Source organism: Passer domesticus, chromosome 5 (genome assembly GCF_036417665.1).
Source record: "Passer domesticus isolate bPasDom1 chromosome 5, bPasDom1.hap1, whole genome shotgun sequence".
NCBI lineage: Eukaryota > Metazoa > Chordata > Aves > Passeriformes > Passeridae > Passer > Passer domesticus.
The window spans coordinates 70,157,265-70,259,227 of record NC_087478.1 but is presented as its reverse complement, the minus strand read 5'-3'; the positions used below and the strand labels follow the sequence as shown (position 1 = coordinate 70,259,227).

Below are 101,963 nucleotides of genomic sequence, written 5' to 3'. Positions count from 1 at the left end.
TACTCCACCATGTCAAAAAGCCATTTTCTGAAAGTGACATAATCATTGAATTATTTCTCAGCTACCATTGTCACTGATATTCTATTGAGTAATGTAAATTTGAAATACATAAATGAAAAAATTATTATATGCTATATTGATCAACCAGTGCTGATCTTAAAACCATTTCAAACCCTGTACACTTATTTGTACAACTTCCACTGCATTTTCTGAGCAAATAATAATAAAGGAAAATATAGTTTTGCTGAAAGACCTGAGTCCCAAAGGTACCCCATGCTCTTCAAATAAAGAATGATTCTGTATATTGTTATTGTGTGTTGTCTACCTTGAGACACTGAGATCTACTCCTGCCAGATTAAAAAAGACCTGTTATAGTCCTTATTCTAAAAATACTGTTTCTCTCTCTTTTTGTTGCATGTCAGACCCCATCAACTCTCTCCCACACGATACATCTTGCTACTACATCCCTACATCCATGCTGCAGAGGAGCTTTGTCAAAACCTAAAACTCTGCAGAAAACACCTGATATTTTGCTTGACCCTAACCTCAAGGTACAGGAAACTCACCTTTTATATCTCTGTTTTCCAGTGGTTTGTCTACAGCCCCCTGGAGGTACGTTGGCTATTTCTAGGGAAGGCAGGAAATATAGTTAACAAAAATAAATCTGTACTCACTACCCTTATATTTCAGCTCCATTAGGATTTTTTTTCAGGGTATATAAAACACAAAATTTTGAAAACTTTTGCTCTAGGATCTTACAGTCTAGACATTGAGCACCTAGCAGTATATGGAAGAAAGAAAAGTTACAAGGAAACTGGGGGAAAAAGGATGCAACAGAAATTTACTGAAAGTGCAGATGCTGAAGGGGTAGAATTATTATTATTAATATTATTATTGTTGTTGCTGTTTTGTTGTTATTATTGCTCTTGTTTTTGTTATTAATAACCTGAAAAGCAAACCATAACACTTGAGCAGAAAAGTATCAGTGCAGGGAAAATATTCCATATGCCTGTGTATAAATAGATCTGGTAGAGAACATAACAATAGCTCTGCTGCTGCTCTCTCAGAGCTGGGCTGAACCTGATAAAAACAACGGGTGATTGTTTCTTGCTGCTTTCACTGAAGATGAGAGGGAGCCATTGTAATGGGACTGCCTATTAACAAGGATGTAACTCAGTGAGGCAAACAGTAATTATACAACAGGAAGAGCAGACTGGGTAGGTTTGACATGTCCTCAAATTGGTTGTCTCTGTTGGAAAGCAGTGGCAAGCTCTGCCTCTGCCCCCTAAATACTTAAAGGAAAGAACAGACTGCTTAATCAGTGCAAGTGCTCGTTGCCCTGTACTGCGGGTTAATCTTAGAATAATCACTTTCTGTGAGTCATGTCTGTAGGAATCATATAGAACCACAGAGTCACAGAAATTCTGTGCTGGAAGGGATCTGAAAGATCATCTAAATCCAATTTCCCTGTCATAGGCAGGGATACTTTCCACTAGGCCAAGTTGCTCAAAGCCCCATCCAACCTGGTCTGGGACATTTACAGAGATGAAGCATCTACAGCTTCTCTGGGAATCCTGTACCAGAGTCTCACAAAGCTCACAGTGAAGAATTTCTTTCTGATGTCTGATCTAAACCTACCTCTGTTGGTTTGAAGCCATCACTCCCTGTCCTATCACAAGGTGACCTTGTAACATGTCCCTCTCCAGTTTTCCTGTAGGGCTCTTTTAGGTGCTGTAAGGTGCTCTAAGATCTTGGACCCCTCCCTTCTCCTGGTTGAACAATCTCAATTCTCTCAGCCTGTCAGCATAAGAGGTGCTCCAGCTTTCTGACTATCTTCCTGGCTCTTGTCTGGACTCCAACACATCCACATGTTTCTGATGTTGGGGGCATTCCACCTCCTTGCTCACCACTCAGAATAAGAGGAGCTGAACTTGCTCTGTGGTGTCAGAACCAAAGTAACTCAAAAGATGCCAATTAGCTGATCACTGTAAAATAAAGAAGGCAGCTGTACATCACATTTAGTTTGGGTAGTGGGTGTTTTCTTTAAGAAACAAATCGCATCAAAATAGAAACTGTTCTTTGGGTTTTTTGTTCGTATTTTTTCTTCTCCTTCATGTGTGTGCCTGTGGTTTGGGCATTCATTTCCTATACCCTAGGAGGCATTAACAAAGGTATATATTTTCATTTTGTGGTAGTGAGTCTGATTACACCATTCAAGGGAACATGCAATGGGCAGTATTTGTATGATTTGATGAGGACAAATATTTATTTTCCACAGGGGTGTTGTGGCTAAGCAATTCATACTTCATTACATAAGTCACATCTGAGAACACCCTCTTAATTTATTGTCTGTGGCAGAATTGGACTGCCAGCTCTGAGCTATACTTTCTTACATGTCAAATTCTGAAGTACTAATACATCTAATTCTTTTATATATATATATGTCTGAGGGTAGTAAATGATAAGAATTATTAAAGCTCTTCAGTTGTTCAACCCTTATTTTCAATCTTCTTAATTTCCAGAGTCTACCATTTAAATCTAATGGAAATGTTGTACGAAAAATATTTTTTTTAATTTATTGAAGCATTTTATTGAATTTTATTTGGTGGTTTTAAGGCAGATTGTTTTGGCAACAGAAATCTCCCTGGTGTCTATTGGTTATGGAGAAAAAACCTTTCTCCTGCCCTCATCCTCTAAGGTTGACTTCACAGGATCACAACTTGATGTTCTGACACTTCTCTGAGAAATAAAAAACTTTTTTCAGAGTTCTCTTCTTCACAGGGAACAACAGCAACAAATTATGAAACATTGATGGGTGCCACAAAATGAAATTGGCCTTCTCCAGCTGGTTGTAATTTCCACAGTAAGAGCACTCACAACTTCCTTAGTCCTTTGTGAGTTCATCTACTTGAGACTCCCTGTGTAGCCACTATTCCATGAGCTGCCACAGACAGGGTAACCTCAAGTGGCTTCTATTGTATTTACATTCAAACATTTTCTCAAAGGAAATGATAACCTGTAGTTCATGTTAGTTTTTTAATCAGAAATCCTGGACAAGCACCTTTTCTTATAATAAACTTAGTTTTGCCAGATTTTAAACATTAGAAAAGAAACTCCTTTTGTCTAAAAAAAAAAAAAAGGAAAAGCAAGTAAACAAAGGGGAATTTGTGAAGGCAGCAATTTTCCTCTTGACTATCCCTTCTACTGAAAAAGAAAAAAACCATAATTCAGATGTCCTACCCAAAGTCTGGACAACCTGAGCCCAATGGTCTAAAATGCATTAGCAGACATCTAGAGCTTGAAATTTCTGTATCACATTGGCTGGCCAAAAAACTATGGCTGGCCAGTGTTGTGGTTTTATCCTGGCAGTTAGTTTAGTACCACAGAGCCACTATCTCACTCTTCCCACCAACCAAAACCAAAAAAAAAAAAAAAAGAAAAAGAAAACCAACCACTCAAAAAGCCAAAACCTAACAATACAAGCACGTGGTGCAAAAAAATCCAATAATTCACAACCACACAACCAGCCAACAGACTCTCAACCTGCCCCCAAACAGTGTCAATCCTGGCAAACTTCTTCTGCCACTTTATTTATTACTGAGCACAGCACAGCATCATATGGAATATTGGAATATTCCTTTGGTTAGTTGGGGTCAACGGTCCAGGCCATGTTCTCTCCCAAATTGTTACCCAGAATAAAGTGTAAAAAAGGCCTGGATGCTGTGTCAGCACTGCTCAGCAATAACTAAAACATCCATGTGTTACCAATGCTGCTGCCATCACCCATCCGGAACACAGCACTATAGAAGCTGCTATAAAGAAAGCCAACTTTATCACAGACTAAGCCAATATTATTATTATGTGGGCAGAAACTAGCCAGCAAGAAGTCCCAAATCTTCTTGCCCAGAGACACACACAGAGGATGAAACTTAATCTAGTGGTATATAAAGGTCCAGAAAGATTGAGCACCAAGGGTCATTCTTTGCCTGGACTCTTGTAAGTCAGTTGCTGCACTTGCCTGCTGACTGAACTATCTCTTATATCTCCTATGCATCCAAAGTCTTAAACTTCTACAAGAAGACTCAAGGGCCTAGGTCCAAGCTCTGGCGTCTGCAAGTTAATGTTGTACTAACTAGTTCATTTTGCAGGGCTAGATCTAGTTGCTTATCCTTGAGAGACTCAGAGGATGGCTTGGGATGATGAAAGAGAGTTTTTGTTCTGTTACTGTTTCCCTGTATATTATTACTGCCTGGAATTGAAAAGATTTTGGTCCTTGTTCTGCAGCATGTTTTTTTTTTTGGGCTCAGCTCAGGTAACAATTTGTACAAAAATCCTGGGATTGATATAAGGAAGTTTTTTCTGATATTGCCTTTTTCTTTCTATAAAATCAAGCTCAGTGTAGATCAGAGGTGGAAATCTCTCACAGAAAGGACCATTAGATAACAGCAGAAATTCTGTAAAATGTGCTTTAAAAAGGAGGAATAAACAAAATTTCACACTACTGTAGCTAACAGATAAAAGAATTACATTTTCTGATGCATTTTTCTTTCATTTTAAAGAACTGTATAAACAACATGATCTGTTTCTGCTTACTGGAACAGTTAATGGATCCTAAATCAATGAAACAGCTGTACAGAGATGTAATATTAATTGTGAACATGAATCTAATGTTATTTTATGAGTATTTGACCATGTAAATTTTAACTTTGTTGAACCAGAGACATGAGTAGGAGGAAGGAATATCCCACCCATTACATGAAATAGATATGTGCCTCTCTGCTCCTTTCTTAATAATTTTGCTATGGCATCTTTTCCACATGCAACTTCAGTTAGTAATGCCTCACAACACTCCTTTCAGGGGGATAATCACTGGAGTGAATTCTCAAATGAGAAAAGGAAACCAACAGACATTGTAACCTATATTTTACTAAGTTCTTCAAGTTTTAAACAACTAACTTGGCAAAGCAAAGCCCATATTCTCAGTATCAGCTGCTCTGCTCAACAGCCACACACAGAGCAGATATTCAGCAGTGCTGTCTGAACAGCCTCATGTTTGGAGCACAAGAGCTGTATAACATGCACTTGAAGGAACTGTTCTGAAATCTGGCATCAAGTGAGTATCAAAGTAATACCTCTGACTCCTGAGCTTATTCTTTACTCCCTGAGGTCCAGGTGAGAACATAACATCCACATTCAGGTCCCTTAAACCAACAGTTTTGTGCAGAACACTGAGCACTCACTTAGGCATTCCCATGAACTATTTTAATGAACTATCAGAATAATAATTCTGAAAACACCATTTTAGAAAAGATATCAATATCAAGGTTTATCTTGTATATGGAAATAGGCATGAAAAGGTCTTCTGTAACTGTTTACAGAGGTAGCCTTTTTACTTGGGCCAGTTTTTGTGCACAAATTCAGCTCCAATGTTAAGTATAATCTTTAAAAATACACTATACAGGGTTTGACAGTTCAGGTACTTAGGAATATCTTTTCTTGAGGAGACAAATCAGGAACAGAATATTAACAGTCTCAGCAGCTTATTAAGTTTGCACTAGAGAGGACTTCTAAAGGTTCTAAAAAAACATTAACATGCTAATATTTCAAGTGGAATAATTGAATGCAATTTACTTTGCTCACCATGTATGTATGTCATTAATGTCAAAAAAGGTCTATCTATTCACTTTGGAAGAAAACACATATATTTTTCTTCTTAAAAGGCATATACAGAGTTTCACTGCATCATCTGTTGTCTCTGCAGGTGATGCAGAAGGAACTTATCTTAATAAATGCTATTCAGCTGTAGAAATGTGTGATAGTGAGGAAGAGTAAAAATTAAAATAATTTGGTATTTCTGGTAAACGTGGTTTTATGAAAGTACTGTTTGATTAAATAGACCTAGCAGAAGTCCACACTGATAACTTGGAATGTGAAAAAAACACATGAAAGGAAGGGGACTTTGAGCTACTTGTCATTCTAAGGATTCACAAGAGAATCAGACAGCCATGGATACAAATCTCTGTTCCTGTGTAAGATTGCCACATGCTGTGATCTACAGTCTTGCTGGATCACCAAACAGTATTAAGTATTAAAAATGTGACTGCAAGACACATTCTAAAAGTGCTCCAAAACTAAATTATTTTGCTGGCTGAGCTTGACCCCACATGATTCATTGCTCTTAATAATCACTGCAGCAATGTAGAACTTCATCTGAGAGCTTTCTCCTTCTAATTTAAAAGCTTATTAGAAAGGCTGCTTATACCTGATTTAATACCAGCTTGAGCTACAAAACTATTGTCATGTCTTTCCTCATGAGAGTCTGTTCCTTCCAATGCAAATCAATTCAACCAAAAACTTAATGCAGAGGAATGTGAAAACAGGTAATTGTAAGCAGTACAACATAGAAATACTGACAGAGGGTCTATAAATGTTGTGTTGGTTGAGTCAAACTGAATCAGAAAATTTTGCTACTGTTTTTATTAGTACTGTCATGATTAAATATGTGTTATTGACAAGAAATAACCTAAAACCATAGAAGGAGGCAAAGAATGGTTTCTACATTTCACTCTTTCTAGGTGGGAGTATTTTTCACAAGTAAATTTTCCAGGATGCTTAGGAATATATTGAAGTTCTTTTTGTGTGGATAATGGAGGTGAGGAGATAAAAAACATGGTAGGATTTTAAACTTTTATGGAACTACAATACTGGCTACAGTTGAAAGCTGCACAAGAAAAAAAAAAGTATTTAAGAGTAAAAAATTGAGTTAGGGGATATGTGAAGGTAACTTACTAATCTTATCTTGATTTACAAGCTGAAGGTTGAGAAGCTGTAGGTACACAGATCATGTACAGCTTCAGTGTAACTGCTAGAAGAAAGAGGGGAAGTCTAGTAGAAAGGAGGGAAAGTCTAAGCAACTCCATTTAGTGGAGTTTTATTCTCTTTCAAAGAATAAGCAGATGAGATAGGAATGATGTAATAAAGGAAGTAAGAATGGGAACTTAGCACTCAAACATTAGTAATAAATGAGTTTGCAAATTGGTTCTGACAAAGGGACTCCAGTAGCAGTTCAAAAGAGTGCAGTGAATTGAGAATGAGTTTTGTGTTGGACTGGAAACAACAGAAAAAGTGAAGAACGTTGAATACATTAAAAAAATGTGGTGGCTGAGCAACAACACAGTTGACAAAGCTCAGCGTTGAAAAATAAAAAGTAGTAGATGCTGAAGAAGAAAAAAAATATGTTCTATTGCATTTTTTTAAGTTTTTCAGTTAAACATACAATGACACAAATATAAAACAAAACAGAATAGCAAAGGTGTGTTCAGAGCTTAGCTAAGTAAATAAGGCAGAAGGATATAAAGCAACAAGGTTCATGCTGATTTATTAAATAATATTGGGCAATCATATTAAATGTTATACAGACCATCTATCTAAATGGTGTGGTTTCATCCAGAATAATATCTTCAATAAAATGAATTTGTCTCAAGAAAGACTCTGTAAAAGGGGAGCAGAAAGGGGGGAAAATAATTGCCATGAAGAAAGAAAAAACAGACACTCGGCTGAACAGAGGATGAAGAAAAAAAACTGGAATTCTAACCCTTAGAGAGTAGGGACATAAGAGAAAATACAGAAAAAGTAAAGATACAGTGAATAATTCCAATCTGGGAATTTGCTTTTGCTAGATGGGAAATTACTGGTTTTGCCACTTCAGACAAAAAACCAAAACATTGTGGGGCCATCAGCTGAGGTATCAACTTCAAAACCCATATAAGAAAATACTTTTTTTCACAGATCTTTGAAGTGTAGAACATGTACTTATACTGTCGTTCTCTAAGTCGAGGATGACCTTGGGTCTGAAAACTTCCCAAGGTTCAAAGAACAGGGTATTTCTAGATGTATTAGCAATATCCTAAGTTACAGAATGTAATGCTAAGATAAACATGAGAAGTGACAACAAAAAGCATGCAGGAGAATGTATGCAACCATAATTCTCTGTGATTAGGAAGAGTCTTCTAGGTGGAGGTAGATTTTGTCATGTCTAAGTGTTAAACTGCTTGGCTTTTTCTACAGAAGTACCTGAATCTGGCCATCACTGGAGAAAGTTTGACTAAATTTGCCAGCCTACAGATTGGAAACTGTTTCCTTTCCTCATGCTGTGAGCCTGAGACAAAGGTAAAAAACTTCAAGAGAAATTCAAGCTGTGAAGGAGAAGAAGCGAAGAATGTAGAAAAATAAGAACATGAAACTCAGGTTAAAGAGTAAGGTAAACAAACGGAAAATGTGTTTTTAAGGCCATATCTGCAGAGGACACAAGAGTGCAATGGTTCAGGAGTTGAAAACAGAGCAAGCACAAAACATGGAGCTTTATCTGAGCCCATAAGGCCTGATGCATAGAAGAAATACTTGTAAAATATTGTGCCTCATTGCAGAAACACCTCTGACACCTCAGGACTCCTGGCACTGTGTGGTGCAAACCCTTTGGTGAGAGTGTCACTCCCATCAGTAGCAGTGGGAGAAAGGAAAAGGCTAAAATAATGTCATATTAATCCTGAGCATAAGGAGTGATGTCAGCCCCATCACACAGAACAAAGCTACTTTCACTTTGATTCAAATCAGCAACTCACTGGACACTGAGGAGAAGGTGCTATCCAGCACTGTTAATGCTTGGTTTTAAATGAAATGGTTGAAATGGTTCTGCTATTATTGCTTGAATTCTCATCCCAGCTGAGTGTGACCAACATGAAGTTAAGCCATTTAATCAGGCAATGTCTTTCTTCTGCAAGCATCAGTGCTCCAGTAAGTGACAAAAGGCACAAAACACAACATTTTCAAGAGGAGAAAACAAGAATCTCATAGAAAAATGTTCACAGGGAACCTAGAAATTAAAGTTTCCAACACCATCTCCACAAAAGAAACTGAATATGTTTTCTTCTTGGTATTTTTTTTTTTTTTAGGATGGACCTAATTTGCTTGCTGGAGTAAGCTTTAGCTTACAAAAAACTTTTTGGGATCTCCTATTTTAAGAACCCTGTTTCTAGGTTTATGTGCATCATGAGCTTCAGATAACCATTCATTCCTTGTGTGTGCTTGGGTGAGCAGGTATCAGTATCAGATCTTGCACAAGCTCTGTGGCAGAATCAAAAGTTCAAAGGGGAAGTACAGAGTTACACTGGAGGAGAGCTTCCTATGTGAGCTTGAGTGCTTAAAGAGCAGACAGAACCCTTGACTTCATGCCCAGGGAAGATGAACTATTGAGTCTGTTTGTAAAGTAATATTGGGGGGAAAAATTTCCCCCTGAACTGTGACCCTCTTTAAACCTCTTCATCAAACAAACAGCCCTTGGTGCCTCTTTGGAGTCACTGGAGCACACATAAAGCTGCCAACAGTCTGGCTGCTCTGAGAAAAAAATGTGTTTGAAATACCTCTTGGTCTTTTTCCCAGCTAATTAAAATTAAAAGAAGTGCATGGCCTGCCTGACACCTGCTTTCTTGTGTCCACACACCATCCTTGGGTACAACATGAGTGAAGTGGGCAGGTTTCCAGTAACTGAGGCTCTCTGCAGAAAAATTCCTCTTTTGCAATAACACAACTATTTACTTAAGTCCACGCTTGGAACTACTGTGTTCTTGAACTTCTGTGTGTTTGGACTCCTGAAACATTCAGGAACCATCTGAATGCAGTCCTGACTAAGGGGACACTGAGAGGTTGGACTAGGTGTCCTCTGGTGCTTCCTTCCACCCCTCCCAATTCTGGGATTCTTGGACACTCTCAAAGGCACGATGAACTAATTTCTAGCCACTGGCTACAGCTCATGGGTACGTAAAAGACTCAGAAACATCTTTCTCCACCTTCCTGCAGGGAGTCATCTTCCAGGTAATGTGGGATTCACAGCTAGAGATGTGACCTCAAGGGACGTGCAGCTGATTATTGCATGAACAGCTGCAAGCACAAATACGAGCAAGGGGCGTTTGTGCAAAGGGGGATGGATGTGCGTGTGTCTGTGTGTGTGTGTTTGCCTGCACAGACTCACGGGCACAGGGACACACGGACACAGGGAATCAGGGAAACGCCGGTGCGGGCAGGCCGCTCTCCAGGGTGCTGCAGGCGGAGTCTCCCAACTCCTCCAGCAGCTCCGTCCATTTCAGGGTTTTCCCATTTTCTCCCATTAGAGACACTTCAGGATGTGAACCCCCGAGGTTCAGGTCAAGGACAGTCTGGTTTTCTATGGTCAATGTGAAGTAAAGCTTTTATAAGGCAGAGAACCCACTCCACACACCTGTACACAATTTAGAGAGAACTTTAACTCCTTGCCTTTTAAAAGCTTTGTGTCACAGCTATAAAACTTACCATGTTAAAATCATATCCGTGCTTGTCCCCTTGTTAATATTTTTTTAACTCTTATATCACATAAATTGAGGCAAAATACTTCTTTCTTGTTTTCTTTTTCCTGAAACAAACATTTCTGTCTGTTATCTGAAGTATGTCTGAGAATCTTGAATGTATGCAATATCATGATTATCAGTCACTGTCCTCCAAAATCTGGACAAATTTGACACTGATTCTCAGTAGATATATTTTGCAGCTTGTTCTGCAACTCGTTTCAGATCTGCCCACCTGGCTCACTGCAGCATTTGCAAGGAATAATTATTTCTACACAGAACAAACAAAAAAACCCAAACAGAAAACCAAAACAAACCAACAAAAACTGCAGTGAAGATCTGCAGTTGATAGGGGTTTATTGCTAGGATGATAACTACGTGCATGCTTATATTAAAAAGTGCTCCATCAGTTTTGCTGTGCCTAGCAGAATGCTCTCCAGATTCAGTGCTTATCTTTAATAAAACAGTAGATTTGATTTTCCAGTTCGCCATCTAGCTGCTCCACAAGAGAGAGGATCAGTTTGGATCTTAGAATTAGATCCTGAGCCCCACCTAAGCCTGCTGGGAATTTCCACTGCATTCATTTTCATCTGATTTGAATAATTCCCAGTATGTTGGACTCATAGGGGGACACATAAAAAAAAAAAAATTTAAAAAAAATCATTGTTCAGAGGAAATTGAAAAGAAAAGCTTGATGATTTTGTATTAACAAGGCAGTTTAATGTAGCTGGTAGGTAAAAGCAACACCCCTCCTTGCCAGCTGTTCTGGAAGACTTTAAAGTTTGAACTGAGAAGAAACCAAGATGTTTTTAGTTCCCTGGCAGTAGTGAGATCCAGGCTATCATGTGTCAGTGCTTCACTTCCTACCCTGGCAGATCTAACTGTGGTTTGCAACACTCCTAGAAATGCACTGCCCTGAACATAGCTGAGGGATTACACATCATTTTCTGTTAAAGGTTTGGCCATCAGTTTATTTAACTCATTTAATTTCCTCATATTTGCATCTATTAGGAACTTATTTTCACATAGGCTGGCTTGCTTTTGTCTCAGTTTGGATTTGTTCCTTTCTTTCCTCTTTCTCTCTGTGTTCTACACTGTCAGGATGATTTGCAGTTCCATTGTCCCACTCTCACCAGCATTTTCCCATCATCTTTCAGGCACCTGCCTCCCCCTTGCATTAGACTCAACTATCCACTGCAAGGCTGGGAGTAAATAAATGTAGCAGTCAAGGGTCTTTTACTATTTGCACTAAGAATCTGTTTGCCTGGTGTTTTCTTGCACAGAGAAATTAGGGCTTTGTCCTGCTCTTCCCAGTCCTGTTTGCCTAGAACTGCTGGTAAAACCTCACAGGAAAAAGGTGCTCTCAATAAACATGGCTCTCAGACCCACTTCTTTCCCCTGGGAGGTGACATGTCCAGCTCCAGCAGACACCAGGGAGAGGACCATACCTCCTAAGGAAAATCAAGCATTTCGGTTAGCAAAGCTGGCTGCTCCCGGGTCTTGCTCTCTCAGTCCCCAGGAAGGCTGTGTGCTGGCTGGGAAGCCAGTCACCTAAGCCATGGAGAACATATTGGGAGGGAGCTGAACGATCAGATCAACATCCACTGGGCATTTGCCCATCTAAGCATACACTTCCCTGTTTCCCTCCTCCTAGGAAATTTGGCAAGCAGGAAACAGTCCTGGCTCTAGACGGACATGAAAGCCTCTGGGAGTGGGAGGGAAGTCATAGTCTGCCCTTTTCTCGTACCCTCTCTAACACCAACCTTGTGGCAATGGGATGAAGCAGGCATTCCCCCCGAGAAGGGGGAAATAGGTGCTGTGGGAGCATGGGGACAACCCACCCAGCCCCTTGGCAGCCTCCCTCTCTCTTGAGGGAACCTTGAGTTTCTGCAGATATCTCTGTGGCCCCCCGGGCGCCGATGAGAGCTGAATCAGAGAGGGAGCTCACCCTACGAATACAACAGAAAAGCTCCCCTTGGAAGTGGCTGCCGGGGACACCACTCCTCCCTCTCCGCCCATGCTATGTATCCATGGGGACAGGGGACTCATCCTGCCGGGGCAAACCCCAACGAGGCAGCTCCACGCCGGGACGAGCCATATGGGACACGTGTAGCCAAAAACCAGGAGAGCCCCCAGCAAATTCTCACTAGAGATCACTGGGCATCTCTGGATATGGATGCGGTTTCCTTTGGAACAGCCTCGCTGGAAGTTGCTGTCTTCGCCTGCGCTCGCCGGGAGCGACTCCCGGTCCCTCTGCGGGAGGGGAAGTTCAGCATGAGCAAACACTCGCTTCCTCACGAGCCTTCTTTTTGTTTCTTCCCAGCGAAGGGCTGAGTGCTTTGTTCTGTGGTTCTAGGAAGGATTTAACTCCACTGCGGTTTAGCACACTGTAAATGACTCAGCTCCCTCGCCCTCCCTCTCCCATGAGCCGCGGGCGAGGGGCCGGGGAGCGGCTGGGGAGTGAGGGGGGGATCGGGGGAGAGGGATGTGTTTTAAACGTTTTAAGCTCAGAAGCGGCATTTTTTTCCCCCTCAGGAGGCGTGTCTAGCACGTAGATCTATAAAGAGGAGAGCCGGTAATGACGGATGTTCTGTCAAACTTAAAAGGTGCCAATTACCACGAAGTCACCGGGTGCCATCAAGATGTATCTGCCGAGCTTGATTAAGAGCCGGGCTCAGGAAGGCAGCGCTGCTCACACGCGTGGCGGTGGCTGGGGGGAATCTCCGCTCTCCCCGGGCGGGCGGCACACAGGGCACGGCGGAGGAGAGGGTCGCACGCCAGGGGTTTTCAGGACCGGGCTTTTATTTCCTTGGGAGATCACGGCGCGGGGGTGTGCTTGCGAGGAAGCGAGGTGCTCCCCGCTCGGGCGAGCTGGCAGGGCGGAGGATGTCCCTGCAGCGGTCCGTGGCGACCGCACGGCGCTGAGCAGCGTGGCACTGGGGAGCCCCCTGCAGCTGGGAGAGCCGGCTCGGAGCTGCCTCCTGCCTTCACTCCAGCTGGAAGCGATCCCCGGACCGCTGTCCTTTTCTGCAGTGCAGGGAGGCAGGCTGGGGAGACCCCAAGGCTGCCGGGGTCATCCCAGGGCAGGGATGCCACCCGCTCCCTGCTCGCCGCTGTGGGAAGGGCTGACTCGCGCTCGCAGCCGCTGAACTCTAATTAAATCTCCAGAAATCAACGTGCACAATCAAACACTCGCTGGGAGTAATGATAATAATAAGGGGAAGAAGAAGCAGGCGTTGTGACTTTTGAGGCTGCTGATCATCCTGATTAATGAATGTTAAAGTGTGTTAAGTGCCAAGGTCTGAGAGACAAGCCGTGGGAGGTGCAGGGGCGGCCGGGGCTGAGGCTCTGTCTGGCAAAGGAAGGGACACCCAGACTGTGAAGGTGGCTGTCCCCTGCTCTGACACTTGAAGTGAAGCGAGCAATCAATCCCATGGGGCTGTGGCATGCTTATGGCATGCTTCCAGCCTCCCAATATCAAATATTGTCTGAGTTGCCTGGATAGGTGTCTTCCAACTCGGCTGTGAAATCCAGGCAAAATTTTCTGTGAAAGCTGAGAAACCAAAGGGCAGAAGTCAGGTCCCAGGTACCTTGATTTTCCTGAAGAGCTACAAGTAATACAGCCCTTAAATCATGTGAAAGTGCTTTCAGGTAGAGAAACACAGCCTTGTGTAACACTAAAGGACAAGTACCTCCAAAATTCAGAGCTCCCCACCTCCAAATTAGCTGGTGGTAAGGAACATAAAATATCATTTAGCTCCAACCCCACTGCCAGAAGCAGGGACATCTTCCACTAGATCAGGTTTCCCAAAGCCCCATCCAGCCTGGCTTTGAACACTTCCAGGCAATAGCCCTACCCTGAAGGCACATCACCCTCTTTGGGGTAAATCCACCCCTAAGAGTCTACCAGAAGCAACAGCTACATATATGTCAGTTGTGTAGCCAGCTCTCCTCCTGCAGCAATCTCAGGCCAAGACATATTTGGAGTAGAGGTTGGAATGAAGTGGAGGTGAGTGGTTGGGCTGTGGCTCCTTCAGCCTTTCAAGACAAGAGATGGGGCAGGGCAGGCAGCAGCCAAAAGCCTGGATTGCCTTCATAAAGTCCACTTCTCTTTTCTGCACTTAGCACTTTCCCCCTGCTATTCTTTGGACAATAGATGAGATGTATTCCACTCTCCTGCTTCCCCCTCTGACAGACCTATCCCAAGGGAAAAAGCAAACTTCAGACCACAAATCAGTTCTGGTCCAGGAGAGAGGCAAATAAAAACAAAAACCTAAAGATTTTTATATCTAGATTATATCCATAGAACTGGTAAGTTTCCTTAAACAAAGTGAACACTTCTTAGCCTAGTTAGTTAAAGAGGAATTCTTTACAGGCTACAAAATTCTTTAACCTTACGAGAATTAACTCTTGTTCTCAGAAAGTATCTGTTTTCCCTAATTTATCTGTCATTGTGCAAAGGAAGCCTTTCCCCATGAAAATTTCAGAACAATAATCAAGTTTAAGAAACTGAACTGGATTTAGTGTAACAACATTTTTCAACAATGTGTGGAGCCTCTGATGACTGCAATAATCTAAAAGCAAGATCTCGTTCACTCTTTCTCCTCTCATACATTGCTTTTACACTTACAGCTATCAAGGGTTTGGAAAAAAAAAAAAAAAAGAAAGAAAAAAACCACCAGAAATAAAGAGGACACAATTGCACGGAAAGATGGGGAGAAGGTAATTGGAAAAAAAAAAAAAAAAAAAAAAAAGAAAAACCCAACCAAAAAAAAAAAAAAAAGTAGTTCTGATGTGCAAATTGTAGATAAAGACTTGTGATGAGAAAGAGGGGAGTGCCTGATGAGGAAGACGGGAGAGTGTGTTGAGAGATAACAAGAACCAGTAATTTCTATTCAGCAAAGCCACCAAATCAGAGAGCAGTGCGATCTTATTGGAGGAGAGCCTTCAACAGCAACTAATCCTGTCATATTGAAAGAAAATTGTAAATGTTCTCTGCAGAAATTGCCTTCCCATTGCAGCTAATCGAGCCCACTTGGCGCTCACACACATCACACACCCCTGCACATCCCTCCGGGCGGTCAGCGAGCGGACCCACAGCCGCAGCACCCGACAAGGACATTCACCCGAGATGCTCACCTAGGCACCCTGCTTCCCTCGCTCGCCACCAGCCCAGCGAGAGCGGCAGCTTACCCTCATTTCCCCATCAGCTCTGGGGGAAGTGCAAATTATTACCGGCTCACTCACGAGTCCCGGCTTCACCTGTTTCTAATTACTCCAGTTTTGTCTAAACCTTTAAGTCAGGTTCGATAGCACTATTGCTCTGTTTTCTTTTTAATTTTTTTTTTTAAGCTCAGCTTGGCTGAACTGAAGCAGCGACTCCCGAGGGTGTGTGTGTATATGTGTGTGCCTGTGGGTGTGGGAGGGCGAGAGGGAGCGAGAGACAAAAACTCCATCAGCCCGGACAATGCCACCTCTTGTTTAGAGCTTCCAACCTGTTATTCTTTCCCCCCACTATCACGGTACCAAGTGATCTGTATTTCCCCCAGCCCAACCCCCCTCCCTCCTCGTGGAAGATATGGAAGAGGAAGATAAAGCCGCTGGCTGCGGGCGCTGACGGCGCGCAGCCCGCATGCCTCTGCCGCCACAGCCGCCGCTCCAGCGAGCCGCTTGCAGCGGGATGAGATGCAACTTCTGCTAATTGGATCACAGGTAGGAAAGCTTTGCCTTTTACTGACGTTTCCTCTCTCTCTTTCGCTCTCTTTTTTTTCCCCCCTTTTTTCTTTCCATCTTCTTTTTTTTGTCCTTTTTTTTTTTTTTCTCTTGGCTTTTCTTTCACGTCCTCTACCCTCCGCCCCTTCTTCGCTGCACCTAGGATTTCATCCGCTGCTGTCATAGGAAAGCTCCCGCCAAGGAAATAATGTCTAAGAAACGAGCTTTTGCTTCCTGGCAGAAGAAGCAGAACAGACCATAGGGAAACTTTTGCTGAATGGGTCACAGCTGAGCGGGCCACCAGTGAGAGGTAGCGAGAGGAGATTAGGCAAAGCGATTGTCCCCAGCACAGAGCCCTTCTCTGTCGCCTTTCAGTTGCGATATTAATCCCAGAACGGAGCCTATCATGGTAGAGCGGGTAGTAGCCTGATTTAGAGAAACCTTCACATTTTTCAAGCGCTGTACACAGAGGGTTTTATTACAAAAGCTACATTCCGACACAGGTTCATCCCCCGGGCTACCGTTCCCAAATCTCGCTGTGACATGTTTGTCGACGACTCCTGCAAAATGTCACCGGCAGCGGGGAGCGGAGCCTGCCCGCGGTGCGCGCTCGCTGTCGGGCGGGCGGGAAGGGATCCCGGCCCTGCGGGACCAGGAGGGATGCGGGGTACCGGGGAGGGAGCGCCGCTGTGCCGGCGCGCTCCCTCGGCCCCAGAATGCCTGCTGTGCCCGGGAGCAGCTCCCGCTGCCTCTGCCTCGTCTCTCACGTCCTGCTCGGGGAGGGGAGCGCGGGCTCGGGGCGCCGCCGGAGGTGGGAAGGGTCTGGGCTTTCCCGGCTCATTTCCGGCCCCGCTTCCCCGCATCCTTGCCCTGGGCTCTTCTCCCCGGAGCAGGAAGCAGGGTGCTGCGGAAAAGGATGCTCCGGGGCCGGGTCCGGCTCGTCCCTCTGCCCCTGTAGGGCTGAATCGGTCCCGGCCGTGCCGCCGGGTTCCCTTTCCTTTCGCCCATGCCGCCACCATGGGGTGCTTAGGGCCACAAGGAGCGAGCTGACACTTTGAGAGGGAGCTCAGATCAAGCTGTGGGAGAAAAATTACCTCCCAGAAACAGCGCTGGCGTATCGAGGTCCTGATGCAGCCCCACAGCAAGGCTGTATCCGGGGCTCTGTAATATGGGACATGTAATATGGGCTATGTAAAATGAAGGGACAAAGTGCTTTCTGCTTCTTCTCAGGCAAAAGCCGATTCTGGCCATCCCTCCAGCTAGGGCACTTCTCCTGGCTTTGCGCCTTCCCACCAGCCTGCCCCGTGGCAGGCTTGGCGGCTGCCCCAACACCAGGGTGATGGGGGAAGGCAGGCTGGAAACTCCTCTGCTCGTCCCCTGCATGGCACCCAGCCGGAGGGCCCTGATTCCAGGTGCTCCTGGAGAATGGCTGTGCCTGCTGCCAGCTCTGAGGGCTGGTAACTCATCCCCACCGGCCCATGGGTGAGCCCTAACCCTTGAGCTTCTTCCCACCCCTGTAAGATTGTTTATTATTACGATTTTGATTTGCTAAAGTTCCTCCCAGGTCAAGGAGATGACTTTATTTCCAGCTGGAAATTCTTGTTGCAAATCTAGCCAGAATGACATCTATTCCCATGTTTATGTATCAACCAGTGTGTTGGCACACACTGGCTTTTTTGTCCCTTAAGGAAGATATTCTCTTTGCAGAAAGAAAAAGGCAAGGACAAAAAAAGAAGGTCTAACCTCTGCTTGACAGCCTGTTCATGCAGCTATCTGGAGGGCAAAGCAAATCCACAAAGTATAAAAAAGGTGTGGAAGTAAGGAAGGAAGGAAGTAAAAAAGGAAGGTTAATACAGGAGAGCAGAAGTATGAATGCTGTCTGCCTTTATGGTATAGCATCACTTGCAATCACAACCCCTGTCTGAATACACAGCAGCTTTGATTGTGTGGTTTATGACACCAGCCGCTCTCGGTGATTCATCTGTAAACCTCTCTGAGCTACACAGAATACACTTCCTCTTTCCTTTAGAATCTCTTGGAGTGTAAGTTTGGTTGAACTTCCCCTCTGCAGGAGCCTGGACTGTTTGCTTTTGCACCAGGAGAGTGAGAAGTGCAGTAATCTCACTGGTTTGTTGTGCCCCACTGAGTTGCCCCCTCCATTCCCTCCCTCAGCACTCTGATTTCTGCATTGTAGTCCCTTGGGAACAGGGCACAGTATATGGGGAACGGAGGGTGTCTAGGATGTCCCCAACTTGTTTTGGATGGAAGGCAAAATTATGAAAAGGAGAGGTCATTTCTTTCTCCCATCCATGCCAAAATCCCATCCAGGATTTTGAGTGGTATCCTCAATGCAAATGGTTGTAACTCTGCATCTGGGCAGAGCTCAGGGAGACCTGGACCATGTGTGATCAAGAATGTCCTAAGGAGATGGAAGGCACTGTGCTCTGTCATCACCCAGGATGGAGGCACAGACACTGAAAGGAGAAAACTGAGGCCATCAGTTAAAAACAGAATCTATAAATAAAACTTTTTTTCTTCCTAGGTATTCAGCCCAGTGCCCACTGCCACTTTGGTTGTCACCTCTGGGCTGAATCCCTGTGTGTGTGTCATGGTTCTCAGCTACTCAAAATGCTTGGCTCTTTCAGCCCATTTGGTGTCTCATTCAAAAGTCTTTTGAGGACACCTACTATGAAAACCCTCACTGCTGTTAATATAATCCCAGGAGGTTGCTCTGTTGCACTTCACTCCTGTAACCCACTCACCCATTCACCCAGCTTTCTCTTCTCCACTAATATCATGACCTACATGTAAAAGGACTTATTTTCTGGTCCCGTTTCCATAGCAATGCAGCATGGGGAACTCAGACAAACCAGTAGTAATGAAGCCAATTCCTCTTCTGTGAAATCAAGACCTCTTTGAAAGTTGAGTTCAGTTTAAGGCAAAGTCGGAAGCCGTGGAGAGTTTTATTTCAATCCCAGAGCCCAGATCTCCGCGCCCTCTAGTGCCAGAGGCAGGCGAGGAAGAGCATCCCCGGGACACACAATGTCCCAGGAATGTGAGGCATCATAGCCAACTACAGCACAGGGAGACAAGCAAGTAGTAGGCGAAAAGGGCATTCTTCCATTCTTCCAGCGTCTGTTGCCAATCAGATCTTCCCCCTTCTAAATCCTAAACTGAAAAAAGGGCAGATAGTGTTCAGCTGATTCAGCTGATCCTGGTTTGGTCACTCAGAGATTATGGCTTGGGTGGGTTAAACTGTGGAATAAAAAGTGGGAAGGAAGTGAAGCTGGGAAGCTCAGACTAAGTCTGACCATCTTTTCCGGAAATTTTGGATCTCTCCGGCTTCGAGCTTTGCAGCCTGAAGCAACTCTCAGCTAATTCTGAGAGATTTGGAGGCACAGAAGAGGATTACTCACTTGTGAAACTGCTGCCCTGACCTGGCTGTTTAGGTGGGTGGATGGGATAGGCAACAGTAATCAGGCTAGGGGAAGCTGGAGGGGTTTAGATGCAGCTCATATGAATGATAGGGATAACTTTTCCACAAATGCTTGTAGCCTTAAATCTTAAAAAGCTTAAAATTTATGCTGTTATTTAATGTATGGTAGCATTAAATTGTGTGATAACTTTCCAAGCCCTGTTAAACCCATCTTAGAGATTCCCATCTCTAAGAACCAGGCTACAGAACGAGCCAAGCACTGAGAGCTCCTGTAGCTAAATGAGACTCCCCACACACCACCTACCCCTCTTTTCCAGTTTCTATATTTTGGCAAAGGTAGCTTTCAGTTTTGCCAGGGTCTCCACAGCTTTTCCTGTGTCAGAGCTGCCCAAAAAATACAGTTCCCTACTTGCTTGTCCACATCCCACCAGCTGACTGCCAAACACCTGTGCCTAGCAGATTGCATTCCCTCGCTCTCCATATTTAATCAAGGAGGGATCCCTTGCTGAATTATCCCACCACCTTCCTTCACTTTCCTGATTGAAGTGGGCAGAATTAAGAGTTGAGACCACTCCTGAAGTTGCATTAAAGGGCTGCTTCCTTTTCCCATACACAGTGAGCTTGCTGCTATGTAAAAATTCTTTAGGCTGTGGACTGCCTGTTGTTTTGGACTGCCTATCCTACCTTATAGTCTATATTATTACCTATGTCTAACACCATCTATTCCCTATAGAAAGGACTATATATCAGCAGATCTCCCAAAAAATAATTTCATATAACAAAATTTGTAGTTCCAGGAGGATAGGATAGGGTGAAGTGAGTTTCATTTAATTTCCATCAAGCACTTCCTAGAGAATGCTTGCCAATGCCACTAAGACGTGCAATGGGATTTCAGTAGTCCACGTGCTTCATGTATTTGTTTTTAAGGATATGATACAGATTAAATGAAACCACATTTAAGGCCAGCTGCTTTGCTGAGTCTTCTGCATGTTTTCTGCTTGACAAGATGATTCTTTGGTTCCCGTCATTCCAGTATTTCTTGAGACTACATGGGCTAGATTTTGATCTTAATTACATTCTTTCAAATCAGGGGGGCCTCCAGTGATTTTAATTGCGTCTGGTTTATTCTGGTGCAATTGAACTGAGAATTTGACTTTACAGAAACATAGCAAGTATTGTAATTAGAATATGCCAGTGTTTTGACAACTGTTTATGGAACAGCTCTGTTTCATCATGCTCTGGTGAAAGGGAAATGCAATGTGATAATAGGCACTGGGAATAGCACGGGGCACCTCTAGCAGTGATGGCAATAAAGATCTCTGTGAGAAGCCACAACAAAAATAGGCGAGAAATTCTGTAAATCCGCATTTCCCAGGGTTTCCCTCAAGCTCTTAGAAAAGCTCTGAGTAAACTGTGGGCATGTGTGGGTTTTCTTAGTTTTCTTAGTTTTTTGGTTTCTTGTGTTTTACGGTTTGGTGTTTGGTTTTGTTTGGGGTATTTTGGCTTTTTTTGAGAGAGATATAATGAGACAAAAATATCTCCATAGGTCTTTCTTCTGAATCATTGTCAAAATTAGTGTTGGAAACCAAGGTGATAAAACAAACCTAGTAATTTAAAAGAATTTTCTTGCTTAGTGATTTCTCTGGCTTGGGACTGTCAGGTAGCCTGAATGTATAAAGATCTCTATTTCTGTGCAGATATGATCATCTTCAAACATGAAGATTAGATCCTTCTCTTTTGTAATCCATTTCACCTTGTGAGAAAGTAAAATTAGCAAAAAATATACAGGGGGAAAATAAGTTTCTGATATAGACCATAGCGTTTTCATAGATTCCTGAGAAATTTTCTCTCAGCTTTGCAATGAATTAGTGATGTCTATTTTAAACACATCTGTCTCATGCTCAGTCAATTAGAAAACAGAGCAGTCATATATTGAAAATTATTCATAACGTTGTTCATGAGTAATGGCAACAAGCTTATTCTGCTATTATTTCTGAAATCCTTTAAAGCAAGCCAGTGACCAATGATTTATTCATGAAAATATTCACACATTTCAAAAGTTTCATGAATGTTAGCATGAATAATTAAGAGAATTTGTGTTATTTGTTCTCATTGCTCATTATTTTCCTATTCAAAAAGGCATCAGTCATCCACTTACAGAGCATTAGAACATAATGATTACAGCATTGGATCAGAAAGGTGTTTTGTCTCATCCTGTAGGGTGTTTTGATCAATGTTGGCTACCAAAAAGGCAGGTGTAGTGAATGGTGCCCTAGATATCTGCACTGCCCTCAGGTAAAAGGTTTTTATACCCATCAGCTTGGGTTTGCTCTCTACCCAGAGATCTTTTCCAAATGACAAAAAGATTTACTCACCTCCCTCCCCTGATGGAAACCTCTAGAGATTTTAGACAAGCTGCAGATGTACTCACTGGCCAGATAAGCAACTAATCTGGTTTTGCCTCCCAGTGAGTTCAGTGCCTTAGTGATAACATGTAGCAGGGAATTCAGTAGGTTAATGAAATATTTTCTTTGGAAAATCATATTCCAGACCTTCCTAACTTTTGACCTATTTAAATTAGTTGTCTTTCAGTGTTATTGATACCTCTCTGTTATATTAAATGAAAAGACCAACTGGAACAGCTAGTTCATTGTATAGGTGCCACTTATTTAATCCATCATAAGAGAAGAAAAGAACAATAAAGTAATTTTCATTTTAACACCTCTTACTCCTCCCATACTAATGAAAGTTTTGATTTGTCTGTTTGGTTTGGGCTTCTTTCTTTTTTCTGACCACTTCTGTAATAGGGCAGAACAGGGTTGTTCGCTGTAATGCCATCATGAGTGGCCACAGCTGGCTTAGAATCCAGAAAGGCTTCCAAATATTTCACTCCACCTGTGACTGTTCTGCCTCAGCCAATGTTAATTTCCATTAGATACCCAAATGTTAGGTTCTCCCAACTTAATTAACGTACTATGAAATACTTCAATCCTTATTCTCTCTTTCTAAGACCAATAATTTCAGCAAAGAAGTTCTAAGTTCTTGGACAACCTGGCTGTTAATATTTTGCTGTGAAAAAGGATCACTCATATGTAGCTTCTGTTTTCTCTTTCTTAACCAGCTTCCAGCTTGTAATAATAATTTATCTATTCTATCACAACTTAAATTTGTCAAAGAATTTAATGCAATATATAAATACCTATATATGTAGACTTGTCAGGTTGGTTTTCTTGGTCTTTTATCTTGACGCTTCAAAGAACATATATAAGACAACATATTTTTTTTTAGAAAAAGCTATGATTTTTTTTATCCTCTCCTGTATGTAAATCTAGTTTTTGTTAGTTTCAATCAAGGTGTAAGTAGAATGAGGCTTTTCAGTCCATAATATCTAAGATTAATTCTGCGCCTGTCCTAAAGATAGGCATGCTTGTTGCTACCCTCCTGTCCTTCTGCAGCGTATCTGACTCCAGCGACAACTTGCATATTTTTGCTATCAGCGCAGCCACTTCCATTTCAAATGCTTTCCAAACCCTTGCATATATAGCCACGAGGTCCTTTTGATATGCTTCTGTTTAGTTTATCAATTTGTTCCAATGTTTCCCCTTTCAGAGTTTCACGTTCTGACAGCTCATGTGCTTTCTTGTCTTGAAAAAAATTAAGTCTAACATGGATATCGACACTGCATTATTTGCAGAGAAGATTTAACCAAAAAAACAATTCAGTACCTCTGCAAAGTCCTTTTCCTCATTAATTATTCCAAATAGTCCCTTGATGTGCAACAGATCCCACTGATTCCCTCCTAAACTGGTTGAATTTAAGACCTTTGAGGAATGTCCTGCAGTTCTCCTCTCTGCACACACCCCCACCAGCTCTTGTCAGTTTGTGCATCCTCAGTCCTCTTCATTTACTACTGACATTTTTTTTGTGTTTTATTTTAACTCCCTCCCTTATCCATGGGCTTCACCAGAGATGAAGTGTCATCTTCACAAATGTGGCTGCTTGGCTCAAACAACTTCTTGGACCTTAACATTTCACAATAACTTTTTTTCTGTCTTACATTCCAGTTTGCTTTCTGCCTGACCTCACTAAATCAGAAACTGTCTGTTGTTTTAAATCCATTGATTTTACCTTCTCTTTCATTCTTTGGTTTTTTATTTATTTTTAGTTTCATTTATTTCTGCCTTCAGTACTTTTTAAGCAGTTCACTAATTATAAGCAGTTTGTCTTGCGTTCTTATTGCAGTAATAAGTTTATTATTTTTCAGTGTTTTGACTGCATCATGTCTTCAGCTATTTATTTAAGAGCACCTGCTCCTATGTTCTCCACTTATTCTAGAAATCACTTAGGAATTGATGGGGTTTTTTAATCTGTTCGTACCAGTTGTTTTACCAACATACAGGTGGGTGGACTCACCAATGGTTACCATTTTATTAGACTTTCATATTTCTTTGATTTCTCTCCATAATGACCCTTTGAATACCCCAGACATTTCCTGGAATAAGGGTGCCAGTGCTTTGTGCAAGCATCAGGGTTGAAGTAGGGAGGATATTTTTTCACTTAGAACACTGGACTGAGACCAAGTTGATCACAGATAAGCTCCTGACCAGGCCACCCACCTGCTGCATGATTTTTGACACATTCCTATGGCCTGACACAAAGCCTGCTGAGGTCAGAGACCAACACTTGTTACCTTGGGGAGGCTTTGGCTTGGCCAAAGGAAGGGAAGGGACAATAATTCTTCCTGGTCCCATGACAGTGTTGTAGGTATTTGCTTCCCACAGATTGTCAGATAGAGAAGTTCAGATGTGTTACTGCCAAATGAAAAAAAGGAACAGACAGATCCATATACAGGGGTTTTCTTTGCACTGGAATGTTGGAAAATTGAGCTTTTAGGAGATGCTGACCGGGAAAGTTTCTGTTCAGGAAAGGAGGATAAGCGAAAAAGTTCGGTATCCGTCAAACAAAAAGGGACTGAAGCTGCAAATGCTCCAGATCTTGGTGAGAAGTAAAAAAGAGATCCTTTATCTTCTTTGCTTTTCCATGCTCAAACTGATCCCCTGATCCATTACTGGCCTCTTTCACCCACACTAATTTCACTTTTCTAGCTGTGTATATTCAGCTGATGAAAGCTGTCAGAGCACGAGTGACATGAAAGGAGAGGCCATCACCAAAGAAAGTGCTATATTTAACCTGGCAATGTCATGCCTTCTCAGTATGACCTTGAGCCCTAGCACTGAGAATTGAAACTGGGAATCTTGGTTGTGAAGTTTGTTCCTTTAGCCAAACATAGAAGGCTCTTAAATATGAGGGAAAGTGGGGCAGAAGGAAGGTAAAATAAGTTATCATTCTGGTTTTGACATTTGTGATAGCCAGCACACTTACTGCCACTAGAAGGAAAGAACACATGAAGGGCTCACTGTTAAATTCTCATTAAAAATGTCTGTTTGATGTCTGCTACTCATTTTCACAATCTGATCCACTGAGAGTAAATGTAGGGATTTTTACTGAAAGGTTTTGACATCAGAAGCAGTTTCCTGCAAGAAATATCCTACTTTTATTAATTATTTTGCTATGTGCCTCAGTAAAGGAAAAAAAAAATCCCAAAAGCACACAATTGGAAAAAAAATTAAGGAAAGAAAAAAGAAAGAAGATGAACAAAAGCATTTGTTATGTTTTGTCTGAAGAAAGCCTGTAACTATCTCTCTCCCTTTCTTTAGCAAAGAGTGAGACTGTTTATCTCCTACTTTGAAGCACAAGGGAATGCAAAATATCAGGTTTAAAAAAGCCCAGGTAAGTCAGGCATTGCCATCCTTTCTGAATGACAGATCTGACAATTAATATTCTTCAATTCCTCTTAAAAATCAAAGTGGGGTGTGGAAATGACACACAGCTAAAAATATGAGGAGTCATTTTCTTGTTAGTCCTTTCAGAAAGTAGGGACAAAGGCTGAGTTCCTGGTTTCACCACAGGTTGCTGACAAGGCCTTGGACAAACTCAGCAACCTCCTGTACCTCAGCTTCTAACATGGAAATAGTATAAAATAACATTTTCATTCTCACAAGCTTTGTCTGCTCTTCCTGTTTAGATTTTTAAAGTCTTTGGCAGCATTTCTGGAACAGCCAGCACTAAACTTGCCCTTAAACATACCTAAATTTGGGCATCCATAGAAAGAAATGAATGATATATTATCTTTCAAATATTCAGCTTCTTTTTATTCCATGTGCAAATTACCTAATAACATGGGCCTTTGGAAAGTAAGAGCCTTTCCACTGGCCCCTGGTGTTGCTGGCACAGGCAGCTATACATGGGATGGTATACCAGTTTATGCTGGGGTGGTAGCACCACTGTGTGCCCGTTCCCTTTGCTGCCACACACTTCTGAGAGAGAAAACTGGGAACTCTGACCTAGGGAGAGCTGCTTTTGCAGCCAGAGTCATCAGGTGTGAGCCCTCTTCTTTGGACAATGCTCAGCCTGCTTTACTTTTTCTGCTCACCAGAAATTTTTTGTGCTTCTTGTCTGGGTTCTTACTAAAACTAAAACTACTACAAGACACTTTGAAAAGTTGCCCTGAGGGAAAGGCAGATGAAAAGCTGCAGAGAGAAAGTACTTAGCCCCATAAACCAGCAGCAGCAGTATTTACCCAATTTGGGGATATAGTGGCAGCTCTTCAGGGAGAGTCATTGGCTGCTGTGGACAAAATGTGCAGTTTCTAAAGACTCAGTCCCACTGAAGACTGTCTGAATCACCCTTTCCTGGGGCACAGGCAGGCTGGGTATTCTCTCCCAAGGGTGATCTTCTGGCCATCAGCATGTTCTGTGATGCTATGACTTGAATGAGAATGAGCCCCTTGACCTCCCTGCACCTTTCTTTTCTCCACTGTTTAAGAGTGGGAACATCAAGTTTCCTCTGTGCAGGTCGGTGGACAGGACCAGCTGAAGGCACCTTGATTTTGTGACAGCATAACAAATGCCTACAGCACAACAGCAAAGGAAAAATGCATCCTCTGCATTTTCTGATATTCCTTGGATACTAAGTTAAAGTTGAGTCAGCTGGGATGTTCAGAGACTTCTGATTGCACTTCTCAGTGGGTGAAAAGCTCTCAGTTTAACTTTTATTCCAGTTTGAGTAGATGCAGCAAACAAAAAGGTCTTGAGTCCTTACCTTCAAAGTGTCAGGAAACTGTGGTTAAACCTATTTCCTAAGCCTCTGGCAGTGGTGTTAATGCAATGCAATGAAAAAACAAGGAAAAAAGCCCAGGAGAGCTCTCACTTTTTAAAAATTTTTCTTTAATAATTTATTTATTTCACAAGAATAGCTCCAGATCAACATTGTATTCATTGCACATTATTGCTTCTTAAACAAAGGAACAAAATTAAAAGCAAAACAACCAGAAAGGAAGAATTTTTTTGCAGCTGAAGACATGGAGAAGAGATGATAACTAAATAAAGAGGAATCACGTGCTTATTTTGAAGGTCTACTAAGACCTCATGGTTAGGGATCACAGCAACATTTTTTTGTTGTGCTAACACCCTCATCTCTTCAGCCTCCTGTTCTCTGCCATGAAGCCAGTTCCTGCACTGCAGTGTTAAGGAGTAATTATCACCCTTTCCTGTGTAATGATTAGTTATTGTACAGGCCACCTAGAAACCTCCTGTGGTCGTCATGCCAACTCTCTCCCCCAGTCTACTTTGACCTGCTCTGTGCTGCAGTGGCCAGCCACAGGTGGGGCCTGGGGGGATCCAGGCTGTGCACAGCCCAGCCTGGTTTCACAGCGCCCCGGACACTGAAAGGGCACACGGGATCGCCGAGTGAGTACAGACACAGGGATTTTAAAGGCTGCTGTCTCTTGCACAGCCTGTGTTCCCTGCCGTGGTGCGAGAGGATTAGAATGTGTGCAGAGTGCCAGACCTCTTGCTGCTCTGCAGCGAGCCGCTCTGGGTGCGCTCGGAGCGCAGCCTCGGAAGGAGCCTCATCCAGGCCCTGGCAGCTGGCAGCACCTCTGCTCTGACACCAGGGCCTGACAAGCTGGGGCTTGGTGGGTGTTTATGAGGCAGGCATGAAAGCAGGAGGAGAAGTGCTAAAGGAAGGCAGCACCTCAGGGTACTCAGATGCACTTCTTTGCTCTGGTAGGAGCCAAGGTGTGTTTCCAGCTACCCCTCCGTGCTGCTAGGATGTCAGTCCTTTTCAGTGGTGGAATCGATTAGCTAGAAAGTGAGAACATCAGTCTGCTTTAAAGTGGTGGGCATGTCTCACCAGGGAAGAGCAAGGAGGACTGCATGTTGTCTGATCTCCCACCATTCCTTAAACTCTGAACTGAATTGCGCAGTGAGGAAAATGAGAGATGATCTTTGCTTAGATAAGCATTCTCAATTAACAAAACAATGACACAGCTATTTGTGTTCCTGTAGGAAATTGTCATATGGCCTAAGGTGCAGTCCTGAAGGCTGAATGGTGCAGGAGCAGAACCAGCTCCCTCAGCTCAGGAATACCTGGGATTTGATACAATACCTATTTTTTTTCTCTTGCTGCTTGCTACAGTCCTTCAAGGGCAAAAGAAAAAAAAATTCTGAAAAAACCCCTCCATAATCTCCACAACAGAGTACACGCAGTTGCTTTTATCACTATTTATACATAGATGATTCTACTATCTTCCACACAGTGAGGAATGAAAGGATTAATTGGGGAAATAATCTGAAAATCAAATACTTCTTTCCTTGATGTTTTTTAAAAGGATAGATTTTGCCAAAGCTGTCCCACGTTTATTTTTAATAATCTATTATTACTTTAATTAAACATCTAACTGAAGAGAGCAAAATTTTAAAAAATTTATTATTATATGGAAAGCAATGCCCTGTTTTGGATTGGGAGAAGATAGAGGAAACCTCCTCTCTTTGGTCTACATCCAGCAGACTGAAAACGGAGAAATCTTCTGTTCAGCTTCCTTTTTACTCCTCCACTCTCCACACTCCTCTTCCTTCCAACATGCACTTCTCATCACTCTTTTCAAAGACACAGCCTTGTCAGTCACAAAATGACTTTGTCTGCTGTTTGAGTCTTTGAGTCAATGAGTTATGATCACCTATCCAGCCCCATTCACACGCAGAGCTACTGATTTTCTTGGTTTTGCACATTCACTGTAGGAGCACGTCTCTGTTTTGGGCAGTTTGCAGTCTGTCCCTTCTGTGGGGTTATCTGGCTGTTATCTCTGTCCTCAGCCTAAGGAAGAGAGGGCAGGACACAAAAAGTTGTTAGGCTTGTGAGAAAACTTGTGTCTTCCCAATAGCCTCAAAGAGGGCTGTGTGAAGATGGGCTTTTCTGAGCACAGACATTCCCTCAGTCTGGGTCTCATCAGTCACTGGTCTCATCAGACAGCTGACGCTTTCTTTTGCTTTCAGATCACTGAAAATAAAATGACCTATGCTGAACAATATGTTAATTGTCATTAATTTGTCCACTGGATATTCCCCCCCTATATTTTAAATTGTACATCTGCAAGTGTGCTGGCTAAGCTTCACAGTCTGATTAGTAGTTTCGATTATTATGTCAAGGCCAAGAGATACTTTAAAGCTTTTCACATTCAGTATTGAGAACTTCGTACTTTTGGTGTGTGACTGCTCACTTAACACATGTGAAGCAGCTTCCCACCTCTAAATTAATGGCCTGATATCTCTAAGCAGAAGCTGAAGGTGCTCTAGTCAGGCTGGACCACAGCTGCTCCCTTTTGCTCCAGGAAGGGCTCCAGAGCAGCACAGCTGAAGGGAGAGACGGCAAACCAGAAATATCTTGGAGAGAAGACAAAACCAAAGGCAAGGGCTGTTCAGCAGGGGTTGAATTTATTGTTCCTTTCCCCATATCAGATAATTATTGCAAACCACTGGTGGCTGACTCGATACCTCAGCCTGTTCTTGATCACATCTTGCAGGAGGATCTTTTGGTTCAATGCCTGTGAACATAACACTGATCTGTTATGGTTTAGCATCATTTTGCACCATCCACTTGTCTTTTTAAAGGCAAATGCCTTTAAAGAGATAATAAACTGCAGGTCTACACTGTGGGTAGCAGTAGAAAGTCCTTTTGGGGATGTTTTCCTTGAGTACACCAGGACTGCTTCCACACAAGACAGAAACTCTGCTGCATCTCCTCCATCCTAGATGTGGCACAGAGTTCAGTCCATTCCAAAAGTGCAAACCTGGTTGGCCATGTGTGTCCCAAGGAAAATGTGTGATCTTAAAATAGACGGCTTCCCTCGGGAGTTAATTTTTGTCTCATGGTCTCCTTCACTTCGGCATTGGCTGCTCCATCATCCCCTTTCTTGAAAGCTTTGTAAAAACTTGCACAGCAAGTAAAGGGATTCCTGTCTTATGACATTTCTGCTGATTTAGCACTGCCTTTTTTTATAATACCTGCTGTCTCTTCAGTTCACTTTAGGATTGAGACAACTGCTCTTTTATTTGCTTTGGGTAGTATTTCACCACTGAACAGACACCCCAGAAATGTTTGTCACATCAACTGTGAGTGATAGTCCCTGGATCTGGCACAAAATACTAAAGGATTGAAATAGTATCTAGTCTGAGCAAAGACTGCAAAATCTTTCATTAACTTTTCACCCACATTTGTTAGCATCTCCTCTTTTACACATAAAACCTGTTCACACATGTTGAAAATACAGGCCAGCACGTTTGAAAGTGTTTGCAAAGTATGTTTTTCTCAGTCACTTTCTTATTCTTAGGCAGCAGAATATAGACAGTTGCTGAACTAAGAAATGTAATGCATTTTTAAGAAGTATTGGTTAATCATGTGGAAATAGACATCATTCTTAAGTTTGATTAAAATTGCTAGTGGTATAAGACCTCATGTGCCTGATTTTACATTGATTACTCAGGTCAGAGAAGTATCCTTCCACTTAATAAAAGGCTGTTGATTATTGAGAAAATTGATTTTCAAAGAATTAAATATAACTACTATATTATTTTATTATAGTATTATTTATTTACTACATAATTTATTATATATATATATATACACACACACACACATATATAAAAAAGTCAACTTGTGATTGCTGTACTCCTGAATAGGGGCATCAGTGATGTCTGCCTACTTGGAAGTTCTTATGTTTCAAAAATGTCTCAGAGCCATAAAAAAAAAAAAAGCCCAAAAAGAGCATGGGAGACTCACAGGGCCCCAGGGACCTGTAAATAGACAAACAAGTGTGATAACTGGCAGGGTTAGATAAATTCTATTTGAGACGTCACTTCTAAAGAGTCTGTTCTTCATTTGTTGCACTTTGTTAGCAAAGCAGAGCTTCTAGAAATCTATTTCAATGCATCAGAGTAAACAAAGGCAGCAGGAAGAATAAATGTGTTCTGTCTAGTCTCATGCTGATGCCAAGGGGCCAGAACCCAGATGTCCTGACCCTGAGTTCAGCACCATGCTCTTATTATTGGACTATAATTTTACATGGAGCTTTCTTTCTTTTATTTTTTTTCCCCAGAGTGTTGGGGGGTGGTGGTACATTGTATTTGTTCACATCAGCCAAGACTGAAGCAAAAATATTATGTATAATTAGAGAGCAAGGCAGGCTCATACGTCACCCATCAGCATTGTCTAATGGCTGGTATTATTCTCTGTTCTTCCTCACCCTCATGTCACTGCTGCCTCTCTTTCCACCTCGAAGGCTTAACCCCTCCTTCCTCTGACAGGGTGTACAATAGCCAGAGCAGTATAAATCAAAGCCTAGAATCAGGGGAATTAGAACAGATTGGAAGTGCCAGTTCCTCAAGAAGGAAAAGAATGAAACAGGGCGGCAGGAGATCAGAAGAGTGATTGCAGCTTCATTACAAGGGCTGCTCTACCATCGCTACAGGTTATTGCCTGTCACAAACTGTTTTTATTTGCCAGCTCCTGACTGGTGAAGATCTTGATCTGAAATAAATACCAGCCATCCACTTATTTTATAAATCTCCTTGCTGTGATCACATTTAATATTTACTTGCCATCACTTTTTTCAAGTAAAATCTGATTTTGTACTTTTGGTATCTTTATTGTAAAGCAGCAGCAGAGAGGTTGAGCATTACAGAGGAGCTTTTACAGGTCCATGCTGCAGTGGCACGGAGAGGGAATGAACTCAGGCAGATCAAAAGGCTGGATAAACTGTGATGGGGCTTTCATGCAGTGCACTCAACATAAACTGCTTCCTTAATCAGGTCTGGACATTAATCATACAAGTGGTCAAAATACTGCAATACTGAATTTTTAAAGCTTTCTTTCATTGATTTACTTACTAGTTAAAAGAAAGAAAGAAAGAAAAAAACACAACCAAGGAACCCTCAAAAAAAAAAAAAAATCTTGTTCCCAGCAATTCTGTAACACCAGGTTGAAACTTAAGGGTTTCAACAGCATATCATTGGGACTTTCAGATTTCAAGAGAGCAGTAAAAAAATGCCTGCAGCAGAAAGAGGTAAAGGCAGTTTCTGCCTGAATGCTGGATCTTTCTTTGCTAAGTGTTTTTGTTGACAGTAGATCTCCATACCGACTTTTCCATGGGAGGCAAAGTAATCTCTTTAGGATAAAGATTTTTTTTATTTTATTTTAAGATTTATGTGTAAAACAATAACTGGGGGTTTTTTAGCAACATCTATAATTGTTAGATCTCCTATTTACACAGCCAACACAGTATGCCCATGTTTGTTTTATAGAAGTTGTGTTTGGAGGTAACTTGAGCACCGTTTGCAGCTTTGCTCACAAACTCGTGGGCTGTTCTATCCTCCCTGTGCCCTGCAAACAGCCAAGAGCTTGGGGTTATACTTTTTGAGTGGCTGCCGTCTCTAAAGCAGCCTCTGTGTTTTTAGTTCGAGGTTGAGTGAGTGTTCTTCTCCTGCTGACACTTTGAACACTGTCACTCTCACAAGTGGTCCCTCAGAAGAAGTTAGGAGATTTGGATGTGTAACAGGCATTTGTTTGAGCCAGCACTGCAGGATTTGAGTCCTGAGCTGGGAATGAGGAGCTCTCTTTGACTGTCTCCAAACAGTGAGGAAGAGATCCAGCTCTGCTTTCCCACCTGTGTCCTGTAAATCTGCAGAGTAAGGCTGCCAGTGGCACAGCACAGGAACTGGTTTCCCTGAAACATGCAGGATGTGAGGGTACCTGTACAAGCATGAGAAAATCTGCAGGTTTTCAGGATGGACTCACTGAAAGAGATGGCAGTGAGCAGTCTGCTGGGTTTGTAGTTATGCACTGGCACTGCACTTTACTGCTGAAGTTTTGTGCCCCAGTGCCATTAGTCAGGATTTTAACGTACAGCCAGTGGAAGACAAAATGTTCACTCCATATTTTACAATAAGTTGTTTTAGACCAAAAATGTACTTTAATGAAGTGTCCCAGTGCTGCTTCAGGTTAACATTTTGTTGACAGGATAATTGTCCTGAATAGACCAGGCTAAGTTGAAGTCTCATTGCAATAACAGGAACAAAAAAAAAAAAAAAAAAAACCAAAACATCAGGTTTGCTTCATGAACCCATTTCTCACCTGAGATTTATTTTCAGTGTCTACATGGAATTGAAGTGTAAGATTTCAGCTATACTTGTCTCTATTGAAAGTCCAGATGTAAAATGAACTACTACCATTTTAGACCATTTTAGTGATTTTTTTTACCCTTTCTCTTAACATTCCTTAATTAATTTTTAAGGCTCTGAGCTGACACCACATTTGCAAGGAGCTTTCCATTTCTGACTGAGTCTTCTTTCTAAACAGTCTTACTCTTTCATTTTCAGTCTTTATAGTATTTCTTTATGTATTGAATTTCCTTATTAGTATGTATATTGTGGAATTACTGCTGTCTAATGAAAACCAGTATTTTAGAGCAGAGAGGACTTATTTCTTTTCAGATTCAGTAATTTCCTATGCTAAAGAACAAGAAAAGACCTATTAGGAGTGGAAGATAAAAAAAGAAAACAACTCCAGCTGTCAGTACCTGCCATTTATTTGTGTTAAAAATGACTGCCAAAAATTACAGAAGTTCAAGAAAGTTATTGATTTAATAAATTTATTAAAAATGTTTCCTCAGTAAAATATTTGATTTTCTATTAGCTAAAAATTCTAGTAGAAAACATCTTCCTAGATTAAAAAGAAACAAAACAACAAAAACTACTAATTGCTTCATTAGAAATGCAAAAAAAGAAATGCAAATCCATATTCTCAGGTTTCAACATCTTCTTGAAACTCTGTCTTCAATTTCTTTCATTTTAAAACAAATGAAATTTTTTGCTTCATATTGTTTTGAGGGATCAAAGTACCAGCTCAGTAGTGTGCAAGGTGCATGTGAAGAAACCAAATACAATGGCAAATCTAATTAGAGGAGAAAAGGAGAATGAGAAGATATAAACCTTAGGAGATAATGGTAATTTTATAAAAATGTGCTTTTTACTACAATGATGTAGCCCACTACATGATACGTTTGTGACCTAAAAATTTGTTATTTTTCTGCAGGAGACTAGAATATATATTTGGTTGGGTTGGATCAATTTAAATTTGGAAATTTTGTTTTGGTTCATTGGTTGGTTTTAGTTTGTTTTTATTTTTCTTTTTTTTTTTTGTGACTAGGCCACTAGGAGAATTTCTTAGAACAGGCTTCTTTTGCTACTTTGAACAGAAATACTTTTTTTGTGCCCACTGTGGGCTCTTCATGTGTTTGGGCAAAGTAGGCAAAGAGCAAGTTAGGTATGCATTTGAAAGTTCCATATTTTCCTTTCTAGAGTCCTGCAGGATGGTTGCCTTTCTACCAATATCACCATAAAACATCAGCGCTTGTTTGGGATGAAATATGATTCCAGTTTGTGACTGACTTTGTGGCTGGGCTTTGATTACCAGGCAGTTTCTTCAAATTGTCCCCTGGTGCAGTTTCTTTTACCACGTGGTGTCTTGGAGGAGCATGGCAATTCATGGACAGGACAGACCATAGCACTGGAGAGAATAATGCTGAGGCTAAATATATAAAAAAAAAACTACCTCAGTAAAATTCTCTAGCTTACACAATTTTTAAAATTTTTTAATGATTCCAAAGCAATTATGCCTCTCTGTTCTGAGCTAAAGTGAGTACTAATGTGTGTTTTATCTTTATTGTATGGAAAATGTACAGGAAAATAAATAAAAAACATCACAATAGTTCCCACTATCTGCCCCATGGAGCATGCAATTTAAAGATGAAGGAATGGATTTAGAATGGATTTGAGATAACCACTGTACCCTTGCAGCAAAACACAGACAGATCAGTTGACTGAGAAATGAACAATGTTAGCAAACACAGATAGTTGTTTTAGATTAATAGATTGGGGATGGATACTTCCCACTGCTCTAAGCCAAACTCTTGTTTGTCTCTTAAACTCTGTTTAGCTGTCAGTCATTTCTTCTCCAGCTGTCTTCCTCCTTACTTGTTTTTTTTGTTTTTGTTTTTTTTTTTTAAACTAGATTACATTTTTGGCTGGGGTTCACAAATAGTTTGATTATGTTACCTAATTTGCTAGTTTTGGGTTTTTTTCTTTCTTTTTATTTTCTGGGGGATTTTGTCTGGGGTTTTTTTTGGGTTTTTTTTTGGTTTTTTTTTTTTTTTTTTGTTTGTTTTTTTGTTTGTTTGGTTTTGGTTTTTTTGTTGTTGTTTTTGTTTTTGTTTTTCTGTTATATTTCTGGTGTATGATCCTTTTCCATTCTTCTTTTTCATGTTTCTTTTAATAATCATACACAGGGATTTTCTTGGTTTTTTCCTGCCTCTGCTTTCTCTTTTCCACCTCCCCACCTGATATCTAATTCCCTGTATGTTCATCTGTAGAGATATTTGCAGAGTAAATGAGATGGCACAGTCTTATCCTCCGATCCTTTGCAGGCTCTGAGTGTCACAGAGGGAATTCTAAAACTGAGCAAAGTAGCTAGAATTTGGTTTACAAATGTGGAGATTGATTTACTTTTAATGAATTCTCTTGAAGGTACAGTACCAACTTAATTTTCATTTTCTGCCTCCCCTTTTTTCTACCAGCGCAGAGGGGTTTGGTATTCCAGCTCCTCTCACACAGGGTGATTGAAATCAGAGACCTATTCCAGGATAATTTATAACTTGCTTGCCAGCAAAGCTGTACCAGCTACTGTGGCCTTCCATCATATCCACAGGTGCTGGTAGAGAGAGTCCAGCCTCCAACCCATGGGTATTTCTCACCTCCACAGTGCTTGGAGCAGGCTCACCCCAGCCATGCTGCTGTGCCAGCTACTGTCAGAGCCCTTGCATTTGTACTTCGTTTAAAAATGTCTGGATACAAGAAGAGGGTAAGAGCAGTGTCTCCTTCATGCTGTCAGCTACCAGTAACATCAATTACTTCAGAGGCAGCAGATAAACAGCAGACAAACAGCCTTTGTCTGCCTGCTCCCAGCACCCTCACACCTGCACTGCTACCTACCAGCAGTGTCCACAAACCCAATAATACCAGGTACACTAAAGTAACAGGGACTGGCAATTGCAGGCCAGAGAGACTTCAAAGGCCCCCTACATTAAGCACTTAATAATGAGCCTGAAGGGCAGCCTGTGCCTGGAGCAGACAGGAGAGAGAGCCCACATGTGTCTGCTTCACTTATGCCATGTTACCTTAGCAGGGATTTGGAGTCCAGGCTGTTTCCAGACTGGTGGATATAAAACACACAACTGATGCTGCTTCTCTGAGCATCTCTGTGACCTGACTGCTCAGAATGAGCCCCAGCAGAGCTGGCAGAGAGTGGTTTTTGTCCCAGTCAGAGTCCCCTGAGATTAAAAAAAGCATCTTTCAGCTCTAAAGATGGAAGATATGTTATTCTCAAAGCCCAGGCTGCTTTGGAAATAAATAAAAAAAAAGACAGTTCTGTTCTTTATAATTTTAACAATTGTAAATTTTTTTTTTTCTACACTAGTAGATTTATAAACAGATTTATAGGCAGATTTATAAACAAAACCAGCCCAAAAAATGCACAAAGAAACCATCTTATTCTTTTTTCTTTCTCCTTATTACTATTATTATTATTATTCTCTTCTTATTTTCATTCTACATATCTGTGTGGATTTCCTTGAAGTGTTATTGGAAAAGCTCCTGAAAGGCTTTGAAGAAGTCAAAAACTTAATTCGAAAGCCCTGCTTGCTGCTCCAACTCAGTAGCATTCTTCTGAAGGAGACTTTTCCTTGTTAATGCTGATGTTTGAATAGAAATCTTTTTGTCATCTATGGCTGCTTGCAGCTGACATCCTTTTATCCAGGAACAGTGGGAGCAAGTCTTACGCTTTACCCTGAAACCGTTTAGAAAGTAGTTTGGTCCTTTAACTGTAAAAGGAAAAGAGTTCACAAGATAACTGGAGTGTGTGGGCAATATGAAAAGCCACACAGAATTACAGGAAGCCTTCTGCAGAGGAGAACAGCTTTGAGTTGTGCTGGGAAATTACCTGACAGCTGGTAAACATCACTTCTATATGACACATTATTCTGCTTTTATTAAAGCAAGAAGTCTGGAAAATTACTTAAAGCCTGGGATAGCAAAAAGCCCCCAAAAAAGCAAGGATAACCAAAATATCTTTAAACAGTCCATTTCTCCAGGGTATTGCCATGAGGATGCTTTCTGTCAATTACCATCTGCTTTCTGACAAGATGCAAAGTATTTCTTGGTATTACTTAACTGATTCTGTGCAGTTCTTTGAAGAATTAACATTAGAATTAATATCTACTCTGATTTTTATGTTGGTGCACACTGACCTGAGTTGAATTCAAATTTTTTTTCCTGCTTTTGTGTACTTTACTGATCTGTTCTATCCAGTTACCTCTGATATGCACAGCAGCCTGCTCCAAAAAATAGCATATTTCTTGTGAGCTTCAGAAGTAAGGGAGAAAATCAGATTTCATTCCATTTACCTGGGAAAAATCAGTTCTTCTAAAACAATGCTTCAACTGGTCAAAAGAGCAATCATCATTTTCTGAAAGCAAAAAGTAATAAACCTCTCTTCTTCCAGGGTTTTGTTCTGCTGCTGGTGGTTTTTTCTTTTTGTCCTGCAACACATCACAGCCCTTTAATGTAATTTTGTTTTCTTCATTTTAATCAGTTTATCCTTTAACTACAAGATTTCTCTGCCTGCCTGTCTTTTCCCTTGAGCTTTTAGACAAAATTATTACAAAGTAGGAAAACCAAAAGAAAAACAGACCAAACCAAAAAGTTGGATTTCCAGTTAGGTCTCTAAGACCATCTCAAAATGAGAACATCCTGCTGGAGATATTTCTGTTTTGAAAGAGCAACTTTCCTTTAAGATAAATGTCTAGTTTTTTGTTTAGTTTGGTCGTTGTCATTGACAGGAGAAGAGATCATACACTATATATCCATTTTTCATGTAATGCATGGTATGGTAAGCAGCATTTGCGTTTTATTGGGGGTACTGCTGCCCCTTAGATTGTTCTTTCTCTTTGGTCAGTGTTTCTCTTTGTGACCTGTCACGAGTGATGTGTAGCAGACTTACAGAATTTAGGAGCTTTCAGATGCTGGCAAAGCAGAGTGTCTCCCTCAAAATTAATCTAATTTCCTGAGTTTGGCATTGCAGCAGAAACACAAGGCTGGGACATGAGAAAATAAGTCCTCTCCTACCTTTAACTCTCATCAGTTCCTTTCTGGCATCATGAGTTTTACATAAACACACAAGCCTCCACACACCCATTTCACAAACAAGCAAACAAGCAAACACACACCAAAATTAACATTAGCAATGAAACATCAAAGCCTTCTTAAAGCCACTCTTCAGGCAAGACGTATCTTTCTATTAAAGCTTGTGCTTAGTTCTTAATAGATCAGAACCCTTGAGAAAATACTGGGTTTTCTGACACCAGAGTTACACTCCTGTGAAAAATTATCCTATACTTGTGAGGATTCATGCCCTACCTAAAGCCCAGTTATAAAACAGCAGTATGAAAAAGGACTACTTTTGCCAGGCTAATTTTTTAATCATGTAAGAGATAGAGTGCAATTTGTGTAAATACCACGATTATCTTGAAGTTCAGCCTTTTAGTGCAAGAAATGGCTTGTGATGTGCTTGAGACTTTTCACTGCTTAGATGGATCATTCTTTGGCATTAAGCAAATGGCTAGCACACTGAGGAGTGAGCTGGCAAGGAGTTAAAAATCTGAATGTGAAAGATAATCTCTTTTGAAAATGCCAGGGACATCAAGGTGTTCCTTGTCCCATTTGATCAAGTTTAAATATCCTATGTTCCTCACAGCAGAAACCAAACTCATCAAAGAGGCAAGGTTTTGTAGGCAAAGCTCAGCAGGCTATTTGTTTTCAATGTATAATGGTACAGCCAGTAGGAGTCTTTTTCAAAGAGTTGTCTGATTTAAATCCCTGATGGGAATGACCTCCCATGGACTGGGGTAAGATTGTCTCTTCGGTGAAAAAAATTGAGGTTTCTTAGTTTTCAAGCAAATTTCTGTGTTGACTGAAGCCTCTGATATTCCTTTAGATAGTTTTGGTAATATTTTAGCATACTGTCCTGTGTAACACTCTTCAGGACTCAAATTTTCCTCTCCTTTTTTTATGGACACATCTCATGAGCAAGTGTTTCAAATTGATGATCTCTAATGCATAACTTGAGTAGATGGAACTTTTTCTGACTTGTGTGTTTTCTCTTAGCTTCTGCCACAGTGTTATCATAGACTCATAGACTATCCTTGAGTTGGAAGGGACCCACAAAGATCATCAAAGCCCAACTCTTGGCCCTGCACAGGACACCCCAAGAATCACCACATGTGCCTGAGAGCATTGTCCAAATGCTTCTTGAACTCTTGCTGTGATCACTTCTCTGGGGAGCCTGTTCCAGTGCCTAACCACCCTCCAGGTGAAGAATCTTTTTCTAATATCCAATTTAAGCCTTCCCTGACACAACTTCAGGCCATTCCCTCAAGGGGGTCCTGTCACTGGGCACTGCAGAAAAGAGATCAGTGCCTGCCCCTCCATTTCCCCTCTTGAGGCAGTTGTAACTGCAGTGAATTTCCTCTCAGTCTCTTCTCCAGGCTGAACAGACCAAGAGACCTCAGTTGCTCCTCATATGGCTTCCCTTCAATACCCTTCATCATCTTTGGAGTTCTCCTTTGGATGATCTCTAACAGCTTTAGATCTTTCTTTTTTTTGTGGCACCCAAAACTGCACACAGGACTCGAGGAGAGGCTGCCCAGTTGGACTAAAGCAGGACAACCACCTCCTGTACTTATCAGAGAGCTGCTGGGTTTCATAAGGCAATTAAAGCAATTATAGCAAGCGGTTCATCATTTCAGTATTGATTATAGTTCTCGGATGGAAGAGGGCACATGGCAGTATTTGGGGGCAGGCAGTTTGCATGGTCAGTTGCTAAGATATTGGCTAATGTCAAAATCGTGTCTGAAATGATGGATTGTTCTGTCCCTTAAAAAGATTTTAGCTGCATGTTGGTCTTTATTTGTCTTCAGAAAAATGCTGGCCCTTAGAAGAATCACTTCATTTTTGACATACTGCAAAAACTATGTGACTCAGCAGAGTGAAATGCCCTGCAGATACCATATCCATCAGGAGCTATTCATTAGTTCAATAGTACACAACACACAGTTCACATCAAATTAATTCTGCCCATTAGGTAAAAAAATCTAGAAATCTCAGATCACAAACAGTTGGATTGGGAGAAATCTTGTTTCCACAGGGGTCAAAGTAGAGCTTCTTTCTCTCCTAGTTGTCATAAAATTTCATCTTACACCTTTGTGGCCAGGTAGTATTAGACAACATCTTATACCAAATTAAAATGGAGCAGCACAGACACACTTCCCCAGAGATACTAAGAGATATGATAATTTTTTATTCTTGAGAGAAGCCTGCAACTTCATAAAACAGGTATCTGTCTTGATCAAATCCTCCAAAGAAATTTTTGACTCAAATTCACTTTGAAAAGATTCTACCATGACATAAATTTTATTCAAATACTAATCAATTTCATTGACATTTCCCTTGGACTAGTAACTTTACATAGGCAGAAAAAGCCTTGGCTTAGAAGAACTTTCATCTTATAACTTCTACCCAGGAACTTTCACTTGATAATTATAAAGATTACTATCCAGAGCTTTCATCTTGTCTCTGCTGCATTCCCTCATGTTACTAGCAGTAATTACAGGAAAGTCTTCTGTAGCATTTTAGGGAAGCCCATGAGGCTGATTTACTGAGATTTTGGGAATCTCTTTGCTTTCATGGCCTTTCACTGGAGCTGTTAGAGCTCAACACTACCAAAAATCATGCTAGATTCTCCATAATCAAGTGCTACTGGAAATGGTTTGCAGTTTCATGTTATCTATCACCTTAAGGGAATAATAAAATATATTACCAACTGATTCAACTCCAGTACACTAAAAACTCTCCAATGCATCATATTCAGCACACTTCTGGGCTGAAATATGCCAGCTGCTTCAGAGTATTTAGCAGAATTACACCTTATCAAAGGGTAGGAAATGGAGTATGATATCCCATTGCAATGCCAGATAGAATTCTACATATTGAAATTTAATTACCTAAGTTGTATTAGGGTAGCAGTTCTCTATCTGCTTTAATCCAGCTCATTATCATTTCAGAGAATAGCACAATTGCTGGTAATTTACTGCTGGTGATACCAATAGTCTCTAGAGGTAGTTTTATCCAGCCCTTGTAATGTTAAAAGAGGCCCTACCAGAGCTGTTTAAAGGAAAAAGTGAAGAATAAAAGAAAATCTACTTTGAAGAATGTCTTTCACATGCCTTAAATCAGTCACTGAAAGACTTTGCAATAACAGACAGCTGAGATCTAATATTTTACATATTGTACATTAATAGTATTTTAATATTGTTTTGTGGTATCACAACAACAAATTTGAACTCCAAACCAAAAAACCTCTGACAGTGTTCATGGCCTTTGGGAGGAATTGACTCTCTTAAAATTCCTCTTTGCTTTCTGAAGACAGAGGAAATCATAGAGATGAGGTCCTCTTTTGAGAGCTGCTAAAGAGATTTGTCCCCTCCTCCGCTGCATCAAATTCTGCTTGGATGGGATCTGGACAGGTGCTATGTATAATCAGGCATATTAAAGAAACCTTGGAGCAAATCCCCAGCCAGGAACTTTGACAGAAGTAGAAACAAAATCTAAATATTTTCTGTGCCAATAAAGAACATTTTAAACTTTTTTTTTTAGGTTGTTTTTTTTTGGCACACTTATCAGTTTGCTCTGTTGTTGACAGCTAGGAAGTTCTTAATGGTGGCGCAGTGAAATTTGCTGTTATAGTGATAATATCATAAAGGAGACTGACAAAACACAACATCAATTATCTTTCCACAGTACATTAGCATCATTGCTGTCAGTCACCACTGCACCATGTTTGAAGCTTACAGTCCTACCTGAGCAGGGAAGGAGGAGGCAGGAGAGCTATGTGAAAATGAAAAGAGCACTGGAAGGTCAGACTATACATCTAATTTGTCTGTCACCTTCCTTGGTACCTTTTGGCAGCTCCCAATCCCTGTTCTTTAAAGATCTTCTCATGACAATTGCTTTAGTAAAACTTTATTCAGATTCATGTTTGATGGAAATGAAACAGGAAACAACAAATCTACAGTGCCATTACACAGTAAAGTGATCAAAGGGCTGCTGATAAGTTGTATAAAACTTGCTGAAACACAGTCTTGTAATTTATTTATGTATCAGATTCTGTGTCTTTTACCTACTTTTTCCTTACAGCTAGATCTTGAAATATTATTTCATTCTAAGAGCTGGTTTTCCTACCAGTCTTGCACATTTCTGTGGGTTTTCTCAGCAGCAGTTCACGTATTCCAACTGGGCTGTTTGAGGAATAATGTCTTACTAAGCAGGAATCCCATGTATTTCCCCACAGCAACTCAGGGAGTAATTACTATTCACCATAAACTAAGTATATGTCATCAACATCTTTTGAATTACTGTGCATATATTTACTAGAAACGACTGTTGGCAAATGCATGAAAGCAGACTAAGATTTCATTTATCCTTTCTGCTTATACTCATTATTTGCCCCTGCATTGACATCATCAACATCTCTGCTACAACTAAATTTAACAGCACAAACAGCATTGCAATTTAAAATAAAGATAAAGCAGCAAGAACAGACACACATCCCTAAAACCCCTCAGCTCTAGCACATGTATTTTGACTCTGAGCAAAAAATCATGCCAATACATTGCAGAAGAAAATAAAGACCAAACACATCCATTTTAGAAACCAAAAATTTCTTTAATTCAAATACTTTCATGACAGTTATGTGAGACATCTTTACAGGGATGAACTGTGAGATGCATGAATTATTTCTTTGCTTTAAGTAGTCCTTCCTTGATACTGGGGAGTTTTCAAAACTGAATTGTCATTGGCATCTCTTTATACGTTTTTAGGAATGTATCATATAACAATATTAAATGTTAGATCTGCTGTTTTTGTTCCTTTTTCAAAGTTCTAGAAAAAGGGAAGATTAGAGAGTAGCTTTTACTGGGCTGTTGAACATTAGCCTAAATGTGTACAAGGACTCTCCTTAATCTTTTCCTGGGTTATCAGGCTTTTACAGAGTCACGTGGCTGTGTGTGCTTCTTCCCTGAGAAGAGTGGTGGGGCATGCAGGAGTCTTGTCCTTGTGTCTTTTTTAGCCAAGAAACCCTGGCATGTATTGTCATTGTATATCAGTAGTGAATAATTACAGCTTCTTCAACCTGAAAGGAAAAAAAAAATCACTTAGGTGGCAGAAAAATGAATGGCAAACCTACCTGCCAACTTACAGGTATTGGGGTTTTCTAGTGCCTGCTTTTCTGTGTGTAGTTCACTTTTCTGTGTACAGCTGCACAATTTATCCTAAGTCTAACTCTCAAGATCTGCTTCTCCATTCATGTATTTATAACCTCAGAGATATCTATGGGATATGAAGTCTCCAGAAATTATGCTTTGGAGTGTCGTTTTTCCTCCTTTTTTTTTCTTTTTTTGTAATGATCATTCAGTCCAAAAAAAAAAAAAAAAAAAGAAAAAAAAAAAAAAACAAACAAAAAAACCCCAAGCACAGCTTAAACAGATTGCTTTTGCACAGGCACTGAAAAATTAAGAAAGCTAGGTTACAAATCAGTAGGGGAGATGAGATCCAAAATAGATGCCTGTGTGTTCAAAATGTCCTGCTATCACTCCACAGTGAAGCAAGCTACAGAGTACGTCACCACAAAATTTAATCACCACACTGGTCAGCTGTTTGCATGAAATGATAATGTGGCATTTAGTCTTTCTGTGAACCTCAGCATACCTATCTGTAAAATGCATAGCATGTTGTAAAATTCATATAATACCTTGGAGGAGTTTTGTAAGGCTAGGCTAATTAATGTCAAGCAGTCAGCTGAAATTTGTTCTTTAAGCAAAATTAATTTATCTAAACCTTTATAGAAAGAAGATTTCTTAATACTTTTCCCTAAAGGTCCTATAGCCATCACGCTGACCATTTATTACTTATACATCAAACCCAAAGTGTGGGAGAATAATGGGCAGGACAGAAAGCTTGAAAAGAATAAGTTATAAGCAAGGTCTCATTAGAGGCACAAAGTGCTTCTTTATCTCCATGGAGTCAGTGGAGATAAAGAACAGCTTGTGACACTGTGCTTGCACATTGCCTCTGTGCTTGGAAATGGTAGAATAATTTCTAAGATCACCATGATCACCATAGCATATACTCTTCCTTGGACATTAGCATGTGATTTGAGGCTGGAAACACAATTCAGATTCTGGTCATCTTTGAGAAATACTGAGGAATCTCCTTTTATTAATCTTTCTTGGCTGACCAGAATATATTTCTCACATTTTCACTCACATTCTTCAGCATCTCTGCAAAACAAAGCAGCCACCCCAAAAACTTGTTCAGAGATGGTTAGGACATGAAAGGAATCCCAGATTTTGTAATTTCTGATGGAGGTCTCCACCTTGATGCTCTATTTGACACAGAAGGTGCTCAGTATAGAAGGTGTAGAGTGACTGCCATTTACGAAATGCTGAAAGGCGTGTGTGACCTCTTACCTCTGTGTATTAAACTGTACAATGGTGGAAAAGGGCTGCTAAAAAGGAGCAAAGGAATTTGCCTGTCATAGAAGAACTGGTAGAGGATTCAGCAGTTCCCTGTCCAACGCACTGAGGATGAAGATGAACACTGGAAGCAGTGCTGTGTCCGTGAGTTCATGGTTCGACACCATGGATCTCCAGGTGGGTCAAGGTTATAGAGATACACCAACCTGGAGGACTCCATGCTGTCGAGCTGTTCATAAGCAGCGGAAGCCAATAAACTCCTCTCAGCTACCAGGTTGTTTTCCCTGTCTGCCTCTGGAGCTCTCCTGACTGCACTGTTTGCGCTCACTTTGGAGGAAATTCCCCGTGGAGAAAACCCAAAACCTTCCACCACTGATGAGACGGAGCAAACCATTTCTCTGTTGGGGACTAAAGCACGATCGATACTGATGCACAGCTGAGGAGATTTTGGGGTTGTTACCAAGTGAGAGAATGTGCGTGCACATGTCTGAAGTGGATTTTCTTCCATCTTGCTGTGAATGCTGCAAACTTCAATTCTTTGTTACAGGGAGAGGTGAATGGGCAGATGATATTCTCTGTGAAACCATTAAAATAGTAATTGGTTAGCTATCTAAAGCAAAGAAATCAGGCATGTTCTGAAGGGGTATGCCTACACTGTCAAAAATTAATGGGTATGAGACCATTCTCCAACACGTGTGGATGGATGCCTTCCATCCTCGGTGAATACCTGCGGTGGTGGTAGCAGCTCTGAATTCAGGTTATTTATGATTCTTCTGAGAGAGGACAGCCTGAGCCCATTCCCAACCTCTGCATGAACCCAAATCTTGTTTAAGTGTTCTAGGCAAAGCAGGCTGTGCCCAGGCAAAGCATGTTACTCTCCCACTACATCAGCACATGTGTGAGGGACAGCTTTTTCCTTTTTCCTGGAAATCTGAGCAACAAATGCCAGTGTGGATGGAAAACTTTGAGGTCATGGGGAATGGCACCCTTACATCTATGTCTGAGCCCACTTTACACCTGGAAGTGTAGACATACCTATAGAGGATCATGCATGATAGTATGTGTTTATGTATGTTGATGTAATTCAGTGCTGAAGCCTCTGTGGTTCACTTGGGTAAAGGCAAGCCTTGTCACTCGGGAAGAGGGAATTACCTTGGAACAGAAGACAGCTGCTCAGGTTAAAGACCTTGGGGCTGTTGGATCACTCACTTTTTGCCTGAGTGCACCAAGGCTCTTCAAGGATATTTACAATGGATTGTTGCAAACCAGGAATGTTTTCTCTTAAGAATTGTCAGTGGTAAAGCTCAGGCTATTGCTTACTGGACTTTTTTGTTTACTGTTTACTGTACAGGATTTCCAATTGTTTAGAAATTTTCTGTTTACTGCACAGGATTTCTAATTGAGGGTAGAATAGGAGGTTGGAAGAGAATATACAGGAGCAAGAGCTCTGTAAAGCAGGTTGCATCCTTATGCATGCTTCACTGAGCTGTGATTTAAGTATATCTGGTCTGCCACTGACGAGCAATCTAAAAGTGATGAGATTTTCAGAGACCTCTTTTGCTTTCCATAAGGCATTTCTCTTTTCCTTGGGGAAAAAAACAAAGGAAAAGAGATTAAGAGAGTGAAAGAGTTCTTTGGGAGATAAAATGACTTTCAGAGACAAACAGTGCACCTGTATTATACAGGATTGATTGTGACATGGCTATGAGTTACATGAAATTACGAGCTCCCTTGCTCTCTGTTTCACCAGGGCTGTTTCACGTGTATAAATTGATACAGGACCCACAGCTGAGGGGCTGTTTTTCACCCTTTTACCTGAACCCTTAGAGCTGTTGGTAATGACTGAGAAAAGGGAGGAAGTGATAACCAGGGAGAGTGGAAGCAGTGTGTTACCCCCTTCCAGTGCCGTATTATCACACTGCTGAGCTGACTGGGGTAACAGCCCTCTCAAAGCAGTCTGCAGTAGTGCCATTTACCTCCAGCAGACAGAGAGCAAGAAAGCACATGGGGTGTGACTTTTGTGCTGGTTATCTAATGTCATAAAAGAAACTTCTTGAACTCCAAAGTGTCCAGGAGTCACCAGATATTGTTACTAAGCAAAAACAGTTTGAATCAGGAACAAATGAATACTCCCACTTATTCAAAAGGGTTCTGTGATGTAGCATGTTAAATTTTGGCTGTGTGAGTGGATTATACTCAAGTAGATCACTGATGTTTTTACAAACCCAGTAATGCATGTTTCATTGTCCTCAAAAAACACCTGGAGTAGCGTGGGACTTTGCTGAGGCTGAGGGGCTCCAAACTGTCTATGCTGATAGTTCTGGATGTGCCCTTAGAGAGGAGGGTGTATTCATTGTCACTGTTTTTCCCTAGTCTTCTGAAAAACAAAATATGTTCCTATTCCCTCAGGTTCTCTTAAGAAACTCTCCACCATTTTTTATGGGTTTAGGGCTTTTGTTCCCATGTTTATGGCTCTTATTTTTAGACTGTGATTGGTGCTGAACTACAACACACCATGACAGCTGCTTATTCATATGTTTGTAGCTGTAGCTTTAACTTCAGTTTCGCTCTGTTTCATTGCAACATCTCTTAAAAATGCAAACACACTTAAAAAGTAGATTATATTTTGAACCAAAGTGAAAAAAATTACTAATTTTCTTTGTTTATGAAATTTTGTGGCATATGGATGTTTGCTAGCAGGGTAGCTAGTCCCAGCTGGTGTGTTTATTTTGCAAAGTTTAAAGTGTACTGCAAACTGGCTAATCAACTTGTCCTTTTCAACCTGCTGATTTCATAAGAGTTATAAATCCACACTTCCCATTATGGTGTGGCTGGGTAAACAATGCAGCAGCTATTTGAATCTGGGTACCACAGGCTGCAAAAAAGATCCATCAGACTAATCCAGTTTAATATTGCACCGGGCAGGGTTTCTAAACCTATTCAGTGTAGTGCACCTCAGTGTAAGTTGGAATTTCCTTTTTCCTTTCCCTTATTTAGTAATTTACACGCGGAAAGAAAAAGGGGCAGAGACAAGTGAAGGAAGTCTCATATTCTAGCATGTAAGCTAAGAGAGTGTAGGTTTTAAGCTGTGCCACCCTCAGCACAGCAAGAATTTCTGTCTTTCCTCACTAGTAGCCCAAGCCACTTCATATATAGGACACTAGACAGCAATAACCTTTTTTTTTAGGGTGAAGGTTTCATTGGGCTCCTTTGTGATTCCTTTCTACAAACAACAGATATGGAACACCTCAACCCTGTAAATCTCTCCAGATCAGTCTCAAGGAAGATCATTCCTCAACAAGCATCTTTTAAAACAAAACCTTTGGGTTGTTCTCACTTCCTTCCAGATGTTGGAATGTTTTGAGAACTGGAAACTTCCTTTCAAAATACTAGATGCTATCATAACCTGATTCACAGAACTGGGATTTTAAGGAGAGAAACAAAATTAAAAACACAAACACATGAGGCATTAAAATTACAGGATCTGGTAATACTATATTTAGCATCTGATTTATAGATGATTTTAGATTAGGGTGGGGGGAGAGTCTTCCTAGCACATTATTATTGTCATTCTTAGGGGGGGGGGGGGAAAAAGACCAAAAAAAAGAGGAAAAAAAAACCTCAAAAAAGACCAAACCGACAAAAAAAAACCCACAAAACAACCAAAACATAGATGAAAATTTCATCTTGTTAATCAATATTATTTTATTGGACAAGGAAATTAACAATCTCCTGAAGGATTTCAGTAAGAAGAAAGCCAGTTTTAAATAGGAATAGAACCTGTTCACCAGTTGGATTACTGCTCTCCTTTTCTTTTTATAGCTGCTTGAAGGATGTAGCCATCTCATTGCTTTGTTTTCTGCTCAGAAAATAGAAACTGTGACCATCGTGCTTGTACCCTCCTACCCCTAATTACAACACCTGTGACCCACATTCCTTCCTTGAGGGCTAGGTGACAGGAGAGATCCTGCATTAAATTCCCAGCTAATATCAGGCCATTTTCATCAACACTGCTTGCTGCCCTCTTGAAGGCAACAGGATGAGCTTTCTTGTTTTCTGCATCAAAGCTCTTCATTAGGAGGGTCCTCAGCGGGTGCTTTTGATGGGCTGTGGTGGAACAATGTCATTAACGGTGTTGTGAAGCCACAGCAGAGCACAAATCTACACAATGAATGTAGCCTCAGTCTAAAGTGTGAAAAAGACACTTCTTGATGCCCATTATGTATGTGTCCTTGAAGATTTCTGCCTAGTTTACTGATCAAGATTTTCTATTGTTAGCAATGCAGAGCCATTACAATCTGGAAGAATGAGCTGCGCTCAGATCTGATGTGTGCACTGTCAGCAGAATTGTCAGCTCTGCCTTCGTCACTGCACTTTTATTATAGGAGGGTTTAGGCGCAAGGCTGGGTTTGCAGCCCTTGTAGACGCTCAGATTGGCTTTTTATTTGTACACTGAGCTATGACAGAGAAATCTACATACAGCAGCAAATGTGAACTAGAACCCTACTTGGTACTTTCACAGTGTGGTTGCTACCAATCTTTGCAGTGAGGGTAAAAAAACAATCCCATTATTATTCTGTTTTGTTTTCAGAACTCCCTTCCAGCTCATTTCCACCAACTGTGAGCTCTGTCTCACACACGTAATGGAAAGAAGGAAATAATACCTTTAGCTTGAAAGCTTTCTAATCACAGGCTGGAGGACTGACATTTTACCTAACAATAGCCAAAGAAATCTCTGTGTTTTAAGAGCCCTTTCTAATGCCAAAAAAGAAGCATAAGAATGAATAGCAGGAAAATGAATAATAGCTTTACTACTTAGTAGGCAGTGAGAATTCCATAACACAATTGTGATGATGTGTCTTTTCTTGGAGATTCACAAGTGAAATTTAGTCAGTCCAGTGCAGTATTCCGCACTCAGTTCAGTGTGGGAGGTGGGATTCCCCCCAGTTAGGTTTCAAAATCCAGTTACAAGCTGGCATTCTAGTCTACCAGGTCTGACTAGTGTTCCTGTGCAGTAAAGAAGTATCCACTGGTGGCACTTAATTCCATTCTACCCTAGGGATAAGGAAGAGAGGGCAGTTTCCCTTCTGGATTCCCTTCTCTGTGATGTTCTTTGCTGTAAAAGGATCCTAAATAGCTTTGTTAAGGTTCCTAAATTTCAGAACACTAAAATCAGGCAAAGAGTACCCCATGGAAGGAGAGGAAAATCTCTTCTGAAGTCTGCTTTGCTTGTTGTTTCCTCTTTCCAGCCTCAAAACCCAATGAACCTTTGTTTCAACCAGAAAGGGGTACCTTCTGCAGCCCTTGATATAAAGCTTCTGATTAATATGAAGAACAAGGAACAAAGGATTAAATACCCCAGTGACACAGACCTGGAGCTTCTTTCCCTTGGTACTTGAAAGAAGAAATTTTCCTTATTCTTCTCCCTTGCCACCTACTTTTCTGAGGCTTCAGATTTTTCTGTGGAAGTTCTTGGGAGCAGATCCATTGATTTCAGCAGGATTTTTATCAGCAGGTGTGTCTGTGAAGAACTTGTTATGCATTTGCACAGTGTCAATCATTTCAGTAGCCTCTGCTTTTGGAAAAGAAAACATCTATGATCTGGGACCCTGAGCCTGGAACATACCCTAACCCCCAACACAATATTTGCAATGCTCTGCCTGAGTTGTAAGGTATAGGGTAAACTACTTCTGTAGATTAGGGGTTTTTTTCTAGCAAATAAAGATATGCCCAAAGTTGCCATACCTAATTCCTATTTGATTAATGGTGCCACTAAAGGAGGATTCAAAGTTCCCATGAAAATTCCCCTTGTATTAGATGCTGAATAAACACTAAGTACTGACTTAGCTCCAGACAGCTTGATTCTTGAAGTTTCATAAATAAATTATTTTTAGAAAAAAGTAGATAACCAATGCTCCATAAAGTTACTGCTATCAATGATCTTAGTCCTTTCCAACTTTATATTCTTTGTGTCTCCAGAATTTTTAATGTGGAAACTCAGCACCTGAAGTGGGAAAAAATGTTGTCAAGTTTTTGGTTTTGCTCTTGTTGTTTTGTGGGGGGGTTTTATTTGTTTTTTTTTTTTTCTTCTTTTTCTAACTCATATTACTTTCTAAGACTACAACATACTGCACTTTTTAAAAATTACTATTTTATTTACCTACGTATAAATCTCTCTGATGTGTCAAACAATTCCTTTTCCCAGCAGAAAAATTTAATTCCAAATTACTGAATCCCATTTGATTCTTTTACATTGGTCACATATTAATTAAAAAAAAATCTATCCAAGTAGAATTTCAGGCAATGAAATCTGGAAATTTGGATCTCTAGTTTTGTTTTGAGGTGGTTTTTTTGTTTGTTTGTTTTGATTTATTTTTTTTCTGATGCCAGGCAACACAACCAAGGAGTGAATAATGCTCTCTCTTTTGCAGTGTACCATTTTCAAAATACCATTGTGTAGTTTCCTTTCCATCTATCCATTTTCTTGAATAAGCCACAAGTTGCATCAATGTTAACATTTCAGATTTCTCTTTCTCTATGCGGTTTTAAGTTATCTCAAAATTAAATTGCTGTAATATAAAATAATGCAGAATCACTAAAGCCCACAAAATTAGTTTTCTGTATACCCCAGAACAGGTGAGTTGCATGTTACGAAGCCAGACAGATTTTAAATTCTAATGTAGTTCTGTTCCATGCACTTTCTTAATGTACATACACTGAGAATTACTAGGGCTAACAGATTTTGTCCTGCTGTGAAGGATTGCTTTGAACTCCTAATTCTCCTGACAGCCTTTCCCAAATGGACATATATTTGGAAGTAATGCCCAATTGAATACATTTTCAGATGTTCTGTCCGCAAAAAAAAAATGAATCCTAAAAAATGAAAGTACTGAGCAGGTTTGTTTTACTCTGAGGTCACACACCTTTGTTGCCCTGCCCTGAAGCATTTTATAAGCATTGGAAACTGGAATCTGAAATCAGATTCCAAAGATCTGTGCAGGAAGTTTTACACCACTATTGTATTCTTTAACCCATTTAATCCTTCATTTGATCTTGCCAGAATTATTAAGGGAGTCCAGTAGAAGTATGAAATCACTTAATTTAGAAAACATACAAAGATAAATGCTTGTATTTTTAGATTGTATGTAAAGACAAATGACTGTAAATAGAACTCCCATTAAGTCAAAAGGCATTTTATCTTTAGTAAGTTCTAATGTCAACGTCCCAGCAACTGTTACGTGACACAGCTTCATTACAGTCAATAGAAGGACAATTTGGTATAGTCATAATATTTCCAGCAGCTCAGAAACTACAGGGAGCCCTGTGCAGAGAATTCTTCTTCCATTTGAATGCAAGTCACTTAGCTCACCTTTTAGGAGGTGTGTGCAAGTAACTTCCTCAAATTGTGTCAATATGGATAAAAAATTCAATTGCACCCAGGAATATTTTTTTTTCCTCCTTCTCTTTACTTTTACAGCCAACACCACATCTGAGAGTCTTTTACCACTGATTGCTCCAATTTATTCTTTCTGAGCTCCTTCCAGAATTTTCAAGAGAGGTGCATGTAGATTGTGTTACATAGCTACAGTGAAATTATGAAAGAGATCTCTTTGCTTTTTCCCATAGGTTCAGGTGTTGTATAAGAGAACCCCTTCTTCATATGGAATAATTCCTATTTTTATTTAATATAACTTATCCCACTCTGATACAGAATGGTACTGCTGCTCTGTGCACTCATAGACATTCCCTTCACTAAAACTGTGTGTGACTTTGCTAGCCATCCTTCAGAATGCCAAACGAGCTCCATAAGATAAAGGTGAAAATAACAGAGAGTAAAAATGGAAAAGAGCTATCAAACCACCCACGGGTGTATGCCCCCTCTTCAGAATTATCCTGCAAGCCTTGTAATGGTGTCCTGATCAGACATTTTAAAAATTATACCAGAAAGTGCTAGAAAGGGGCCTGTGATGCTTTTACCCTTGCTCCATGGAAGCAGTGCTTCATTTTAATTAAGAATAATTAATTATTAATTATTAATTAAGAATTAAGAATAATTAAGCACTTCTTAATTATTCTTGATAGGTATCTATAAACCCTGATATTAAAGATCTCCATGGATGGAGATGATACAAAACTCTGTTGGTACACTGATCCAGCGTTTAACTTTCTTTTTTTAGCTAGAACCTTTACCTAATTAGGAATCAAAATTTCTTTTTCTGCAAGTCAAAGTAATTATTCCTTGCGCTATTGCTTATGAGTGTAGAGAACAGTTTCTCATAGTTTGAAACAGCTTTCTTAAATTCAAACTTCTCTAGAATGAAAAAAATCCTATTCTCGCAATTTCCAGTCTATTGCAGGATTCTTGACCTCTGTTCAGTTTTATTCTACTGCCCTGGACCCTGATAATACATTTGGGAATTTCTGAAAGTGGTGTGTGAAATAGAATGTAGTATTCCAGCTGAATACTCATTATTGTAAGGTGCCGAAATAATTATTTTCCTCAACTTGCAGATTTGCATGTTCCATAATCATATTTATCTTTTCATAGCAACACTGAATATTGGATCTTACTGATATGAAGATCTTTTCCACAAGAACAACAGTCTCCATTCTTTGTTTGCCTATCTAATTTCCACGTCCTTCACGTAGGAATCTGTTCCTGCCTTTATAAAATTTTAATTTCTGATTCAATTTTTTTTTTTTTCAAGTGTACTGGATCACTTGAGATTCTCATTGTTGTGCTAGTTGCTTATCATTCATACTCACATATTAACATTGGCAAAGTTTGTGGGTGATAGGATTTTCTTGGGGAAAGATTATCAGCTTTGTGGAAGCCCCTGCAGTTTGTCTCCACCTTGCCCATTGAGGGAAATGTGCTTATCCAAGTTGTGATCTCAGCAGAGTGGTGTGGGAGGCCGGCTGCTGCTTTTTGGTTGCTAAATCAGCTTTCTAAAGAAAGTTCTAATTAATACTGTTCCTTGAGATCCATCTTGCAGTATAATACACTACCTAACCATTTTTCCTTATTGACCAACCCTCTCTAAATATATTAATTTTTCTCATTTTCACTGTAAATTAATACTCTGACAATTTTTCTTCAAACATCACAATTGATAGAGCTTTACTCCTGCTCTGGTTCCAAATCTCCTGGGCACTCAATTTACAAAAATATCTCCTTGAACAGAAAGTTTAAGAATACTTTTAGGAAATCATGAGTCCTGCACTCATGAGGACATATGACAAAAAGAGGTGTCTCTGTGCAATGTCTTCCATGAACATTCTGGCCACCAGTAATACAGACATATTCCTAAAATTTGATATTTCATTCTAAAAATTTTGCTAAGTGCCTGCTTAAGTGCTTTCCCAAATCAGAGCTCAAGTTAATTTGTATTATTTTCCATCTGTTTCATTATTTCTTCTAATATATTCATATTGCTTCATTTCTAAGCTGTTTATGTTCCTGAATTAAAAATTACATTAAATAAAATTAAATCAAACAGCTCTCCCAGCAGCCACATTAGAGGATATCACTCCCCAGATCAGACATATCACAGAACTGTTATCTTTATTTGCAGTCTCTTGTTTTTTCTTAGTTCACAGACAGTAGTGCTCCTATTTAAGTCAGATGTGGTTTCTGGGGATAGCAGCATTTTATAGAAATCTACATTACATACTTTAATACAGTATTACATCACTTTAGAAAACAATTTGATATTCTATCTCCTAGAGCATTATCTGAAAAATTAATATGCAGATAGAGCATATGATAGGGATGCAAATTTAAAAATTTATCTATTATGCATTTATTTTTAGTACCTGCAGTTACAGAACTGAGGGCTCTGGTACTCATTAAACACATTGTGATCTTCCAGTGGAACTCCAGGATGCTGGTGCACATAATTCAGAGCTGGCTTAAAGCTTCTCAGCGGTGACCAAATCTTGCTGCCTCCAGCAGCAAGAGAGGAGGCAGGAGAAGGTGAAGCAAACGGGGATAAGCTGGGAAGGGAGGCAGAGGGTGAGAGCCTGGGGAAAGCAGTCAGCAGCTGCTGGCTTTGTCAGGAGCCATCACAGCAGCACTGCCTGCTCTGAGGTGCCTGGTGACAGCAGAGGGGGCATTGCCAGAGCTGTGGTGCTGCCAAAAGCAAGGCAGCAAGACCTGAGCTGTGTCACTGCTCTGCTCATCTGACACTGCCCACAGAGGGTGGTTCTGCCCATCACAAGACTTGTCCCCAAGACTACTGTGGCCAAAGGCTTGTTAGATCTGTACTGAGCTGCTTAAAACAATACCATTTTTCTTGTAGATAGGGTACAACCTAGATTCCTTCAGAGGAAACCTCCAGCTTTGCATACAGGTGGCAAAACACAGTGGTGGCACTGCTGTGATGTGCTCTGGCATGCTGGGGACATGCAGTCAACCCCAGACCCCACCCCTCAGCTCAGGCTGTGGAGGTGATAAAGCAGCGTACAAGTCTATTTATAACTGCAACCTTTAGAGAGTTTATTTTCAGGGCCAAGCTCAACAATGTGATAGCACCGTGGGGCTGCACCTCGTTGTGGTGGTGGTGCAACAAGCCTGGAATAATGCAGTGTTTCTGTGCCATGTACTGGCTCAGATCACTTACAGACAGACAGCACAACACTGCTGAGTGCTCTGGGGGCAGCAGGCAGTCTCCTCTTACCAGCTACTATCTGATATTCATACAGTACTACACTCAGTTTTGCTTAAAAGCATTAGGATGAACAGAAGCATCAGGAAGCACAGGGAGAAAGCAGGTTTTTATTTTATTTCATGCTTCCCTTAGTATCCTCTATCAAGGTTCACTTTCCTAAGGTAGAATACCTTTCCTAAGGTAGAATTTATGGTGATCTGTGAAAGTAGATAGGTGACAGAGCTCTGGTATTTAATGATGTGCCTGCAATATATTTTTTTTCTTTAATTTTTGTTAGCTTGAAAAAAGTCTAAAGAAAAAATCATCAGTCTTTATCAACAGGCTCAAACTTTTCTTAATACCCATGAAAAGAATAAGGATATTCACTAGTCTTAGGCTGCTTCCAACTATTGTCCAGAAACCAGCTGAAACTTCGGAAGCCTTGACCATGGGGTAATTCTACCATTCTGCACCAATTACTACCCCTGTACACATCCTGCAGGGAAAACCTGTGCCATTTCTGTAAAAACTTCAGAACATCTCATTTGCCTTTTCTTATGCCTTTCATTTCCTCACCTTTCATTCTCCCCATTTTTCTTCCTTTCCCTCTGATGACTTTTCCCTTGGTCTTCCTTCTGCTGTCCCTCTTTTTACTCCTCTGTCTTCAGACACTTCCCATTGTCTTCATTCTTTCCTGCCAGGTTTCAGTCCTGTGCTATGGATGGAGCAGTTGCTCTCACAGAAGGTTCTACATACAGACTAGAAACACTCAGCATGCTGTATGGGAGAATCTCTCAGCTGCCAATGGTCAGGCAGGAGTGGGGATCTACTCATTGCAGTTCAGTTCTGAGACCCCAGAGACTCCCAGATACTTCAGTCTCTGTCCCTAATGGGCATCCAGCAAGGCACAAGCCAGGGACCCCAGGATGTTGATGTGGGGTTTTGGTAATCGATAAACAGAAAAACCTCCAGAAATGTAGAGTTCCACTTGCTGCAGGAGAGTAAACCTGTGTTCAAGCCAACCAGGCACTGCAGAGGCTTTTAACAGGAATGTTTTTACTTTGCAAGAGATTTGTATTCATTAGGCAGCCTCTAAGACCAGTGGTCCACTCTAATAAATGTGCTGATAAAAGAGGTCATGTCCCCAAAGGATGCCTGATAGGGACATGTCATTTCTCCTGTAAGAGATGATTACTATAGTCAGACGCTGATTGTCTTGTAATATCCTTAAGGTAACAATCTTTTTTTAAAAAAGCTAAAGAAATTATACTTCTCCTTCAAGGTTGTTCAGGACTGATGAAAGTTGTTGGACTGATGACTCTGAGAAACAAAGTCCTCTGCTTCACAGCATAGGCATTGTCAGTGCAAGACAATTTTGCCTACTTAGCAACACTACATGACCAGCAGGGTTCAAACCTGCATGCAGGGACAATCCTCAAAGTCAAGGACAATATGACTTCCAATTCTCCTATTCCATCTGGGATCGGAACCAGTTCCATAGATGCTGCATATGCTTCAGTCTGCAACCTCCACACAGCCCTTTGGGCAGGACATGGCCATTGGAGCAGATAACCCAGCCAGAAATTCAGTCCTAAGAGATTTCAGAAATGGGCATGGAGTGAGCTGAGAGACAGCTGAATTATTTCTGGGAGCATCTCCTTCGCTGCACTGTGTCCCCATGTCACCAGAGTGGAAGGGACCCTCTTGTCTCCTCCTGGATGTTGTGGATGTCCCACACTCGAGGTTCAGGACCAGGCAGGAAGCTGGTGCCTGAGGAGAGTGCCCACACTGAGCGTCTCAGATGGGCAGCCAGCCCTCACAGACCTTTTTAGAGGCTGTGGCACCTTCACACTGCCTTCACAAGATGAAAGGGTTTTTGTCTGCGCCCTCAGAAATAATGAGACCAAATGTGGAATCTGAGTGTTATGACATGGCAGAGCTGGGGAAAAGGTCTAGAAAGCAGAGGAGAAAAATACTTTGCTGATCCTTCCACAGAAGACTGAGCTCAGTAGAACACAGCCCAACAGAAAATATCAGGTGTAAATTATCATCCAAATGCTTATTTGAGCCATGCACTATAATGTCAAAATTTCATTATTTAAATTACAAAAAGGCAACAAATAGTTTACTATACTAGCTTTGCTTGGTTTTGTGGTTTTTTTATGGTTGGGTGTTTGTTGTTTTGGTTTTGGGTTTTTTTTGCTTGCTTGCTGGTTTTGGTTTTTCCACTGTCCAGGAAAGTTTTCATTATTCAATTTTCAGGAGTGTGATTGGATGAACTAATTCATCTCATAGTGAGGTTGTGAAGTGTTCAGATAACAGTGACATGAGACCTGTACAAAACATAAACACCCATCTTTCTTCTGCTTCTTCCTTCTCATTTGCACCTTCCTCCCATTCCCAATTAATGACTCTACCAGCTTTGTAAGCCTAAATTCTGAATTACCCTCACTGTTCAGTCTCTGGGTTTTGGTTTGTTTTTTTGTTTGTTTGTTTTTGTACTCCTTTCCAAATCTAGATGCTTTTTACTGCACTATTCTACCAGTGCAAATAACAGGGACAATTTAGAGTCTGATGACCTATAGAATATTTTTCCATTCATTTTTCTTCAGTGATGTTTTTATTTCTTTCCTAGTACTGTGTCATTTTGAAACATATCCGGACATTAACCTGTAACTAAATTCTATGTTTCAACATGTGTGGATCTTCTGAAAGGATTTCTTCCTCAGACCTGCCACTTTTCTATTCTTAAGAGGGGTAATTCGCAGTTCAGTTAATAACAGTTAAATTTCCTTCCATCTCCCTCTCAAAAGATTTCCTTGTCTTGTGCATTTTCATGCAACAGAAGTATTGTCCCTTTTGTTTTTTCTCCTGAATTTCAAATATCTATTTATATACTCCTCCTAGGTTTGACTGGGCAAAGATGTTAAAACCCCTATCTAAAATAACCACAGTATTTCTAGTGCTGTACTTTGATAACTGTCCTCATCTTGAGCACACCTCATCAATTGCAATTACATCTGTTTATGACTGGACATTACCAAGATTTCTGCTCATATAACTGATGGATTTCCCCAGCTGCATTTTGGAATTTTGCCAACAGACTTGGCAGAGAGTAAGGTCGCCACAACTGGTAGGGAAATAATAATGAAATTTAAGAGAATTTCATTGTATTTATTGTCAGACAAGAGAGGAGAAGAAAAATGGCCAACTATAATATCACTCACAATCTCTCAAACAGAAACATAAACTTTTTTGTGAGATTTTGTTTCTCAGAATAGCACTATTCAAATTCTGCAATCAGCTGCTCCTTGGTGACCTTTTTACTTGAATTTTATGCAGCCTTGAAACATTGGCATTGCTGGTGCAGAGAGTTTGCAACATGCTCATCACTGCCAAGATATTTTGTCCCCTGTGCTTCCAGAGTAGGGGCCCAGCCTCACTCTCTTAATTCTTAAGCCAGAATCAGCAGTCAGGTTGTCACTCACATCACATTTACCTGCCTCTGGCAAGAAGACAGCAGAGATATTTTCTTTGAAAAATGTCTACTGCAGTGTTGCCAAATCTTAATTAGCTGAGACAGACATCTTTCATTTGCTTAAACAAATGAGACTTCTAATGTCAGATCGGGGCATACCAACTAAGGATAGGGAAAACAATATAATTAGGTCTTTAATCACACAGGTTTCCAGAGGAAGGGGTCTGTGACCAGAAACACTAAGCTCAGCTGTGATTGGACACCACACATCCTCCTAGGGCATGGCTAAGAGCTGCCTCTTCCAGACATCACTGCTTATTGAAAAAAAATTCTTTGCCTTCTTTATAGTTGATGTTGGTTGCAGCCACATTTTTCTTTGGTGACTTTTGGGGACACATAAAGGAACAAAGGAATCAACAGTTTGCTTGTAATGAAGCCTAAACTATAAGGTAATTTTATCAGCTTCATGTAAAGTACGACCCTGATGCTCAATTAGTGTTGCTTCACCAGAGCACTACAGTGCAGGACTTTGGGCAGAGGTGTCCATCAGGCTCATGTGTGAAGGCAGCAGGGCTCCACATTCTGGAAGAAGCCCCTCTGCGTAATTCATATGGAAGGAAAAAGCCAAAATTATGCTAGAAATTGCAAGCAAAAACCTGCTTGAAGTATGCCAACCCTGCTATCCACCAGGATTTTAGGAAAAACTGGCAACTGAGAGGATTGCAGTGAAGTGTGTGGGACAAGCCTTCCACTGCTAGAAATGTTATTAAACGGGGTTCAGATTTGTCTCAATCTGTGTATTACATATTCAAGAATCCCTAACCATTAAATTTCCCCAAAGTCATCTATTTTTTATCATCCTCTGTAGCAAATGGGTGGAAGAACAAATCATTCCCAAATGCTTCCTTGCTTTTAGTGTGTACCTTCCCCTTGCCTGACCAGCCCATGTGTGTTTAAGATAATACAGCTGAGAATCATTTCTTTTGGAAAAACAAGTTCCACAGGGAACTCTGTTTCCACAGGGAAGGTGTTTCTTCCTCACAGTTCCCTTTCACACTTGTATTTTCTGGAAGGGGATTTCAAATACACAGACCTAACATGCCAAGCAAACTCCATAATTTACATTATTAAAATCCTGAATTCTGCATCTTGGTGAGGATTTCAAAAGTAAGAGAAAAAGAGGTATTTTCAATCAAATTCAGTGGGATATTTTCCTCCAAAACTTTGCTTTGTATGGTCATTTGTTTTTCAAATATATTTTAAAACAAAACTGTATTTTTTTATCCTTGTAAACAATAAATTTGCATTAAAATTTTGTAAATTCTTATATACATCTAGAACATTAAAATAAACTCTGCACTAACTCTTAAGTTAAAATTACTTCAAAATATTTTCTGAATATATACAGTAATTCTGTGATAACAATATCCAAGGTCTTTGTCCCTTCTTGCATTCTTGTGTTCTTCATGACCAATGAATATTTCAAAATATTATAAATATTTCATTTATTGTAAGATAACATTTCTTATATTATGAATATCAATTCTGCAGAAATATGACTAATACAATTATTTTTTTCTGAAGACAAGATAACCTGCAAAATACACTTTAACTGTTGCAGACACTTAATACATTACAAATGCTTAAGCCTTCATAAACCAGAACTGAATTTGACAATTACTACAACCAGTAGAATTAACTTGCATGCCTCTGTGAAATTGGCTGCATAACTCCTCTGTTTCCCTAACACTGTCAAGGATCCAGCTGATATATTTTCCCTTCTTGACCAGCTGAACTCTCTAGAATTGTATTGAATTTTATTATTTTGCAAGTGTTGATTGTATTTTCCCTGACAAACATGAAACCAGCTATAAGCGGTAATGTCAAATTGTCTTAAGAAATCAAACAGTCTGGAAGAGCTGTTCAATCTTTTGCATCTTTAATGAGCAGTGTAATCATGCAGAAACACTTTTGACTTATAACACACCTCTTAGTTAGGTTCTACAAATTTTCTTACATATTTTCTTACATGCCCTAGGGTGCTTTAAAGTGTGAATTCCATGTAGGAGATGGTGTGCTGTTCTCCTTATGCTCTGTTAACTTTGTGGTTTCATTAGTACCATGAGGCAACGTAAAAGAATGTATTGATATATGATACAGAGGGTTTGGTCTTTCATTCTTGCTCTCTGATTACACTCTGTGGTTTCTCTGTTCTAAAGAGCAGATAGATGTCTATGGAGGGAGTGTTTGCTATGGACAAGCCATGCAGATGATTAACCTTGGCACTGCCCCACATCTCTCAGTGTAAAATTTTCACTGAGCAGATTCGAAGTAAATCATCCAGCCCACTTCACTTAATAATGCCTCTTTAGCATGCTCTACAATTATGCCATTTGTGCTGTTGAGCTTGGCCATTTTCCTTCTCAGCTATTCATTCCCCCCCAAGGAATAGCAGTTTAGCAGGAATTTCCAGTGACATAAGTGGTTAAATGAGGCAATGACTTATCCTACTGACCACAGGATTTCTTTCTCACAGCAACCACTGCAGTCAGGTGTCACATTCATTTCAGGAAGAATCTTTCTTCCACCACAGACCGCCTGGGAAGACTGGTAAAGCTGGTCCTTTCCCTGCAAATACAAAACAGAAGGCTGGACAGAGAGTTCCATGTGCTATGTGCCACTCTGGTTCCTCTGGTGCATCCACCCAGCCTCCAGAGGGTCCAGCAGCAGCAGTGCCCAGCAGCTGGCAGAAGGCACCAGAGGGATGCCTCAACTTATCCAGGAGCATCAGCCATCCATGGCTGCCCATGGGCTTTGGTTTTACAGCTTCCAAATCCCTGACAACAGATTGCAGAGAATGCCACAAGTCCAAACCTCCATTTTTACAAGATTCCTACACATTGTGGTGAACACGTTCTCTCCCCTTCCTGCAGTGGGAACTGTCAGCATGAGGTGGAGGACAAAACTATTCTGGCTTCACTCCATTCCAATTCAGACCCAGTTCCTGACAATTTTAGGTCACTGGCAGGGTCATGGTATTTTATCCTTGTGCTTAGCTGGTATTGCTTTTCTGTGGGAAAGAGTCTTTACTTCCCATCCTCCTCTTCTGCTTCTCTCCTTTGCTGTTTTATATGGTGTGGTCATTTAAAAAGTGAGTTTCTTATACAGCAGGGGTGTTCAAGCAGCTGTGACACTCTCAAACCACTAACATCTGACTTTGGGTAACTTAATTGCTGATTCATTTTTGTAATGAACAGATTCAAAATATTTTGAAATTTACTCTTAGATAAAGACTACCTGCAATTCATAGTAAGACAAATTACCTTCTTGGACAAGGAATGCTGACAGCGATGTTGCTACTAACATATGCCATGCAAACTGCAGTGAGGGGTTCTGGTAGGATGGTTTTCATACCAGATCACATTTGAAAACGAGTAATACCTTGTGATTCACCATTCTTCTTTTCTGTGACTCCACAGAGTCACATAATAGCTCCATAATGTCAGCAGCTAGAATCATAGAAGGAAAATGGTTAATATGCTTAGCAGGGTTCCTGAAACAAAGGCATCCTGGCCTGCTAATAGCTTTTTGGCAGTGTTTTACTTTTGTAGGAACATTTAAAGAGTCCTAGATCACTGTAAACACAAAATAAAAACCAGTAAAAATACTATCAAAGCTACCCCCAAACAGAATGGTTTCCTTCTGAGAAGTGGGATATATCATGCCAGATAGAGGCCCTGTGCACAAGAAATTGATGCAAGTGAACCGAAATTCAGGAAGTTTTATCTGCTTTAAGATGGGTTTCAATCCTTTAACCTCGTGATTAAGTGCAGGATCAAGTACAAGAAGTGGGATAGTCAAAATATAACTTGGTTCTAGGGAAGCATTTCAGATACTGTAAAGAATGTCTTTATCAGTGCATAAAGTAACTTCTGATAACAGAGTCAATGACTGGAAAAAGAAGGTAAAAAAAGAAGTCAAGAGGAAATTTAATAGCGTTTAAGTATAAGCAGATATAAACAAACCAAAAGATCAATAGGAAGATCATGGGGAGGAGACCAAAATTTATTTTCCTGTGGTCTAAATCAAAGGGAAGCTGCATTGAAGAATGTTAGGGCACAAATACAGGAGTGGCTAAGAAATCTCTAAATGTGTCATAGGATTCTTCTTGTAACATATTCTTATGTATAGAAGTTGACAGGTCTTCCCTTAATCAGAAATAAAGACAGAAGAAATTAAATATGCAGGGAGGGCAATTTCTTGAACATGAAAGCTACAAAATTAAATAAATTTTTATTTTAATTCACACCACTTGTGAAATGGATTGGTGTCCTCACTGTTTATACTCAAAGGGAGTTTCTCAAGGCAAATTAACTGCAATGGGATTCTGCACCTGTCACCTTTCTTCTCCTCTTCAAGGAGGAAGCACAGACAACAAATCTCTTTTATACGAGCCTTCCAGCCATGGAAAGTCCTCTGAGGGGACAACAAGCACACAAGCTATTCTAAGACACTTCTTGTCTGTGGCTGACCATGTAAATTAAAATGCTGCAGCCGTCAGTAAGGTTCTGATGTCTTCCTGCTGCAGAGGTTTCTTGATGAGAGAGAAAATGTAGCCCTCTATGATTTTATCCCTTAATTACATGCCTATAATAAGTTAAGTTTTAATTCAGAAAGTAATATTTCCTTTCTTCCAGCCTATCTATCTAGTTGATAAAGTCATTGAGAGGGAAGAGCTTCCTTCTTCAAGTATTCAAGGGCAAGATGCTCAGGGACTGACATAATTGAATTAAAGCCACAATGCAGTTATACTGCTTTATCTGAGCTGGCGACTTTGCCCTGAAAATTTTAAAGAAACACACTCCAGGACTGCTGGGTCCCCGATCCCAAAGCAAGGAAGTTCTGTTCTGTTCTGAAACACACTTAAAAAGTGCTGCCATCAGTTCAGAGTGTTGAAAACTCTACACTCTCCTGGTCTTTCATGTGTTTAATATAATTTTCTACAGGCACCCTGTAATCCTCGCTCACCCTGTTGCTTCCCTTTAGGTTCTGAAGTGTTGATAACACTTTATGATTGTCAGGACAATCATGCAGTTATCAGGCAGGGTGGGTTTCTGTGCCTTTCCTCCCCCCTGTGTCACGTTTGGAGCAGGTGTGCTGTCTACATATATTGGAGACTCAGATTAATCTCTCTATTACAATCACTGTTTAGCCATGAACTCTGGTACCTGAAAATAATTGAAACTTGGAGAAAGTTGTGGTTGTGAATACAGGAGAACTGTAATGAACTGCAACTCCTTCTCAATAATATAAGCTCAACTTGCAATTATGAAAAGATTGGGTTCATGTGGGATTTTTTCCTTTTGTTGTTTATCTGTACTTGAAAATATCAAGAGAGCAACATAAGGACTATTCCAATCAAATTAGTTCGAAAGCAGAAGAAAAAGGAATTCTTAGAAATAGCAAATAAAGAGGTGATGAATAGTTTAAAGAATGAGGCCAGCTACTTTTCAAATTCTGGTAAACAAATGGAGATCTATCCAGTAAATTAATTCCTACTCCATTTTGTTTCAGTGTGACAAAATAAGTGATTTTCATGAGATTTTTCAATAGGATTTGTTTACCAAGTTTTAGAGAAATTCAATTTATCTTCAGTGAGTATTTGGAGCTCGTGGATGCTTATCTAAATTCAATTAAGCACTTGGAGAGTCACTTGGTGCAAATGCAACCAAAAAACTACAAAACAAAAGTAGATTAAAGGTGCATAAAGGTCACCTGTTCTATGTTACCACATTTGAGTGGGAGGGTAGAGAAGATGACCTCCAGAGGTTCCCTTCCAACCTCAACCATTCTGTGATTCTACTATTGATTTTTAAAATTTTGTTATGCTAATCTCAGTTTTGTCTTTAAAAAAGGTGCCGTATTTACTCTTTTTTTTTTTTTTTTTTTTAAGTTCAAGTATCAGCAATGAAAACCAAAGAGTGTAATTCAGTTGTCTGGCACCTTCACTGGTGATGCATGATTTTGAAGGTTAAGCTGGTATGTGCTGATGGTGTGTTCATAGAGTTTGAGTGAGCTTTATTCACCAGTAGAGTTGGAGAAATGTCCAAGAATGGCAGCAGTGAATGGCTGAAGAACAGAATTCATGATACCCCTTGATACAGCTCCACATATGCCATGTCTGATGTAGCCCTTCAACTGCATTTTCTCCCACAGATCTCAAAAGCCAAAGCTCAGCAGAAAAAACGTATCTCGGCTGGCTCTAACCAGGAGTGAAACAAGGGACAGTGGATGTTATTGATCAGTGCAATATAAAGCCCCTCTCTATGGTGATTCAGGCAAAGAGGGCACAGAATTTGGGTATTAGGTGATCCTCTGCAATACCAATTAGAACGGTGTGTCCTACTCCACTCTCATCCCTGCTCCTAGTGAGAGGATGCAGAAGTGTCTGAATTGCCTTGTAGGGTTGTACCAGTTGCAGTGGTGCAACTTTTCACTCTGAGACAACTGACAACATCATCGAATTAAAACAAAGACAAATAATCTGATTTCAGCAGCCAAAATATTAGCAGCAAATATATAAGAAGCCATCCTTGCAATGTGCTTGCAGAGAAACACTGACTTTCATAGGATAATTTAGATGACACCTACATGAACTGTGCTGTTAAACATTTTTTTTGAGTTTTGCCTGTGGATTTTGTGATAACTGATAGTCTTTTGTGCTCTCTTTAAGGTCTCATTTTATGAGTTCCTCGAAACTGTCACATATGAACCAAACGCCTCTCATCCTAAGCCAGAAGGAGAGTGGGGAGAAAGGCTTATAGGCCTAGCTCAAACAAATATTTGTGTTTTGTGATGAGACTGTCCTAAATTTACCTGATTGAATATTCAGACTGGAAGAGTATCTGAACATCTGTGTTCTGAGCCAAATGCCAGGCACACAGATGAGTGTGTGGCACACACACAAGAGCCACAAGAGCACTCCTGGCCCTGGCAGGTACCCAGAGCCCAGAGCAGCAGGCCCTGCTGGGGTGCTGGAATCAATGTAGTCACAGGCTGTAGAAATAAGAGCAGCAGACATTTATTTCCAGTATAGTCCCTGAAAAAAGACAGTTCTATTGTTAAAGTGTGCTGCTTTCAAGAAAAGGATCTGATCTCTGTATCAGCACTTCTTCAGGGACTCCAGAGTTTCCCCTTCTCTCAATATCCCCTACCATTTGCACAACTGAGAACTCCAGAGCTCAACAGCAAAGAATTTCAAGCTGCTTAATCTGAATAACCACTGAAGAGAAACTGCAGTAATAGAGACTGAATAGAATTGCTGGCAGGAAAATGAAAACATTTAAAAAGAGAAGCCCTAGGAGCAGAAAAACAGCTTTGGTGGGAACTATGTTGCAAAGGCCAGCCCTCCCTTGTGTGGTTTAACAATTCAATTAGAAACCTTTACAGGTTTAGTAGCTGATTGTAAAGCTCACACCTTCAACCTCCAGTGCCTGCTGTTGACAGGTTCTGTATATTCAAGATTTCTCTGTGGCTCAGTGGGCAAGTGAGCCCAAAGCTCTCGCTTCTGCTGAAGAGCACTTGAGGTTTTAAAAGTGAGGCAATAAAAACCTTGGAGAGACACAATGGATGCCCATATCTAGTCCCAATACAGGAGAAGAGAAGGAAAACAAGAATCTGTCTCCACAGGGCATATTGTTGGGTTTCTGGGCTAAGGTTTCCGATCTGCTTTTTTAGCCTTTGAAAATGGAACAGCAGGAAGGCAAGCAAGAAGGAGACAATGAGGCACTCTGGGTCCAGGATTGTGGTTGTCTAACCCAACAGATGGCAAATTTACAGTTTTCTTCAAGTAAATTCCCACAGAGGAGAATTTAGCTTGAGTTTGGACCATAACAAAAAGAGTTTTGTGAATTCAGCTCTGATTTTGATGGGAGAGGAACATTAATGGTCTCCTAAGTATCTACAGATTTTAATTAATTTGATAAAACATTCCACAACTGGTAAACCATCCAGAGATATGTTTGCTTTCCACATAGCAAGAAGTGAGGTTCCAGGACTTGAACTGTGAAAGTGTGAGTTTTTCACTTGTAACCTATGGCAGAACTTCTTCATTTCTAGTTCTCATTGCTTTAATTTAAAATGTAACAGGTAAATATTTCAGAAAATCAAACTGCAACCTTATATTTCACCCAGTTTTCACTGAAAAGTCTAGTTTGCTTGAAAAATGCTCCATATTTCCCCAAACAAAATATGAGACATAATGAGTAGGAATCAAGTATTGAATATGTTTTGAAATACAAAGTTATGTTGTAGAGCTTAGCATAGAACCGTTTACACTACAGTTGTTGAAATTCCTCAAACCCATTATGGGTTAGTTTCCATAGCCTTCACCAGCTCCCTTAGATTGACTGCAAAATCAATTTAAACCTATCTACCCTATGCAGTTTCTGAAGAGCTTTCAAAATTGATATTTATGAAAGGCCATTGTATACGAGTGATTTTCTAAACTGCAACATATTGCTATATTCCACAGTGTTGTCAGTATTAGCAACTAAAACCAAACCACATGAGTGCAATTGTACTGACTTCTTCCAATTACACAACCAATGAAGGGGGATAGAAGCTAGGCAGATGAACACTTCTAATATGAAGTTGGGTAACCCAAGAGGATTGAAAGGTGAATGGAAGGTCAATGTTAATTTAAAATATAAAATGTCTTCATGATGTTATTTCTCTGTGCAGTTCGGAAACTTCTAAAAGTACAGTAGCTCCAGCCTGAATCTAGAATAAATTAAAAACAAAATACTAATTGTAGCTTGCTCTGTGGCCACATTCTTAAGTCACTGCTGATCTAGTTTCCCTGATATGACATCTTCATATTTAATCACTAAAAATGCAAAATCCAGTTCCACTGTCTCAGATGGCTCAGGAGGGCAACACTGTGGTACCCATATTCCTGTACTCCATCTGCTGCCAGTACCACTGGAATCAGCACAAACTTGCTCCTTCCAGGAGAAAGTTGCCTGGCAGCATGAAGCTATTCAGGGGTTCAAGCAGGCCAGATTTAGGGACAAAAAAATGAGGTGTAGGTAAAAAAAGTTTAATTGAAATATTAATTTTTTGTCATACGCTGAAGGTCAGTGTGATTCAATGAGAATCTGTAAATGCATAGATACGTAGCCTCTGCTGGCATCAGACATCAGCTTATATTATTGTTTGCAGGCAGAAAAAACACATATGGCAATGTCTGACAAAACCCTGGTTCCCTTTCATGTTGTCACAAAATCCAAAAGAAACATTTATGTCTAACATGGCTGACAATTCTTCCTAATGACTCCTGAGAGCCAAGCCTGCAGTGAGGATGAGAGCACCATGGGCTCCCTGCCTGTGGTGGCAGAGATGATCTGGAGCCCTTGTGAAAGCTGAAAGGTGGCATGCCTTTTGCCACAGAGCTCTCTCATCCAGACAAGCCAAGGTAATTCAAATAAAACAAGTTAACTTGAACATTTAGTTTCATCAAATTTCTCTTTTGGTGGCAGTTGTAAAAAAACCAAAGCTATTCCGGTTCCACAGATGTTTACCTGAATCAAAACCAGGATTTTCCTTCTATTAGGTTTTAGGCTCCATTTCCACACTGAAACAAGCTTTTCTCTTCTATTTCCTTCCATATTGTATTAACAACTACAGCAAACAAAGAAGCACATAATTTATCAAAAATGTTTTCATGAAAATGAAAAATAAAAGACATTAAGAAAATATGTTAACCGGCATGTCAGAAATAATCTATTGCCAAAAATAATAAAATGAAAACTAGTGAATTTCTGAGTTCATACAGAAATTTGGTATCTTTTTAAAATGGACATCTCTTCAAAATACCTCTTCTCTGGCACATTCCAGTAAGGGAATTTTGATGGATGTCCTTGCATGAATGTTCTCTATACCTTCAGTCAACCAAAAGAGAGTCCTCTCAATGATTACTTCTTCCTTTTTTTTTTTTTTAGGGAAAATAGACAGTAGGAGAGAAGCTATCTAAAATCTTTTGGATGAAACGTTTCCTTAAAACTCTAGAAGATTGAAAAAAAACCCAAACCAAACACTACCACAAAACAAAACAGGATGTTTTCCCAGTACTATTAGTAATAGAATATTTCAAATATAACATTACAAATAAACATTTCAATCAAAAAAAAATATCCCAACACTAATGTATTCAGTTGTCAGACATATTGTATAAATTTTTGCATGCAAATACATCAGCCTTTTGAGATTGATAATCTTCTCTTTGGTCAAGGAAGGAAACATTTTACAGTCTAATGTTTCCACACTGAGATTGTTTTCAACTTTCTTTTATGTGCAAATAGTTGAGATGTCAAAATTTCATCAGTGTGGGCTGAAAACAAATTAGTAATATTTCCTACAGGGAGACAATTCAATTTTCCACGTTTCTCTGACTGAGAATCTATTCAGACCAATGTGTGTTTTTATAGCATGCAGGCTTTGAAGTACCTGAATACCCTCAAGTCCTGTTAAGACTTGGTTTATGTTCTCTAAGACTCTTCACCTCCATCCTGCAGCTCTTCTCAGAGCCCACACTCTCAAGGAAAGAGCTTTCCCAAAGATATAGTAAGGCAGCAGAAACAATAACTGTCAAACCTCAGTATAAGATTGAACAGAGAAATGGACTACTGCTTGCAATATTTGCTCTTAATTATCTGCAATTATTAGCACCCTAATGAAGTCAATAAGCTAAAGGGAAATATAGAGTTGGCAAAATTAGCTGATGGAAGTGGTTAGGTTAGCCAAGATAGAATATGTAAGGCTCTAATGTACTCCGAAATAATTACATTATGTACAAAGTTGATAAATGTAATGGGCAGTCTCAGGTGCATCCATGTACAAACATCAGCTTTGAAATGAAAGTAACCTTTTTAGGGAAAGAAAAAAACCCAACCAATTAAGGTACTCTTGTTAATGAAGAGTTAAGTGTCTCATCCACAGTGGTTTCAGCCCTCTTGTCTTTTGTTTCAATTATCTTGTCTTTAAGAAAGAAAAATACAGAAATGTGAAGGTCTAAAGACACTAAGGAAACATCTTCCCTCCTCCCACTGAGGCAGACATTTTACATCATTCAGTGTAAGAAGGAATTGAAGACGCTAGGAAATTTTTTTGGCAAAGAAAATAGTTATATCAATCACGACAGAGTTATAAAAATTAAATTAATTGCATTGAGAAAGCTAAATAGAGCTAAATATATATGTCTGTCTACCTTGAGTTCAATAGCACAGGATGCATTAATAGTCAGCAAATGTACAGCAGGAGAAAAGAAATAATTTCATGCAACATTTAATTGAATTGTCGCTTCTCACTGCAGGGAAATTTTACTGACACTAAAAGCTTGGCAAGATTTAAAAAAATGGTTGTGTTTGTATGAATTACATATTGGATACATACCTATGTTTTGGAGTCACTGTCAAACAAGGTATATGGCTGGAAACCTGGGGCTTGATCCCATTTCCTTGGTAGTACGTGTAGAGCTTTTAGGACAGGAAGAATTTCAATTCCCTGTCCTGCTTCCCTGACCTCACCACTATGACTGCCAAGAGTACTTTGTTATTGGCTTTAAACGGCAGCAGAATAGAGCAAATTCTAGAAATCTTACTTGGAATTCCTTTATTTAGTTCTTGCTCTTAGACATTCAAGTGGCAACCAAGATGACAGAAAAATTTTTCACCATTTTCTGCATTCACCAAAGGCCAGGTAAATACTTTATGTCTTATTTTTAGTCCTTCAATACAAGCTTTATCTCAGCACTGTGAGGACTCTGTAGTCTATGATGCTATGATAAAACTGACAAGAAAGAAAATATAATTGTTTATATGGTTTGCCCCATCTTTTTATCTTTTATAACAGCAGTCACACATAAAAGCAATACTACATTTGCATAGGAGACAAAATAATTTTGGCAACCTTTATCAAGTGCTGTTTCATACAACATAAAAATAATTATACTCACTTAAGCAGAAGCTGATCAATAACCCTGCTTTGTCCTGCAGAGTTTCCCAGGGGCTCAATCCTAAAACTATTGAAAGACAGTGGAAAAAATCCCTCTGGCTTAGTAAGCTTCGATTCAGCTCCAGAAAAAAAAAAAAATTACATAATTTTTTTTATTTGATCAGAAGGACAGTTTTCTATGTTCCTTATCAACTCCAGATGCCATTCATTTACACTTCTAGATACTTATACATTATAAATACAGTTTGGGAAGCGAGGGAGAAATGCCTGGATAACACATGCTGTGCTGGAGAACATCTACCAAAGGGCAGATTTTCTGCAGTGAGTTAGCCCTGCTGATTTGTATCCAGTGGCACTCTGTAGTATTGTCCCATATTAAATTTGCATAAAGCAAGGAGTTACTGAAACGTGGGATTTGTCCTATCCTCTTTTCTGTACTTGCTGTTTTCTAGGAAGTTTTTTTCATTTCCAAGCCTGGTCTCAAGCAAAAAATTGCTCACCTAAGTTCTGTAGTGTTCTGCTACTCTTTGTTCTTACCTTGTCTCACTTTCTTCTTGCCTTCTGGAAATACAGCATCTGAACCCAATGCAATTAATAGCAAATAAATTTAGACTTGGGAAAATTCTCCAAATGAAACTGGTGAAAGAAGAGCACTCATCTCCTGTGATATACTTCTGACAAAGTATAATTAAAATATTTTCATGCTGGCTTGCCTGCTCTGTCTGCTTTCATGAATGATGAATTCTATCAAGCTATTATTTGTCTACACATTGTGTGAGGAAGGATTAAACCACTGAAGTGTTCAATATCAGTAAATGATCTGGAACTCCATAAAAACATCAATTATTATGCAGTTAAAGACATCTCAGAGGTCTCTCAGGAAGCTGGCATTTTGTCTTCATCCCTCTGGTGATGGAGTGTGAGGATGGCTGTCTCCAGAGACAGAGCATGTACAACTAAAATGTAAACTACAGCACTGTGCAGAAAGGAGGGGGATTTTCTCAGTTATTTGTTAGGATATACTGGAAGAAAAATGGAGCGTAAGTCAGTGCAGAAAAAGTTGCCTTACTTATATCTCAGAAAAGATGAGCTCCTCATGCCTAAGCCCCTCCATTTTGGGCTGACACAGAGCAATGGTACCACATCCTGAGGTCAAAAACCTTTGAGAATTTTTGGTGAAGCAATCAAAAAGTCTATAATTAATTTGAATGTATTGGTGTCTGGTTGAGTGGTAGGCTGCCTGCAAAGCTATTGACTAGGAAACAAATCCCTGCTCAAAGCCACACTGTAAATTTTTTTTTTTTTTTTTAGTGGTAGGGCTCTGCTAACTTCAATATAGCTGTGCCAATTTAGAGCCAAAGAGGATCTGACATATCAAGCAGGCACCATTCCCAAAGTCTTTCTCCTGAGCGAAAAAAAAAGTTTGAACTAAAGCAAATAATATATTTGCACTTTAGAAATTGCATAAATTGCTCAATGAAATTATGATATACAAAAAATACTGCTGGTGACCTTAAATTACACAACAAAATGACAGAGGACATCTAAAAATTAATTCTAACTCATTAAATGCATTGCTCACTTAATGAATGATTCATGATTCATATTGCTCAAGTTGCCAAACATTACCTCAAATTATACATTGAGTGCATCCTGTCAGCAGTATTAATAATTGCAATTATGCCAGTGTAAGTACCTTCAGATACAAAAGCCAATACATTATCTTCTCCAAGCCTTCCTGCCTCACCCTCAGAGCAGGACTAAGCTCAGGTCTCTGGAGCACATAGGAACAGAGTTTGGTTTTTTTTTCAATAAACGCCATACTTGGGAGATCTAAATGTCTAACAAAGGCTGAAAGATGTACATGGTAAGAGTTGATCTCAGTACACCTTGTGATAGTCAGATAGAGTTGGACCATGAAAACACAGGACATGCCCAGTGAGTTTCTAATTCTCCCTCTGCTTGTGTCCATTAGAGCTTCAAATGTGATCAGGTATTTAGGAATCTCCTAAACAAACAGTAGGATAAATAGCTGTAACTAGGTAAAAAAGACAAAAAAAGTCTGTGTAAGTTGTACTGCTTAGAAATGGTCCTGGAAATACAGCCACAGAATGCCATCTCTCTGTGCATGTAGTCTTGCAGACTTTAATTATGAACATTTTACATGTACTTTTTGTGAGTCCACACGTTCAGTCCTGTTTAAATGATAGTGAGACCACAAACCACTCTCATGGCAGTGCCATAAGTGCAGCACATGAAAATACAGCTCCTTGTATCAGATTCACATCTGTGGACCTTCAGTTTTCTCTAAAGTCCCCTATTTGAGAGGAATAAGGCAAAATAAGCATTGAGTTCCACCTCTGTCTGACAGAGTGATTCCATGTGATCACTGCATCCTCTCCTTTTTCTTTTCAAGCTAGACAGTGGCAGTCTCTGATGTCTCAGTATGTCAGCTAAATTAGCCGTAGTAGAGACAAAAGAGGTAAAAGACCTTTCTATCTGAGATGTTCAGAGAGAAGAATCTTAACCCAGGACAGTCATTATACAGCTTGGAACCAGTTGCTTAGAATACTTTGTGATAAATACTGGAATGGAGCTTTTCTTTCCCTTGCAGTTAAATTGTTTATTTATTTAATTACCTACTTCTTGGAAAATACAGAGCATTTAAGGTAACTTTTGAGCTAATAAAAACCATAATTGAACCAGGATATTAAAAGATGGATATAAATTGGTTATGGATCTTTTATAGCACGGAATTTTTTATGACTCAACAGAAAAACAAGAAGCAGGAAATCTATTTCTATAGTTAAGCACAAAAAGTCTCTGCATGCTGTAGTGACAGGATTAGAAGATGTAAATATTGTGGAGTTGTCAAAGCATCTGCTTTAGGGTTTCAGATTAACTAGAGGGTTTGACTGGAGTTTCTAAAATATGTTAACCAGAAAGGTTTATTGAACTTTCTAGAGGTGGACATGATTTACTTTCTTTAAGTGCAAAAAAAAAATCAAGGCAGTCTTTCTTCATGCTGAAAGATTGCAGAGGGCAAAGTCACTCTGCTGCTTACTGAAGTAGATACTGAGCTGCCATTACTGTATTCACTGACCTTTTGTCTCGGTTTGACTCAGGGTGAGAAATTGAGCAGCTGCTTTCTTATAAATCACCACTATAATCTTCTACAATAACATGCTTGAATTTTTCTCTTTTCTTTCCCCCCCTCCCCTCACCTCATGAAACAGCTTTTTCCTTCCCCAGTGAGTGTTACTACACTAGAGGAGTACAAAACAATTTATACTGCTTGGTTTACTTGTAGGTAAACTCCATTTCCCTGTATCTTCCCTCAATTATAGTGCCACTACACACTGCTATAGATTGTACCATATCTCTTATTCTCAACCCTGAATCCCTCTGATATTGCCCTGGCATCTCAGATAAATGATGCCTAGCTCTCTGACATATGCCAAGGAAGGCATTTGTGGATTGTCCAGTTGCAATCATCTATTCCATAGCAACGATACAGAAAGTCAGGCAAAAAAATTATGGGGGAACCCTTGTATTTTTATGAGACAGTTTATTTGCCATGAATGGGCCACAGCTGGACCTCTCCAGCCCCAAGAGAACATGGGTGTAGGCAGGTTTGACTTGTAACCCAGCACAAGATGAGTGGGCAGCATTAGGGGAATGACAGTACAGCAGAACACAATAAAAAGCAACTCATGAGGGAGGCTGTTCGGTCAACTTTATTGCCATGCTGTTTGCTCCACTCATTGCAGTTATAACATGCTTGTTTGACTGTTTTCTCCACATTAAGTTGCACAATAATTTGTGGAGAAGAGATGAGACAAAATGAGACTCCCTAAGAATTAACTGGATAACAAAGAATAAATGGCACAATTCTTTGGCAGGATGGAGGTTCATGCTCCACTCAGCTGCAGTTGAGATATTGGGTTGGGGCCTAAGAGAGAGCAGAGAGAGAGATTTCAGGTGCCTGATTCAGAGATCTGAAAAGCCAAATGACTGTGAAAGAACCTCCCCATCCTCATTCACTGAAGAGCTGAAGGTGAGTCTACTAACTTAGGTACCCTTGTTAAATAAACATCAGCTGCTATAGGTATGAAACCTCTCTCCTTCACTGTTCTGTAGTAATTAATCAGTAAATCTGTAACCACCACTAGAAGCCAGGTATTGAACTGCACACTGACACATGACAAGGCTCTTGATACCCGCATGGCTTTACTTCTTATCCACTATATTCTGGATATTCTTTTATTCCTATCCAATATTCTTAGTAGAAATCTAATAATTTTTTTGTTGAATATTATAAGATATGCCAGGGAATTAAAAAATAATAGTTTAAAAATTATACCACTCTGAGCACCCGTACTTTGAATTCTTTCACAAGATTCAAAATAGTTATCATAATGTACAATTACTTGTGAGGCATGTGATCACTGTGATTTTCTTTAGCTGTGAGCTTCTCCATTTAAAGTATACTTTAAAGGGGTATTTAAATTATCTATGATGCCATGAAAGAATGAAATAATCTAAGTGCCATAAAGAAGATTTTTTTCTGGATTCAAGACAGCTTTTAGGAAGTTTGCATGAGTGTTTTCAGAAGGAACAGTCAAACATAGGGAGACTTACTCTGTAGCCAAAGGGTAACCCTCTGACAAGACCTTTCTTCAACACCTTCTAAGCACCATAGCCCTTCTGGTCTCAGAACTGGAACTTTTATTTCCTGAATGTCTACAACACTGAAGGTAAAGATTAGCAGGAAAAGAAAATACCCGCCAGAATGTTTTTCAGAAGTTTGTTCCAGAAGGAAAGGCACTTTCTCCTAGTAGAAAAAAAAAAAAAAACATTAAAAAAATGCCACTTTGAAAGCAGCCCTGCAGAGTCGTCAAAACTTAAATAACTTATCTTTGTTAATCTCCTGGGAGCACAGCAAACAACAGAACAGAGAGAGAGAGACAGAGCACAGCTTAGTGGATACAAGTGATGGAAAACACTGTGGTATGCATCAAGAAATCTTTAGAGAAGAAAATGTGTTTGGAATATTTTCAGCACTTTAATTTCAAATGGCATCGGAGAACCAGTTAGGGAAAAGGATGAATTAATGAGTCAGAATGTGTAGCTATTCCAGGGAGTTTTCCTGTCACTGGATTCACTGTGACAGTGAATCCAGTGACAGGAAAAGTGAACTTTTAAAGTGAACTTTTAAAGCAAAAGAGAGGTAGTTATGATGACACAATCTATCTGGTATCCATGAGGCAATTATATATAACAATTATTATTGTTATGTATTATTATATACTATAATATTATATGTGATGTATTATATATATTGTTGTTATTATTATTATATATTATGTCTTTCTGGAGTAGTTTAATATATAAAGAGCTTGATGACAGTTGGAGGTGGTGGGCTTCTTTTTTTGTTCTTGTTATTTTTGGTGAAACTACTGAAAACCTTTGAGGCCCTTGCCAGATTTTGGCATTACAGTTGGGGCTGTAATAATACTAATAACTTGCTTATTTATGGTTTCACTGAATGTAGGAATGGAATAAGGATTCACTTACCTTCAGCACACAAAGATGAAAGAGAGGGAGAATTATAAGAATGAGTCACTTATTATTCAGCAGTCTCATTTGGGCCAGTTCTACCAGGCTTCCACCAACTTCATGGTATCATTTCAAGGCTTTGATCCAGGTTTTAGCTCAGCTTCGCTGCATTTAAATGAATCCTCTTATCTTCCCTTTTTCCTTTCTTAGACACTGCTGTCTCCTTTCTCTTTGAGCATTGTTGTAGCTTTCCCTTAGCAAAAGCTCTGTGTGTTTATGTGGAAATGCCTGCCATCAGTGATGTGCCCCAAAATCCCACCACTTCCCAGCAGGAACAGGCTCTGTGTAAAAATGTACTAAAAAAACTCCCAGTGCTTGCCTGTTTCATTGCCTGTAAACAGTCAAGAAAATGAAAAGGTGAACAAGCCTCCAGGTGTCCTCCAAGCCTCCAGGTGTCCTCCTTGAACTGTGGAAAGGCATGAAGTCATAGACCAGCTCTGTTGTCTTGGCCTGCCTATTCTGCCCAGAATTGCTCTGAGGTGAGTGAGACATCACCTGTAAATCTTTGAGATTTGAGCTGCAAGATAAACTTGGAGCAGGAAAGTGGGGGAAAAAAAGATGGACAGACAGGAGACTGGAATGGATAAATAGACTGCCATAAGCATTAGCACTTCTGGGTGCCACACATGCCTTTGAGGTCAGGGATGATGTGCTGTGCCCACATATTTCAGGGATGGACACTGAATGCAGAAAAGTTCAATTGAAGTCGTTGTTTTTATGCCAAAGCCCTGTTCCTTCAAAAGCTCTGTGTTATCATATGCAATATCATCATCACTTCTAATATAACGTTTCTGCTACAACACATCCTTCTACTTTTATTTTTCATACTCAAGTATTTTGCAAAATATATTTCTGATACTGTAATGGCAGTCAAAAAACTGAGAATGCTGGTCTGAATGGGTTGTAACTAGAGCTGCACTAATTGTAGAGGTAACTTCACAGAGCATCAGTGGACTGACTATTCTTTAAATGGACTGGATCTCTACACCCTCATCCTCTTCAACAACGGATGAACAACAGAACCTCCAAGTTAACAGCAGAAATGATAACCCAGAGAGTCTGGCTACCTTCCTACAAGCCTTTTTGTTTGAACTGTATGTGGTTGGCACACTTGATGCTTCTGTGCTGAGCCTTTACACTGGAAAATGAATCTCAGCTGCATCATCATTGCAGACTCCATTCATGTCAGGGTTATTATGCTCAGAGAGGAAGTAGCTGCTCCTTCCACACCTGCATGCTTGGGATCAGAGATGGACAGTTGTCACCATCAGCAGTAAAAACAGTTTGGAGGGGAGGCAAAAGATATGTATCACGTAATGGAGATGGAAAGGCTTACTGATGTGTGATCCTGTTCACTGCTATTTCACAGTTCTGCCAGGGGCTGCTAAAACAGGCATTTCTCTTGCTTATGAACAAAGTAGCACTTGTTTGGCAGACTGCAGGGCTTGGGATCTCCTCATGTGATTCATTACAGCAGCTATGTGAACTTGTGGTGGGGCAAGAATGGAAATAAGGGGTAGGGGCAAACATGGAGCCTGATTCACTTGTGCTTCACTGCAAAGCACAAGTGAATGATTCCACTGATTCCATTTTGCTTTGGAATGAGCTGAGGTATGCACCTTAGGAGTTGGTCTTGTGGTGAAATTTTGCCAGCTTTGCTTACATTAAACCTTTCTTCAGGAAAAATGGTGTAATCAGGTAAGATATGATCTTTATTCCTTAAGCTGTTCTCTGGGGGCCCTTGCGTCCATCCTCGGGGTCTCTCTCATACTGGCTGCAAAAGCTACCTAGTGGTCAACAACAGGTCAGAGCTGTAGAAACTGGGGCAAGGGGGCTCTCTTTCAGATTCCCTGGGTCATCTCAGCTTCAGCTCCTAGGAGTAGATTGCAAACTGCAGGAAGGTGATTCCTCTTGGACAACCTTTATGGCAGTTAATTCTAGTGCAGATCAGATGCTGACTTACTCTGAGTGAGAAGCCAAGCACCTGCATGATGCTGGTTCCTTTTTGTCTCCATCGTGCTTTTCTCACAGACTGTTTTCGTCACAATCACATGGGTTGTTTTCATCATGTCTGATTCCATATTAAACAAAGGTATTTTTGTTCCTGCTTTCCTGATCCAGAATACCTGTGGACTTCATGGCATATACTAGAATCACAGAAACACAGATATATTCATGCAAATACAGCCTCAGGAAGATTCCACTCCAATTTCATACTCAAAGTAGGGTCGGTGTTGAGCTCAGGCAAGGTTGCTCTGGGTTTTATCTGTTGTGTCTTGAAAAACTTCCAAGGATAGAGCCTGTACACAAATCTGTGTCCACTGCTTTGCTGGCGTCACAGTGGAATTCTTTTTCTTTCAATGTCATCAAAACCTTTTGTCTTCTTTCTTTGATCCTCTATAAAAGAAGACACTAGGCACACCACTGTAAAAACTAGATTCCCTGTAGGTGTTGACAGGTTGCTACCACAGCCATTTCTTCTTCAGGCTAAACATCTCACTGTCCTCAGCCCTTCCCTCACAGGTCCCGTGCTTCACTCTATCTGACAGTATATCCTTTGTCATTGATCTTGGACATGTGGTCTGCTCTCAAACTACTTTCCAAGATGCATCAGTTACTGAACAAAAGAATTTTTTTAAAAAATTAAAAGTCTCTATATTAGAGATACTTCTGATCTGCTGGACACAGTCATCCCTGGACATACCCTCTGTTTCATGGCTGATGGGAAATAAGGAGATATCCAAAGCAATTGTTGAGAGTCACTGCCCCTGAAGTGGTAAACCATAGGAGAATCAGGGCAGAAAGCAATGTGAGTAGAAGGAGGAAACACCCTGTTTATCCCAGTTTTGATTCTTATCCCCAGCCTTGCAGGCAGAGCCCAGGTGCCCTAGGGAATACTTCACCACTTCAGCGACTCTGTGTGGGTTCAGTGACTGAGCTGAAAGAACCAATCTTCTCTAAGAAATTTCCTGTAGTCTCCATTGATTTTCTTTTGAGAGGGAGACATATATAGAGCTTTGCTTTTTGCTTTCCTTTTACACAGAGAGAGCTTTAATTAGTGGCCTTTATGTTAAACTGTTAGATGTGGCCACCTGTGGCATCTTGAGGTTATTCACATTTGTAAGTGTTTTTAAATGTTGGGTCTAAGCCACCCAGAGATTTTACAGCAGGGGGAAATATTCAGTTGTCTGGAAGCTTTTCCATTACCTCAAACCACAGGAGTGGCATACAGGTGCTACTGAAGAGCAGTATTTGTACTAAAAGTCTTGTACTAATGTTTCTACTACAGGAAACGTTATTTTTTAGGAGGTGGGAGGACAAACGTGGGGGAGTTCAACTTGTTTTGCTGTTATTTATTTGTTCCTTTGTCTTATTCACTTAAGGGACAAGACATGAGTAAAAATGTTGATGAGTTATGTCGATTTTATTTTGTTCACTTGAACAAAAAGTTTGAACACTTGCCCATGGCAGTCATATAGTTTTCCTCTCCTCCTGTTTTTACTATGATGACTCTGTCTTTGTCAGGGCTTCCTCCAACTCATCCTATCCCATGACATCCCAGTATCTCTTCTCCCCACAGCTTTTCCCAGAGTTTGAATTTCCAATTTATAAAGGAAACCTGTTGGCCACATCTCCTCCATAGAATAGGTGAATGAAAAAGAAGGTATTTTATTCCTCAGTTGTTCTGTTGATAATCACAATCATTATAGGACAGTTATTAGTCTCTTTTTTTATGATGATTCTACTAGTCTCTGCCATATAAAAAGTTGTTTTATCAGGTAAGGTTCCATGTTACTTTATGAACTTACAATAGTCATATCCATGGAGATCCATTTGGGCATAAACAGGATGGGTGAGCTGCTCATGTGCTTAAAAGTAGAAAATACACCTGGAAAAGCAGTCTCCAAAGCAGAACTGGGTATCTGCAGAACATGAGAAGATCATTAGGTTCCAAACCTTAACCCAATGTTATATTTTGCAGATTTTATTTTCAAGATATACATGCCAATAACCTGGCAACAGTCACAAGCCCCAGATAGTTTTGCATGACCATGTGCTAAGGAGAGAAAAGAGAAATATTGTGCTTCAGAAAAAGGAAATGCTTGGTTGGGCACTCTTAATGTTACAAATGGGTACTGAAGACAGAGTTCCCTCCTAAGTGATGAATAGCAAGGGTGATCCCAGGACAGTTTACAGCAGAGAAGAGCAGAATATGATTCTGGATTGAATAAAACAATGAACTAGGACTAGTCCCCAGACACCAATCCTGTTTCTTGCCTATTTCATAGAAAAGTCATGAGCTTACCAAAAGCAACAGAAATTTTGCCATTGGCAAACACAGGGCTTTTGACCTATTGACTTTTTTTCAGAGCAATTTACCATGAGATTTCAGGCTCTGAAATTGGAGTGTGGATGAGTAATGTAGCTTGTACAGTGGAGCCCTGCTCTCAGCAGTCTCTGAAGTCAGGCTTCCAGGGCCAATGCTGATGTGTGGAATTTCACAACTCAATCCAGAAACACTCTCTAATATCCTCCCAGTGATTGCTGTTTTCACGAGCAGCCTGATATTTAATTAATTCTAAACCTTCACAAAAGTAGCGTGTTTGCAAAGCAGATGAAGTGAATCTAGCACAAGCAAATATTATCTGTATATTTTTGTCATGAGTAGAGAGCTCTGTTAGCTACAGAGGGAGCTCAGATTAATTCTGTGAATCTCAAACCCAAACAATATAGAGGAGAGACATAAACACACTGTACATTCAATGGGTGTACACTTTCTGACAGAAACACTGCTTATTGTTGCTTAGCACATATGATTTTGATAATACTGGATTTATTTTTCTTTGTCTAATATTCACAGTTCTGCCCAAACCCCTTGTGCACACAATGACAAGAAAACCAGATAAAGAGGAAAAAATGCAATGCAGATTAAGCATATTGAGAAATAGATTAGTAAATAATTAAAAAGATAGGAAATAATAAAACTACAACAGAGCATAACTATGTATTCTATACATACACATATGGAGAAAGAGAGATTATGCTTTGAAGGCATTATGAACTTTTGATTTTCTATCTGTTGGAGAACAGACACATTTTAAGGAAGCAAGAAAAATGATTACTTGAATTGTGATTACCTCTAACAAACTTCTGTGTTTGCTGGAGTAGTTTCAGTCACTTTTAGTGATATAACACCTCCTCAAACAAAAAAAGGAGGACAAAAGGAAAAAAAAAATCTAAGGTTAAGTACTAAACTACTTGACATTCCCCATCATTAATAGTACTGCCTTTGTCAGTTTGCTTATGTCTCAAAACAGCTTCATGAACTTTCTTTTCAGACAGAGAAAAATCTCAAATGTCTCTTGTCACTTCCTGCATAGAGCCTTGCAAAAGCAAAACTTCTGGCTTGCTTATCCAATTTCACTGTATAAGATTTATTGTTATCCTGACCCTAACAAAGACAGGTAGAATGAACCACTTCCTGACCACAGAAGCACAATGTGCATCACAAGACTTAGAAAGACAAGCTAGGAAATATGTGATTTTTTCCCTCTTTTTACTACATTATCTTTATTCTCAACCAGATACCAGAACAAGCTGCATCACCATTTACTTGCTCTCAAACACTACCCTGTTTCCCAGTATTAAAAAGACAGGAAGTATCACAAGTCATGTGCTGCAGAGTCATGACAAATTTGTTAGAATGCCTGAAACACAAATTTCTGTTTGTGTTTGAAGTCCATGTGTATTTACATGGGAGTTGAAGTCATATTGACTCTGGTTTTCACAAGACAAATTGCGTCAGATTCTCACTACCTGATGCAGAGAAACAAACTCCCTTCACCTGTGAAGATTTCAAGGCAACAAGAAGAGATTCTTCAGAGAAAGTGTAAGAGTTCAGCTCTCTTAATCTCTCTGCCATACCTGTATTTGAAATTAGCTATGAATTATGTTCTTATGTTCAATTACAAACAGATTGTGCAGACACATATGGTATGAATTCAGTAAATCACAAGATCCATTTTTCTTCTTACCAGATATAATTAAATTATTTGTGGATGTCATTTTTTGTATGCTTGATCCTCTTTGCAAAGGTGATGCAATGCAAATGTGCTATCATTGGAATGTTTTTTGTGGGGTTAAGGAGAAAGCACACTATCCCTTGAATTACAAGGTCTGAGATCTACAAACCTTACACAATTAGGAAGAGAATAAATGCCTATGTCAGTGGCAGGATGGGTTGGATAGCATTTGTTTAGGAGAACCAGAATCATTATGAGTGGACACAAAATTATGAAAGATCTATGTATAGAAAAATTACATTTTTAAATGTTCATTTACAAAGTAGTAAATGTGCAGAAACAGATAATTAATTTTAAAGGGCATTCTCCAACACTAACATTAGAAAGTTTAAGAGGTTAAACATTAACCAGACTGTAAATCCCTCCACTATGTTTTTCTACAAATAAGACTGTCTTCATTTTAATTATTTGGTGTTGTTCAGTGCCTCGAACGTTCAATGGGATTGCATTGCATATCACAACAGATAAAGAGCAGAGCAACAAACAGATCCAAACTAATTAAAAACGTAAAAAATATCTAATATAGTTTTATACATTCTAAAAAATATAGTTTTATACATACTAAAATATAGTATGTATAATATAGTTTTATACATACTAAAATATATTTTTATATAGTTAATACATATAGTATAAGTATTAATATAGTTTAATATAGTTTTATACATGCTAAAAAGACCAAAAACCAAACCCCAAAAAAAACCCCCAAACCTTAAGAAATTTCATTAATGACATTCAGGACTTTATATATGTGGAGGACACTGATGTTGTAGATAACATGTTTAAGGCTTTAAAAAGTATTGAATTTAGAACTGAACCTCATTTACACTATGGAACGAGAAAATGTCATGATGGTGATTTGCCTACAGCCTGAAAGGGCACCACGAGCCCTCAGAGATTTTTCTGTTTACTCTGTGACTGGGTCTGCAGCAGGGAGCAGTAGTGCTTTAGCATGGGCTACTGCTGAAATGTCTAAAATGAAAAACTGGGGGCACTGTCTTGGACATCAGCCCAGCTTGACCCAAGGAGCCTGCTTAGAGAACGGAAAGTCATTTGCCTGCTCTTTGACAAGCCCACTCTAACATGAAAGCATCACACAGCTGTTTTCCTCCTCACTGATGGGGGTTTTTTGTAGTTTTTGTAAAGTAAGAAGGGAAAAATAACCCACTGAGAAGCAGTTATACCAAAACATCTTAAGCCTGTTATATCATGAACAGAAAAAAAGGGACAAGCAGACAATCTTTTTCTTTTTTTTTTCCTTTTTCCCTTTTTTTCCTGCAAACATTTCCTTTCAGCTGTCCCTTTGAAGTCACAGGCTTATAGCACGAGTGACTGAGAGCAAGGAGCTGTGAAATGCGCCTTTGAGCCAGAGATCTCTCAAAGAGTATCACAAGGCATGTACGAGTGGGGAACATGACATCTGCAAATCAGTGTGGGCTCACTGAGGCTTTCTGCAGCCTCTGACTCTGAGAGCTACACAGAGCCACGAATTCCAATAGGGGAAAGTCACCTCCCATTTTCATCCCACCTTCCCCCTGGGTTATCTCACTTCCACTCTGGGCAGTGACTGTGTTTGTGTGACCAACTTATGGGAAAATAATTGGGCATGCTAAATACACTGGAATTTCTAATTGTAAAAGAAGACTATAACTTTTTGAAAAAATAATTTCTATCCTATTTTTTGAAGAGGTTTTGTAAGCCAAGTCTCAGTAAATGGCAGTGGATTTGAGAACTTAAATATTTGAATGACAATTGAGGTGAGATTTCAGAACTTCAAGTCACTTCAGTTTTTCCACAATACTGTTCAAAGTCCAAGGCTTGAAGAAATGTTACCCCATCTCTCTGTGGGCTGCCATAGGATAACACAGACAGGTACTGAAACTAGGGTCAGTGAGGAATTCCAACTGAAAACAGGCATTAAGAGGTGACAATTTGAATAGCCCAAGTGAATGCTCTTGCAGAATTCTTTTTCTTGCCTTCTTCTAATCAGCTTCTTTATTATTCATGCCACAGTCTTGTTCCTATTTTTGTCTCTCAAACTCACCCCATTTATTACTTTCTCTTGCCCCACACATCCTTGCATGTCTTTCTCTAGGTATGTTCTTGTGCTCTTCATGTAGGTTTGTGCTCTGTGGAGGCACGTTGCAATGCAGCAATCACTGCTGGGTGGTTCTGCTGCTCTTGCATGGCACAGTGGGAGGGATTTAATCTCCAACATGACACTTCAGGGACACAGCAGATTGATGGAGGAGATTGTTCCCTAGGTATGCTGCTAGCTACTATTCCTATCTAGATTTAATTTTACTTCCTGTAGGTTTGCTTTACCACGAAGTCCCAATTTAAAGAGTTGTTATGTAAAGATAGATTTAGGTTCAGAGAAGTGGCCCACTGCAGAAGAATACGGTAAAGTGTGACCTCAGAAAATGAAATATTTTAGTCAGTAGTCTTTTTTCCTTAGACATGTGTGCTGTGGAAAGGTGGTCTGAGATGCAGAAGCAGAAACAGGAAACTTGTAGACAGTAACAGATAAGTCTGCCAAAGAAGGGCAGAGAGTAATGCACAGCATAATTGTGGGATTTCAGGACTGTAATAAAAAGAGACAGATCCTCAACACCACAAATGGGAGAGGTGACTTCATCAGCAAGTCAAGTCATTATACCAACAGTTGTGATGAAACTGACACGGTGGTTCTGCCACAATGTAAATGAGTTTCCCACATGGTAAAATACGATGACACTGTTTCTGAATTTCAAAATCCACCTCTTTCTCTCTTTTAATTAAAAACTCATCTTTGAAATACAATGGAATGTGCAAGGGACATCAAATACATTCATCACCATCACTCAGTGCAAATTTTGTATCACACAGACTTCATTGCTAAAGTAACAAAGTGAGTTTGTGAACTTTGCAGATCTGTGCACAGAATAATGGCCTGCTCTTCTCCATCCTGTGCTAGTAAATGCCCCTCAGGTTTTTAATTTTTTTTGGCTTCAAATAATCCAGTTTATACTTTCTTAAACTCTATGTTTCAAATGTTCCCATTATTTTATATTGGTCAATATTCAAGTGTGGTCAAAATCTGAAGCAAACACACTATACAACGTCAGTTTAAAAACCAAACCATGCAGAGAGCTTGAGAGTATTTGCTTATGAATTTTAGTCTACCTGGCCCAGTGATGATTAATATAATTTTTACAGAAGGTACATGGTCAGAGACAAGTCCCCCAGTTTCCTAAGTTAAGCTTGCTAAACATTACATTATTTTTAACAGAGGCTTCTCTTAAAGGCATGGTGAATTAATGCAAAGCTAAGGTATTTTACCTTGCTAAAAGTAGCTGCAGCATGTTAGGACCAATATCTGGACCCATGCATCAGAGCCAGATTTAGACACAGATTTATTAAACTTGTAATAGAGTCAAAAGACAATTAGTCTGTAGCTATAGTCTATGTAATTAAAGTTGGTAGCAGTCATATAGTGAAACACAGCGCAGTCAGAGACTTAGGGAACCTACCCTAATCCAGTAGCTATTAAAAACTACTAAATAAATCTCTCCTTTTATTGGCAAGAACTATGTGTTCTTTGAGGTTCTCTGTTCACAAAAGGAGAGATGATCATGCAGACCCACAGTAAACAACCATTGTTGTGATCAACATATTTATAAATAGCTGTAGCAAACACTTTGTTTTAGATTTTTAAAAGTTTTTATAAGTATTTTTGTTAGGCATTGCCTCTCTATCCATCTTTCACAAACTTTTCTCAGACTGCAGAATGAGCTTGAAAATATAGATTACTGCTTTGTGGTGAGGAAATGACCTGATTAAGTTCCTTCAGTATTTCACTGCTTCAAATTCAGTCTACAGTAATATAGGTATAAAAAAAAAAAATTAGCTGCCATCTGAGAAAAAAAATTTGAACTTCTCTTCAATATATACTTAAATCCTTGCAAAGAATTTGAGCCATTCCCTGGTATACCTGAGTCACCATTCTTTCCACTGCTTCTAATTTACATCTTAGGTAAGCTGCAAAGTAAGATGGAAGATGTGTAAAAATCCCCAGAATTTATGGACACAGAAGAACAGATTAGATTTTCAAGCTCTTGAGAATTTCATATAAGACTGACCATGATGGTGTTTAAAAGAATATTAAAAGCATTTGCTGAGTAAAAAAATAAGGTACTTTCCAAAGCAGATTTGAGGATTATCTGATAGATCTTTGTGAGCGAATAAGAATATCCCATGCAAAAGCCAGGTACTTACACCATTTACAACTTAGGGAAAAGGAAAAATTTTCTTTAGCTTCAGGAAGAGTCTCTTTGGGCTCTCATATGTTAATATTCCTGTCAGAAACTCTGCTGTAACTCTGTCTGATAAACAGAATGAGAGTCTCCATGGGTTTATTCATGATCCCAAAAGGACTTCTTATGTCTTGGAGGGATTTGCAGATACTCACAGAAATATCACAGAATCTTTTTTGGACTCACTGGGAGGTTGAGGGGGTTAATCCATGGTTCTTTGAGAGACCCTCCCTGTACTGTACTGCAGTTCTCTGGGTTTTTTTCATGACCAATATTCCTACAGGCTCATTAAAAAAAAAAAAAAAAAAAAAAAATTAAGCCAGGAAAGACTAGAAAGACTGAGGTTTGGGTTATTGTAGGTTGGGGGTTTTTTTGTTTGTTTTGGGGTTTTTTTGTGCATTTTTTTTTTGGTGTTGTTTGTTTGTTTGTTTGTTTTGGTTTTTTGGGGTTTTTTTTAGGGCAGGAGGTTGGTTGTTGGTTTGGTTTGGGGGGGATTTTTTATGTCTGCCTGTATGTTAAATTGGTTTCAGTCAGCCTTCTGATCCCTCTCCTCTTTCACCAGCTTCACCACTTGTCAGTCAGGGACTTTGAGGAGCTCTCACAAGGTTTTTGTATTTAACAGCACAGGTGTGATAGGTGATCTGAGGATAATGAAGTACTGTGCCTCCAATTGTGCTGGGCTGCAGAGGGACTGCTTAACTCTCACCACACTTTTCCTTCAGAAGATGTATCCTTGAACCTAATGATCTTCAATTCAATCTGAACAGAAACTTAAATAACTCTTCTGCTGATGCAACCTTTCTCATGGCTGAAGATAGGTATACTATTAGTCTGAGTTTTAGCATTGCTATTTTAACTGAAGTGCTTGAAGAAGATAGTTATAGTCAGATAAAACTTGTTTGGTGATGGGTGTGAGGAGCTTCAGTCAAGTTCCAGCAGCAGTGGTGCAGCACAAGGCAGAAAGGATAATTCACTTACTGCAATCTGTCACTTTGATATCCCTTTTCTATCTTTCCTATAACCTCTGTCAGCAGAAATCTGTATAGGTGCACTGATGAAATGTGTGTGGTATGAGCTAGCCCCCAGTTTTTCCCTTTTGATGACATCATCCACTCTTCCAACCCATTTATGGTGTTCTGTGAAACAACTTTTGGAGCTGGGTCATGCCCAAATCGAATGGTGGTTGCAGTGAATAAATTCAGGTCTTAGTACATGTTTCTGTGCACTGGCTGCCCGGTCTAACTAGATCCCAGAATATTCTGGTTTGGAAGGACCCACAAGGATCACCAAGTCCAGCCCTTAAGTGAATGGTCCATGCAGTGATCCGGTGTTATTAGAACCATGCACTGACTGATAGAGCTTATCCCAGGTCATATACTCTTCATCCAGACTGCTTGCTCCAGGAATATTTAACTGTAATGGCTTCAGGTTTTTATCAAATTATATCTCTGCTCATTAATTGTAATAAAATTTAAATTGCAATAAAATGTGGCTCTCCTCTTCCTGAGAGTTTAAAATGTTTTAAAAATATTTTTAAAACCATTCTACTGCGGAAATGACTGTTTTATGTGGCAGCTCCTTATCTGTGCCTCTAGATGGAGATCCTATCCATTTAACTCAGTCCTCTAGAGAAAGCTGTGGGATACTTCCGTTTTGCCTTTCATACTGCAAAGAATAATTTTTTGGTTTTTTCTCTGATTTCTGGATTATAAATTTATTTTGATCTTAGCAATTAGACATATTTCACAACTTACCTGAAAAAAACCCCAAAAACATAACAAAATGTAAAAAAATGCTCTTCTCTTCTAGCTTTCAAGAGCAAGAGCATTCCTAACTATCTACTTTGCCTGAAATGTAATTCTGAAACCTTCTCCTTCACAATTGCCACTCTGAAAACTCCCTCTACTGTGTAAGCATCTCTAACCAGCTGAGGTGCACAGGATTGCAGGTGGGACTCATAAGGAATGACATGAACCTTTGTACTCAGTCACTTTTATCATGTGCATAAATCTTATGGTTTCACAAGAACAGAGAGGAAAACCTTCCATAACTTCACCAAGAGAATTGGTTATTTTCTCACTAGCTTTGGACCAAGGTTTTTTATTATAATGCTAGCAAGAATAAGGAGGCATGTACTCACATTATCACATTATTATTAGAGAAAGTATCTTCTGTAGTCCAGGAGGTAAAAATCCCTTTTTGTGGATCAAAACCAATTAGATTGAGTCGTGTATTAAGCATATTTTTTCAGGTGTGCCCAGTGCAGCAGGATGCAAAGTTTAGCTTGTAATGGTATCAGCCCAAAGGCAGAATGAAAATTCTCTCTTGATTTTACAGGTCCTGAAAAAAACATATCTGCAGCCAAACCTATAATGATAGAAAGGTAATATTTCATGTGCCTTAGTTCCAATGGGTGACTATCATAACAGTAGTAATAGTAATAACAGTACCAATATATTAGAAATACTTTGTTATCACATCTTTGAGGAAAAACTACCTTTTTCATTTTTATTTATTTCCTGAAACTAGAGAGATCATTGTTTATTTGTTTTTGGAGTTTTTTTACTATGCTGTCTACACTTCTACTTATGTCATATTTAATATCAAAAAGTTGAGCTCATGATACGATATTTACTTCTACATAGTTTTTCTATATTCCCTTCTATACAGTTTTGGGCTGCAAGAGCAGCAGTGTGCAAGTTGTAGTGAACAGCTTTACAAATCCTCAGACCCTAATGTGCCCTGAGGCAGCAGTTTTGGTGCCAGCATTGACACCTACTCATATACAGTCCCCTGCTGCTTTTGGGGAAATAATTTCATTTTTGCCTTGTTTCAGTTGTTGCTTGTGGTACACTATTGGTTTGCCTTTTTTCATATTTTCTGACTCTGATCTACTTGTTTTTTCAAGATCTGTGCAGAAATTTTTAATTTTGTCCTTAGGTATCCTTCAGAATTCGATGGGCAAAAGTAGATCCAAGCAGGCCCACACAATATTTTTTTGTAGGACATGTGTTAATTGAAATAAACAAAAGGTAATGGAAATGAAAAAAAGTAACAGACCACACCAAGACAGTAACACTTAGCAAAGATGTTTCTAGTTTCAAAAGGATTACTGAAGATAATACATGTGGAGAAGATTTTAGTCTCCAGGTGTTTGGGTACTTTCTGAAATGCATTTTTACCAAAAGTCCAGATTATATATATATATTCTGTCTTAGAGTCTGCAATTAATTCTGGCTAACAGACCTAGGACATTTATCACAGATTAAGGGAATTTGTTTCTCTCTTTTTGTTTTCACACTGTGAGTTTAAAATGGTGCCAGAAAGAAATTTAGAATCAAAATCAATTCAGCTCAGGATAAAAATCATTTCAGGAAAAAAAAATCCATTATTACTAAAGCAAACATCAAATATATTTTACATGGGTTTGGGCTAAAGAGGAACTAGATAAAAAAAAGGAAGATAAAGTATATTTCCTTCTGCTTGAGACTTAGATGCTTAGATGTGCCCTCAGAATGGCAATGCACATACATTCTTGGGTAATCCTATTTAAATCACAAATATAACTTTCAGGTGCTGATTATTTGTTGTCTCTTTCATGTCTTGACCTTTATATGGTTTCAGAGAATTCAAAGAAGACATTAAATCTTTTAAATTTAAATCCATTAAATTTAACTTGTCAATATGCACAATACAGAAGAAGAGTTGGTCTAACAAACTCTGACAGGCGTGATGTATCAGCCATTTTTTTCAATATACCACACATTTCTGTAGTCTGTTTTGTGGCAGATGTTGGAGATATATTTTAAATTTAAAATTACAATGTTTGCTACAAAATTTGCCTGAACCAAATGGATGTCCTCCTGTCAGAGTAAGTGAAAAGCACATCTCAGCAGGATGCAATGCTTAAGTATGCCCCAGCTCTGCCCTAAACTGTTGCCCAGTCAATAGAAGGGAATGATTTTCAGTACTGTGAGTTCTTTAAAGGGAGGAACTACTGCACTGGGAATGTTTCCCAAGTACATCTCAAATATCAAACAATGAATTATTTTATATGTGGATTTCTTGGCTTTGGACATTTTCTCTGCAGTGATTATGATGTTTCCACTCCAAAAAGTCATATATATTTTGAAATATATTTCAGAAAATTATCCTGGTTGCTTTTAAGGTCACAAGAGAAATTCCTTGCCTTTTCTGGGTATTCTCTGTTTAGCAAGAATGCACTTAGTATAGAAGGATAAATTATGGTCACCCATGGGAGTCAGTGCCATATTGTGCAACTCACACAAACACCCATGGGCTTGCAGAGGAGAGCTCTGTTTGTTCAAGAATAAGATCTGGTATTTCTCACACAGGAGGTCATATTACCTTAAAATGCCTCTGCCCCGTAGGTCTGCCTGATGAATAACATCTGCTCCCATAACAACTGCCTCAGCAGCAGGAGAGATGGGCTCTGTGGCAAGACAAAAACAGAAGTAGTGCTCAGGCAGTCCTGCAGCAAGCAGCCACGATGAGAAACAGAACCCTCTCTGTGCACCTGATGCCAGCCCTGCTGGAGCCAACAGGAAGGAGCCCAGAGGATTGCAGGGGCTCTTGGGTTAGGAAGCATGCACACCCCTGCCTCTGCGTGGGTAATTCCAGTACTCTGAGCAGTGACCATGTATGTCAGTGAAATCAGATTTGTCTCTCCAGCCCTACAGCCTCTCATCAACACACACAGCACAATATGCTTCACTTTACCATCACACTGATGCAGGCAAAGGGAAGCTTTTACTGGAGCTGGCGACAGCAGATGTTTCCCTGTACCTCAGAAACTGTAACTACCCTTGTAATTTGCAGCCCAGAGCTACCAGCCTTCTTAAGGGCTGGAAAGTTTTGTGCAAAAAGAGGGAAAGAGACTCCTTTGCTTTGCCTCCATTCATATTAACACAATGAAATCCTATTCCTAGCAACGAAGATTAGCATCCCATAGATCCCCATAAAATCAGGGGAATTGTTACTGAATTGCCAATATTTACAGTGAAAGTGGGTAAAAACTTCACCTGAATTTCACCTGAAAAATTTCACTCATAAAGTCAGCTGGGAAACAGTAATTCGGTTTTATAAATTTCAAGTTTTTAAAATTAATTTTGTTCTTCAGTAGAATGAAAACAGAACTTCTGCAAAGTCTTTCAGAAATACGTTGTAGAGAAACACTTGTTTCCTTAAAACAAAACATAATTTTTTTCGTCTCTAATCCACTCTCACTCATTTCCATTTTGCTCCCCCACTCACTTTCTGTCACCAGAGGTAGCTGCAGAGCACTAGATCATGAACCTTCTTCAGCTGATTTTTTTTTTAATCAATACATCTCTATGCATGATTTTGCCTCTTCATTAAAAATGCATTCTGTTAAGAATGTTCAAAAACAATTCTGCTTGGAATAAATTCTTAGCTTGTCCAAAAAATTGATGTCTTACACATCTAACTGGATAACCAGCTGCTCAGCTGTGAAGCTTTGGGAGAAAAGTAGACTTGGAATTGCTGAAATGACAGTCCTATATATTAAAGGTGTCCCATCAATGTTTTTGCACAGAGTAGAAATTCTGCCCTCAGCCTTTTCCTACTGCACAAAGCACACACTTAACTGAAGCATTCCTCTTCCTCATTTTGTTATCTTGAGCCTGATCTCAAGGATTTTAGTGTTGTACCTGTAAATAGATAGCAAGAAATGAATATCTGTTGAACCTTATGTTCCTCTATTTATTCATGTATTCACTTCAACACAGAAATGGAAAAAAAAATTTAGCTGTTTTTGACAGCAAAGGCAAATGCATGAGCCCCACCCTCTGCCAGTTGTATTTCTATAAATATAAATTTCAAGATTACAAAGTTTCTTCAGACAAAAAACATTTTACTCTGGTTTAGCATTTTGACTTTTCCACAGAGACAGGCTTGCTTATTTTTCCAAGAGTTCAGAAGGGTTTTGCCACTGTGCTGACATTTTGCATCATCTTTCCTTTGCATCTGGAAAAAAAAAAAAAAAGGGAAAAAAAAAAGCACAGTTCTGAAATGACAGTAAAAATGCATTGTTCTTTTGAAGTTACGTGGACTGCATATGTCTGTGCATCAGCAGGTTAGTCAGAGGGCCAGAGGAGAATTTTCTAATCCCTGGTGTATAGAGGAGACATACATAGATAATTTTTTTTGTCTTCCTTTGATTGCACCACCATGTTTAGAGACTCCTTCTTAAAGAAGTGATGCTTTATGTGTGGGGGTAAAAACAGCAGAATATTGCAATTAGAAAAAAACTCTAACTTCCCTGTCACATCTGGCCTTCATGCTTCAATAATCCCTTGAGCACTGCTCATAAATAATGAGCACTCAGATGCTGTACAATTCTAGCTCATTCTATTGACTTCCAGGGGATGCACAAAAGGATAGAATATATCCTGAAGGCAAAAGCATGCACTGTTTTCTTACTCTTCTATTAAATGTGTATCACTAGCAATTTAATTACAATTTATTGAGCACTGCCAGTAGGGTATACCGGGCACAAAAATAATTGCTATGTGTAAACAGAACTGATTTTTATCTGTTTCTTTATTTAGCATTACCCTGCTATCTATTTCAGACCTTTTGTTTTAGCTTTATGTGATGCAGATTAACAATATTATGATTTGAAAAATAATGGGAAAAGTGCAATCAAGCAAATATCAAGCATGCTTAAAAAAACCCCAAACAAACAACGTCTTATCCAGGTACAAATACTCAAAAGTAAAAAGTAACTTTAATCTTACTGAAATTGAAAAAAATAGAAATAAAATATGTTTGGATCTAACTAGATAGGCAAATGATCAGCTGAGGTGAGTTTACAAACTGTTAACTTCAAACCCTACCCTCTTTTGTTTATTGACACACTAATTAGCTTGATGAAGTGCCAGAATCTTTGTATGTGTTGCCTAAAAAAGGAACTGGAGGGTAAGAAAAATGGGGGGAGATATGATAAAAACCCATTCCATAAACCTCACAGAAGCATGCCCAAGTGGAGAATGAAAGAAAGACAGAACCAGAGATCTCCTTCTCATGATCTGTCTTTCAGTAGATCACAGCTTCACTTTGGGTTATAAGAATGTTACACCCTCCAGTCTAGACTTTTTTTTTAAATTAGGATTTGAAATGAATAAAGTGAACTATTTTGTTAGCAAGAAAGAAAATAATATGCAGGTTCAGTTCCAAAATATTCAAGTCGATATTAGTTTTAAAAAATAGCAAAGAGAAAATGCATCTGAGAACTTAAAAATGTAGTTTTCCATCCAAATGTGTGTCTTTCTCACATATTTAGAGCTAGCTAGCCTATTGTTGTTATTCCTAAACTGTACACTGTAAGGTGTTTCCTTTAGCCAAAGCTGACTGGTTTTTCCTGAATACATCTAGCTTTAAACTTTTGCCAAGTAGTTTTTTTTTTTTTTTGCGATCCGTTCCTTAAAGGCAAAGGGACTAACTTCCTCATGGTATCTGTTTTCTTTCCTCTGCAGGCTTAAGTTGTAACTGGGTATCTTATTATCAGAACCGAAATGAATAACTCAACGTACATAAACTCTTCCTCTGAAAATGTGATGGCCTTGGAGAGCCCCTATAAAACTGTCGAGGTGGTGTTCATTGTCCTGGTGGCAGGATCACTCAGCCTAGTCACCATAATTGGGAACATCCTGGTCATGGTGTCAATCAAAGTCAACAGGCACCTCCAGACTGTCAACAATTATTTCCTGTTCAGCCTGGCCTGTGCTGACTTGATCATCGGCATCTTTTCCATGAACCTGTACACCCTCTACACTGTGATAGGCTACTGGCCCTTGGGGCCCGTGGTGTGTGACCTCTGGCTGGCTCTTGACTATGTGGTCAGCAATGCCTCTGTAATGAACCTGCTCATTATCAGCTTTGACAGGTACTTTTGTGTCACCAAGCCCCTGACGTATCCTGTGAAGCGGACCACGAAGATGGCCGGCATGATGATCGCAGCTGCCTGGGTGCTGTCCTTCATCCTGTGGGCCCCTGCAATTCTCTTCTGGCAATTCATTGTGGGAGGAAGGACTGTCCCAGATGGGGACTGCTACATCCAGTTTTTCTCCAACCCTGCTGTCACTTTTGGCACTGCCATTGCAGCGTTCTATTTGCCTGTCATCATCATGACTGTCCTTTACTGGCAAATCTCTCGAGCCAGTAAGAGTCGGATAAAGAAAGGAAAAAAGGAAGCTGCCCAAAACCAAGAAACAGTTTCCCCCAGCCTTGTCCAAGGTAAAATAGTAAAACCAAACAATAACAACATCCCAACCAGCGGGGATGGGTTGGAGCACAGCAAAATTCAGAACGGAAAAACCAGCGAAGAGACTGTGACCAATAACTGTGTTCAAGGTGAGAAGGAGAGCTCCAACGACTCCACCTCCATCAGTGTGGTCGCTTCCAACTTGAAAGAGGATGAAACTACCAAAGATGCCAGACTGGCTTCTGCCTCACAAGACCATGTCAAAGCAGAGAACTCCAAGCTGACATGCATCAGGATAGTCACCAAGTCCCAAAAGGGGGACTGCTGTGCCCCTACCAACACTACCGTGGAGATCGTAGGCACGAACGGGGAGGAGAAGCAGAACAGCGTAGCCCGGAAAATCGTCAAGATGACAAAGCAGCCAGCCAAAAAGAAACCACCCCCTTCTAGAGAGAAAAAGGTGACAAGGACGATTTTGGCCATCCTCCTGGCCTTCATCATCACCTGGACCCCATACAATGTGATGGTGCTCATCAACAGCTTCTGCACATCCTGCATCCCTGGCACCGTATGGACCCTTGGTTACTGGCTCTGTTACATCAACAGCACCGTCAACCCCGCCTGCTACGCGCTCTGCAATGCCACCTTCAAGAAGACCTTTAAGGACCTTCTTATGTGTCAGTACAAGAATATAGGAGCTACAAGGTAAAAATAATAATGAAAATAATTATGGAAAGGGTGGAGAAGTTCCAAATTAAATTTAAAAAAACCCTTGATGCTACAGCACTTTATGGTCTTCTATGGAATGTGCAATCCAGGATGTTAGTGGAAATACTGATAAGGGACATCAGCTGTACCCCTGAGAACTACACTTTAAAACAGTTTTTTTTAATAAATGAAAATAAATCCTTAGGACACGGGGATGTTTGAGAAATTATTCAAGTATGTGGACTGGAGGCACAGTTCCTTACTTTCTGAGAGTATTCGGCAGAAGGGCTTTAAAGTCTATGATTTTTGGGTCATTCTGTGTAAAATACGTGTTCTTTCATTCTCTTTTTCTTGTTGGTTTTTTTTCCCCTGTGTGTGTTTATTATGTCTTCATCCAGGTTAAAAAAAAAAACAAAAAAAAAACCAAAAAAAACCAACCCAAATTTTAATAATAACTGTGTGGAAGAGGCATAGGAGTTTGGAAGATCATTGCATAATCCAAATCAATCATGGCAGAAATTTTCTAAAGCTCAAAGTTGTCTAAAGCTGTTTTGCCACTGTCATATAAGAAGCTTAATGTTAGGTAAATCGTGATGAAAGTTTTTTATGTTGTTTATGACACACCATTTCCAACACCACATCAGTTCTGAAAGTGTTCTTATGCACAATGTGTAATCACTGTATATTGTTCCAAGTCTGCTGCTTGCCCCATCCCAGGGGAGTTTGTTCTGTGACTACTTCATCATGTCAAGATCAAAGTGAAAAGACATGGTCTCATCCAGATTGCTACGTACCAAGGCTTCTTCAGCACCCATGTAAACCAAAGTTTTTGAGACTATTTTGTTCACTTTATTCATCACATAACATCAACCTGTGGATTTGTCTTTTACCTTCATCAGCCTTTTCTTCCTTTCTGTACCTTACTTGTCCAGGGCAAGACTGAACATCAAAAGAAGCTGTAAATTTAAAGGTCTCATCCAGTCAGCCACCATGGTGGCCAAACAAAGGGACTCAGCTGAAGAATAGAAACAAAGTTATTACTAGAAAAATGAAAAGCTACATCCATTTAAAGTTGGATGTACAGAGGAAGAGGCATGTTGAGGCTTCACAGAATGAATAGTTAATATTAGATGACCATGCTCTTGACCTGTCAAAAGATAATTCTGTGATTAATTTATTGAGGTAAAGAATAAGACAGACTGACATACCCACCTGGATCAAGCTTTGCTAATCCCTTAGTGTGAAACTGGGGTCCTTTCTGGGTGAATCCTGCACAAGATGTTTGCTTTCTGGAAAATATATTGGTTACGTTGCCTTGTATTACCTGAGAGCCATATTTTGACTGTAAGTGAGGGGGGAACACTAATAAAAATGCAGACAGGAAAACTGTGGTTATAGAAAAATAGATATGAAAATATCTTGATGGGAGTCTGGCAAGGGTTAAGTTCAAATATTTTTTGCTACTTTACACTAGGTGAAATTTAGATCATTTCTGCCCGACAAAGAATTTAGTATTCCAGTATTTGATATTTACTGTAGCAAAACTAAACATTTTGTGGACAGGTCAGAGGGTGTAGATTACTGAAAACAGAGATTGTCTGTGCATATTTTATTTACCTCCTTCTCAGGAAGTTTTTTACCTCTAACTTCCAGGCCCTAACAAAGGTACATTTATATGTTTTCTTACCCAAAAAAAGCATAGACAGTGTCCTGAGGATCTCTTTTCTGGACTGAAAGCCACCCACCCAACAGGACAGCAATTAATTCAGTTATTTCATGTTACAACTTCAGAGTATTCCAAAACACACCTCAAAATAGCAGCCTCTGAGATTACAAAGAAATTAATCTTGCAGAATTAAGTTTTACATTTGACAAGCTTAATGGAACACAGTGTCAAAGCACTCTGGTATCATGACAATTTTCATGTTTTGCAGTACAAATTCCCAGCAGAAAGTGAAAACGAGGAGGATTAAACTGCAGTAAATTAAGGCCATGTTAAATTCTGGATTAACATGTCTTAATATGAAGTCATTGAATTTATACCCCTAGTGATTTCATCCTAATATAACTGTCTCTATACAGCGAAGGATCTAATTTTGCAACTCTCACTTGCCTTGAGTCAAACCTACTATCAAAGTTTTCATCTTCCTGCTTGTAAGGAAGAATAAGTAAATGACAAAGCTTGCCAAAATGAGCACTGCTTGCCTTTTAAAACTTCATTCACTACTTATCTTGACAGGTCAAAGGAAGGACTTACACATTCCCAGGTTTTTTTCATTCTCTTACAGTGTTAGAAAAATCCATATAAAATCCCAAGATAAAATAAAATCAAATATGTTCAATTTCTAAATTTGACTTCTTTAGAAAAGTTTCATAAAAGAAACACACCTGCTTCTTTCTTTCAGCAACTGCTGTGGGTATCAATAGTACAGGTACTCAAATTGTGTAATAATGGTTTGAATAGCCATACTTCATCCTCTAACTCGGGTTTTCTGGCAGGTATGTAAATCCCTTATTCTCATATTTGAAGCTATCACTTGTTTATAATGAATTCATCTAACAGATAAGGACACTCCTACAGGTTAAGAAGTGCAACAGATAGATTGCAATTATACTCCTCCATCATGTGATATGATGACACTCAAAATACCACAGGAAGAAAAGTATTTTGGGGCCAGCATTCATGAAAAAATACAAGCAAAGGAAAAACCATAATTTTGAAGTTTTCCAGCACTTTTCCCTAGCACCACCCTCACTTTTGATCTCAGAAGATGCTTTGATTTGTGTTATAGTATATTTAAAAGGCTTGCAGACCACACAATCCTCTTTTCCACCCTGTAACAGTTTATGGTACATTTACATTTGCAGACAATTAAACAGTGTAAAAATAGATGACATAGTGCACCTATGTAAGGATCCACAGGCATGCAAACACACAACCCTATATGGTTTATATACATTAAAATTAACCAGCCAATATTCAAGATACTGCATGGAACCTTGTCTGCCTAGTGTGCATTGCCAGCTGCTGGGAGGTGCAGAGCCAACACTTACTGCACTGTCTCGCCCCTCCTGAAGGCAGAGAAGAGGCAGAACGTGCCCTCAGATATTGGGAAACTCTTGGGTCTTCAGGTGGTTGTGGCTCAGTAAGACAAAAATGTGCTAATGGTCCAGAACCAAAATAATTTCTTCTTGAAAATCCTTTGAGCTTTCATGTCTTTCCTTTGTGTCCCAAACCACGCTCACCAGGTTTCACTTCCCTCCTGAGTGATAGATCTGCAGGATCTAGATGTCAGTCTTGAAGAGCAGCTCTCCCTGGGTAACTTCGCTTCCCTGGCTGTCACCTGCACCCTGTGGTCCCCAAGGCCCCAGGTGGCCCTGCTGCTGGAGCTGCCTCATCTTCACCTTGAGCTTGGCCAGAGGATCCCAGCGGCACGTCCACACCATGTGCTGTGCTGGCCACTTCTGTTTCACAGAGAAATCCAGCACACTGTGCAGGTGACTCATGAGAACAAAAAGAAGAAAAAACATCCCAAAAACTATAACTGACAACAAAAAATTGCAGCTAGAAATTCTTGCCCCCTCCTTTTCTTCCTCTTTCCTTATTTCCAGAAAGAGGCAGCCCATGGGGAGTGATTTGTGTTGTCATGGGACAGCCCTACCTTCATGCTCCAGGAAGAGAACAGCAACTTGGAGATGCATCAATCCAGTGGGCAAGCTTTCTGAATATTAAAGATGTCTCTAAAGAGAAATGAAGAAATGAAGAACGGAAGGAAGAAAAAGAAAAAAAAGAAAAAGAAAAAGAAAAAGAAAAAGAAAAAGAAAAAGAAAAAGAAAAAGAAAAAGAAAAAGAAAAAGAAAAAGAAGGAAAAGGAAAAAAAGAAGGAAGGAAGAAAGCAAGAAAGCTTTAAAATTTGTTTTCCAGTGAGAACAAAATCTAAGAAAAACTTGACAGCCTTCTTTCTGTTTGATATGTCCATTTGATTTATTAGGAATCATAGGATCTATTGGAAGGAGTATTTGAATGTCGCCTGATGAAAGGCAGTCCAAAGACAACAAACACAACTATATCGGTCAGATTGCTTTTTCTTGCTTTCTTTCATGGTTTTGTTGTTTTTCTTTTTTTTTTTTTTGCTGTACAAAAGCTCACAGGGATGGGAGTGTTCAAGTGGACCCCAGAGATCAGTTGCTTGGCAAAGCATGAAGGGGACAAAAGCAAGTGCTATCAGCACAAATCTATCAGCCCACTGCTTTATATTCTTCTGGTGGAGAAAAACGCATTGACAAGAAGAGGTGCCTTCAAAAAGTGTGGCTGTGGTGAAAACAGCCCACACACCACTGAAGAAACTCTTGAAGTGGCCCAGCAGCTCCTGGCCTCTGATCCAGGGATAGGAGCAGGAGGGCAGAGACTTTTTTTAATTTTATCTCCTTATGGATTTGAATGTGTCCATCTATCTATGGGACTTGCTAGCAAAGTCGCTGTCCCCTTCCCCAGTTTTGACTGATTTTGAGCTCTGTTCTTTATTCCTATGAGTGGGACATTCCTATGGATGAGTGTTGCCTCAGGACACAGCTCCCAGTTTCTCCTGTGGCAGCACACTTTGAGTTTTTCACCTCTGCTGACAGTACCTCTCCTTGCCACTTCTATGCCCCAAAATTAATCATGGCAGTGGCCTAGCAGGACTGAATAGGCAAAGCATCCTGACAACCAACTTGCTGGAAACTTGGTATGAATGCAGCTTGGGGCAGGAGTGGAGTAGAGCCATGCTGATGGCTCTCTCCCCCCTTAAAATACTTTAAAAAAATCTTTATTTTTTGACAAATTGTGGAGTTTCTAGGGGCGAGAATTTAAAATTTTACATAAAAAAGGACAGGGAAACAAACTCTGGCCCTGTGCACAGGGGGTGTTTGCTGATAGTTAATTTGGAGTTTGACAGTCCCAGATGACAACAGTGCAAGCGGTAAAAATTGAGAGGCTTAAAAGAAGTTAGCTTTTCTTTCACTACAGACACTTACAAGGGTATGATTTCTATACAATATTGCTTTTTCAGTTCTGGTATGTTACAACATGCTCTAGACTTTTAAGGAATCTTTCTTTTTTTTTGTGTTTGTAGAGAACCTTGCCTTGAAGGACCATCAGAGATGGTCTTTAATTTTCTGTGGCCTCTCTTCTCAGCCTATTTTTCCTCTTTTGCCACAGTTTTACCAAAAAGCTTTCCTCCTTACTTTAGCAATGTCCCCTGTGTTACAGCTACAGGCTTGTAGTTTCACTTGCTTTTCAGGTGCTGTGAATGCTGGTATTTAACCTCCTTGACCCCACCCAAAAACTGCCTTCCCTAGCATGCAACATCCTCCTCCACTGAAGCCCAAGCTACTGTGTGGAGAGGCAAGTTCCATAAATCCTTTCTGCATGGGCTTTAAATTGGAAGTAAAACAAACCCTCCAATGAAACAAAGCCAAATCAGTTCTTTTGTTCCCCAGTTGTGTTATCTCTGTGTTAGGCACAACAGTGGATAATGTCAAAGAGTGAATGTGCTGGTAGTGGGATATCATGCTGCCACATGCACGGATTAATTTTCTGCTCTGTGCAGCAGAAAGGCAGCCCTGCCTTCCCTTGAATCCCCTTTCATTCATGAGCTTACTGGCAGAGCATTCACTGAGAGCCCAAACCTAAGAATGTAATTACAGCAAGGCTGAGTTGAACATCTACCACGACCAATGTAATTATTTCTCCTATATTTTTACTTCCCTCCTTTTGCAATGGCCTCTTTTGCTACACTGTGGAGCTAGTGGGTTACATGAGCATATCAGTCCTCCCAGGCCTCATATTTCAGAGTACTGGGTAGATTTGTTAAACATCTTTCATTCCAGTAATAACCAAATAAAAGAAAATAAATTCCTGTGTCCTTTTGCCTTCCAAAGTTCTGCATTACCTGAAGAGTGGCATTCAGTAACTACTCTTTTTGGTCTTTCCACTGTGAGTTTCTTCTCTTTTCTTTTTTTCTTTTTCTTTTTCTTTTCTTTTTCTTTTCTTTTCTCTTTTTATTTTTTTTTTCTGGATCATACTTGCCAAGAAGCACATAGAAACCATTTTCTGAGATGTCCCAAAGTGCTCTGAGTCTGGCAGAAGCAGCTCTGTGTGGTACATGAGGCAGTGTGACCTCGGAAGGAAGAATTTATTTAAGAATTTAAGATATTAAACACTGAGTGTTTACTATCTGGACTGACTCACCTGACAGCACTGTAGAAAGCACAGG

At 39.8% G+C, this 101,963-nt stretch overlaps 1 protein-coding gene and 1 long non-coding RNA gene across 3 annotated transcripts; one reads left to right on the top strand and one right to left on the bottom strand.

Annotated features, from left to right (window-relative positions):
- Positions 1-15,901: 15,901 nt before the first annotated feature.
- Positions 15,902-101,598, top strand: CHRM2 (cholinergic receptor muscarinic 2). Of its 2 annotated transcripts, XM_064420911.1 has the most exons (3): positions 15,902-16,088; positions 94,271-95,703; positions 98,956-101,598. In XM_064420911.1, exons 2-3 carry the CDS (start codon positions 94,310-94,312, stop codon positions 98,975-98,977), a joined length of 1,416 nt encoding a protein of 471 aa, XP_064276981.1. In that variant the 5' UTR covers positions 15,902-16,088; positions 94,271-94,309; the 3' UTR covers positions 98,978-101,598. The 2 variants fall into 2 exon arrangements, with proteins under 2 accessions (XP_064276981.1, XP_064276982.1); XM_064420912.1 differs by having other exon boundaries at positions 94,271-101,598.
- LOC135301386 (uncharacterized) lies at positions 74,484-76,785 on the bottom strand. Its single transcript, XR_010363150.1, has 4 exons — positions 76,695-76,785; positions 76,334-76,581; positions 75,398-75,590; positions 74,484-74,708 (listed from the first exon to the last, which is right to left on the bottom strand). It is a non-coding gene; the product is annotated as an uncharacterized LOC135301386 (long non-coding RNA).
- Positions 101,599-101,963: the final 365 nt, after the last annotated feature.

Coding starts and splice junctions, on each gene's coding strand:
- CHRM2 (XM_064420911.1), top strand. CDS start 94,310: ATGAATAACTCAACGTACATAAACTCTTCCTCTGAAAATGTGATGGCC. Junction 95,704..98,955: donor AAGAATATAGGAGCTACAAG/GTAAAAATAATA, acceptor CACGCTCACCAG/GTTTCACTTCCCTCCTGAGT.